The sequence below is a fragment of the Mesoplodon bidens genome (genome assembly GCF_964165515.1).
Source record: "Mesoplodon bidens genome assembly, chromosome: 3".
NCBI lineage: Eukaryota > Metazoa > Chordata > Mammalia > Artiodactyla > Ziphiidae > Mesoplodon > Mesoplodon bidens.
The window spans coordinates 170,996,715-171,140,893 of NC_138178.1; the positions used below are offsets into that span (position 1 = coordinate 170,996,715).

At 41.7% G+C, this 144,179-nt stretch overlaps 2 protein-coding genes across 6 annotated transcripts; one reads left to right on the plus strand and one right to left on the minus strand.

Moving 5' to 3' along the window:
• The first annotated feature begins 3,949 nt into the window (after window positions 1–3,949).
• On the plus strand, window positions 3,950–84,840 carry VRK1 (VRK serine/threonine kinase 1). Of its 5 annotated transcripts, none has more exons than XM_081230048.1 (13): window positions 3,950–4,036; window positions 36,960–37,124; window positions 42,114–42,169; window positions 50,108–50,177; window positions 51,108–51,195; window positions 55,126–55,234; window positions 55,354–55,446; window positions 57,459–57,591; window positions 58,382–58,502; window positions 59,050–59,108; window positions 62,887–63,065; window positions 75,998–76,088; window positions 80,977–81,131. In XM_081230048.1, exons 2-13 carry the CDS (start codon window positions 36,965–36,967, stop codon window positions 81,006–81,008), a joined length of 1,191 nt encoding a protein of 396 aa, XP_081086174.1. In that variant the 5' UTR covers window positions 3,950–4,036; window positions 36,960–36,964; the 3' UTR covers window positions 81,009–81,131. The 5 variants fall into 5 exon arrangements, with proteins under 5 accessions (XP_081086174.1, XP_081086175.1, XP_081086172.1 ...); XM_081230049.1 differs by having other exon boundaries at window positions 76,001–76,088; XM_081230047.1 differs by lacking the exon at window positions 75,998–76,088 and adding an exon at window positions 29,838–29,954 and having other exon boundaries at window positions 3,963–4,036; window positions 80,977–84,840.
• Window positions 84,841–91,107: 6,267 nt separating this feature from the next.
• On the minus strand, window positions 91,108–92,871 carry LOC308614639 (poly(rC)-binding protein 1-like). The gene has a single exon (XM_081229164.1). The coding sequence runs from the start codon at window positions 92,701–92,703 to the stop codon at window positions 91,633–91,635; it is 1,071 nt and encodes a 356-aa protein (XP_081085290.1). The 5' UTR covers window positions 92,704–92,871; the 3' UTR covers window positions 91,108–91,632.
• Window positions 92,872–144,179: the final 51,308 nt, after the last annotated feature.

The following is a 144,179-nucleotide window of genomic DNA, read 5'->3' on the forward strand; positions in this document are numbered from 1 at the left end:
ATTCATCCACTTCTGACCTCAGAACAATCTATAATCATTAATTATTGTACCATTAAATCCAAAAGAACCTATCTCTGCTATTGTGGAAGACACTAGGTAAGTTCAGCCGAGTAACTAGGTCAGTGTTACCTTGTCTATGAGGCCTGGCAGAACAATTTGTTCTGCTTCCTGCATGCTCACTGCATGGAGTCTAAGTGCCACCATATTATCTCATTACATTTTCCAAGTGTCAGCAGCTGTGATTGATATCAGGATGGATTTGGAGTCAGCCAGCTCTATCGGCCACCACTAGCAGTACGACCTTGAGCAAATCATTTCATTTCTCTGGGATTTTGTATCCTCATCTGGACACTGGGGATTATATTACCCACCTCTCAGGGTTACATGAAATGGTTTTCCCAATACATAATAAACAAATGCTCATAAAAATCATAGTTACTAGAATCTGTGAACACGTCTGGCTCTCCCACTGGATTATGAATATGTAAGGACACTGTGACTGGCCCACAATAAGTGCTCAAGAGTCCTTGCTAAAATGGAAATAGGGGCTCTGGGCCCCTGGAATGAGATGAGACATCAAAAGGGAATGGACGAGTAGGAACCAGGGCCAGGGTACTCAGAAGACTTCTGAACATAGTCTGTTCCTCATTCCTCTCTCTTTCCCCTCCTCCCAAGAGGTAATAATTGCTTGGGTGGTGGTTAGGATGCCTACACTGAGCAACGACACGCTAGCAGCTTTGTTCCAGGAGGATCAAAGCCCTTCTCAGACACAACCTCATCTACCTCCCATCAGCCTTGGGAGGCACAGAACTTGTTGGTCCAGGATGACTGTGCCCATTCTACAGATGAAAACAACAAGGACAAGGACTTATGAACTGACTCACTGGTAGATCCAGTGTCTGCTGAAGACTGCCTGGGCAGTGTTGCTTCCTAGTGACTATCATGCTTGTTTGAATTTCACAGACTGAGTTCCTGCCATGGTCTAGCTACTACCAACCTCCTCTCCCTTTTCCAAAGTGCCCTGCATTACTGTTCCCATTCTGTGCCTTTATACTTGGGTTGGAGAGTTCTTGGAAATAAAAGAGGACACTCCAGGGCCTATGTGGCAGATCAATACAGATCCTATGCATAGATCCTCAGCTGGTCTGCCCTTGATGGGCAGCAGGAACAATATTTATTAATTGGGCTGAACCCAGTCATGGGCCACACTGCTTTATCCACGATAATCCTTTGTCAGAGAATCCCTTTACCTGACTATGCCAGCATCTTGTACAAATCTCTATCACAGGATTGACATTATTACGCTATAAGTATCCTCATGTACTGAGGCTGGGCATAAAGAACCAGTAAAAACAACATTTGGAAGTAGATTTGAGGGCCTGGAATCATTTAAACTTTTTGAATTTTTTTCCTGTTTCAGAACTGAGATAGCGTATGTGAAAAAGGACAGTGTGTAATATATAGTAAGGCCTCCTTAAACATTCGTTAAACCAGAACCCCCAGATTTCCCAGAGGTTAGCCCAATCCCTGGCTCACAGTAAGTGCTCAGTAAACATTTGTTTGGACTGTATAGATAGTTTTGAATATATGGCAGGACTATACTCGTGAATATTTCCTCCCAGGTTCAATTCTTAAATTCTAAAGCCCAGCCCCAGCAAGTCCTCACGGGTCAATCTTCTGCAGAATCCTGATGTTGATAGCAAGCTACCAACTCATAAACATTCATCGAGGGCCTCCTGTGTCCCAGGGCTGTATCCCCACCTACAGCACCTCAGATACACAGTCTCTGTGACAGCAGCTTGGACTAATGTCCTGCCGTGCTCTGCACTGGTGGGACATCTCGGCACGTGTTCATGGTGCCAGAGAAGTTGGCAATTGCCTTGGGACATGGTTGCATTTAAGCATCGTTTAACAGTGAGTCATCTGAGTTAGGGTGAGGGAGCCATGAGTTCCAGAATAAATACATTCCATTCTCACCTTGGAAAACTCCAGACACTGTTGCTGATTTAAGTGTCTTTCAAGGCCAGCCAATTGTCAACCCAGTGTGGACTCAGGGACATTTCTTCTGCACGTGTGTGGTGAAGTTAGGGGAGCATGGTCATGATGTGAGAGATAAGTCTCGTTCCAAGTCTTCTTAGCGTGTGTGTGTGCGTGTGTGTGTGTGCGTGTGTGCGTGTGTGTGTGCGCGCGTGTGTGTGTGCGTGCGTGTGTGTGTGTGTGCGTGTGTGTGCGTGTGTGTGTGTGTGTGTGTGTGTGTGTGTGTGTGTGTGTGTGTGAAGAATATCTTTCTCTCAATGGATTCTGGCCACAGATTCTTGCTGGGGAATTCCACACCTGTGAGATGTGTGAATCTTGAGACCTCTTTGCTGACAATTAATCATCGAGTGCTCACCTTGTGCATGTGTTTCCATCTTGGTCTCAACAAGAAGCAGACGACATGTTTGAAACAGGGTTTATTTGAAGAGAGTTTATTTGTAATGAGAGTATTGCCAAAGTGTGAGGGTGGGAACCCCGGGGATGGGGCAGTAACCTTGTCTCAGCAGCAGTTGTGGTGTGATCAGTTGCAGGTCTGAGGCACAAAGGGAGGGAGCTGTCACTGCAAGCTGGAGGGGAGGGCCAGGCAGCAGTGGTCTTCAGCTGAGGGCCCCAGCCAACTGGAGGTGACCTTGCCAACAAGGATCCAGGGAAGTCCTTACCTTCAGCAACAACTCTCTTCCCTTCCACTTCTCTGTAGGGTTCTCTGCTGGCCAAATCCACCAGAAGCCAGGGGCACAGGAACCTGGAAGTGGTTTGTACAGCTCAGCCTCCTGGGCTTGAGGGCAGGCTGGAGGAGCATCTGCAGCACGTGGGGGTACCTGGAGGGGCAAAGGTGGGTCATCAGGCACAATACTGCACTGTCCAATGGACAGAGTTCAGGCAATTTTGGGGTCCACTCAAAGAAAATCATACAAAAATATCTTACCTTGGCAAATTAAAAAAAAAAACCCAAAGCTATTAACAGAAGGCTTTGGAAGAGACCTGTGCTTAAGCTTCATTACTGTAGTTTCACTGTAAATCTCCCTCTGCCTATGGCTTTGGTGATTTTGACCTAGAACAGAATCCCAGCACTCAATAAGCTTACAGTCTCATGGGTAATGGAGGCGTAGACAACTGATTGGAATTACAAAGCAAACTGTGACATAAGAGAATTACAGATGGAATACTACAGAAGGTTAGGTAGGCATTGACATAGGCTTTGACAGACAGGTAGGATTTAGACTCATGGCTGTGAATGGACAGAATAATATTAATACTCTACGATTTATTGGGCATCTACTACATACAAAGCACTGTCTCTACGTACAAAGCACTCATTTAATCACGACAGAAACAGGAAAACGAGACTCACAGAGGTTAAGTCATTTAGGTCACAAAGCTACAGAGTGGAAGAGCTAGGATCTGATCGCGAGCTGTTTGCTTCCAGAGCCAGGCCACAGCATACTGAACCAAGCTGCTGTGGAATGAGCATCAGGGTGTGGACCAGAAGGTGGGAAAACGCAAGCGCCTGTAGGCAGAGGAGACACTCGGCCAAAAGGGAACGTAGGACTTCTTTTACATCCAACTCTTTGTCAACACACTTATTTAATAAATAAAGCTACTGCGAACACTGGCAACATTTATTTCAGTTCCTACAGCATTGCCGGGTACAGCATCTGACCAGAAGGACGGACTCCGAGGCTGTAGACCACATTTCCCAGAAGTCCATGGGGCAGAGGGACCGGGAATCTCGCTTTGCCAGTAAAAGACTCCATTTCCCAGCATGCAGTGGGAGCGCCGGCCCGCGGCTCCAGGCGTTTCTGGGGAGGTGGCGTGGGCTAGCGCGGGCTCCGCCCCGCCCCGCGCGTTCCCGCTCGCCCCGCCTCTCACGTTCGCCTGAGCCAATGGGAAGGCCGCATACTGCGGGGTGTGAAGGGGCCGGAGCCGCTGAAGAGTTGCGAGTCGGCGAAAGCGGCGGGAAGTTCGTATTGAGCGGAAGGCGACGGGTCTGCAGCTAGGGGTAGGGTGGCCACACGCCGAGCGGGCGCCGCGGAGGGGGAGGCCGGGGACTGGGACGGCGCGGGGCGGCCGGGCGGCCGTGACCTTGGGCGGCGCAGTGGTCTGCGGACGGCGCGCAGCTGGCGTCCTCTCCCGCCGGGGCTCCCTCAGGCCCCGCTGCGGCCCTGGGCTGCCTGCACCGGCCAGGCCGGTCCCCCAGGCTCAGTTGCCGGTTCTGGACGGCATGTAGGTTGGTCATACTTGCACCGCATCCTGGTTGCTCGGGCTGGGTCTGGGAGATGACCTTTGTAGGCCAGCCTAGACCGCCGGGCTCCCTCCGCTGTCTTGGAGCTCACCCTCTTCAGAGGAAACTGAATGGAAGCAAATATGACATTTTGCAGATGCTGAAAAGCTCCCTTAAAATGAGGACAGGCGACTGTGGGCCAGAGTGGTGGGGGTGAGGGAGGGCATCTCAGGAGAGGTGACGTTGGTCTTGAGATCCGAGTTGGGGGAAGGGGCCTGCTCCCCGGAGGATAGCGTTCCAGGCCTTTCTAACCTGTCAGTGTCCGGCTGAGACCGGGTGAGCGCTTGCACTTAGCCGCAGGGTTCAAGGCGGTGGAGCTCCGTGGGGAGTTATACGAGGGATTTTCCCATCCTCTGACAGTTGTCCTTTGTTGTCTCTCCGTAGCTGCAGGGTGGCACCCTTTGCTGATGCAGCTGTATTCAAGGGCAGCAAATAGTTTTTCCTTCTGTCGAAATAATTTTTGGCTCCGGTCTTAAAACTCATAGGTGATTTATTTAAATTCGACGAACAGCACCAGCGTCTCTGGGTTGAGAGAGAGAGGAAGGGGAAGCAGACACTAGGTTCCTACTGAGGCCACTCATTTTTCTAACTTGTTTTCTATCAAGTCACCCATTTTTCCCCCCATTGCTTTGTATTGACTCTTCCTTTCCCTCCCCCGTCTCGCCTTCTTAGAACAACTTGGAAATACCAGTTTTGCTATTGGGAGGGTGGCGGTTTCAGGGAACTGTCAAAGAGTCTCATTAATTATTATTTTTTCTTTTCTTTTTTTTAAACTGCAGTTGCCCATCTGTGGAGTCTGAAATTTGCAAGAGTTTAAAAAAAATGTAGGGCAGCATTTGTTTTTAAGAGTTCAGAATAAAGGCCCCTTATTTTCCATGACATGTGATACTTTTGGGGAGAATTTAATCTACAATTTTAAAGTAGTTTCAGAGGGGGGGGCAGGGGTTCTTTATATAATCATCTTATTCACATTATGTTTGTGCTGTTCAAAATGGCCTGTAGCAATTGGAATTATGTTTCTGGGTAGGTAAGGTGATGTTGATCAGCTACCTGTGGAAGGGAATGCAACTTAAGTTGTCACTTAACACTAGCTTATGCCGAAGCCGCCACAGGTGCTATATTCTGTGTGCATCTCAACATTGCTTATCAGATTCTGAGTTAATATGGTAACACAACTTGAATCCAATGACAGTAAACTTGTGTTAAGCATTACTGTCCGTTTAGTACTAGTATCTAGTGCAAATATCAGGTTTAGAGTGTAATGGCTTCTTAATGTTCAGCGCTGCAAAAAACGTGAGAGGATATTTGTTAAACAAATGAGAAAATGGAGGAATGTGTCAAGCACAGAACCTGGCATATAGTAAGTTAGTTAGTGCCCAGGAAATGGTTATATGGAAAGCTTATGCTAAGTTTTATTCCAGGATGCAAGTGTATATTTTAAAAATAACAGTAGTGCATTCAAAATGTTGACAGACCCTAAAATTAAATTTCTTAAATAAGCCAGCTTTTTTTTTTTTAATTTGAGAACTAATGTGAAATAATAATAAATACATAAGTGAAGGTCCCAGATGTCTAGGAAAGAAAAACAAGATTTTTATTTTGACAGCTATATGGTTTTTTTCCCCTTAAAACCATCCCTAAGAAGATATAATGTGCTATGAATAGAATTTTGATTTAAAAAATGAAACTTTGAAAGTATTTTTGATTTGATAAATAAAACTTACTGGAAATGAGGCAGAGCTTAAAAATTTACCTTATATCAAATGAAGAAGGATGACTCCTGAATTTATGCAAGCGTGCAAATGTTGATATCTCCATGTATCAGGCACTGAACCTAATGGAAAGTAAATGCTGCCTCTGTGTGTGAGTGAGGCTTTCATGGAAATTGGTCTTGATGGGTTTTAAGAATGATGGGTAACTGAATAGGCCTGGAGAATATTTTTCAGACTGGTAGGACATTTTACATGTTTGCCAGGGTTATTTTTCAGAGTGAGCAGAGGTGGACTCATTTCTTCACCAGATGTCATGTGGCTACTGTATGTCAGGAACTGTGCCGGGTGCAGAGTCTGTTCTTGCTATTGTAGTGTTTGGTCGAAGCAAGTGTTCTTTTAAATTAATAGAGGTCATTCTTTTTGACTTCGGTTGTCTAGCCACCACCACACAAGGAGTCAAATGTGTATGGCACATTTGGAAAACTAGACTCTTAGTGATAAAATGTAGAAAATATGGAATTTTTAATAAGGGTGTAGTGTTAATTCAGAAAGGTGATAGAATCCTGACAAAGCATTTAGCTCGGTGGTGTAACCAAGATGTGTTCATGCTCTAGGGCATGTTTGGGCCTTTTGACCCGAATTCCTGTGAATATGTTCGTACTTGCCATGATAAAGATGTCAAGAGGGCTGTGCCCTTTAATATCTTGTCCCCTTAGCTTCTGAATGATATTTAAGTACCTAACATTCTGAGGTGGTTGTTTGGAAATAATTTCATGCACTTGCCCAATTATTCCTGCTCCGTCTCTCCCAATGTCCTCTTAAATCTTTACACTCAGACTCAAGCACACTCTGCTCTTCTTTTCTGGATGACATATGGACCACACTTGATGAAAGAAAAGCTCTCTAGAGAGTCTGGAGAGGTATGAAGTCTGCCCTTCCCCCCCATAATTAGAATTTGATTTTTAATATTCACCAGTAAATACTAATGACAAGAAACTACTTCTAGTAACATTGGTGAGTAAATTTATTAAGAATTTTAGGGACTTCCCTGGTGGTCCAGTGGTTAAGACTCCATGCTTCCAATGCAGGGGGCACAGGTTCGATCCCTGGTCAGGGAAGTTCTGCATGCTGTGCGGTGAGGCCAAAAAAAAAAAGGGAATTTTATTAGCCACAACATTTTTGTCAGCTTGGTTTGAATTGTATTATTTATTTAGTCTTAGTGTAGGTACATGGATTTTGATGATTCTTTGCAATAACTCCTCTCTCTCCAAGGGATAGAAACCAGTACTCTCAGATTTGAAAATTATATAGGTGCTGTCCACACTGGCCAATATTTAGGATGAGTATTAAATATATACACATACTAAAGTGTTTATCAATAAGCCACATATATTAAGTGGGAAGATACACTAGATGGAAGTCATGTAATTAAGTTGCAAGGTTATTAATTTGAGATTTGACAATGTTCTATCATATTGTAAGGACACATTTGTCTTAATGGAGCTCAATATCCAGAATTACATAGTTGGTCCTGAAAGGGACTGAATGAGAACTGGAAAGTTAGTGGGCACAATGGCAGCACCATCCCACTCTTTTCACGGCTTTATAGTTTCTTTTTGTGCATTTATTTTGTTTTCTCTGCAGACTGGCAGACTTATTGCTGTTTACATTTGGGATAGATATGTCTGCTTCAGATCTAGCTCCTTGTTTCAGGAATCCCAGAGAGACTCCATTATCTATCTAATTGTCAATTATATCCAAAATTAAAAAAAAAAAGTCATGAAGTTAGGAATCTTATAGCTAAGATAACTACAGCTTTATTTCAGATTAATTGCTTTCCTCAAATTGTCTTACCAAGTAACAGCTGAACAAACTGCCATTGTTGATACTGTATATAAATGGATTGTGATCACATTGTGTGTTAGAAAGTGCTGTTAAGCCTTTAGTCTTCATAGACTGGGTCAGGAACATAGAGAAACAAACTTTGCTGTTTCTATTGGCAATGTTGCTTTTGTTCCACTTCTTACTGCAGCTTATTATATGATACAGCAACAGAGCTATCAACATACAGATTATATCTAATTATACATTCTTCATTAGCGGTAATAAAGAAGAAGTCTTTTTTTGGGAATCAGGAAAAAAGTTTTAAAAATTCATTTAAAAAATACTAAGGTCAGATTATAACATTTAAGAGGCTTAATCTTACTTGTTTTACAGGCTTTTAGAAGGCATTGTAGAAATTGTGACTTTCACATTTTCATCACCTCATGTGTTGCTGCACATGTAAAATGGTACAGCCACTCTGGGAATTCGTTTGGCAGTTTCTTAAAAAGTTAAATATACTCCAAACACATGACCCAGCAATTGCACCCTGGGCATTTATCCTCGGAAAATAGAAACTTATGTTCATACAAAGACCTGTATATGAATGTTCCTAGCGGCTTTGTTTATAATAGCCAAAACTCAGAGACAACCCAGCGCATCCTTCGGTGGGTAAATGGTCAAATAAAATGTGGTATAGCCATATAATGGAATACCACTCATAACAAAAAGGAACAAACTATTGACACAAGCAACAATTTGGATAGAGCTTAAGGGCATAGTACTGAGTGAAAAAAGCCAACCTGAAAAGGTTGTGTGATTAGAATTCCATTATATAGTATTCTCAAAATGATAAAATTATAGAAATGGAGAAGAGATCAGTTTTGCTAAGGTGAGGGCTGGGGGTATGGTGTGACTATAGAGGGGGAGCATGAGGGAGTTTCTTTGGGGTGACTGAACAGTTGTATGTCCTGTTTATTGTGACGGTTATAAGAATCTTTATAGGTGATGAAATGTCACAGGACCATACACGTGTGTGTATGTGCACTCACACACACACACACACACACACAATGTAAAAACTGAAATTTGAGTAAGTACTTTTATTACTAACAGTCTATCAATGTCAGTTTCCTAGTTTTGATCATTGTATTATGCTCATCCTTTGTATGGCTTTGCCACATAATATTCATCCATTGAAGGTCGTGGTTTGTCTAGTTTTTGGCTATTACAAATAAAGCTGCTATGAGCACTCATGTACCGGTTTTAGTATGAATATAAGTTTTCATTTTTCTAGGATAAATACTCCAGTGCAACTGTTGGGTTGTAGAGGTAAGTGTGTGTTTAAACTGTTAAGAAACTGCAAACTTTCCCAGAGGTGTACCATTTTACAGTCTTGTCATCACTACATGAGAGATCAGTTTCTCCACATCTTTACCAGCATTTGGTGTTAGCAGTATTTTTTTTTTTTTTTTGCGGTACGCGGGCCTCTCACTGTTGTGGCCTCTCCCGTTGCGGAGCACAGGCTCTGGACGTGCAGGCTCAGCGGCCACGGCTCATGGGCCCAGCCGCTCCGCGGCATGTGGGATCTTCCTGGACCGGGGCACGAACCCGTGTCCCCTGCATCGGCAGGCGGACTCTCAACCACTGCACCACCAGGGAAGCCCAGCAGCATTTTTTATGTCAGCCATTTTAATAGGTGTGTATTGGTATTTCATAATGGCTTTAATTTGCATTTTCCTAATGGCTAATGATGTTGAACATCTTTACATGTGCTTATTTGCCATTTGAAGGGTTTCAGAAAAAGCCTCCCCCAAATGTGCTGTTATGGCATGCAGATTATCTTAAGCCAAAGACAGTGGAGACCCAAAAGACTCAAGAGCTTTTTACCTCCACCTCAACTGCCAAATGAATTTAGATAGGGAGCCTGGCTCAGAGAGAGCTATTACCAGAGATAACTTTTATCTGAAAGCCCTATCTGTTTGGCATCTAATAACAAAACATCTGATCTTGTTGTCTGAATTACCTTCCTCCCCTTTGAAGTCCCAGGCCCCTGTCCCCTTCCTTAGCTCAGGATGGTATATTAGCCTCAACTGCCCAACTTACCCTTGGTCCCATATTTTTATGGAGGTGTAATTAAATTTGTTTTTCTCCTGCTAATCTGTCATATATCAATTTAATTAATATACCAGCCAAAAGAACCTAGAAGAGTAGTGGGAAATTTTTTTTCACTCCCACACATTCATATCTCATTTGGTGATTTGTCTGTTCAAATCTTTTGCCCATTTTCTAATTTGTTTTCTTATTGTTGAGTTTAGAGTATCCTTTATATATTCTGAATACAAGTCCTTTGCCAGATATGTGATTTGTATATATATTCTCTCAGTCTGTGGCTTGTTTTTTCATTCTCTTACAGTGTCTTCTGCAGCACAAAAGTTTTTAATTTTGATGAAGTTCAACTTACCAATGTATGGATCGTTTTTGGTGTCATGCGTGTCTCAGAACTCTTCACCAAACCCTAGGTCAAGTAGATGTTCCAAGTTTTCTTCTGTTTTACAATTTTATGTCTTACATTTTGATCAATGAATCCATTTTGGGTTAATTTTTGTAGAGGGTTTGACGTTTAGGTCTTGGTTCTTTTTTTTTTTTTTTCTTTTGTCTGTGGATGTCCAACTGTTCCAAACCATTTGTTGCAAAGACTACCCTTTCTCCACTGAATCATTTTTTTTAACCTTTATCAAAAATCAGCTGGCTGTATACTGTAAACTGCATACAAAATGAAGATAGGAGGAAATGAGTAAGCAAGTAAGGATGAAAATTAATACAGATTTATGAAGGTGTATGAAGGTATGAAGACTCATGCCTTAAGTCTTGAAAAAAATTTATGTATAGATTTGAGAGGAAGTGGGAAAACATTTTAGAGAATAGCATGAGCAAAGTTACGTCCTAGAGAAAATAAGTAAGAACTGGCTGTTCTGGGGAGTCATGGGAGTGAAGGGGAGGATAGTTGGTTCGTGAGTCTAGAAAACCGCTGGCCAGTTTCATTGGCCACTAGAATGTACTGTGGGTTCTTGAGCAGGAAAAATCATATGGGAGAGAGATGGTCTTCAAGAGAAGTTGTTTTAGGGGCACGTATAGCAGTGCAGTAATAGGTTGGTAGGAAGAACAGGTTCTATCCAGGACCCTGAACTTGACTTTGTACTTTGTGTTACAGACGTCTACCACTAAGCCAAAACAGTGGTGTCACTTTATAACAATAAGTCCTTTGTATTTCCTAGAAGAATAATGGTAGATTTCAGACTTTTGCTGCTGTTCTCAGTGATGGATACTGGGAACTCTGCTGGACTTTCAAACTCCTTCATTTTAATGCTTCTTTTAGTAAATTGTACATGTTGGCTCATTGTTGGTGTGGGTGACATTTCTTATCAGGCCTAAAAAGGGTCCAAGGGGTGAGCAACTGAAATGATAAAAACGTAAAGAGTTGATAAATTGGTCCAGTGAGGAAAAGTTAATGGAATCACTTTTATTTATCATGGCTAAGAGGAGACTTAGGGGTTATTTAATCAGTATGTCCTGATACTTGTATATGAAGAACCACATGGAGAATGATGATGACCAGCTGTTCTTCAAAATCACCGAGGACTGAGCAAGGACACACAGCTCAAATGGTAGCATTAGAGTTTTAGTCTGAGGGAAGAATTTCCAAGCAGTAAGAATGTTAGATACTTCATGCCGGTGATCCAAAGGATCTTTAGAGATAGAATAGGAACCTAGGTGTAGTTTAGGGACATTTTGCTTATAGTCAGGGGGATGTGTTACGTGACAGCTCCCGAGTCCTAATTTATTAATTTGTGACCCAAAATACTCAGTTTCTGTTTTCTTAACATCCACTTCCCATTCTTGATTTCTTTCCCCGAAGAAATTATATTTCTTTTTCTGTTCACCTTTGGGAATCTCATTTGGTTTCTGCCTTCTTTTGTGCATTTAAATGATTATCTTGGATGTGGATTAGACTTCTGTCATTTAAAAAACAGCCACTTAACAAATAGAACTTATTTAATGTCAAACTACTAAATATCCATGCATTTCTACTTTTTAATTTAGAACATGGAAAGCCATATCATTCCATTTTTATAAAACATCAATGATGACTTGTTGAGCAAAGGATTTTACTGCATAAGAGATTACCATGACGTGTATTAATGAAAGATAGGCAATGTGAAAAGCTTTAGTGTAATCACTTGTTTGCCCTCAAAGCACTTTTTCTGTTTGATTTAATTTCCTTAGTCTGACTCTTTTCCATAAGTCTAGATCTTTTTTCCACTGAAATGTTCAGATTGACCAAGACTGTTTTACTCGTGATTGCAACCCTTCAGTATTAAAGCGTAGTTTTTTGTTTTTGGGTTTTTTTCCCCTGCAGAAGAGCAAGCTCTTACAGTGCTATGCAAGCTGCCCATTTAAAACTATCATTGCTTGGCACCTATGCCCTAGTGACAGTTTGACCAACATGTGAGCAGGCACACTGCCATCCTGACAGATGGGCTTGCGTAGAGGCAGCCAAGAAACCATGTATCTGCATCTAGTGTATTTGTTAAGGGCAGGATTCCCAGTCGGGGATGTTCAAACGTCTGTCCATCCTGAGCTTTCACGCCTATGGATAAAGGGATGTCATCATTAATCTCAGCTTCTGACTGAGATTCCATGGGTATATAAGAGCTTCTTGGCTCTTATAAAAGTAGGCAGTTGGGGACAATCAGTATAATTGATCTCTCCTTCATCAGTGGACTACTTCAAATTATCCTTTCCTCTTTCTCCCAGCCAACTAGGTTTGCAGTGAGTACAAACCTGTTCAGACATTGTCCTGATACTTCTAGAATATGTGCTGTTTCATTTGTTTTCTAGAGTACGAAAGCTTTGAAGTCATTAGTATTTATGGTTGGGACAGTGATGCACATAATTGGAGTCAGGTAGATCTGAGTTCAAAGATTGACAGCTGTATGATATCAGGGCAACCTAATTTTATCATGAAATAGTAGCTATGTCATAGGTGGTTTTGAGAATGACCTGTGAAATATGTACAATGAATCACTTGGTATCATGTCTGGTCCACTGTACGTGTTCAGTAAGTGTTTATCATCATCACCATTATCATCATCACTGTAACATGCCTGAGGGTATTTTTCTCTGGAGAGTTATCGAAACAGAAAATCTTTATTCCACTCATTTCCCACCATTCTTGAAAGTCATGTATTAGATATCATCACATTGTCTGGTCTATAATGGAATGCCTCCGATGACAGGGAGCTCACTACTTCTAGAACAGGGTTTTTCAACCATGTGACTGGTGACATTTTGGATGGGTTGTTCTTTGTTGTAGGGGATTGTTCTCTGAATTGTTGGGTGTTTAGCATCCCTGGCCAGGGAGGCAAAATTGTCCCTGTTTTTCATAAAGTTTTTTTTTTTTTTTTTTTTTTTTTTTTTTTTTTTCTTTTTGCGGTATGTGGGCCTCTCACTGTTGTGGCCTCTCCCGTTGCGGAGCACAGGCTCCGGATGCGCAGGCCCAGCGGCCATGGCTCACGGGCCCAGCCGCTCCGCGGCATATGGGATCCTCCCAGACCGGGGCACGAACCCGTATCCCCTGCATCGGCAGGCGGACTCTCAACCACTGCGCCACCAGGGAGGCCCTTTCATAAAGTTTTGACTGTTAGTAAGTTCTTTCTTAGATTGAGTGGAAGTCTACTTTCTTATTTCTCCCACCCAGTTCTGTCTTTTGGAGACATGTAGGACAAGCTGAATTCCTGTTCCACGTGATGGTTTTTCAAATACTCGAAGACCGTCATCTAGTCTCCTCAGTCTTTTTGAGTTGAAACACCTCCATCTAGTTCATTAACTGTTCCTTACAAGGTATGATTTCATGTCACTTTACCACATTGGTGACTTTCCTTTGATTAATCCCCTGTTTAAACTGTACTGCTTAAAATTGAATGCAGTACTCCAGGCAGGGCTTGATTAGTAAAAACTTGAGTTGCATCTCTTGTTTTAGATACAACACTTTTCTTCTATTAGCCTAGGAAAAAATACTGCCTTTCTTCTACATACTACATTTTTATTATCAGCTATATCCTTTTGATAACCACATCATAGTTGAACCTAGAGTTGAATTAAACCCCTAGATCTGTTTAAGCCGTGTCTGCTTCATTCTGTTTTTATGCCTTCGTTTTGGTGCTCAAGCATGAGACCTTACGTTTATCCTGTTAAATTTTTCTTTTTTAATTTAGCTAACTGCAGTCCCGATTCTCGGTCAACTCTGAAGTTTCTAGTTCAAAAGAACAAGTAGGTGATGATGATGCCGTCAACTGAAATTGAAAATGCAGGAGAAAGGTGTGTGTGTTTGTGCGTGTGCACGTCTGTGAAAGGGGAATTGGGGATGGAAGCCTGAGGAATCCCAATATTAAGAGGCAGCTGGACACAAAGGAGGCAACAAAGGAGACCAAGAAGGGGTGGGCAGAAAGGTAGGATAGAAATGAGAAGAGTATCTTGGAAGCCAGAGTGACTGTGTATTGAGTACTGGGGTAGGTACTTGAATACAAAATGAATAGGACATTGTCTTTGCTTTCTGCTTCTGTTTTTATTTGCCCCATGGTTTAACTGTTCAGTGAATGGCATTACCTAGTCAATTATGCCTGAAAACTTAGAGTCATTCTTTATTTTGCCTTCATACCCTTAACTGTTAGGTTACCAAGTTCTACTGATTCAAAAAAAATACATAGTGGGAAGAGTGCATAAATCTTAGCTAGCTCAATAATTTTTTTTCTTTTTTTTTTAACGTAGTGAACACACTATAATTACCACCAAGATCAAGACATTTGCTATTCTAGCACTCCAGAAGTCTCTGTTGTATCCCTTTCTAGTAATTATTCCCACCCTGGTAACCACTCTTCTGACTTCTGTAACTATAGCTTAGTTTTGCCTGGTTTTGAATTTATATGTACATGGAATTATATTATGTACTCCTTTTAACCAGGCTTCTTTTATTCAACATTGTATCTGAGATTCATCCATGTTGTTGCATATAGTATGTTGTGTGTTTATTTTTTAATAGCTCGGTAGTTCTGGTTATCTATTATTGCATAATACATTAGTTTTGGTTATTGATTACTACATAACACACCACTCCAAACTTAGTTGGGGTTAAACAACAACCATATTAATTTTTTATTTTTTATAAATTTATTTATTTATTTTTGGTTGCGTTGGCTCTTCGTTGCTGCACGAGCTTCTCATTGTGGCGGCTTCTCTTGTTGTGGAGCATGGACTCTAGGCGCGCAAGCTTCAGTAGTTGCGGCACATGGGCTCAGTAGTTGCGGCACGTGGGCTCAGTAGTTGTGGCTCACGGGCTCTAGAGCACAGGCTCAGTAGTTGTGGCGCATGGGCTTAGTTGCTCCACGGCATGTGGGATCTTCTCGGACCAGGGCTCAAACCCGTGTCCCCTGCATTGGCAGGCGGACTCTTAACCACTGGGCCACCAGAGAAATCCTCATCTGGGATTGTTGATCAGAGCACCTAATTTGTTTTGTTTTGTTTTTTTTTTTTTTTGAAAGTGGCTATTTTATTTTTCCAGTGGTATATCTAAAACAGTTTGAATAGAGTCAGAAACTTCTACTTGAAACTTGCTTTGCTTCTTTGCAACTTTTGAGTCCATGGTGGACTGTTTGGATAGTGTTCAGATTTTGCTGCTGAAAAGGCTGTAGTGGGGTTGATGATCATATATAATGGTCAGTGTTTGTTTCCAGAAGCAGAGATTCCTTTGAGAGGGAGAGGAGGTTTGGGAAATATCCAGTGAGCACAGTCTCTCTGGTATTGGATAAAATCACAACAATTTGGAGATGAGCTCCTGCATCCACATTCTGGGCCCTTGTAATAAGAAACCAAGCTTAAATTGGACATTGCATGTGTAGGGGCTTAGGTTGGTGTTATATTTATTTTCTTCAGTGCATATTCTTCCTCTTCTGTTTTGGGACTAAGTTTTATCACCTTGTCACTAGTATAGTGGTTGCTATAAAGGTGGCTGTGCCCTGGTTGCAGATTCTCCACGAGGCTTTGGCTTTTCAAACACGTTGGCTGGGTTCCCAGAGAAAGCTTCCTGAGAATGACTTATCCTCGGAAGTCACATAACATCACTTCCACTATACTGTTTTGGTTGAAATAGACACAAGCCTGCCTGGATTCAAGGGGAGAGAACTTAGACCTCACATCTTTATGGAAGGTGTGTCAAAAAATTTGTGACCATTTTTAAAAACTACCACAAATTATAGACCACAATTGATCCATTCTGTTGTAGATGGATATTTGAATAGTTTCTCCTTTGGAGCAGTTGATGAATAATGCTGCTGTAAACATTCTTGTTCATATCTCTTGCTTCATATATATATTCATTTTAGTTGAGTGTAGATCTAAGAGTAGAGTTGCTAGTCATAGTGCATATGTATCTTTAGCTTTAATAGGTAGTTACTCCCAAACAGTTGTCCAAAATGATTGTACCAATTCATATTCCTACCAGCAAACTGAGAGTTCCCATTGCTCTGCAACTTCACTTCCGCTTGGTACTGTCATTTAAACATTAAAAAAAATTATTTTAACCATTCTGTGGTTGTGTTGATTTCATTGTGGTTTAATTGGCATTTCCCTGATAACTAGTGACTTGAGCACCTTTTCATATGCTATTAGCCTTTTAGGTATCCTGTGTTGTAAAGTGCCTGTTTCAAGGCTTTTACCCATTTTTAACAAATTGGGTTGTCTTTTTTCTTATCGAAATGTTGGAGTTTTGTATATTCTGGGTATGAATGCTTTGTTGAAAATATGAATTGTAAAAATCTCTTTCCATCTATGCCTTGCTATTTCACTATTGTGTCTTGTTGATGAACTGAAATTCTAAATTTTAATCAATTTCAGTTTACCCATCTTTTCCTTTATGGCTAGTGTTTTCTGAGTCTTGTTTAAAAAGTTTTTGCTACTCTGTGGTCATGAAGATATTTTCTTATGTTATCTTCAAGACGTTTTATCATCTTACCTTTCACATTTAGGTCTCAGTTTTCAGGAGTTGATTTTTGTGTGCCGTGAGGTAAGGGTCAAGGTTCCCTTTTTCCCCATATGCTTATCTATACGAGTAGTAGCAGGTAGCATTGGGTCAGGTGAACACCAGCCTGTGAGTTAGGGTTCCTGTATTCTCAGCCTTAATCTACCTTTGATGCACCTTCTGAACTTGGGCATGTTATTAAACCCTTGTGGCCTCAGCTCCACCTGCAAAATGAAGGATTTGAATGAAATGTTTTCTGATTTTCATCCTGGCTCTAGTTCGTTAGATTATTCTCCCTAGTTTACAGTTTCGTTTAGGCCTATCAGAATATTCTTGGAACTCGTTTCTGTTATCTGATGTGTTCTTGATATCTCCCAGTTTTATGTTATCACCAGTTACGATGAGTATGCCATCTAGATTGTCATCTAAGCTACTGATGAAAGAGTTTTCTTGATCACCGTGGTAAGTCCTCTCCCCCGCACATGTTCTTCTGATCTTGTTGTTATTCTCTGTCCCTTGCCAGGAGCTCATCATTCTGTTTTAGTAAGCCGTGGCTCAGGACACCAATTCCATGTTTGAATGTCATATACATATACTATTCATTTCTCTTGTCCTTTCCTTCAGTTTCCTACTTGAACTTCTGAGAATCACAGATAACAATGCAGAGTTTCAGGAATCAGCAGAAGTCATTCACGATCACATGAGTTCTAGTCTCAGTGAATTCTCTCTCTCATGTTGCATGTGTGCTCTGGAAGGTGGCGTATCCTCCAGATAGCTGCATACTGTACCTGTGCTCTTCAGTGGAGTAGTCAGTGAGCCACACTGGTAACATAACTAAGTGTACCCTTTGCTGGTGCCTCTGTGTTCTGAGTAGCCTGCGTTGGGGTGATTTCTACCCTTCTTTCAGAAGGTATAGTTTCTTTACACAGAATGTCATAACTTCAGGATAGCTATCGTTCCTTCCTTTGTCATTGATAGCACATTTCCCCTCTCATTAATCTTTTTTTAAAAAATAAGCTTCATTGAGATACAGTTCAGTTATCATACAATTCACTCATTTAAAGGGTATTGTTCAGTGTTTGTATATTCACAGGACTGTAACCATAATCTAATTTTAGAGTATTTTCATCAACCCTAAGAGAATTCCCTACAAAGTAGCAGTCACTCTCCATTTTCTGCCATCACCCACTGCCCCCTGGCCCCCAGAGCCCTAAGAAACTACTTATCTGCTTTTGTCTCTATAAATTTACCTATTCTCGAAATTTTACATAATTGGAGTCATACAATATGTGGTCTTTTGTGACTAGCTTCTTTCACTTAGTATGTTTTTAAGGTTCATCCATGTTGTAGCATGAATCAGTGCTTCGTTTCTTTTTATTGCTGAATAAAATCCCAGAGTATGGGTATGTCACATTTTATTTATCCATTCATCCATCGAAGGACATTTGAGTTGTTTCCACTTTTGGACTATTATGAGTAATGCTGCTATCTGTGAACATGTACGCACAAGTTTTTGTGTGGACATATGTTTTCATTTCTCTTGAGTATATACGTACCAATGGAATTGCTGGGTCATGTGGTAACTCTGTGTTTAACTTTTTTTTAGGAACTGCCGAACTGTTTTCCAAAGTGACTGCACCATTTTACATTTTCAGTAGCAGTGAAGATCTCTCCAAATCTTCACCAGTACTTGTGATTTTCTGTCTTTTTTTTATACCCATGGTAGCGTGTATGAAGTGGTACCTCTTTGCGGTTTTGATCTTTATTTCTCTTAATGACCAGTGAGGTCGAGCGTATTTTTGTGTGCTTATCGGCCAGTTGTTTATCTGTTTTGAGAAGTATCTGTTCAGATCCTTTGTCCGTTTTTAAATTGGGTTGCCTTTTTATTATTGAGTTCATTAACCTTTTAATGTTCACTTTGATTTATTTTCAACTAGAAACATGTTTTTCCTTCCTTTTTTTTTTTTTTTTCTGTTTTGTTCAGGGACCATTCATTCTTTCTATAATGAGCAGGAGGGTTGAGAGTGCTCTCAAGCCCTTTTGCATTTTCTTGGCAACAGCCTTCATTGGCAAAATACGTAACTGTGGAATACCTTAGACGGGAAAATGTACATCTGCTCGTTATTGGAATAGATCCTTTTGTAGTCTCATAATGGTACTATTTTTATACATTATTTTCTTCACTATTTTTTCATATATTCTACAGTAGTTTATCACATCAAGGTTTTTCAACTGAATTTTTGTCAACATTTTGTATTAGTAAAACAACAACTAAAAACTTTTCTGAAGAGCTTTACATCAGTTATTTATTTCATTATTTTGTCCTTTTGATCATTGGAAGTCATCCTTCTTTTTATTTAATAGTTAGGCTGTGTATTTATAGTAACGTTGAATATGTTTCTGTTTTGTCTTTTATACTCTTTATGACATTTACATTATTAGTCATTAAGGCATATATTTTACCACTTTAAGACGTTTCACTTTGCAAATGATTTTGCAGTATGCACACTCTCAATACTTTGAAGTTAATTAGCAAAAAAGGCATTTTTGCAAAAATTACACTTGCCCTACATATTTTTTGAATCTTGGCCCTGTTAAGTTGCCTGTCCATGGTTGTGAGGCAAGGAAAATATCCAGCACTATTGGGGTCGAGTAAGAGGGACACGGTGGTCAACTTGAAGGGCTTCATTGTCTAGTGCAAAAGAAAAAGAAGAGCAGCCCTGGCACTCAGAAGCTGGCCTGGTGTCCCCGCTAGGCCACGCTGTTCTCTATTTAAACATAAACAATCTCACAGAATGCCTCAGAGTTTCTCTGAGAGCACGGAAAAATGAGACAGAGAACAAACAAAAGCAAGGCTGCTGCACCCACACAATACTTGGCCAGAATGAGTGACCGCAGCTTCTTCACCAGTTACTGCTTTATCTTGGGTCTAGTCTCCCCTCAGATAAGATTTATTGAGATACCCAACATAGAATTACCCCAGTCTCTAACCGCATTCAAAAGAAACTAGAGAAATCCCTGCTTCCCTAGCCCTCCCCCAAATCACCCAACCAAAGCCCAAATCCTATCAGATTCTTTACAACATTCTCTTATGAGATGCCCCACTGTTCCTGTGGTGTGTGTTCTCCCAATTTATTTAACTACAGGTTTGTTCCTGGTGGTCTATTGCTGAAAGGCAGACACCAGAGATAGGACACTTTGAGCAACTGCAATAACAAAAAATATAGGAGAAAAGTTTATGTGACAATTTTAATTAATCAGCAAAATTCAAAGTGTGGGAAGTTTTACAGGACAAATGACAAGGGGAAGGGAAAAACATTAAAGAGAGAGGTGGCACTTGTCCGTTAAAGAGATTCAGAGACACATCAGCCAGTTACAGTGACTAAAAAATTAACTCTAAGACTTTAAAAAAAAAAAAAAGTTGGGGAGATTTGAACACTTATTAGGTGATATTAAGGAATTGTTAATTTTATTAGGTGTGACAATGATATACGGTGAGTGTATTTTTAAAAAGTCCCTGTTAGAAAAATTTACATATGAAATTATATGATGTTTGAGGTGAGCTTTAAACAGATCTTGGTAGGGTCTAGTGGATTGTTTATACAGAGGAAACAAACTGGCGATGTGTACATGGTAGTTCATTATATCACATCTCTGCTTTGTATGCATTTGAAAATTCCTCTAATAAGGGTTTTTTTTTTAGGTCATTTGTATTTCTTTTTCCATGAATTTGCCTCTCTGTGTCACTTTCCCATTTTTCTGTTGGGCTTCTGTCTTTTTTCTTATAATTTAAAGGATTCTTTAATATGTACTGAGAAAATTAGCCTTTTGTCATAGGTCTTGTAGGTATTTTTTATTTGTCTTTTGAATTTGTTTATGGTATTTTTTAACCTGTGGAGAATTTTTGTCAAAATTTATCAGTTTTCTTTAGGCCTTATGTATTTTATTTTGTGTGTTGCTTAGAAAACCCTTCTTGTTTCTGAGATTCTGCAAAGTTCTTTTGTTTTCATGCAGAATTTTTTAATGTCTGTAGTACTCTTCTGATTTACTTTGATTATTTGGTCATCCTAATTTCCTTTAGAGTATTTAGAAATAGTCTTCCTTTGAGCCCTGCTGCAAGAATATATAAGGAAAGATGTTGTTCAGTAGCTATCTCTCAGAGTTTTAATACTGAACACCCGGAGAATTAACCACGAGCAACGTTTGGTAGTTAATTTTGCAACTCCCCCCCCCCCCCAGAATAGGAGAACTAATGGGAAATGTGTCATTTACAAGATTGTCAAAGTGTGCTAAATGTTATAAAAAATATTAGCAATATAGTTCAAAATTTCTAATTTTAGAAGAGCTCCTGTGATTGCTTTACATAAAGAAGTGTTCTGGGACTTCCCTGGTGGTGCAGTCGTTAAGAATCCACCTGCCAGTGCAGGGAACACAGGTTCGAGCCCTGGTCCGGGAAGATCCCACATGCTGGGGAGCAACTTAAGCCTGTGCGCCACAACTACTGAGCCTGCAGGCCACAACTATTGAGCCCGCGCACCTAGAGCCCATGCTCCGCAACAAGAGAAGCCACCACAATGAGAAGCCTGTGCACCGCGATGAAGAGTAGCCTCCACTCACCGCAACTAGAGAAAGCCCGCACAGCAGCAACAAAGACCCAGCGCAGCCAAAAATAAATAATAAATAAATTTAATTAAAAAAAGAGACGTTCCTTTCAGCTCTTTTTGTAGGGCTTATGGGTCAAGGAGCCAGGCACCCACCTCCCTTTGAGGTCGGCATCTTCAAGCTTGTTCTTGTCTTAGATTTGATGCCTTTGCCTGGACAGAGCAGGAAGTTTTCTAAATATTACTGTAGTGTCTTCTTCATGGTTGGTTCGTGGAGACCTGTTAGGACTCCATGGATGGATCTTGTAATCACTGCATCAAAAGTCAGAAGAAGTGCACAGCAAAAACTTCATGAAATTGTTCCTTTTTGGCGGGAAGTGGTGGCAGTGAGGTATCTTGGGATCGTGTTTGAAATTGTACCATACTACGTGTTCTCAGTTAAAAATTAATTCTGCAGTTAGTCTTCCTCTTTTAGAACTTTTGGAAATCATTTAAAGGAAATAAAAGTTGAAGAAGTACATTTGATACTGTATTTTAAACATTTTATTCACTGTACCAAAACTTTTTGTAATCCAACGTTAATCATTTTTTTAATACAAGTTTAAAAAATCTGACTAGGAAGAAATTTTTCTCCTGTGAAGATATCTACTTTATTTTTCCAAGTTAGAAGTTCGAGTCTTCACCTAGTTCTTTCCAGCTTAAGTGGGAAAACATGACTAGTGTGACAATTGCTTCTAAAGATTGTATCACAGTTTGAGTTTAGCTTAACGTTTTTCAGAAATAAATCTATGAGTTGATGGGATCGTTATCTCTGGAGGTTCACTTCTAAATTCTCATTGTGTTACATTTGACTCTTACTTTGTTACTGTTACTAAGGGTACCATACAGCTGTGAATGTTTTTCATACTTTTATTGATATGCCTCGTTCTCTGAGTGAAACCAGGAGACTGATTGGGTGTCCCTAACAACTCAGAGTTAACCTTCCTGTGTCTCAGTTGTTTGTGTTAAATGGTATTGGTAGTAACTCTACTTTTATTCCTGTGGTCATCCTTATGGTTCTGTCTCAACTGTAGGATTTGTGGACAAAAGTAAATATATGAAGAAGACCCTGTGTATTGTTGCAAAGTGGCTATATAAACTCAAGATTCTGTGTTTTATTTTTCATATGATTTCTTAGCACTAATCCAATGCATTAATCAACTTCTGATTAACTGGCTCATTTGTAAGAGGACTGTCCTTACATGTATTGCTTTCAAATTGTTCACAATGTAATTTAGAAAAAGAGGTGATGAAGTTCTTTATTGACTGATTATCTCCTATTTGATTTTATTCTTTGACTTACTGTAGATTGGCAGGAAGCCATTTACACCAAAATATGTAATTCTTTTTTAAAAATTTATTTATTTAATTTGTTTTTGGCTGCGTTGGGTCTTTGTTGCTGCGCGCAGGCTTTTCTCTAGTTGCGGCGAGCGGGAGCTGCTGTTCATTGCGGTGCGTGGGCTTCTCATTGCAGTGGCTTCTCTTGTTGCAGAGCACGGGCTCTAGGCACGCGGGCTTCAGTAGTTGTAGTACGTGGGCTCAGTAGTTGTGGCTCGCGGGCTCTAGAGCGCAGGCTCAGTAGTTGCGGCGCACGGACTTAGTTGCTCCGCGGCAAGTGGGATCTTCCCGGACCAGGGCTCGAACCCATGTCCCCTGCATTGGCAGGTGGATTCTTAACCACTGTGCCACCAGGGAAGCCCTGTAATTACTTCTTAATTCCAAATAAGTTTGAAATACGGATAAATGTTTTTGGCCTGGGATATGATGGGGTGGGAAAAGGGTGTTTTTTGGGGGGGCTCCTTCTGAACCGTTCATTCACTATTTTATATTTTTTACCCAACTTCTAAAATCCTCTAATACAATAGAGTTGTATGTAATAGAGCCCTCACATTGAAAATGAATGACTTAATGAAGAAAGGAAGATGTACCAGAATACAGTTGGCCTCTATATCTGTGGGTTCTGCATCCACAGGTTCAGTCAACTGTGAATTTAGCTAACTGCAGATCAGAAATACTTGAGGGCTTCCCTGGTGGTGCAGTGGTTGAGAGTCCGCCTGCTGATGCAGGGGACACGGGTTCATACCCCGGTCCGGGAAGATCCCACATGCCACGGAATGGCTGGGCCCATGAGCCACGGCCGCTGAGCCTGCGTGTCCAGAGCCTGTGCTCCGCAACGGGAGAGGCCACAACAGTGAGAGGCCCGCGTACCGCAAAAAAAAAAAAAAAAAAAAAAAAAAAAACTTGAGAAAAAATTTCCAGAAAATACCAAAAAGCAAAACTTGTATTTGCCACCTGGACAATTAGTTACATAGCATTTACATTGTGTTAGGTATTGTAAGTAATCTAGATAGGATTTAAAGTATATGGAAGGATGTGTGTAGAATATATGCAAATACTGTGCCATTTTATATAAGGGACTTGAGTGGATTTTGATATTCAAGGGGGTCTAGGAACCAGTCCCCTGAGGATACTGAGGGTTGACTATATCTAGACCAGTGGTCCAGTCTGTGCATCACAACCCGCCCTGTGCAGGATTAAAATAGAAGATGCTGGGGCTCTTGTGGAGTAGGGCCTTTACTGTTTCAGAGTTCCACTGGTAACCATGATGTATAGCCAGGATTGAGAATTACTGCCTCTGACAATGGGTAGTTATGTAATCGAGTTTATACTTTTGCTCTGAACTTCCAGGCACTCACTGAAAAAGGGGAAACAGGAGTTTCATAGCTCTTAATATCTTAAAAACTTGCATCACTGGAAGAGGCACTTTTTTCCCACCCTGAAACCAATAGAGTTGATGTGTACAACTGCTCACTGTCTTTAATAAATAGTTTTATCAAAGGATTCAGAAACATTCTTTACCTGGAGGGCTTTTTATTGATCCTTGTTTGAAGCTGATGGTATAATATTAAATCATTAACTGTGTGATGGTGTTTTTGCATGAAGCTAAGTGCAGCTTCTTGAAGCCAAAGGTTGCATTTTATTTGTGTTTATATTTCCAGTCCCTAGCACAGTTTCCAGCACATATTCTGGAGGTGTTTTATAAATGCCTTTGTAATAAGTGAGTTCAAATGTTTAATTTCCTGGTGAACTAAATTGCCATAAAGATAGAACTTAGAAAATCTAGAATATGAGATGATTAGCATGTTTCCTAGACCATCTGCCACTAATATTGTTTGTTTCTACTTGGCACTATAGACTTGTTTTTCTGGGGGTGGGTAGCTTGTGTAAAGTTAAAAAACGTTTAAAAAACCTCTTATGTTCTTCTGTACCCCTCTCTTTAGCAGCTTAAAATTAGTTCAGTTTGTAAAAAATTGACATCCTTACTATTCAGTAAGGATGAATGCAGTCAGCAGTTATTCCAGTAGCAACACCATTGTAGTAACTGGTAGGTGTTTCTGCCTTGCCCCTTCCAGTCTGTTTGACGCATCAACCAGAGTGACCCTTTGAAAACCTAAGTCAGAGCATGCCACTTCTCTGCTCCAAACCTTCCCATGACTTCCCATCTGACTTAGATTCAAAGTCAGTGTCCTTACAGGGGCCTGCATGTTGGACGTGATGGTCACACCTTGCCCTTTTATGTCTCTGACACCAGCTAGTGTTCTCCCTGGGCTCATTCTCTGCCAGATGCACCAGCCACCTTGCTGCTGCTAGAACAGGCTGGGCATGTCCTGGCCTTAGGCCTTTGCACTCGCTGCTCCCTCAGTGTGGGGAGCTCTTCCTCTAGATCACTGCATGGCTGACTTCACTCACTTTATTTACAGGTCTTTGCTTAAATGTCACTTTCTTGTGAGGCTTTACCAGATCATCTTTTCGGTTTCATCTCTGCCCCCCGACCCATGTCCCTGCTTTGTTATTTTTTTTCCTTTAGCACCTATTACCATTGGACGTAGCTCATGTTTTAATTTTGAAAAAAAATATCTCTCCTAAACAAAATATTAGCTCAACGAGGGCAGAGATTTTTGTCTGATTTGTTCACTACTTTATTTCCATCTTCTAGACAATTCCTGGCACAGAGTATGTGCTCAATAAATACTTGTTGAGTAAATGAATTAATGAAGCAGACACTGTGAATTGTAATAATATAGAATTCTGTGGGTTTGAGTATTATTTTTATTTTAAATTTAAAAGGAGGCATAGAATAGTAAAAGTTTTATATTTCTTGTCAAAGAGTTGCAACCATCTACTCTAGTAGCACTACCAAATAACTTAGTTTAAGTTAAAGGAAGACTAGGGCCTAGCCCTATCCTGTACTTTTGAGAAATGGAAGTTGATCCATTATAAAAACCATTGCTACCTTGAGGTGACTTTAGTGACAATGGCACTTAAGATTTTGGTAATCATGATATCAGGTTTAGCCTACAGATGAAATGGATTTTGAGGATGGAATAATACACGTTAGCCAGAAATATTAAAAAAAGTAAAAATTTTGGTGAGATATTGGTCAGTGGGAGAATTCTTCTTGAGTGTTCAGAGTATGATTTTCATTTTGATTCATTTTGACTTCATTTTGATTCATTTGAAGGACTGAATTAAAATGCAAGTATTAACCCGTTCCAAATATTATGTTTACCCTTTTGCTAAAGTCAGAGTCCTTATGGTGGCTCCCGGGGCTCCACTTGATCTGTTGCTCCCGTGTTCCCTCTCTGACTTCTCCTCCATCTTTCCCCTTGCTCAGTCCACACCAGTCACACTGGCATCCTTACTCTTCTCTGGTTGCGGGGCACGCTCCTAACTTAGGGTCTTTGCACCGCTCATCCCTCTGCCTAGGATATCTGCCCCAGATACTCACGTGGCCTCCGTCCCATCTTTGCTCAGATCTCACCTCCTCAGTGGGGCTGACCATGACCTCTCCGTTAATACTGCACGCTGCCCCCGGTCCCCTTGCACTCCCCGTCCTCTCTCCCCTCCCCCCAACCTGCTCTACTTTCTTCTTTTTTGAAACATAGCATCTATATTCTCCAAAATATTACCCCTTCTCTAAAACTTACCCATTATGTTAGCTTTTATTATCTGTCTCTTTCTTCTCGAATATAAGTGTCAAAAGGTAGGACCCTTGTTTTGTTCCTTGAAATATAGCAAGTGCCTAGAACAAGTGCTTGGCCTGTGGCAGATTATCAATCAGTGTTTGTTGAGTGAATAAATGAACAAATCATTACTCTTCTTCATAAGTTCACATAATTCACCGTTAACCTTTATTTATTGCTGTGAAAACAAGTAGGTTTATGTAATTAGCATGTGTAAGAACAATCTTTGAAATGATACCACTTGTATTTGTACCTCCATGTTATAACATGAGTCGGAATTCCCTTCCTTTTTAAGGCTGCATAATACTGTGTTGTACATCTATACCACATTTTGTTTATCCATTTACCTGTGGGCGGACACCTAGGTTGCTTCCACATTTTGGTGGCTGTGACTCGGGCTGCTCTAAACATGGGTGTGCAGATATCTCTTCAACACTATCAACTCTTCTCAGATCTGTTAGCTTAAAGGAATTTCCATATCAATCAATTATATTTTTTGTATATGCCTCCATCTTAATTTTAAAGCTATTAATTTTATTTCCAGAGGTCTTAATTTTATTTAATGGCATGTTTTTCTTTTATGTAATTTATTCTTATAGAATTTGTATTTTGATGTATTTGATGTAAGACCACGTACGATGGTCTGCTTTTTTAGCATGATACAATCCTGGAAAACTATACATCAAAAAGTGGAACAAAATCCTTGAAAGAATGAGCTGTTACTCACCGTCGTGTCTCCCAAAATACCTAGACTGTGAGTGGCTGGAAACAGTAGAGTGAAAACCAGTAGAGTGTTGTATTGTGAAAGCAAAAGGAAAGAACGTTTCAAGAAAGAAAGAATTAACAGCAGTGTCGAGCACTGCTGGGTAATGAGCGGGGGTTCAGTGCCCTGGGCAAGAGCAGTTTGAGTGGACTTGTGAAGGGAGAGTCCAGATGGAGTGAGTTGTGGGGAGGGTGAGGAGAAAGGACGCGTTCTTAAGTCCAGGTTTGGTGCTGAAAGGGAGAAGACAGGTTGATAGTGCAGGGGGGGTTAAAAAACATTTATTTTTTCCCCAATGGGCAAGCCACGAGCATATTTAAAAGCTGATGGGAAGGATCTAGTTGAGGGAGATGTTGAACATTTGACAGAGGGGTTAATTAACGGTTTATGTCAGGACGTTGGAGGGGACGGGATGCAGGTGAAGAAGGAGCTGCTGTTTGATGGAGGAGGAGGGCTTCCCTAAGTTGTGATCACAGAAGGAGGATGAGATGGATGTAAAGTTAGGCCTCAAGTGGGTGCAGGTGGTTTGTAGGTTTGAGTCTTGGAAAGATAAAAGGAATTCCCACTTGAAGTTCGTGGCTTTTTTCTCTAAACCAGCAGATGAGGTCATCTGTTGAGAGTTATGAGTTAGGAGGGGGAATTACACTTTTGAGGAGAATAAATAGGGTTCAACATGGATTTCAATTGCTGGGCTTTTAAAAGGAATGGGATTATATATTAAGGATAAAGTTAGATGTCAGGTACTTGAGGAAAAGAAACTTAACCTTTCTGCTGTATAATTTTACACATTTATTGAAATCCTACCAAGTGCAGTGTATTGTAAGACAGCTCTCTTACCTAGTGAGTTCATAAACTTAAGGGAACATTTATCAAATGCAATAAGAGTTAAGAACAGTGCTGAAGCTTCAGAGGTCGTATCTGACTGCAGAAGAGCTAGATCTTACGTTTGGTAGTGTATGTATGTCTGTGCCACTCTCTCACTTTGTCCCAGCTTACCCTTCCCCCTCCCCGTATCCTCAAGTTCATTCCCCAGTAGGTCTGCATCTTTATTCCCGTCTTGCCCCTAGGTTCTTCATGACCATTTTTTTTTGGGGGGGAAGCAGCCGCATAGCACAGGGAGATCAGCTCGGTGCTTTGTGACCACCTAGAGGGGTGGGATAGGGAGGGTGGGAGGGAGGGAGAGCCAAGAGGGAAGAGATATGGGGATATATGTATATGTATAACTGATTCACTTTGTTATAAAGCAGAAACTAACACACCATTGTAAAGCAATTATACTCCAATAAAGATGTAAAAAAAAAAAAGAACTAGATCTTTGCATATGGAAAAGATTTCACAAGTGTAGATAGGGGAGGGTGAGAAAGTGCTTTCTACTACAAAGAGTGGAGCTGAGAATACGCTGGTACCATGTTAATGGCATGGTGAAAATTATCCTTGAATCACTGTGTCTCTATACAGTTTTAAAACGTCAGAGAAGCTTATGACTTAAAAGAAAATTTCATAAAAATATATGACCCCCTCAAAGGAACTTACGTGCATACCTGTTTTAGGGAAAATTTATGACTAGTCATCCAGTATGTGACAGAATTTATACAGCATTGTAATTTCCCAATTTGGGTATGATAAATTCATAGAGCTCATTAAGTGTAAGTGGCATTATTTGATTCATTCAAGCTTTTTTCTCTCCTCAGCAGAAGATTAAAAAAAAATATTCCAAACTTGAATCCAGGACTTGGAAAATGCCAGTTGTCTAAATACAGTACCATATTGTGATAAATATAGCTATTGGAATTTTAAGACTCTTTTCACAAAACTTTTAATATTCACAGCAGAACTTTTTTTGGAATGTTATCTGAAAAACAGAGGACCATTTTATTACCAGAGCTGACTATTAATTAGGGTATTGTTTCAGATATAAAAGTTGATCTGCCACTGAAATTCTATTTGAATATGTATAGTTCCAAGCTTGCTTTGTGTATTTAATAACTTCAGTACCATAATTACTCTGTTTACAATTAAATTTTGGTGAATATGCTAATATGGGATATACCAGCAAGTGATTTCAGTAAAGGGCAGTGTTGATTTGCATTTTCATGCGCTTTTCACTTGCATCTGAATTTCATTTAATATCAGTGGGAAAAGAAGTGGTCAGTTTATGTAATGGTCAGTGACGGTAAACTTTCTTTTCTTTGAAATCTCTCTGTTGGATTGGCCATCATAACCTGCTTTGCTCCAGGTGGGCAGAAATTATGCAGAAGGATTTAATTTGGTAGAGGTTTGTGCCCTCCATTTTATTCTTTAATAGAAACCTTAATGTAGGTATTGGTTTCATTATTAGGAGAAACCTATAATGTACTAAAGCAATTGTTTAATTCCAATGAGTATTTTAAGTTCTTTACTGAGGTAAATGTTTATGTTCATGTTATTTATTACAGTTTTTGAGCAAGGACTTCTGGTTTTAAGTAATTCTCCTTTCTTCTTTTCAGAAATCCTCTGAAAAGGAACAAGGAGATTTGAGACACATCGATTTCATATTCTCTGAAACTCGGAGACTTGTTTTACTCTGAACCAGAAAATAGGAGGGGCTGCCAAGTGCAGTGAAGGTCAGATGGGGTTGTGGGAGGATGCTGAAAGGTGGCCCTCTCAGGTCTGGGACCCATCTCAGGCAAAACTGGCAGAGTAGGGTTCTCCAAAGGAAGTGGCCCACCCCGAGGGGCACAACCAGTGGCCTTTGTTGGGAAGAACAGGAATGGGTGTTGGCAGAAAAGGGCCCTAGGACACTTGATGGCATGATGAAATGTTCTGTATCTTGATCAGCGTGGTTGGTGCTCAAGTGTGTATGCATGTGCAAACATTTGTCAACCTGTGTATACATTTGTGCAGGTTATCAATTTATTGCTTCTCAACTCCAAATACACTTTTTTTTGCTCTGTTGGTGATACTTGAACTAGACCCTGTAAACATGTTTTCTTCCCCAGCACAAGGTTAGGTTAGTCAGTAGAGGGGGAGGGACAGGCACTGCCAGGCAGAGTGGGGAAGGGGCTTCTCTTGCTGTTGTAGTGTGCTGTTTTTTTTTCTCTCTCTCTCTCTCTTAAGGTATGGATGCCAGCATGCTTACTCTCTGTGACTTTTCTTTAGTACCCTGGTGGGCAGTATCTTGCTTCCACCAGGACCCCGGTGGGTGGATTCCTGTGGACCAGCTGGCACCGTAGAGAACTCTGTCACCCGGTGGGCTGTAGCCACAGCCTTTCCAGTGAAGAGTTCATTTCTGTGTTCTCTCCCTTAACCTTGTAGATAGTATCTGCTCCCTGCCTTTTCTATTCCTTAGAGTTCTCTTTTACCCCTTTTAATAGTCAACCACCTTTTAGAAATTAATAGTTTTTTATATTAAGTGTTCTTGTTTAAGTTACTTGTGCATTTTTTTTCTCCTGACTGGACCCTGTTACAACACTTAAGGTTTGTGTAATTTACTGTGTTAATTTTACATAACTGAAAAAATAGAACGAAATAAATCATAAGTGTATAACTTGATTAATTTTAATGACGTGAACATACAGTTCAGATATCACCCAGACTGGGGTATAGAACATGACCAGATCCCCAGAAACCTTCCTCTTCCAACTCATAGTCATTTCCTCCCCCCAGTGGTTTCTGCTATTTGAATTCTGCCGTCACAGATTAGTGCAGTGGAATCATGAGTGTCTCGTCTTGTGTCTGGCTTCTTTTTTTCAACTTAGCATTGGGAGGTTCATCTATTTTATTATGTCCATTTTCCTGTTGATGGACGTGTGGGTTTCCAGTGTTTCGCTATTTTGAGTAAAGGTGCTGTTATCCTTTTGGTGGACATGTTTTCATTTCCCTCAGATGTATACATAGAAGAGGAATTGTTGGGTCAGGTAGCAGCTACCGCAGAACAGATTTCAGAATGGCTGAAGCACTGGCCCATGCGTGAGAACTCCACTTGCTCCACATCCTTACCAGCGCTCAGTGCTGTCAGCCTCTCGGGGTTGAGATCTTCACAACTTTTAAGGGATGGGTAATTCCAATGCTGTGTAAACTCTTTATATTGTGGTAAGAGAGGAAAAACTTCAAAAGTGTTTTTATGAAGTGAGCATAATACTGATATCAAAACAAATAAATATGTTAGAAAAAAGAAAACTACAGACCAGTCTTACTTATGAATATCAATTTTGTTCCTAAATAAAATATTAGTAAATAGAATCCAGCAGCACGCTCTAAGAATCATAACCTTAATCAGGTAGTATGTTTTTTTAAAGGGTGGTTATCATGTTAAATTGCCCTGCATAACTATGTGGTGTTCCAGCTGCGTTTGTTTAAGTCTACATTTTTTTTTTTTTTTAAGAAGATGTTGGGGTAGGAGTTTATTTATTTATTTATTTTTGCTGCGTTGGGTCTTCGTTTCTGTGCGAGGGCTTTCTCTAGTTGTGGCAAGCGGGGGCCACTCTTCATCGCGGTGCGCGGGCCTCTCACTGTTGTGGCCTCTCCTGTTGTGGAGCACAGGCTCCAGACGCGCAGGCTCAGTAGCCGTGGCTCACGGGCCCAGCCACTCCGCGGCATGTGGGATCCTCCCAGACCAGGGCTTGAACCCATGTCCCGTGCATTAGCAGGCAGACTCTCAACCACTGCGCCACCAGGGAAGCCCCAAGTCTACATTTTAAAAGACGAGTTATTGACCAAATGCTTATTTATTAATCCACTGCCATTGCCACCCCCTTGCTTCCAGCCGAAGCCAGCCTCTGAGCACTGACATGGCCGTCGGTTGTCTGCGGCCAGCCTAAGATTGTAGGGCTGGCAGAAGGGAGGCCTCCGCATCTTTTTTTTCCACAAGAAGCCACTTGTGCAAAGGGAGGAAGGGAGTTTCATTTAGGGGCATTTTAAAGAAAATTTTGTGTTGTAGCGGCCCCTTTCTACCAGAGCAGCAGAGTATATTTAAATGACTTCTTCACATTCATGTGGAGTAGATAGAAGTGTGAGGGAAGTTTTAACCCAAGCATAAAGTTAGTTTCAAATAGTAATTAGTAAACCAACATTCCATTCCATTCCAAAGAAATGTAATCTAGGACTTACATTATACAAGTTTATATGAACTTTTTATGTACTTAGTTTACTTGGGTTGGTTTGATATATTTAAGTTCCTCAAACACTGTGGATCTCCCTAATGTGTATGGAAGGCTGACTAAAAGGAAAAAAAAAAAGCTGGATTCCGACCTCATATCTTATACCAATATAAGTGTAGACAGATAAAAAATTTACCAAGAAATTTTAGGAAACCGTAAAATAACTAAAGGAAAACATGGAGATGTTTGAAAAAAGAAATCTGACTGGGAGAGGTCTTTCTAAGGATGACATAAAACCCAAAACCTAAAAATAAACAGTATTAAAAGATAAATAAATTGGAAGTATTTGCAATGTAAAGAGCTAATTTCTTTAATATATATAGAATATATAAGAAGTGCCTATAAATAAAAAAGCAAAAGGCTACTAATAGTTCACAGGAAATGAAGTGCAGATTTTACTTTGGAGACTTTTCTTTCTTTCTTTTTTTTTTGGATGTGTGTGATTGGAGAAGCTCGTGGAGTATGAAAATATTTCCAATTTTGATCCTTTGGGGATTGTTAATCATAGGAGCAGTAATTTTTTAATGTTTAAAAACCATAAAATATTTCACAATACAGAAAATCTTATTAAGCAAATATAGACCGAATGAATTAGAGGGTACTTTTATAACCACCACCTATGTCAAGAGATATTACTGAACCCACCATGTGCCCCATCCTAATCACAACTTTCTTATGCTCCCCCAAAGTAAGTTCTAGCTTTTATGGTAATCGTTTTCTTTTCTTTATAGTTTTAGCACTCAGATGTGCATCCCTAAATACTGTGGTTTAGATTTGCCAGATTTTGTTAGATATGTTGTTTTAAGTCTTTTTAAATCTAGTTTTCTTCTCCCTCATCTCTTCTTTTTCCCCCTTTATTTGTTGAAGAAATGGTGTTATATGCACTGTAGGGCTTCCCGCAGTTAGGATTTTGCTGATTGCATTCCTGTGTTACAATTTATCGTATTCTTCTGTTCCCTTCATATCCTGTGAATTGATAGGCTAAATCAGATTCAGGGTCCGTTCATTTTTTATTTCTTATTTCGCAGGATTACTTTATGGGTAGTGGCGTGTTTTTTTTATCAGGAGGCATATGTCTGGTTATCTCATTTTGATGTTAGTAGCTATCATTGCTCAATGTCTGGGTCCATTAATGCATTAGGAGGTGGAATTAGTGTTAAGCTAAAACCATTCTTATTCACTTATTAACTGAAATTTTTCTATAAGAAATTTCTCTTCATCTTCTATTTGCTTACCTAGTGGTACAATTCACGTAAGAAAGAAAGGATAGATGCTGGATTCTTTCCCTTTATTTACCAGTTTTCAAAACTGAGTGGTTTCCTGTTATCCTCTAGAGATGACCACTTAAGTTTTCTTACTATTATGAACTCTTGGATTGGCCCATTTTGTGTGTTTCAGTCCATTATGGTTATATTTATTGACTCAGATTGGCTCATCTTTGGTAGTGGGAACATCTTTCAAGTTGACTCCTTAGACATATTTGACATAACTCTAGTAGTTTTTGATAACTTCCTTGACATCTAGAAATGACTAGGTGTTCCAGGTTTATCTTGTACATTTCCAGCTCCAGACCTGGAATCAGTCATTTCTTCAAGGAACCTGGTTTTTTTTAACAGGAAATGGTATTTCAGGAATACTGTTTGTGTACTAGGGATGCTCATTGCTACTGGGTTGTTTATTGTTTCTAAGCTATTTTTGTGAATGGGGCTAGGAAATACAAAGGGGTGTGTGTGTATGTATATATATTCTTTCTGTAAAAGATAAAGTACCTTCTGAATTAAAAAAATACTTCCAAATATAATCCTACCTCTTCTTTCAGCTGCATCCTTTTTCTTCCATATTTGAATCCTGATTTTTAAGGACACAGTGATGATAGAATTAAAACATCACATAATTATTCATTTGCATTATTCCACATCTGTGACCACAATAGCTGTAGTTAACAAAACTAAGTATCACCACAATATGATTACTGGAAAGTTGATTTTTTTTTTGCATGTTTTCCCATTTTTTGCGATTGTACTATGTCCACATTGTCAGAACATATACCCATTATCTATTCTAGCCTCTCCTTTATAACCCTTGTTGAAACTCAGTTCTACAAATAAGTATCTATTTACTGCTCACTGTCAGCTCTTATAGTGACTTTTCTTTAGTCATTTTAGATATCTGAGGCTTGTTCTCTAGTAGATTCTTATTCCCTTTTCCCATTTCCGTGTTGATAACACTTTGAAGTCTTTAGATTTGAAATTTAACTGAGTATAGACTCTTTGGTTCAGGTTTTCTTTCCTTGAGTCTTAAATATGTTACTTCCTTTTTTTTTTCCTGGCATAAAATGTTGCTGTCAAAGTGATGACAATATGATTTTACTTTCCTTACAAACTATCTTTTTTTGGCCTGCATGCACAAAGAATATTTTCTTTTACTATTAAGTTCAGTAATTTTACTAGACTAGGCTGTGTCTTAGTGTTGGTCATTCTGGGTTGATTAGTATGTGGTATGAGCTTTCACTTTGGGGTTTCACTTTTTTTTTTTTTTAAGTTCAGGAAAGCCTTCTTGAATTAAAGCATTTAAACTGTCTTAATAAGGAAGACAGTTCCTTCTTACAATAAGGAAATCATCAAATGGGAGATTACTCTGATGACTTGATAAAGCTGGATAAAATTTAGAAGGCATTCATTTTAGTATTTGGAAGTACTGTGTGGCTTAGTTATTTCTTTTACTCAATCTACTATAGTTTTAAAAGTCACCTTTTTTGGTGTTTTGAGTCTGGGCTGTCATGGTTACAACTGAAATTCCATTCAGGAAAGTTTTATAATGATTATAAACATATTGAGAGAATTAGTTGATATGAAGAAATAACGGACACATGCATTTTGAAGATTCTTTTGTTAGAGAAGATTTAGACAGTGAAGATGCATCAGTATTCTGTAGGAAAAAGTTAAATTTAAAAATCCCTAATAAATTAATAAAGAGCATTTGCATAAATGGAGTTTGTGTATGTGGAGTGATATGGATGGGTATTTGCTAACAAGTTTCCAATCTAATGTAGTATGTATGTATTTAGAATATCTAGGCTCAAAACCAAACTACTTATGTAAATTGTCGGATCTTAACAGACATCTTTCAGCTGAATAGCCATTTCAAATGTTGCAGACTACCTTACAACTCTTATCACCCTCTTTACTGTATCTCTAATACAGTTTTAGGGAACTATAGGATCCTAAAAACTATTTGTTTTAAATCTTTTTCAATTAATAGATTAAAATAGATTAATCTCAGAGTTTGAAATCACACACACCACACATACACACAGTCTGGTTCATGCTTTCTTTTCTTCAGTCTTAAGTGTGTTACTTCCTTTTTTTCTGGGCCACTGAGTTCCTACCCTTGCCCAAGAACTTGGTCCTTACTCTACAGCTTGCTAGCCTTGCTGGTCACCATTCCTGACCCACCCTTCCTTCACTCAGTGAAGTAAGTTATGTCTAAGGGCACTTAAAGCCCAGAGAGAAGTGACTTGATCAGGATCACCCAAAACTGGCCTCATACCTACACTCGAATCTAGGTCTTTTCATTATAGTCCTGTGCTCTTTTCGTGGTAAAACACTGCTCTCCATGAATGCTATGCTAAGCTTGTCTGTTAGTAAGTAAAGTAAATAGGAATTCATCTCCAAAAGGATAGTTGGTAAGAAGGGAAACTTACAAATGCTGGATATCACCAGCTTTGCCTTTTCTGTGAACCCAAATGACTAAACAGCCGTAATTTCTCCTGGTCACTCCTTCATTATGGTGACTTTTGTAATTGTGGGTCATGTTGGTGAGGCTTTGGAGCCAGGGAATCCTCAGTGCAGATTTCTATTGTTCGGCCACTTAGTAGGTATATGACCTTGGACAGGTTGCTTAACTTTGCTGAGCCTTAATTTCGTCATCTGTAAAATGGGGATGATAATGTAATCTTCATGGAGTTGAGAGGATGGATGGAAGCCTATGTGTAAAGCATCTACTATCTTGCCATACTCTTTCCCTTTCCTCTCATGTTAACTGTCTTGTGTTTTCAATGTCTATTGTGTTCTTATCCCATCAACATTGACCTTTGTAAACTCCTCATTTGTATAGAGTGTGCGTTCTAATTGGATGTGCCTGTCCCCCTCAGCTTCATAGAGCAATTCTTCTGTTGTTGTTGCTAAATACCATTTTTAGTCATAGATGATATTATACCACTGGAACTTTAAATATTTTCTTGAAAGTAATTGCATGGATCATTTTATTTATTGCTTCCTCTCCTAAGTTAAGAGATAATCAAAAGGATTGAGCACTTATAAATTAGAATTAACAGATGTCCTTTATTTAAGTTTTGGAGTAAGTAGGAATTTGAATAGCATCTTTGTTGCACAGAAGCTTTCCGTAGTGAAAAGGTTTTCAGCACTTCTAGGATTATAATCTTGAATGTTTCTTTGTTTTGTATTATAGTGAAAATGCCTCGTGTAAAAGCAGCTCAAGCTGGAAGACAGGGCCCTGCAAAGAGACGTCTTGCAGAACATTTTGCAGCTGGGGAGATAATCACTGACATGAACAGAAAGGAATGGAAACTGGGATCACCCATTGGCCAAGGCGGCTTTGGTTGTATATATCTTGGTAAGTGTATGACGACTTCTAATTGTCAGTCCGAAGATGTGTATGCTTTGTTATCAAAATATTGACAGTTTCTTAATTGCAAACTTTTACAGGATGTTTCTAATAATCTACAGTCAACATAATATTGTATAATTAGGCAAAAATGCATCTGTGACCTGGGAGTGAAGAAGACAGTTGATTTAATCCCAGTAGAAACAGGATAAAATATCTGTAATATTGTCATTAGTGAGCATATGGCTTTAGATTTTTAAGATATTCTATATAATATTAAACTCCTTTGAGACCCAAAGAAAGCCATACCTTTCTTTCCCCACCTCCACCCAATTAGGATGTATTCCCTTTGTTTTGGTTTAATTTGGAGATTTTCAGATCTTTAATAGGTATGGATTTACCTTTTCTTTTTATACAGCCCTAATAGTCATCATAGTGGCATTTAGGAGAATGACCTAGAAGTTGCATATTAGGCCTGAAATGTGCTATTTAATTAGCATACTTACCCTGAAATCTGGGGGGACCCATTGTGGAACCCTGGGATTCTGTAAGTTAACTAATTGGTTGATTTTAAAAATATTTTACGTGATTACTTCTAAAGCTGTCTGCTTCACCAGGAATATTAGTAGTGATACAGTGCATTTCGTGATTGCTTTTGCTATTTCTTTCTAACTTTTCCGTTATATATTCTTACTCCACCTCTAATCTTGATTTAATTATTTGATTTCTGCCATGCGGTTTATAAAATTTTATTTTTAGCAGTGAACGCTTTTTTATTCTCAAGCAACATCTTAACTCAGAATACTAATATTAATACTAGATTCGCGTCATGGGAAAACTTATTAGAACTGTACATTTTCGGGTCCCACCCCAGACCTACAAATCCCCATCTGTAGGAAATGTGATTGAACAAGCCCTCCAGGGGATTCAGATGCCTGGGAGAGTTTGAGAACCACTGACATAGATGAAAGAGCAGCAGCTCTTACTCAAGAGGTGTCTGACTCAACTGGGACCCATGGGCTGTAGTTGGTCAGCCGCAGTCTCTAGAGGTATGTTCATGAAACATAGTTTAAAAAAACCAGCGCTTTACTGTATTTTATAATCTCTCTAGGTTAGTGCACCTGTCTTTGGGGAAATAGTTGTTGATTCTTTAGTTTTGTTTGGAACCAAACCCATTCCAGTGAACTAGGCTATCTGACGTAAGCCGAAAGCCCTCCTAAATCATGAAAGGTTAGGGCTATATTAGCCAGGTCTATATTTTTGACCTTGTGATTTAGAGATGGCAGATGATATGAGCTCTCCCTACCACAGAATGTGTGGACTTAGGACATCCTGTATTAGGGATGGGAACTTGTCTTAAAGCAAGTAAACTCTTCATTTTGTATTCGTTGGCTTTTGTCACCTTTGGCAAATTTGCAGCTTGCTTTGCATGTGGGCTAGCTGTTTTATTTGTGTTTGTATTTATCATCAGAAAGTGCCACCTGATATTTTTTAAATCTAGTGGTTTGACAGATTTCTGTGACAAAACTTTGCTTTTTAAAACCTGGATCGATCAACCTGGAGAAGGGATTTGCTTTAATACTGTTGCCTCCACTTTCTCTCTGTGCCCACTGACGCCAAAACGGCCATATTCGAGATCATCAGCAATGTCTAATGATAATTTTCTGCTAAAAGGTTGCTTCTGAATTTTGTTTAGATACTTTCTGCAGCATTTGATACTGTTTATCTTTCTTTCACATAAAAATTGCTTCCATCGTCTTTCATGATAACATACTTTCACCTCTGTTTTTCTCCTACCTCTCTGGATAGGCTAAGTCATCGTTGTAAGTACTTCTGTGTTCTCCAGCTTTCCTTCCTTGGCTCACTTTTCCTTCTGTTTAGTCTCTCCGAGTGATCTCATCGAGTCTCTTGGCTTCTGTTACTGTCTCTTTACTGCTGATTTCCAGATCTTTTTTTTTTTTTTTTTTTGCCGTATGCGGGCCTCTCACTGTTGTGGCCTCTCCCGTTGCGGAGTACAGGCTCCGGATGCGCAGGCTCAGCGGCCATGGCTCACGGGCCCAGCCGCTCCGCGGCATATGGGATCCTCCCGGACCGGGGCACGAACCCGTATCCCCTGCATCGGCAGGCGGACTCTCAACCACTGCGCCACCAGGGAGGCCCGATTTCCAGATCTTTTATCTGTAGCTACGGACGTGATCCCCTGTGTCCAAGCCCATAGCCAGTGAGTGGCCTATAAGGAATCTCTATTTGGATGACCCACAGGCATGTCTAAAATTTATATCATCCTCTTTCATCTCGTGATTCTCTTATGATCAGGAGAGGAGTATCTGAATGAATGACACCCCTCAAGCCAGACTGGGAAGGCATTCTCAAGTATTGCTTCACTCATGTTCCTAGTACTTCATCTGGTCCTGTTGCTTTAACTGTCTGACTTCTCAGATCCATTGATATCTCTCTATCTTTGCTGATACTGCCTTAGTGCAGGTCATTTTCATGTCTTGTCTGGATTCTCACTATGGCTGTGAATTTTCTCTGCTCAGCCTTGCCCCCTTGCATCCTATTATTCACGCTGTGACTTGAGTGATCTAGTCTATTTAAACTTCTTTAATGGCTCCCCAGTGCCCTTAGGATAAAGTATCAAACTTTGAGAATGGCATACCAGACCCTTCACGTAGTTTGGTCCCTATGTAACTTTTCTCTTCATCCCTTTTATTTCCTCAAAAATCTGTTCTTTGACTATCATGCTGCCCTTTGCCTCTTGATCTTTGTGTGTGATTCTTCTTTTGCTTCATTTTTCCAAAGCTGAGCTTAGGGCAGGTGCTATCTGTGTATAATGCCCCTCTGTTAACCCTTTCATAGTACTTTCCATGCTGCCCTGAAATTACTTTTCTTTCTTCCAGAATAAACATGTCCTCCTTGGCACTGAGACAGTTCTTCTTCTTATTGTTTTCCTAGTGCCTGGCATATTTTGCAGTATGTGTTGTTTGAATGAATTATTGAACTTCCCTTTTCCCCCTTTTCTCATTCGAATTGTGCAGTATTATTGGGATGCTATACTTATTTTAATATTTTGTGCACTAAATGCTGATTTTAAAAAATTTAACCTTGCTTTATTATTAATTCAGTATCTAAGTGATGTGTTCCTTGGGGCTGTTCGTTAAGGAGCTCAGACTTACTCATTTGCCCATTTAGCCATTTTTATGACTTGGTGTTCCTTCTGTAGTCTGAAGTATTTTAGCTTCAGCCTTTTCACAATACTGCTGCTTCCCAGCTGATTGGTGGTTTCTTGGTTTCCTTTGCCTGTCCCTCTTCATCTCTTCAGCTTCTAATGTGAGAATGCCTTAGGGCTCAGTCCTAGGATTTCTTCTTTTCTCTGTCTGCACTCATTCCCTAGGGGCTCTTCCATTTTCATGGCTTTAAATGAATAGCATTTCTATCTTGATGACTCTCAAATTTCTTTCTCCAACTTGGACCACTTTTCTGAACTCAAGACCTGTATGTCAGCTGCCTATTTTAACACCTGAATTTGGATGTTTAATAAGCATCTCAAACTTAAGACACCCCAAAGCACCAGCTCCTCCTGCAGTTTTCTCTGTCTTAGTAAGTAGCAACGTTTTCTTTCCAGTTGCTCAGGCCAAAAACTTGGAGTCATCCTTATCTCTTTTTTCCCCTCTAATCCTCTATAACTAATTCATGAGCAAATCTTGTTGGCTCTTCTTTAAAAATACATCCACAATGTGACCACTTACCACCGCCTTGTCTGCTACCACTCTGGTTCAGGCCACCACCATTTCTCACCCAGAGTATTGTAGTAGCCTAACTGCTCTCCCTGCCTCTGCCCTTGCCCTTCCACCCTCCATTCTCCACAAAGCCGCCTGGAGAATTCTTTAGAAAATCAAAGTCTGAGCTTACCATTCCTCTCTTAAAACCTTCCCGTGACTCGCCGTCTCATTCATAGCAACAGCTTTAGATCACCTATCCAGTTCACTGTATTTGTTCTCTGCTGCTTTTCTGATCTGACCCCTGTTACTTTCCACCTCACTTACTCTTCTCCAGCTACATCAGGGCCTTTTTACTGGTCTGCCTGGAATGTTCTCCCAGATATTTACGTGGCTTATTCCCTCACAGTCTTCAGACCACTGCTTCAATGACACCCTGTCAGTGAGGTTTCTCTTTCTAACTTGCAACACTCTCTATCTTCCTTTCCTGCTTAATTTTTCCTCTCTAGCACTTACTCCCATCAAACATACTTTACATTTTAATTGTTGTCTGTGTCCTACCACTGAAATGTTAGTTTCATAAGAGTAGAGATTGTTTTTTCCTGTTTACTGCTAAATCCATTTCCTAGAAACTGGCATGTAGTAGGTATCTGGTAAAAAATATGTGTTTAATGAATATGGGCAACCTTATATTCCTAACTCAGCATTTCAGGGCACCTGTGCTTCTTTATTTGCATGAAGTAAAATGATACCACATTAAAATTATTCTGGATGGCAGTTCAAAGTTCTCGTGTCAGTATCCTGAACTGTTGATCTTGATGAATTTTTTTCTTCCGAACGAAAGTTTTTTAGAGCTTTAGCTCCCTCTTTTCTTACCTTTCTAATGCTCCTTCTTAAAAGGATTTCCTAGTTTGTTAAATTTAAGAAATTGTATCAGTTATCATCCTTTTGGGAATTCACAGCATACATTAGCATATCAAAGGCCATGAGTACTTTTGAATTAAAGAAGTCTTTAACTCAGTTTTTCATACTTAATTGATGATCATGTTGAAGATAGCAATTGTAAGATGCCTTCCAATTTCAGACATGTTAAATCGTGAAAAAAGTTTTAAAATTGATGAAATATACAGTAGTGATATCCTGAAGCACATATTTGGGAACTGAAATTTATTAAGAGGTTATAGATACACAGATCTAAATACTAATAAAGGGTTAGTAACAGACTTGATAATAATGCTACTTCTTGTTCTGATATTACATATGTCACTTTTTCAAACAGCTGATGTGAATTCTTCAAAATCGGTGGGCAGCGATGCACCCTGTGTTGTAAAAGTGGTAAGGAAATATTTCAGCTGATTGTTTTCTTTGCTGTTGATTTAGTTGTAGTATTTATTTTGTAAAACATTCTTTTTGATAACTAGAATTAATTAAACCATAAGGTACTACATTTTTAGTAATGTTTCATAAATATTAAATGAGACACAACAGTAGCTTTATAGTTTTAAATAATTTGAGTTCAAAAATTCTCTCCCCTCTCTTTTGAGTTAGAGTGGCACTAGTATCTGTGGAAAAAATGAATGAAAGCCTGGAGTTTTGCAGATGTGGAATAAAAATATTCAGCTCGTTCTTTTTATTTCAGCTATATTTACAACAGATGGGATGCTTTTTATGTTTATATCCTGCAAGACTGTACTACTTTAATGAAATTTTACTGTATTTTATCTTGCATTTGCTTCTGAACTTACATTTGGTCAATTTTTTCTTTTTATTTCCAATTATCTTTCCTCCCCTTTCATTTTAGTAAATGAAATTATTTATTTGTGGTCACTTTGAAACTTCTTTTTGCTTTACTGACGTTGAAATTAGTTTGTAACGAGTGAAGGTAGACAGTATCCTGTCTAACGTAGGCATACTCTGAATAGCCAGGTCAATTTATATATTGGTGCGCTAAATGACATTTTAACTACTATTTTTTTTGTTAGTATGCAAGGTAGTATGCATCTTTTTGCTTGCCAGCATTTGTAAGTCCCCTCTTTCAAAGTTCTTTAATACATGTGAAGAACATGTTTTTGTTAAATAGAAGAGGTAACAGGGTCTGTTATTTGGGCAAATTACCACATAAGTCCCCTCACCCTTCCTTATTTTCCTAAAGGCTACAGATTTTCGAATTAGAATCACCCCAAGGTCTTTTGGTTTGATTTGTTTTATTTTACTCTCTTTTTAAAAAAGAATATATTTGATCTCTTGTGGGTTAATAACTCTTTTGGGCCTGAATTGTTTTAGTGATTGTTTTCACCAACTTTTTATTCAGGCATAGTTTTTCCAAGGAAATAGACAAACACAATTTGAATACTTTTGACAAATGCATATACATGTATACCCCAACCCCTATTAAAATATAGAGCATTTCCATCATCCCCAAAATACTACTTTTGTCTTTTTCTGGTCAAACCCCTAATTTCCCACACCCTTGGAGGAAACCGTTTGGCTGAGGTTTTTTATGTTTTTTTTTGTTTTTGTTTTTGTTTTGCTGTGGATTAGTTACTCCTGTTCTAGAATGTCATATAAATGGTATTTATACAGTACATTACTGTTTTGTCTCTGATTACTTACATTCAACATAGTGTTTTGAAGGCTCATTTATATTGTTGGCATTTCAATTGCTTGGTCAGTTCTACTGCTCAGTAATATTATACCATAGCCATACTAGAGTTTGTTTTCCATCTCCTGTTGACAGACATGTGGATTGTTTCCAGTTTTTGGCTGTTATGAATAGAGCTTCTATAAACATTCTTATACAAGTATTTTTGGTTTTCTTGGATCAATACCTTATAAATTTATAAGAAGTACCAGACAGATTTCCAAAGTGGTTTTTACCATTTTACATAGCCACCAGTAACGTATGAGAGTTCTGGGTGCTCCATGTTCCCCTTCAACAACAGTTGGAGCTGTCGGGTGTGTTTGTTTTAGCCATGATATCAGGAGTACAGTAGTGTCTCATAGTTTTAGTTTATATTTACTTAATGACTGATTTTGAGCACTTTTTCATCATGCTTATTGGCCATTCATGTATTTTCCTTTGTGAAGTGCCTCTTCAGTCTTTTGTGGTCAAACTCCCCCCCCCCTTTTTTTTAATAACTAGGTTGTTTTGCTTTTTATAATTTGGTAGTAAGAGAGTTGTTCTGGATACAAGTTCTTTCTTAGATATATATGTTGTAAATCTTTTCTCCCAGTTTGTAGTTTGCCTGTTTACTTTCTGAATACTTTTTCTGCATCTACTGAGGTGGATCATAGGATGTTCTTCCTTTATTCTGTTAATGTGGCAGTTATATTGATTGATATCTGAGCGGTGAACTAACTTTGTATTCTTAACATACACTCCACTTAGTTATGATGTATTATGCTTTTAACATAATGCTGGAATTGATTTGCTAATATTTTGTTAAGGATTTTGATTTTTTGTTCATGAGGGATATTGGTCTTTAATTTTTTTCTAATATTCTGAAGATTAAAACATTTCTCATCTCATCGTTTGGTGTTGGTGTCAGGGTTTTTGGTGCACTGGGTTTGGTCTCCCCTTCTGGCCACACAGCATCCTAAGTGTCCTGTCATGGGGCTCACTTTGCTTGTTTCCTGTCTTTAGAAGTCACAATCCTATACTGCCTATTTTGTCTAATGTATGAGAATAGTAATTTCCTATATTTTGTCCAATTTTTGTATGTGTTTACAGTAGGAGGGCTAATTGGATGCCGGCTATTCCACATGCCTGTAGGTAGAAGTAACGCTGGTAACTTTAGTGGGGGGGGTTATTGGTTTGTTTCCCCTGCTATTTCACTTTTCTTCATGCCTTTTCATGACGTAGTGAATAGCATTCCTTTTGAAGTATTTAGTTTGCTGCTATATCAGAGGAACAAAAGTTCTTACTATTAAATTGGGTCATTTGCATGGAATTTGCATGGAATATTATCTGCATTTGTCTTTGATAGGACAGATTAAAATATTAAAATCTATGGGTAAGATTAGTTTCTTTTTAGGATCTTTAAATAGTGTCCATTGTGAGGAGAAAGCAAGTCCCCTTATGACTTCTCACCCTCATGAGGTTCAGAAAACACAGTTCCCTATGACCACACGGCAGCTGCTTCCCCTGCACAGTCGTTTCTGTGTCGCGGAAGGAAAGCGTGCCTGAGCCGTGTCTCGTAGGTGGGGCTGCTGTGTCACCATGTCTTTTTTCTTCTGTATAACCTGAGCTTCTTTAAATTGTGTTCTATTTTAGAATGACAATATTCTTCTTCATTATGAGTAATCCTAAGTGTTTTATTTGTTATTCAATGTATGTAGCTTTAGTTCTACAATCTTTTTCACTTACAGAGTTATGAAAGAGAATGGGTAGAAACAGTATTTACTAACTGCTTAATGTAGCAAATTACTTTACATTTCTAAGTTTAAAACCATTTGTTACCAAGCCTAGTTCAGTACTCTGTCTCCTGTCTCCTAATTTAGTTCTGTTTCCATTAGCCTATATTACTCCTTCTCTTTGCAGTTAGGACAATGATAAATATTCAGTTGATTTCTCTTTTGCATTTAATATTTCAGTAACATTTTCAAAGTTGTGGTTTGTGTGTGATCCTGGAAGAATGCCATAAACAAAACAATGCTGACTTTTTCTTTCCTCTCTAAGGGACCGCTTAGTGACTGCTGTTTGCTTGTTTCTTCCCTAATACCTGTCTTTTCTGAACTCCTTTAAACCTCTGTAGCACTCATTCTGTTTCCATTTATTTTACAGTTTCACTTGCTAATATCCTTTCAGGCCACTACTTGTTTTAGTTTAAGTGTTTATTTTACCTCCCTAACTGGATTTTAAGTTTTTGATGATAAGGACCTTGTTTTAAATTTTGTTTTTTTTATGCCACCCTTACTTGCCTGTGTTATCCTTTTGAAAACTTTTTAGGCATAATTGCTTACCACCTTGCAGCTTCCTGATGCCGCCTACTTCTGCCTCTTGTCTGTGCCTTTTAGTGCAGGCCTGTATGCACGATTTACCTTCACTTCTGATAGGCGTGGCTATAGCTCTGTCCATTACTATTCTGCAGTTCTTATATTCTCAGAGCTTTGTAGTATTAAAAGTCAAAATGCTTCACCAAATATATAAAATGATTATCACTTCTTTCCAGTATTAAAATCAGAACTGTTCACAAACACTTGCCATTTTAACCTCAGAAGCTATTAAATATCATGTTTTCAAAGAACATGTACTACTCTTTGGGGAAATTTCATAATTAATTACCAAAGAAAAGCAAGATACAACGTTATTTATGGTATAGAGGTAATTTTATAAAATAGCTATATATGGAGAAAATATATCAAAATATTTTCAGATTTTCTAAAGTGAGCACTTTATCTTTAGAGAAAGAAAAAAACTCAGCAAATGTTATTTAAGAAATAATCAAAGCCAAATAGATTTTTTTTTTTTTTTTTTTTTTTTGCGGTACGCGGGCCTCTCACTGTTGTGGCCTCTCCCATTGCGAAGCACAGGCTCCGGACGCGCAGGCTCAGCAGCCATGGCTCACGGGCCCAGCTGCTCTGCAGCATGTGGGATACTCCCGGACCGGGGCACGAACCCATGTCCCCTGCATCGGCAGGTGGACTCTCAACCACTGCGCCACCAGGGAAGCCCCGGCAAATTGATTTTTAATGTGAAATTAGACTTAATAGTGTAATAGCATATCAAATCAAACAGTGGTTCTCAGCTCTGGTTCTACAGGATAATTAGAATCTCTGGGTACAGGGCCTGGTTATTGGTATTTTTAGTAAAGTCTCCTCAAGGGATTCTTTTGTGCCTCAAGGTTGAGAACCACTGGTAGAGTCTGTTGCACAGAGCACCTTAATTATTTTCAGTGGACTCCTGTGCGCATGCTCATGTTTACCTTTGTGTGGGGATCCTTTTATTCAGTAGCGGCACCAAGTACCCTGTGCTTCTGGTAGGGCTTCCATGTTAATGTGGAAGACTTGTTAGAACATTTGGTTGCTTCTAATACGGATATCTGCTCTGTGAAAGAGCTCCAAATATTAACCCACACATTTCTTACATTTGGTCTTGAAATGAAGTTAAGACTAACATATTTAAGATAGGTGTTTCGGTACATGCTAAGTACATTTTCTCTCCTCCCGAATGACTGTGTCTGGTTTTGTTTAGGGCCTTAATCCTTACTGATTTACGGGAGCAGCCTTGGAGTCGTGGTGCTGGGTCACAAGAGATAGCAAACTTGTATTCTCTGCCTCTGGATAACTGGGAGACACTATCTGTATTTTAGTTCAGGAAAGTAAATGTGCAGAGAGAAATGGTAAATTGATCATTAAAATATTGGATAATGCAAGGAGAAAAATTTCCTCTTGTGATTTCTGGTTAATGGATTGTATAATAAATTAGTTCTTTCAGTCACCCTTTGCAGTCATGCCAGTGAGCTAATAGCAGAACTGGAGGTGGAGGCCAGCCTTTTGGATCTTATATTCTAACAGTTCTTTATATCATTGTCCTTTTCCAACATGTACTGATAGAAATCTGTGTTCCGCAGTTCTCTGGAAAAAAGTTTGCAGACTGATGTTTAATTTCCCTCATTGATGTTATGAGAAGTGACCTGAATTTTCAATTCATATCTCATAATTTGGTGGGAAGGAGAAACTTTATACAGCTTCATTTTTAAATGGCAGCCAGTTGCTTTTAGATGGTGCCATTGAAATATATCACATTTTAATCTTTTTTCTGTTGTCATCTTCATTTTGACACTTAGAAGTCTTAAAGAAACATTTAGTGATATTCTAGTTAAAATGTCAGTCCCAATTTCTTTTCTAAATCTTGGCTATTACAGAGTTGGCAAAGTATTTTAGATTTGAAATATGTTAATAAAATTTTAGTTATGAGTTAAGGTATTTTCTTTAACAGAAATAGCTAGCTTTGGCTCGAGTGCAATGCCAAGGAAGTAGCTCCTTTATTTTGTTATAATGGAATCTTATTGGATTAGAAAAAGTATGAAATGAGCTCAAAGAGCCTTCATTGTAATGGGTCTTTCAGTGTAATAGCCTGATTTATATAGGTTGATTCTCATTACTATAAGTTTAATAAATTATTGCCTGAAGGAAAGCTTGAGAATTAAAGTTGATATGACATAGATTGAAACTGAATCAATCAGACTTTTATACTGATGATAATAAGCCAGGATTAGTCTTAGGAAAACCCCTTTCAGACCTGAATTGTGTTAATGAGCTACTCTAAAAGTTAGCCTTTGGAGAGTAACTTTACCAAACTTCCTTTCCTGAATTTCCATTTCTTTTTTCATTCTTGCACTGAGTTTGTTACTCCTGCTGAAGGCCTGTTCTCAGCCATGAGCTCTAAACATTCACAAGTGTCTGTCTAGCTCCCACTGCTGCAAGGAAAGGAACCACAGGTTATGGTGAAACTCAAGGTAATGAGTCCACAAATTAGAGATTTGGCATACCTTAGTGCATTGTTAGGTTATACTTCTTAAGGGGTAATGACATGCCAAACCCTTGTATACCATTCTCTTCCAAGGCTGGGCTGTAAAGTATACTTACTTGTAACAAACAAGGCTAGCTTATTTTCAGGTTCTGATCCCAGTGCTATATACGTTGCTCTTTTGCTGTCCAATATTCTTAACTGGCTGCGGCCTGACTCTTTGCATATTGCCTAATCAATCTTCCTATAAGTACTTTAACTAGGGATTCCTATGTTTCTGAACTGTAAGAAATCTGAGATATTAGAACTGTGCGTTTAGAGTAGTTCTGTTTAAACCTTAAGGAGCAAAATTAACTTCTCTGAGAGAGAGAGTATCTTGAATAAAAAAAAGTGAACATATTTTATGTATTTGCAGAAGGCATCTCCAGTAACAGAAACCTACATATTTTCACAAATTTTCTCTCAGTTAAGGTAGTAGACCTCATTTATCACTTCTAATGCTCCACTGACCCTGGAACTCCAGGTACACAGATATTCTGTCCAAAATAACTTTCTTCCCGTACTTCCTAAAAGGAAAGCAGCCCCAAAATTAGTTTAGAAATGTTAGCTTCCTTATTTGAAGTTTTTGCTACTTTTCAAAATTTTTCCCAGATTCTCAATAAACAAGATAATATCAACATAAAATATCAAACAAGTATTAATCAATTTTAGACAAAGTTTACTGTATAAAAAGTCCACAAAATTATAAGATCTTTCTCACCACTCCAGATTTATTTAACAAGGCAGAACTCCCAACAGGCTGATATTTCTCATTTGTCAAATAGCTTTTTGTGAATATAAGAGTCTTTGCAAATAATTTTAACTGTTAATATCCCTTAAGAATATGAAACAAGTGTAGTTTAGTAAAGTTGATGGAAAACAATTCTTATTGAGCCTTATTTTCCTCTTGACTTTAAATTATCATGTGGGAAGTAAATTGTAGGGCTCCTTAGTTTGAAAATCATGAGAATCGGTGTCAGGAAAGGATACAGTTACATGGACAGTGCTTGTTTGCTCTGGGAGTTCCAGAACACTCTTCTTTGTGATAAGGTTGGTTTTCTGCCAGTTTTGATAATAGATAAAATTGTAATGAGAAACAGGAAAGGAATGGGATTTTGCCACTAATTGATTAAATCAGGTATTGAAATTTTATTATTCAGTAAATCTCAGAAATATCTTGTAGCCCTTTGGTGAAACAGTTAACATGGTTGCTGATCTTTACTTAAGAGAAAGCTTAATAGTGATGGAAATAAGGTTAACAATTTTTCTTAAACTTCTGCAAAGACTGAGCTGTATGTCTGATGTTGTATAGTTTATCACATGTAGAAATGGAACTTGAGAGAAATAAAGACTTACGGACTCTTCTGAGACTCTCTGAAACATTTTTGAAGAGTTTTACTTAATCTTAAACATTTTTTTTTTTTTTTGTGGTACACGGGCCTCTCACTGTTGTGGCCTCTCCCGTTGCGGAGCACAGGCTCCGGATGCGCAGGCTCAGCGGCCATGGCTCACGGGCCCAGCTGCTCCGCGGCATGTGGGATCCTCCCAGACCGGGGCACGAACCCGTGTCCCCTGCATCGGCAGGCGGACTCTCAACCACTGCGCCACCAGGGAAGCCCCTCTTAAACATATTTTATAAACTGAAGTATTAAAATCGTATTGTTTGGAAAGAAAATTGATTTATTAATCTTTTTTGAAGGTTCATTGAAAATTACTCAGTAATTTTAACTACTGCTTGTGCTAATGAACTCTTTTGTTTTAAGGAACCCAGTGACAATGGACCTCTTTTTACTGAATTAAAGTTCTACCAGCGAGCTGCCAAACCAGAACAAAGTAAGAAATACAGTACACATATGTTTGTGCTTTTAAATGAACACTGGTTTTGTTTTGTTTTGTTTAAGCCAAGACTAGAACATTGGATCTTATATTGTGATGTTTTGTTATTTTTTACTTCACAGATAAATTCTATTTAAATGAGATTTGTATGAAAGAATTTTGATGTCTTAACAGGTTTCTTATGATAAGATTTCACTTATATTGATAATATAGAGTTTATAAATAATATATGATTTAGGAAATATTGTTAAAAGTTGAGAATTAACCCTAATCCATGAGTATGCCTCAAGGATCTCCCAATCTTTTTTTGAGTGTTTTTCTAAATTCTGGAGACCATAACTTGCAGGGATTCCATCACTTATGAACTAGAAGACTATCAAGGGAGAGAGCAGGACCTCTTCTAGCTACCCTTGTCCTCCTGTCCTCCAATCCCCTTCTCACCTTCCGTCCCCTCTGAAAATCCACGGAATCTCCTGGTAGGATGGTATCAGGCTTGGGAATCTCTCAAGGGGCTTGTCTCTCCTCGAGCTTGATTTCCTGGTTGAGGACTTTTAGAATGAGGTAAAAAAACTTTTAGATAGGTGTAAAAAGTAAGTCTTTCTGTGGAAACAAGTAAACATTTACATAATTGGAGATATTAATTGTAATTGAATGTGGTTTGATTTTTTAAAAAATGTTTTTGCAGATTTTTCATTTTAAAGACAATGTTTAGGACAGCATAACACAATTTTGTGGGTTAATAAAAATGATTTCATTGTAAAGTACTGTTCATTCGTTAGGTACAATGTATTGTTCACTTTCTTTTTTTATGAATAAAGGTGAAATCTTATTGCATGTATATCTTAGGCATTCTGTTCTTGATTTTTCTGAGAACAATTGCTGATGTATAACAAAATTGAAATCACAAGCATGTGTTTTAATTTGTAGTTCAGAAATGGATTCGTACCCATAACCTGAAGTACTTGGGTGTCCCTAAGTATTGGGGGTCTGGTCTACATGACAAAAATGGAAAAAGGTAAAAATATGCATGTTTTGTTTTTCTCCTTCCTTTTTGATCATGCGCAGTTCAGTTGTTTAGTCAACAATTATGTACTGAGCACCTACGTACAGTACTGCGTGGCCTTCACCTGGGCTGTGTGGAATGTATTCAACAGAGATGAACAAGGTGTTCTCTCTCGTCTGGGGGACTTGTACCGAGGGGAAGCAGCTGCCTGGAACCCAGCTGACAAGTAGGAACAAAGCCAACTGGCCTGCATTGTTTTTTTCCCTTAAAAATGAATAAGCAAACAAACAGAAAATTCCATGTTATTTATGTAAAAGGGAGCCTGCAGGCTTCAATTTGGCATCTCCCATTAGATACATAATCTGCCCACCTTTGTGAGGTTTCAGTCTAGCTGAAGAGAAAAAACAAAGCTGTATGAAACAACCAGACGCCAGTTAAGTGCCACATTGTGTGATGCTGACTCTTAACATGTCTTAGGAGTTCAGAATGGAGAGAATATTGCCGGCAGAGTTGAGTTGGAGAAAACCTCCAATGCTTTTGATGCATAATTGACACTTTAAAAATATTTAATGAATGAATGGAGCATCGTTCACCAATGCTGGTAGCTGAGATTTGAAGAGTAGATTTAGTTGGAACTGGGGTATATTGGTTAGGATGCTTTCAGCTGCAGGTAAAGATAAAACTGACTCAGCTCTCTTAAGTAATTGTCAAGTGCCCAGCTTCCTTTATCTTGCCCTTTTGCCCTCTTGGCTTTGTTCTCTATTAATTCTCCATTGTATGGTCTCAAGGTGGCTGCCCATTTCTGGGCTTCGCCTGCAGACACAGTACCCAACAGCAGAAAATGGGATTGCTTCTTGTGAGTTTCACTTTCCTGGCAGGGACACCTTTCCCAGGGACCTCGTGGCAGACTTCCCCCCATGTCTTCTTGGTCAGAGTTGTATCGCTGCTTGTTCTTAAACCAGCCACTGGCAAGGTCAGAGTGATCACAGTGATGAGTGGGGGGAAAGGCTGAACCAGAGTGGCGCTCTGTCAGAGAAGAGGGAGCACAGAGGAGCTGCTGGGGTGGGGGGGGGGCAGCCGGCGTCGTCCACCAGGAAGTTCTTGTCCTGGAACCCAGGCACCTCTGAGGGAGCGTGGGAGCTCCCTGGAATGACGAGAGAACATTTTGTTACATGTGGTTTTGCTGGGACAAGTTTCTACCGTTTTTAGAAATTTTCTGGAGAACTAGTATAGAGCAAGGGTTAAGTTAAGAGTCAGGATTCTAGAGGCAGACACTTGGCTTCAAATCTGTGCTTTGCCCCTTAAAATGTGCGTGACTGGGTAAGTTACTTCTTTTTGCCTCAATTTCCTCATCTGTGAAATAGAGTAACACTTATCCGCATAATAAGGGGTATTAAATGTAAAGCTCTTAGAATATGTGTGTGAGCTTTTACTCTCAAAGGGGTCTTTAATCCCTTAAATATTAAGAACTGCTGGGTTAAAAAATCACTGTAGAGAAGGAATAGCATCTCAAGTGGGGAGTAACATGAACACACAGTCAGAATAGGCTTCTGGCCTGCTGGCTGGCCTCTTGGCCCTCTTTCTTTTTTTTTTAATGAATTTTTTTTTCAGACATGACATTATTTTATGCATAATTGGCCATCTTTCTTTAACAAAGAACGGGGGGACTTGCACACACATGAGAAAGAGAAGGAAATAACTTGGAGAAAGAGGCTGAGGCAGGTAATGAAGATGGGGAGGAAAGGGCTGTTTGGGGCCTGTGTGCAGTAGGTAGTTGGAAGCTACTGCACGTGGCACGTGTTTGAACAAAGGGACAGACACCCTCGAGGTACAGCTGACTCACCATTGACTTGTGACCTTACAACTCGGCCTGTGTCTTCTGTAACACAGAGTGCCTAGAAGTATTTCCTAAATGGGAACATTGATCACCTATAAGATATTGATTTACTTCTTAGGTTGAAGCTCTTAAAAATAATCATTTTCGTTCTCTTAGTTCTTTTTTTTTGGCTGTGCTGCACGTCTTGCGGGATCTTAGTTCCCCGACCAGGGATTGAACCTGGGGCCCCATGAGTGAAAGTGCCAAGACCTGACCACTGGACCGCCAGGGAATTCCCTCATTTAAGTTCTTACAAAAGTAAAAAAATAGAAAGTAAGGTTGTCCTTCCAGCCCTCCTCCCCTGCCAGAAATCCTTACTTTCCCCTGTAACTCATCTGAAGTGATATGAATATAAGTGCTTAGAACAGTGTTAAGCTCATAAAAATGTTAGCTGCTATCATTATTAAATCATTTATACTGATTTATATATTCCCATTATTTGCATTGTTTTTTCCAAGTCCCCAGGAGAGTATACGTCAATGGTTTTACTTTAGAAGAGTTACTAAAAAGTAGCTTTCCTTTTAGTACTCAATGGTAGACATATCCTTGCAGAAGAATGTGGTGAAAATTTATATGCAGTATTCAGAATCATGCTTCACTTGATGTGTATAATTTAGACCTGGTGAGGTGATTAAGGGATTGTTGAGAGCAGTGGTGGAGTGATCTGTGAATAAAAACAAAGGTCTACTTCATGTAATATATTAATAGATCTCTGGTTGAATTAACCAAGTGTGCTTTAGCTCCCTTTCAGAGTAACAGCAGAGATTGTATTCTTGTTACCTACATATTATTTCATAATAATTACACAATCACACCACTTATTTGTAAAAACAAATGTATACATTTGTCCTTGGTCTCATCCCTCAACCTCTCAAAACCTGTTGTACAGAGGAAATCAGGAAGTCAAAATCACTGTTCCCTCTAATATTTTAGAGGTCAGGGTACTGAAAATCTTACAAGAATGAAGACATTTTGCCACTGACTAATTCTGTGACTTTGGACAAATCAATTTACTGCTATAGACATTAATTATTTCATTAAGAGATAGAAAGATCTCTAATTCTCTTCCACTTCAAAAATAGGTAGAATCTTGAATTTTTTATTTTGTGTGTTGTCTTTTAAATGTTAGCTCTTCCTTCTTTTTTGTTTTTTTTTTTTTTTCGGTACGCAGGCCTCTCACTGTTGTGGCCTCTCCCATTGCAGAGCACAGGCTCCGGATGCGCAGGCTCAGTGGCCATGGCTCACGGGCCCAGCCACTCCGTGGCATGTGGGATCTTCCTGGACCAGGGCACGAACCCGTGTCCCCTATATCGGCAGGTGGACTCTCAACCACTGCTCCACCAGGGAAGCCCTGTTCTCTATTTTTAAGGCACATTTTAGCAGTATTAACATTCTGTTAAAATCAGGACTGTCAAGAGATGCTGTAACAATAGCTAAATGCAATAAAACTGCTTAAATGATGTAAAAGAATTGCATACTAAGTACTCAACAAATAAGATTTGGGGAACAGTAAATGTCCTGGAAAAACATGAAGATTTTTGGTTTTGCCACAAACCAACTCTGTCACCTTGGCCAAGTCACGTTTCTTCTTTGGGCTCCAATTTCCATAGGTGTGAGCCCTGCGTACCGCAAAAAAAAATAAATAAAAATAAAAATAACAGTCACAGGCAGGAAGCTAATATACAGAAACATAAATTAACATTAACTATGACAAAAATTAGTGACATCAATCTTGCTCAGTTTATTTAATCTTTACTGTGAAGTGTCTGTTGTCTTCTCTCTGTGGTGTTTTCTTACACTGAATATTGTCTCGTAACTTGCTGAGACCACGAGGCCCATAAAGTAAAAGTCAAGACAGGAAAGCTCTCCCAGCTCTTGAGATTTCTAGTTGGAAGAACTTGTTTCAAATCTTTGTCTTTCCTTCCTTCTTTCTTTCCTTGTCTTGTCTTTCTACTTTCTTAGTAAACATTGCCTTGAAAAAAATTACTTTGAAAGGAGAGTACTCAGTGCAAAATAGGTTTTCCTGAGTTACATTTTGTTCATTGACTTTTCTTGTTTGTCTTTAGTTACAGGTTTATGATAATGGATCGCTTTGGGAGTGACCTTCAGAAAATATATGAAGCAAATGCCAAAAGGTTTTCTCGGAAAACTGTCTTGCAGCTAAGCTTAAGAATTGTATGTGAGCTACATTCTTCTCGTTTTTAATCCAGTGAAGGCTAGTTGTGTTGAAGTTCGGTCCTCTGCTGGTTGGTGTTAGGTACTGCATTAATTTATTCTATATGATGCTTTTATAGCTGGATATTCTGGAATATATTCATGAGCATGAGTACGTACACGGAGATATCAAGGCCTCAAATCTTCTTCTCAGCTACAAGAATCCTGACCAGGTAGTTTTGTAACTTTAATTTTTACCGTTTAAAACCTGTTGTTTGAAAACAAATATGGTTGCTATGAACTTTTGAACCCATGCAGAAGTTTTACTTTTTCAGGTAGATATGGTAATAATAATATTTCTTCTTGACACTTTTATCTAGTTAACATTCTACATTTTTGATGCGATTTGTTGGCACTTTATCAAGTTGGCTATTTTGCCCTAAATATTAATATTCAGAAGAAGTACTTGTGATACAAAATGAATTTCAAATAGCTATTTGAGGGTGGAAGCTTAAAATTATATAGTGCACCAATGAATTATGTTTGCCTTTCTGCTTTGTCATTTTTTAAATTTCCTTTGTTCAAGAAATCCATCAAATGTAAGTGTTCTGTTACTTGGAGAATTTGGTCTTTAATGTGTTGATTATTGAAATCAGTTGATTTACAGAAATATCATAGCTGTCTAAATTTTGTAGGGTTTGGAATTCAAATGTGCATTTTTTAAGCCTATTACGTTCACTTTGTAATTTTCACTTTTTAAGGAAAGGAGAAAAGCTAATGTTATTATACCTTTATTTGGGTCAGTTTAGTTGGAGTAGAGGGATTTGTAATTTCCTTGAAGCTGATTCCATGATTTTGGTAAAAGTAAGTTTTCGTTGACATAGTTGGGCCACTGTATTTAATCCATTTCATGTGTGTTTTCTCACTTCTTACTTGATCTTGTATAAGAAAGGAATATTTAAGCATTTTAACTTAAATAAAGTATATGTCGATATGCCATACTTTACTCTTCTTTGTCTCAGACCTAACTTTGACTTCCTCTTGCTTAGTTTTCCCTTTTTCCTTTGGCTCCCGTTTGTTTTCCGGTCATCTCATATATTTGCCTCCCCTTCCCCATCTCTGTTACAGTAGCTGTAAGGGATATGTATATGCAGAACAGAAGAAAGTTTCTGGTCTAGAGCAGGCTAATGGAGAAATCCTAAAGGCAATCACAAAATTTCCAGGCAACTTGTTTTAGATGTGTCTAGGTTAAAAATAAGCAAGCAAACAAATGAACAAAACATAGCTTAGAAACCTGAATGGTAAGGATTCTATTAGTTGAAGTAAACTGGACTTGTATAATAAATACAAATATAATTTATTTCCATTTGCAGTTGACTAAAACATGCTGCCTTTTGTTTAGATGGAAGTATTTTTGCAGCTTGGTTATCCTTTGGGCATATGTTTTGGATGGGATAATTTTTCTAGTATTAGATGTATGTGTTAGATCCAGCCCCCAAATTTTTACTTCAGTTCCCTCCTGTGACCAGATACATACATCTGTGAGACAGTTACCCAGAATTAGAGCTGTAACATGTGGCTCTGGAATAGAGGAAAGCAAATTTGTTAGCTTTGTATGCTAATCAGATATACACATACATGCCTATAGATATGTGTATATATAATACTAAAATTTCTAATTATGAAGACTTGACTTTAATATATAATATTTAAATGTAGCTAAGAGCCTCATCTAAAAGTTCTTCAGATCATTGTTATAATCTGTGAAATATTTTTATGAAGTGAATTGATTATTTTATAAGTGAAGACAGAGGGGAATAACTACCATAGCACGTGTCAACTAAGTTAGGAGTCTTACCGTCAGCGTGCAGCAGTTGTATTGCAACAAGTATTGTACTCTGTGCTCAGTTTTGTTTTAGATGCTGTAAGGAAAAGTGTAAGATTTATAATCCTTGCTCAAATTGAGGAGACAAGATTATTTACAGGTGTAACACATACTTGTCTAAAGAAGTCAGGTGATATCTTCACGATAGCTACATGGTCATTTAACGTTTTTCTTTAAAAAGTCTTTCAGAATTAAGTGCTTGCTGTTGTTTGCGTGTTGGATCTAACTTGTTTGGGGTGCTGTAGTATGGCCTTGTGGATGAATCTACCCTCAAGTGACAGTATTCTGTTTCTGGGCTTTAAAGGAGTATATGTGTAGTCATTTTGCCTTTCATTTGTCTTGGTGTTTGGACATTTATAGGTGTACTTGGTAGATTACGGCCTTGCTTATCGGTACTGCCCAGAAGGAATTCATAAAGAATACAAAGAAGACCCCAAAAAATGTCACGATGGCACGATTGAATTCACCAGCATCGATGCGCACAACGGTGTGGGTACGTCAGTGGCACCTGAACAAGAGATACATTGCCAGTGCTTTCAACTGAATTCCTACACAGTTCTTCTGTAGTAAACACTTAGACAAGTAAATCAGAATTGAAGAGGCAGGATAGGATGGGGGAAGAAGGGAGAGCCTAGGCTCCTACATTTGTGCAATGTGAGGGCACCTGTGTTCCCTCCCTGTCTACCTCCCACCCTTCAAAGATCACCAGGGTTTCAGTAGCAGAGGTAGTTCGGTCAGCTGCAATAAGGCTTTCTTTTGCTTTTATTTAGCTTAATTGGAATGTTGGGGTTTTTTCCCCCTAAAAGTCTGTAAGTTTCTTATACAGCTACAACTTTGTAACAGGTAGACTTTTATTTTGTCACCTATTAAGTTGGCCTGTTTCTTCAGCAGTCGTTTCTTTTTCTTCTGTACCCAACACTGGAGGAGCTAAAATCCCCAGTTCTCTGGGCTTCTTAATAGCTTATAGCATTTTTAATATCTTCACATTTTCCAAGGGCATTATTTAATGTGTCATTGTTTTATAATTTATTTCCTAGGCTAATAGTCTCAGTGTGAAACTGTAAAGTTTGCCAATTTGGGTTTTAAAGTAAATTATTAGTTGGAGGTAAATTATTTCTTTTATACTGCCCAGTATTCGGTGCTTTTTTCAAAATGGAGTCAAGATTTGATGATGAAAAACAAGACTGTAGAGTTGACCCTTTTACCTTATTCCTTTAGATATACCTGAAATTCTACCTTAAACATTGTTTCAGTGTGCTGAATCTGCTTCTTTTGTTTCACAGCCCCATCAAGACGTGGTGACTTGGAAATCCTTGGTTATTGCATGATCCAGTGGCTTAGTGGCCATCTTCCTTGGGAGGATAACTTGAAAGATCCCAACTATGTTAGAGATTCCAAAATTAGGTAAAGGAAAACTGATAATAAATTATTTTGGGCAAAATCATGATAAGGCAGATGCTTAGTCAGAACTTCTTGATGGAGACTATAGTTTTTTTTTTTTTTTTTCTTTTTGCAGTATGCGGGCCTCTCACTGTTGTGGCCTCTCCCGTTGCGGAGCACAGGCTCCGGACGCGCAGGCCCAGCGGCCATGGCTCACGGGCCCAGCCGCTCCGCTGCATATGGGATCCTCCCAGACCGGGGCACGAACCCGTATCCCCTGCATCCGCAGGCGGACTCTCAACCACTGCGCCACCAGGGAGGCCCGAGACTATAGTTTTAACTGATACTAGTGTAGAAATAAGAAAGTACTTGTTAAACAGTAAGATTCCTTGGTCTTTTGTTGAATTTATTTTAGAAGAATGTCCATAAGCATATTTAGGATGTAGCACAGTGCTGCTTAACGTGCTTTTTACTGTTATTAAATATTAATAACTTTCCACGGCTATTAAATATTAATAACTTTCCACGGCATCAAGCTTCAAACAGTGACTCAGCCTTTAATTTTTAACAGATACAGAGAAAATATCACAGGTTTAATGGACAAATGTTTTCCTGAGAAGAACAAGCCAGGTAAGAAAAGACTTCTTGAATGTTCGTAGGGATCTTGTTTTCTGCAGGAAAAAAAGCCTTGAGGTCTGTGGAATATCCCTTAATGTAGGAGCTTAGGCATTGTTAAGTGTAATCATTGCACTGCAGCCTGCACTCCTGAAACAGGCACTTCCCTTTCCACAGGTGGGCCTTATTCAGTTATTATTCAGTGCTTTCAGTAATGGAACCGAATTTCATTCAGTAATTCAACTATTTTTTTTATTGAGGCTTTTTTGTGTGTGAAGGACCATTCTAGGCACTAGGGATACACCAGTGAACAAAATAAATAAAACTTCCTATCCTCATGAAGCTCTAGTTGGGAAAGGTAGACAGTAAACAAATGAGTGAATTTCACAGTATATTGCATGGTTAGTACTGTGGCAGAAAGAAGAAAGCAGCGAGTAGAGTTAGGGGGTATGGGGATGGGTTGGGGAGTGAAGCAAGGAGGTGGATTGGAACTGTAAATAGGGTGGCCAGGGGTGGCCTCACTGAGGAGATGACAATTGAATAGTTGTAGGAAGGAGATAGGGAGCGAGCTCTGGGGAAGTCTGGGGAAGAGCGTTTCCAGGCAGAAGGAACGTGAGTGCCAGGTGTACTTGAGGGATACCTGCTTTTAAGCCATCATAGGGCTTTGGCTTTTACTTTGAGCAGGAGCACGTGAGGTTTGGAGGAGAAGAGGGACGTGAATTGTCTGTCTTTAAGGGAACTCTCTCCAACTTCTGTTTTGAAGATCGACTGCTAGGGAAGCAAGGCCGGGTACAAACAGGAGCTGGTAGGAGGCTACTGCCATAATCCAGGCAAGGGAAGTAGCAGTGCAGGTAGTGAGGAGTGGTCGGTGTGGATATATTTAGAAGCCTTTTCAAGCCTTTGCTCAGTTATCTCCTTGTCAGGGAGGTCTACCCTGACCTTATGCCTTTTAAACTTGCAACCTACCAACCACATCTAGAAATAAAATGTTATAGGCTTTTTCAGAAACACCCCCCGGGGCCTCCTGCCAATCACGAGCCTCTCCCACTGGCCTAATGAATCACTAGCCTAACTTCCAACACTAAGGATTTGTTTTTGAACTATATAGAAATGGAATCATAGAGTGAATAAAATAGTTTCATGAGGGCAGGGATTTTTAACGTTCTGGTTTCTATTGGAGTTCTTTGTCTTTCACTCAGTATTGCATTTGTGAAATTAATTCCCACTGTTGCATTTTTTGGATGTTTTTATTTACTTTTTAACTTTATTGAGGAATAACTGAAAAATATAATTGTATAACATGATGATTTGATATACAGGCATACCTCGTTTTATCGCTGTTCACTTTATTGCACTTTGTCGATACTGTGTTTTTTACACATTGAAGGTTTGTGGCAACCCTGAGTCGAGCAAGTCTGTTGGTGCCATTTTTCCAACAGCATTTGTTCACTTCCTGTCTGTGTCACATTTTGGTAATTCTCACAATATTTCAAATGGCTTCATTATTATTCTATTTATTATGGTGATTTGTGATCAGTGATCTTTGATGTTACTCTTGCAAAAAAATTCTGACTCACTGAAGGTCAGACGATGGTCGGCATTTTTTTTTAGCAATAAAGTGTTTTTTAATTAAGGTACCTACATTTTTTTAGACATCATGTTATTTCATACCTAATAGGCTACAGTATAGTGTAAACATAACTTTTATATCCACTGGGGAGCAAAAAAAATTAAAGTGACTTGCTTTATTGTGATACTTTATTGCGGTGGTCTGGAACTGAACCTGCAATGTCTCTGAGGTGTGCCTGCCTGTACATACACACTGGAGAATGATTACCAAGATCGACATAATTTAATACATCTATCACCTTGCATAGTTAACAGAGTTAACAGCAGCCTTTCTTGAAAAGACCAGCCTTTCCCTGTGATGCCGCCTTTGTGTTAAATCAGGTGTGGATTTGTGAGTCTGTTTCTGGGCTCTTTCATTGTTCTTTTTTTCTCTTCTTGGACCCCACTGTCTTAATTACTGTAGCTTTATCTTAAGTCTTGATACATGGTAGTTTAAGTCCTCTAACACTGTTTCTTCTTTATACTTGACTTCACTGTTTTGCTTGATCATTTGTATATCTGTGTACATTTTAGAATCACCTTGTCAGTTCTGCACACATCCTGTCCCTCTGCAATTTGCTGGAATTCTGAGTGGGATTGCATGGACTCTGTGGGCTAACTGGGGAGCATTGGCATCTTTATACTATTGATACTTTATGTCTTCTGTTTAATTTGGTCTCAGTTTCTGTGTTACCTATGTTTTATAGTTTTAATCTGGAAAAAATCTTGCCCATCTTTCATTATAATTGTTACTAGGTATTTGATGCTATTGTTAAGTGATATATTTTTATTAAAATTTATTTTTCTAATTGCTTGTTGGTAGTATATAGAAGTAAAATAGATTTCTAAATATTTACCTTATATCCTGTGACCTTGTTAAATTTATATATTGGTTCTAGAAGTTTTTTTATAGATTCCTTAGGATTTTCTGCATACACTGTCATGTTCATGAATAAACTGTTTTACATCTTCCATTCCACTCGTGATGCCTTCTGTTTCTTTTCTTTCCTTGCTGTACCGGCTAAAAACTACAGGACTTTCAGGCAGAATGGGAGTGGTGCAAGTGGACTTCCTTGCCATTTCCTTCTCTCATCAGGGAAGTGTTCAGTATTTTACCATAGTTGGTGATATTTGCTTTAGGTTTTCTATAGATCCCCTTTTTCAGATTAAGAAAGTTGAAGGGAGGGAGTTTTGTTTTTTTTTTCTCATCTACCCAGGTATTTAGAATCATGCCTGGCATGTGGTGGGTGCTTAATGAGTACCTGAACGAATGAATGTGTATATACGTGTGTGTGTGTGTAGCACTGACATGATCTCTTGATTTATTGGATGTGGGGTGTGGGAATAGGATTCTTGGCTTGAGGTGCTGGAAGGATGGAATGTTCAGTAACCAAGACAGGGAAAACCACAGGGAGAACAGGTTTTAGGGGTTGGTAAGGAGTTTGGATTTGCATTTGTTGGGATTTGATATGAGTCAGTGGAAATCAGTGGACATACAAGTCTGGAGAGCAGTGGAAAGGCTGGGCTGGGGATATAACATGTATGAGTCATTAGCCTAAAGATGGATTTTTAGATGGATGTTGAAAAGTGTTGATCTTGACTAGTAAGATTTCTTTTTATGGGTTTGGTTCTGCCTCAGTGTACAGTAAACCTTTCATCATTCAGAAGTCGATTTTTCTCTTATGGGAAAACCGGGCCTTGCTTCTTTTTCTTTTTTTCAAGCTGTTTTTCATATGTTTTATTTCTTATTTACGCAAAGAATGCAGCTGTCTTCTGTAGAACTAATGGCTTCTGTGGCAGAAAAAAAAATACTGGCTATGATATTTATTGTATACTTAAGCACATTTTACTTTATAATCTTTATTCTAGGTCCTTTTAAAAAATAGCTTTAAAACTACAGCAATTATTTTTTTGTATATATTTAAATGTTAAGCATGTCTTCTGTCTTACTATCACAATTAAAAAATGTTTTTTACATTGTTTCTCAAAGTACGTTTTTTATTTGACTTATCTGACAATTCTTGAATTCAGAAGCATACTTTCCATTGAAGAAGTGATTGAAAAAAACATGTTTAACAAGCTATACATTTGCATTCTAATTTTAGTATAACCATGTATCATTTTCTTAGAAAGGTACGTTGTACTTATGACAAAAAATTACAAAATGATTGTGTTATTCTTTTAGATGAAATTGCTAAGTACATGGAAACAGTGAAGTTACTGGATTATGCCGAAAAACCTCTTTATCAAAAGTTACGAGATATTCTTTTGCAAGGACTGAAAGCTATAGGAAGTAAGGAGGACAGCAAGCTGGACCTCAGTGTCGTGGAGAACGGAAGTTTGAAAGCAAAGACAATAACAAAGGTGAGCTTTGTTACTGAATTTTCCTTTGGGCGTCCTGTGACTATAATTGCAGCAAGTATTAATTTTAGGTAAGAGAACCAGTAGCTCAGTAAAGAAAATAATAACAGATTGCTACGCAATTAAATATTTATCATCATTACATAAAAGCAAACTCTTTATGATATGGAAAAATATGTAGAGGGTGGTAGAAAAATGAATATTTATGTGTTTCTTATGTCCAGTAGCAAGTTAGGAAATTCCTAAAGAGATTCTAACTCAGGATACTAATGTCTGGCAGAGGGATTTCGGCAGGGCACTCAATTCATAGTCTGTGTGTTCTTTTCTCCCGCGTCACCCCTTAGGGTTGATCTTGTCTTTCACTTTTTCCTTGTTCATTGGTGTGATCCAAGTATTTACTATTTGAAAATTGGTTTTGAAAAATTACCATTTGAAAGTTACATTTGAAAGTTTCCTTGTTTGTTGTCGTGTTGTGTTTCCCATTGGAACATTATTTTGCTCTTTACAGAAATCTCATTATGTAAAGCTGTGTATCTGTATATAAGGGAATTAGTTTTTTGGAAAGAAATGTTAAATAATAAACTTCATGGTAGAAATATTGCACAGGCATGTAAATAACTCCTGGTATCACTTTAAAATTTAGATTTTGCGGGTATACATCAACTTATTGGTTATTTTTAATAATTATTGATCAACTTAATTTTGTTTTTTTTTGTTTTGTTTTTTTGTTTTGCGATACGCGGGCCTCTCACTGTTGTGGCCTCTCCCGTTGCGGAGCACAGGCTCCGGATGCGCAGGCTCAGTGGCCATGGCTCACGGGCCCAGCTGCTCCACGGCATGTGGTATCTTCCCGGACCGGGGCACCAACCCGTGTCCCCTGCATCGGCAGGTGGACTCTCAACCACTGCACCACCAGGGAAGCCCTTAATTTCCTTTTTAATCTGGAATTGTTTACTAAAATGTGCCAGTTGCTTTTATATGGGAAAGGAAAACTGCTTTTAGAAGAAAAATATTTTTTTACATTATTGACTGTTCTAATTGTCGTTAACTCTGTAAATTCCAGTAGATTCCTTTGGGAATCTTATATTCCAAACTATGAGATAAAGAGTTAAAAACAGATTTTCTCCCTTTAAAGTAAGAAGCAGCATATTAAAAGAACTTACAAAGGAGATAGGAATTTTGACATTGGATCATTAATTTGACTTTTTTGCCTAATAGTAGATCTCTTTGTAATTTCATCACAGAATCTGAAATTATACATATGCATCTATATATACATCTTTGTGCTTTCATAAGTTTTGTCTTAATTGCACCTGATCCATTTTTGTGGTCAACAACCGTGTGGAAAGCCATATCCAGCTTTAAGTGAAGAGGATAAATGGAAGGCTGAGTGGAATTTTTCAGTAAGGTGGTAAACTTACAGTTTGCATGCACATATAAACATACAGCATGCATCTTCTTGCTCAGGACAGATTTTTGTACGTTAATATTTATAGCTGGCTTCTGTAGTATTTTTCTCTAAAATTTTGCTGATTGAAAAGTAAAGATCTCTGTTGAGGTAAGAACTTGTCCAGTACCATTCCCCTTTCCTTTGCAAGTCACTGTTGTTTGTACCTACATGCTACAGAAAATTTGGTTTCTGCGGGTTGGCTGACTTTACAGCTGAATAGGTCAGTCTGCTGCAGAGCTAACATCTGTGACCTTATAATTCTCTTGTGTCCTTGGGTAGTTCAGAAAGCTGGAAATTTCTTGTTAGATCATCCCCTACATGTATAAAGCTTCATTTAGGGGGAGAAAATGAATAAAAAACTGAACTGTTAGATTTCCTTCATTAGTTTGCTGCTTTTTTTCTCCTCAGAGCTGATATAGGACTGTTTTTGTATTAAAAAGAAATTAATAAAAGTTAAGATTAGGTAAGATCATGAAGCTCCTTGATAACCATGTGTAACTGTAGGTGAGTTGTTAATTTTGTTGGCCTTTTTTTTCGTTTGTAAAGTGAAAGAGTTGGACCAGAGCAGGTTTTTTTTTAAGCTTTCTTTCTTTTTCTTTTTAAAGCATCAGAACATTTTCTTCAAATAAATTGTAAATACGCCACATCTAAAACAGATAAGAGCAGAGCTCCATCCAACTTTTCAGTCTGGGGGCTCCCAATAAGAGAAAGCTCTCTTCTTTGAGAAATTAGTATTCCTTCTCTTTTTTAGGAAGGAGTATATAGTTGAGATTCTTTTTTTGCTCTGGTTACTAGGAAGTGCAGAGCCGAATATAATGCTTCATCATAGAAACTGGATTAATCCTTATAATTGCATACTTGCTCCTTCTTTTCCTCTGTCATAATTTTTTAAAACTTAAAAAAAAAGTGTATGTTCTTTGTATTTAGGACACTCATATCTCTGAAAGGGATAAGTTTAATCAATTCAATATATATTTCTCTTTATATTCCTAAGAGATAAGGTAAAAAACCTATAAGAATTGATCGACACGTAATGAAGCAAGCCTTCTATCCATTTTCTTACAGCCATGCTTGATTATGGTATAGTAAATTTGGAAACTATCATGAGATATGAATGTATCCACTTTGAACTGTTCTTATTCTCAATAACCTAAGAGTATTATTTAAAGCACAGAATTTGGGGATGACATAATCTGAAGTAGAAAGACACTAAGTATCACCATGCCCTTAAAAATCATTGTTAAGTAAATAATAAATAAATTCCTGCTGGCACTCAGCCTGGAACATGGTACAAAGAGTTGAAGAGGAGCAGAGAAAGGTCTTCCAACGCACATCAGTGGCCTGCAGCTCCTCTGGTGGACAACTTCCTATCCTTTGAGATGATCACACCTAATGTAGTATTAAATTTATATCATGTAGCCTATAGTTAAGGTCAGATTGCCCCAAATATACCATCTAAATTTGGTGAAGATCTGTCTAGCTGTTTTTGTGTGATAGAATGATAGGAACTATTTTAATTATGTAAATTTAGATTGTTGCAGTTGATACATTTCTTTCTGGTTTTTTGTTTTTTGTTTTTTTTTTGCGCTATGCGGGCCTCTCACTGTTGTGGCCTGTCCCGCTGCGGAGCACAGCCTCCGTATGCGCAGGCTCAGCGGCCATGGCCCACAGGCCCAGCCGCTCCACGGCACGTGGGATCCTCCCGGACCGGGGCACGAACCCGTGTCCCCTTCATCGGCAGGCGGGCTCCCAACCACTGCGCCACCAGGGAAGCCCTCTTTCTGTTTTTTAATGGTAGTTTAGCCTTAGTTCTGTATCCTAGTGGATTCAGTGTTTACTAAGAATTCCTTTCCTTAGATACCCCATTATTGACTTCTTTATTTTGAATCTTGTCTTATTTGGTTGGATTTTGTCAAGTAATTTCTTCCCTAAATTTTCGAGTGAGATTATGACATATGTACAGAAAAGTGCACAAATAATTGTGGAATTTGAACTTCACAAAGTGAACGTATGCATTTAGACGTCACCCACATCAAAATATGGATCACTGCAGGAACCCCAGAAACCTTTCTCATGCCCTACTCCCAGCTATTACCCCTTCAGTAAGAGTCACCAATTTTATGACTTCTAACACCATAAATTAGTTTTGCTATTAAAGAAAAACAGTAGTAGCACCATACGTTTTGTACGCCTTTGTGTCTGTCTTTCGTTCATTTGTATTTATTTTTCTTTTTGAATTTTATTTATTTTTTTATACAGGAGGTTCTTATTAGCTATCTATTTTATAAATATTGATGTATACGTGTCAATCCCAATCTCCCAATTCATCACTCCACCACCCCCTCCCACGCCGCTTTCCCCCCTTGGTGTCCATACGTTTGTTCTCTGCATCTCTGTCTCTATTTCTGCCTTGCATTTCTGAATTTCCTTGCTGTCACAAGTAACAAAAGTCTTTTGTTTCTTTATTCCTCTGTAGTACTCCATTATATGACTATATCATGATTCATTTATCCCTTCTGCTCTTGGTAGATGTTTGCATTGTTTCCAGTTTTTGGTGATTGCAATAATACTGTTAAGCACACGCTTATAAATTCTTTTAGGAAACATATATAATTATTTCAAGTTTGGTGTATACCTAGTAGAATTCCTGGGGCGTAGGGTTTACGTATGCTTAGTAGCTTTAGTAGATACCGCCAAGCAGTTTGCCCAGTTTACTCTCCCACAGCAGCTTATGAGAGTTCCAGTTGCTCACTGACACTAGCTATTGCATTATGTTTAATTTTATCTATTTTGGTAGATGTTTACTAGTATTTCTTTATGGTTTTAATTTGATCTCCTTGAGAATATTGATTTTGAGCACCTTTTCATAGCCTGTCAGGCTTGATTATCCTTTTTTTGTGAGGTGCATTTCAAGTCTTTTGTCCATTAAAAAAAATTTGGGTTGTCTGCTTTCCTTTGATTTGCAGAGTTAAGCACTTTGTATATATATACAATTATATGTATTGCACATATTTTTTTTACAGTCTGTGGTTTATCTTTTCACTCTCTTAATATGGTATCTTTTGATGAAGAGAAGTTCTTCACTTCAGTTAATCAGAATTTGTCAGGTTTTTGTTTGTTTATGGCTAGTGCTTTGTGTATTCTATTTTAGGAAAATTTTGTCCACCTCAAGATCATAAAGACAATCTTTTGTCAAGAAATTTTATCTTTTTCATTTAGGTTTACAGTTTAACGGAAATTGATTTTGCGCATGGTATGAGTCGGTGTTTATTTACCCCCTGTGGATATCTAGTTGATCTGAACTATTTATTGAAAAGATTATAATGTCCCCACAGCATGTAGCTGGTTTTCAGGTAACCATATGTGTTTGGGTCTGTTTCTGGACACTCTGTTCTGTGCCATTGGCCTGCTCATCTGTATTTGGGTCAATGCCACACTGTTTGAACTACTGGCTTCATAATGATATTTGATAGTATAAATTCTCCAACTTTATTCTTCGTTAAGATTGTCTTTGCTGTTTTTGGCCCTTTGACTTGACATATAAATTTTAGAATCAGCTTATTAATTTCCACAAAAATTCTTCTGGGATTTTGATTGAGATTGCACTGACTGTCATTTTGGGAAAAACTGACATCTTCACAGTATTCTTTTCTGTTCCATGAATATGGTATACCCCTATATTTATTTAGGTTCCTTCATTTATCTCAGTGATGTTTGTAGTTGTCTCTCACTATATAGAGATCATATACATCTTCCATGTCTAACTGCTTAATTCTTAGTCTATTTCTTTTTATCCTCTGTAATCATCCCACACCTTTCCTTCATTTCATTTAGTTGTCAGCTCAGTCTGCTGTTTTTCAATGTTTCTAATATACTTATAAGTTCTATAATGATTATTTTTCTATTTATTAGCTATGCATTTCCTTGTTTATCTCTGGGTTTTTAAAAATTATCATTTCTCATTTCCTCAATTTTTAAAATCTTTTTTTTAAGCCCTAATGCATTTTATAAAATTTTCTTTTTGAGGGGAGGACTTTGTTTTCTTTCAGAGTGGAGTCTTCAGCTATTTTTTGCATGTTATGATCTGGGAGGGCACCATACCACAAGTGCCTCAGGTGATTCTAACGTAGATGAAAGACAGGGATGGCATCCTTGGCTGCATATCAAAATCAACTGGGAGCTTTTATAAATCCCATTGTCTGGATTGCACCCCAGACCAATTAAATCAAAAGTTTTGGGGGTGGACCTGAGCCTCAGGATTTTTAGGTGATTACATTGTGCAGACATAGTTGAGAACCACGGCAAACCAAAATTTGAGTTACCTTGGAATTCTAGCTTCTATGTAGAAAACAACCCTTTTGCAAATAGGCAAAGCAGATATTGGGCATTTAAGTCTAAAAGACTTTAAATAATAGTACGTATCAGCCACATGACCAGTGTATGTATGTAGGCAATTATTCACACATGCCATGTTGCGATCTTTATTGTAAGAGATATAGAAGGAAATTTGGCACCATATAAATGCCTTGAATGGTACCCAGGGGGATTTATTTTTTGACATAACAAAAAGATATGCTTATAAGATATGTTCAAAACTTAGATCACAAAGGACAGTATTAGAGCAGGATTCCCTTTTTCTTTGATATCATGACTAGTTTTTAGGAATTATGTTAAACATTTGTGTGAGTTTCTGTTTAATAAGTGATACATTTCTTTAAAGCTGTCTTTCTGTGGAAATAATGTTATCTATCTTGCTCATAAGATTGTTGTGTGGGTTAAATGAGATTTAGAAAGTGCTTAGAACAGTGCTGAACACATAATAAGTAATCAGTAAATGTTAACTGCAATATTATTGTTAATGCTGTTGTTTCACTGACTTTACATTTTCTCAAGTCTTTCTGGTTTCTTGATGTCAAGAAAATAGCAGAACATTTTCATTTGAATCTTTTGAACTAAGATCATACATCCTTAAAAATTCAGTTTATGAAATAGAGTATATTGGGCAGATGTGAATGAAGACTGGCTTACATTCACTTGGTGAGTATGTGTGTTCAAATTGATTGTTTTGAATAGTAAATGATGGGGAATTGGTAAAAGTTGATTTTGCAACAAAGACAAGATGGTAATTACTGTGAAATAAAGGTTCCAAAATGCAGCTCCATAACGTACTCATATTAAAAATGGATAAATCACATTAATGAGTTTGAAGTTAATATTTTTTCTTGAAGCTGTTGATTGGTACTAAAGGACCATACGTAGCTGACATAAAGCAGAGGACTTCTGAGTGCCAGAGAATTCTGTGTTCACTGTTTTCTACCTATGTGTTTAGGAAGTATGTATTTTGTGGCCATAGCCTTATTGGGGGGAGGTCAGGCAGTCTGTTTTTAATAGGAACTCTAATGTAGCCTGGTTTAAGAAACTTGCTCAAGTGTGGCTTGAGAGCATTTAATTCCCCACTAGTACATACATAGGGTTTGGTTTTCATTGAAATATGTATTTTTATAAATATTGGCCTCTTTATTTTGCAGTGTTATAGCTTCAGAGTCTTGTGCTTTTAATCCTTAAGTTTGAAAATTCTCCAGGGGACTTGATGGTGCTCGGTGCTGGTAATAGGATGTCAACCCTTTAAACTTTAGGTTATCATTGAACATTTATGTATTGATAGTGTTCTGTAGTCTGTCAATATTAAATTATTTTACATATACTTTACAGCACTGATACGAGATACATCTGCTTACAAATGATGAAAGTGAAATTCAGAAGAGGTTAGATGACTTGTCCAGGGCCATGCAACCATTAATTATTATTATGCATTTACATAGCTTTTTTCCTCAGAGGAGCTCAAGGCACTTAAAAATCTCCTAGTGATTTTAAGTATAAAATATTAAAGACAATTAAACCATAACCAGCTACTCATTTGCCTCTCCCCATAAGTTGCCCTTGAAATAACCTTAACTTTGCTAAAAAGTTTGACATTAATGGTGCAGGTCATGGAACCTTCAGAGGAAAATAAGCGTGAAGAAGTGTCATATTAATTCCAGTATCAAGAGAATACAGTGACAAATTAGTCTTTAGACCTTTGTTTATTGAATCTCTGGAAACATCTCTCAGTTGTTAAGGTTTGATTGTATTGGAAGTTTCGTGGTCCTTGTGATATGAATGATATTAGAGTCACGAAAGGCCACTGTTGCCAACTTTGGAAGATGGATTCACTGTTTTCAGAAGTGCTGTTGGGAGACCTTTCCAGTCTGTGATTGCCATTATTATATGAAAATTCGATGAGAGTAAGTTCTCAGTCATGTAGTACTCCTGAAGATCATGTGATCAGGTTCAACTTTTTTTTCAGCCCATTGTCTCCTCAGTGGCTGTGTTTTTTTTTCTAGGAGGATGGGTGACGGTAGGGCTGTAAAGCAGCTTGTTTCTAGATCCTCAGTAGGCCTGACTTCAGAAGGGACACACATTCGTTCCAGATAAGCAAGTAGACAAATATGCCTATTTTGTGAAAGCAGTGCTTTTGCTAAAAAGTGTGCTGCCCATGGAGCAAGCAGTCAATTCTGCTTGCCACCTAGATGCAGTTTTTTTCATTTGTTTATTTATTCTGACAGAGTATACAAATGCATCGGTATCATTTGCTAACTCATGAGTTAGCAATAATCTTTGGTGCACCATTTTCAGATAATGACAGCAAATTCTTCATTCTTCATGGCATAAGAGTGGGATAGCTTGAACTAGTGAAGGACATAGATATTCCACATTTTGTTAGTCATGCTTTTTTTTTATTTTGCTAAACCCGCAGACCTGCTAATAAATGATAAAATTACTCGAGTAATATGTTAATTATTAACTACCTTCAGAATAGATAATTAGAAATGTGGACAGGAGAGATATCTAAATTTAAACAAAAAACAAAATCAGGGTTTGGCCATGCCCTCATGCCTGTGTTACATTTACAGATGGATTGGTATTTCACAGAGTGAAATCCCATGTGTGTGGGATTACATTGGTCACTTACTCAAAAAGACTCATTTATGGAACTCTGAAGTGACTTCTTATAGGGCTTACATAAATGCAAACAGTTTTAGAATTTTAACTTGTGTGTGCTTAATGTTTTTATAAAAGCTAAAATTACTCTTTTGCTTTAACGATTTGTTAGTGTCTGTTTTTCTCCATGAGAATGAAGCCTGAAACAGTGCCCAGCACACAGTAGGTGCTTAGAGAATACATGATGGGATTCCTACCTCTGTTCCGATAGAATCAGGGCTACTGTGGAAGGAAATTGTAGTGTACGTTATTCTTATCGCAGCCTTTACCATGGAAACTTGTTTAAAATAATAAATCACTTCAGTGTATCGTAACAGTTTTTTAGACCATTCTTCAAATTCATCTCTCATTTAAGTCACTTACTCATTTCCTGACCCACTTCCCATCTTTTCATCTGTTCTCTTTTTAGTTGTGTCTGACCTTTTCCTGCTTTTTCTCAAAACATTTCTGTAATTACTTAATGTCCATTTAAACATTACACAGTTTTTGAGGGGCTTTTGGTAAAACACGTAGTCAGCTCTTTATTACTACAATAGTAGTGGACTAGTTGCTCAGCAGGTGCAGATCCCTAGATATTTGTGTATGTGTAAGGTACATAGTAGCACGTGGGGAAAACCCCAGTCCTTGCCCTCCAGGAGTGTCCAGGGTGGGAGAGGAGGAAAGTAGAGTGTGGCCCTGGGCTTGCCAAGTACACATGTATGTATGTGTGCGCTAGCTCTCTAGGAAGGGATCCATTACAACGAAAGCACCACCGCTGGAAACTGCCACTTCACACCGAAAAGTCCCGTGGTTCTGTGGAAGGAAGTTCTAATAAGAACCAAGAGCCCTTAGCTCTTGTCTTCTCACCACCACCAGCTAGAAACACTGAGCAGCTTCTCCCAGCTTTCTTTTGTCCCCAGCCTCAGTTTTTTCTGTCTAGATAGGGAAGTTTAACTAAAATCCACTGGTTTTGTAAATATTGTGGTGTAGCACATACGTTTCTTTACCTTCATAGAAGATATGTCCTTTTTCTTTTTAGTTACCACTGAGTAACAAATATTCTATTTTTGGTTACTATTAAGGAATGTAATAGTAATTTTTAAAGGGTATACATTTGCATGATGATTTCAGTGCCCTTAATCAAATAAGTCCAATAAGATTAACTGCGTATTGCAGTCTCATGTTTGTGTTTAGAGTTCTTTGTTCTTTGACACACACACGTGCAGTACCATTTAAACATTTTAGGCTGTACCTTCTACGTTTCTATAATGAACATTCATGACTTTTGTAATAAGGGGGAAAAAACCAACAACAGTTCTTCAGTACTCATCTCCTTTGATGCAAGCATGAATCTGATTGGCTTCTCTTAGATGCTGTTGAAAGCATTTAGAGGGTATCTTTGGATGTTTGAGTTGGGATGTGAAGAATTGTCTTTGGTTTTTGTCTCTGGAGACTTTTATTCTCTTTTCCATTAAAACAGCTTTAAGTCTATAACTAGTCTCCAGTCAGTGTTTAGATTGTTAGTAAATTATCAGTCCGATGCATCTAGCTGATTTGTCTTCCTGTTTCTAAATTGGAAGTGAGAAGCTGCTAATTAACTAAGTTTTAGCCTAGCATATCTGAGCACTGTAAAAATACAATATGTAATATATACACTAATGCCCTTTAAAATAAACCTAGTTTTCAAAGATATTTTAGCCATGCTGAATTAAAAGAAAGCTCTATCCTAACTTTATGAATTATTCTTGTGTGTCATGCAGTATTTTGATTTCATTTATAAATGTAAATAAAGGCACCTGTGAGACCTGGTATGGCATATGACAAAATCAGAGATTAATGCACTTTGTGAAGCCATTTTCTGTTTAAAGAGAACCAAACTATGCACTATTTGAAGCCCCAAAAGTTGTCAAATAACAAAATGAAGCATTTGGTGATATCAGTAGAAAGAGGCTGGCAGCAAATTGTTTGGAATTTTACTCATCACCTTATGCAATGAATAACAGACTTAGATATTCTTTAACTTGAAGGTTTTTGTTAATTGGTCTTAGTCTGTAGACTGTTGGTCCTTTCTATCCAAACTATTGATATATACATTGTCAGAAAAGTTGGGCAAGAGATACCCAACTGAAGTGTGGATTAATGAAATTCAGTGCTTTCCCCAGTACATACTGTTGAAATACAGGTGTTTCTTTTGTTGGTTGAATACTGTCTGATTTTCATTCCTATGTAATTTACCTGCACGGAGATTAAGAAAGCTCCTTTTTATTAAATAAGCTTGAAAACAAGATGAATGCACTAGGTTCTTAGGTAGAACATATTGGATAGCTCCCTTTATAATGAGCATTTAAAAATCTGCCCTCCTAAAGCTGGAAAATGCATTCTCTCCTGTATGGAAAGCAATATAGTACTGAAATATTCCTCCTTAATTTTGGTCCGAGGGAACAAAAGTGTCTGTGTTTATTCCTGCCTAATGCATCACAAATCTGCTGACATGCTAACCTTGGAGTCTTGGCTGGCGTTAATCAGGCCTGTGCACCGGCAGGAAAGATGTACCTAATGCACTCCATCAGTGCAGTTTGCATATGGAAGTTCTCACAGGGGAGCTGCCCTGTGCCAGCTGAGGGTTACCTGCCCACTGCAGTTATTGTATGTAATTATCGAACCAATCTGTTCAGCCCAGCAGGGTTTAGATAGTAATCATGAAGCAACACTTTGGAAAAGAAAGATGTAAGGCACTCTCCCCTTCTCTCATCAGTTATATGAAGTTACAGCCACTCTTCCAGCTATTTTTGAGAAGTAATACCTCCATGTACAAATCTGCTAAATGAATGCCTTTGAAAGTTTTTTAAGGTTTAGTCAAGATGTTATGTTTATATATGTGAAGCATTTTCTTCAGGACCATGATGAGAATCTCTGAGGTTTAATCTTTCCACAGCCACCGTAAGAATATTTTGAAACAGTGGGATTAACTGTAATACATAGATAATAACAATTCTGACCATTCGGGGGTTTTAACATAACACGGCTTGAGTAGAGTCGTGCTTTCCCACGTAGTTCTCTTTGGAACAGAACCCATGGTTGCCATTAGGCAAAAGAGCAATGTCCTGTCAGCAGACATTATACCCTTTTATAGCTGTGCACAAAATGGCCCGAAGTGAGGAAAATTCTTAGGCAAAGTGTAACTTAATATTGTTAGGAAAATATAAATGAGGACATTCTGATGTGCCGTGAATCTGTGAAATTTGGGAAGTATCAGATGATTTCCTAAATGCTACAGACTTATTTTAGGCAACCTAGAGAAGTAATGAATTCTGATGTAGACTTTAACACATTTAAATTTGAGATTACATGGGATAAAGTTGTATGAAAAGTGCAGTTTTCAGTTCCTTACTAATGTCCTATAGTTATACCTACGTATAGAGATGTTAAGTATTTTAAAACTTTACACAGGACTGAGCTAGTTAGGAAATGTTGTAGTGATAGAAAGTAAGAAAAAGAAATTGTATGAACATTTGGGAAGAATGGATGGTGACAGAACGTAGGCATTAACTCCTAAGCAACAGTCAACTAGAACAATATGTAGAAAACAGGAAAGGCCTGAGAGAGTGCTGGAAAATCCAGCCTGTTTCTGAGATGTCAGGAGAGCTTTGTACTTTTAAGACTCTTCTTTTACAGTAAGGTTTATGGCCCTCTTAAACTTTAAATTATAAAACATTTATTGGAAGTTTGCCATTATTGATCCACAGAATTTCCCCATCAGTTTAGGGGGCATAACCACTGATGCAGTACCTGGGCCAGGCACATATTTTCCTATTTATCAAGTACATTTACCCCACCCCACACATGCAGCGTAAAATGGGGAAAAATAAGTATCATTGTCCTGAGCAGGTATCGGCTTTCAAAGAGAGTTTCTGTATGATCAGTCCTGATGGTTAAAACATGGCTTTCAATAATGAATTATATGAGGCATAAAAAGTTAGAGGTGGCTATAAGAAATATACCCACTTCCAGACTAACTGTATAGTTGAAGTTTCCCTTAATCCCCTTTTCTTTCACCCTCCGCCCCTTTCCTTAGGTGACCCCCACCATGAAGTTGTGTGTATTCTTCCTGTATGTTTTGACACACCCACACCTGTATAGATTCATATATATATGCTAATATCTGATAAGTTTGTATATTTTCTTTTTTTTTTTTTTTGCGGTAGGCAGGCCTCTCACTGTTGTGGCCTCTCCCGTTGTGGAGCACAAGCTCCGGACGCGCAGGCTCAGTGGCCATGGCTCACGGGCCCAGCCGCTCCACGGCTTGTGGGATCTTCCCGGACCAGGGCACTAACCCGTGTCCCCTGCATCGGCAGGCGGACTCTCAACCACTGCGCCACCAGGGAAGCCCTGTATATTTTCTTAATTGACCATCATGCCACATCTTTCTTTCTTTCTTTTTTTTTTTTTAATTTTTATATGTAAGAAGAGAAAGAAAGAAATAGAGCAGACCACACAACCTGGTGTTGAAGATATGGAGTGCTCAGATACACAGACAGAAGAGGCCATACAAACCCGTAAGTTGAACAGTTTTACCTATTAGCTGTTTTCTTATATATAATAAACACAAATTTCATTTCCTCCCACTGAATAAGGGGTTAACTATTTGGGTCACAACATTCTCATTTTATAATTTAAAAAATGTAGGAGAAGGTCTTATATTTATACAGTATGTATCACAATGTCCTTTGTTCACATTGTGTTATTTACTATAATCATGTTGACAATAATCATTGAGACCGGGAGTTACTCTCATTTTGCAGATATGGAGCCCAAGACACAGAGCATTTAAATGACAGAACTGTTGTGAAAGGGTTAGACGTAGAGACCAGAACTCTTACCTCTCAGGCTACTATGTCTCTGGTTCCCCACACTTACCACCGAACTCTGGGCATGAGAGGGAATGTCAGGAGTCAGGTGGTCAGTACGTGGCTTACTGCAGAGTCCGCCAACTCTTCATTTCCCTCAGCAAGTTGGGATGCAAGGAATTAAAGCCTTGAATCATCACTTCCCAAAGGTCTTGAAGCAAAAAGCAAGGTATAAAGTCATTTCTTCAATGGCTCATGTACTGATGCTGAAGGCACTTCTAGTGTGGAGTAGTTCCAGAAGTGATATTAGCAAAGGCAGCACCTGCAAAGGGCAAGACTAGGTTAGACTTTGGTCTGGTTAATAAATGGCCAGTCTGTGGTGTGTAGGCACACCTGTGGGGCTCAGAAGATGGGAAAATGTGTTCCAGGTTTCATGAGAGATGGTTTACTTGCCTCAGTGAGGAGAGATTCAGAGCTGGCTACAGTACCACTTCCACCCTCTGCCAGATATCTCTTCCATCTGTCTGCCTTTTATTTATTTATTAGTTTATTGGTCCTGAAATATTTCTGATTTCTAATAGAAAAGGCTTATTTTTGGTAAAACTTTCATCAAAGTGTAAGTGCCCAGTAGAGTTAGGCCAGGGATGTATTTTTACCTTCCCTTTGACAGTGGTAGCCATGCATGTTTGCAGAAGGCAAAAATTGACTTTCAAAGAGAATCATCTTCACCCTGATTTTATTAACATTTTCTTCATCATATATTATGGATAGTACCTCCTTAGGTTTATCTGAATTTACCCAAGAGAATCCTTGGGATAGCTGAAGAGCGAGTGTATAACGTCACTCTGGAAGCTAAAGGTTTTGAAGTAGTCCCTCTTACTTTTCTGCTGCCATCTTCCATTCCCTCCTGTTTTTGTTTTTTTTCCCCTTCCTCCCCTGTCTTGTTCATTCTGTTACTAGGAGGTGAGGAGTCCCGAGCAGCAGCACATCAAAGCATGTGTCAGCCAGAGGCAGCAGCAGCGGCTGTGCCAGTGAGTGGGAGCAAAGTTAAGGAGCGTTTATGGAGATAGAGTAATATTCTTACTGAAAAAAGAGCCCTTACATTTTAAAACGGGAGATTTTAGCTTAGGAAAGGGCCTACATTGTTATAGTGAGGTTGATACCCATTTACACCAAAGCCAGTTCCCAGCTGTGCACAGGGAAGACTCACGCGTCTCTTCATGCCTTGAGGTCATTTGTTATTCGAACTTTGCTTAAGGAGCATCAGAGGTATTTGTTTTGATACATACATGATTTTAAATTTGACTGTAATTACGAAAAATGTTTCTTATACCTAAAATTGTAATTTAAGGTCCTTATACTGATGGTTTTTACTGTGAGAAAATATATTAGTATTTTTGTTTTATTAATGACCAAAGAAGAGAGTAGACCCCATCACTAATTTAAGGAGAATAATCCAGATTTCTTTTTGATATTAAAAAATGAAGATAAAAAGTAATCAAATTCTCTTTTATTCATATAAACTCTAAATTGCTTTAATTAAATACTGTTATTTTCCAATTGTAATTCTTTTTTCCCCCCTAAAGTATAAGGCTAGTTAAGGTATTTTACTACCTAAATATTCATAAATGAGAGAAATATTACCTGAGATAGTAAAATGTTATTGCTTCTAGCAAAGAAAATTAAAGCAATCCAAGGGTTCATGAAAATGTAAGTATTTGTATTCATCAGTTTAAAGGAACCTGAATGAGAAGGCACATTATTACATTTGAAATTTTTTAAAGAAATATGTAATTCAGTGAATTCTGTGTTTTAGAGCTTTAGATTTTGTGTCAGAAACATGTTTCAAGAATGGTCACCTCTAACAGCTGCTTTAGAAATGGCAGTTTCTTCATTAACAATTTTATTTTCAAACACGATTTATGGTTTACATATGGTAAGAGATTTTTCTCACTGTGTGATCTCTCAGAATGCTGTGCCTAGCAAAATGGGAGCAACTTTCCTTTAATATCTATTTAGACCATTTAAAAAATGTGTATAATTTTCTCGATACACCTAAACTCATTTTGACTAGCTGGGGGTCTATTGTGTAAGAACACATTCTGAAAGCTTTCAAAATGTGTCTTGTGTAGGTTTTCTCAAAGAAAGAGAAGGGTGATGGGGTTGTTTTCAAGAAGAAAAGAGGCCTCTAATCCTTGTAGTTTTTATGCAAGGCATGATTTTTACCAATTGAGGAAATTTGGTAATTTGCTGCAAGTAATTTTTTCCCCACAAAATGATAAACCTTTAAAAACCACACATATTCTGGCATTTCAAAACCATGCCAATATTTCAGAACTGTACTAAAAAGTAGTTAATACAGCCATGATATTTATGGCCAGTATACAGTATACTTTGTCCCTACCGTTCACACAACAGACAGAACTCAACAGCCTACTCTTGGTGTTGTTTTTGAAGTACCTTGGATTTTGGACCATTCTTGAGGAGTCTTTGAGGAAAGCATGACTTACGTTTACCCCTTGAATAGTTACGGTCTAGTCAAGAAAGAGATATTTTTAAGGCACCCTACAGAGAAATTTCCCACTTGTTTTTTTCCTTCTGCATTATAAAATCATAGAAGAGTATCCCAACCTTGTATATTTTATTTTTCAAATATTAAGTTTTATATATTAGTCTTATGGTTGGAGCTTTTACCACTAGTAAAGTATTATGAAAATGAGTATATATTTACTAGTAAAGTATTATGAAAATGAGTATATATGGGATGGAAGGAGAAATAGATTTTTTTCTGCAACAGTCAGAATTGATTATTAGGAAAAATACTGAACTGATAAAGTCTCTAAGTTGCATAATATGATGATATAATAAGTTGCAGGTGGTGATGGCATTCTTAGTTGCAGTGAAAAACTTTAAATCTAGATTGAATGGGGATAAGCAGCAACAGAATTTAATCTAAGAGTAAAATGTCAAATTAGGACATTAATGAGAATATAGCGATAATCGCTGACTTTAGTGTCCTTTTTAATGTGACTATAGATTCAAATTTTATTGAAAGGGAGATGTACTATAGTATTGATTATGGACCTTGATTTTGCGATAGCCTGTTATTCCAACTTCAGACAATCACAGCATTCTCAGTTTTCTATGGAAAATTAATTTCAAAATTGTTGAAGTAAAAACCTAAAAATCTACAATGGGTTATTTTTAAAAGAAGTCTGTACCACAAAAATTGAAGAAAAAACTCAAAAGTTTAAACCCACCATAATGTAGGCCATGCACTATGAGTGGCAGAGAAAAAAAGATATTCATATAACTTTGAAGTTTGCATGAATTGAAATGTATGGCAATTGAATAAAAACTAGAACTTGGAAAAATAACAAACAAACTGATCTTCCAATTAAGTACCTAAATAAACCTGTAGTCAGAAGGCCTTTAGAAACTGTTTATGATTAGACATGTGTGGGAGATATTTTGTCCTAGATTCAAAGAATGTTTTGTATGTTTCAGAAGAGAAGTACTGATCTCTTTGCTGTTCAGTGTGTTTATTGATTGATCGTGGGCCCCACGCTGCCCTCACCCTGGTACTGTCGCTCTCTCCTGGCAGAGGGAAGCCCGAGGCCGTGGAAGGTGCACTCCTCTTGCCAGCACAGGCAGTTGTGGTCGGGCCTAAGCTTGTCCTTCTGACTCTGCTGTGCTCGCGGTGGAGGTGGCCTGGGGTGGGGTGGGAGACAGAGTCTCTTTGGGGAGGCGGATCCACATGCCCCCGGTAGAGAAACACTGCTGCATTCTTCCAGCACAGGAATAGTTGGAGAGGAACTGTCATAAGGCACTTAGGCCAGTATCAGATGTGATACTTTCCTAGAAGGCGACTCAGTTGGGATCTGTTTAATTCCTAGTGGACAAGACTTTGCATTTTGGATTAGCCCAGTGCTCTTCTGCCTAAAGAGTAGAAGGATCAGGCTTTAAAAAGCAACACATTTAGAAAAAATGCCTTGCTTTTCATAATATGCATATCCTCCGTGCTTCCCCCCAAGGAATACCTATCTTTTTTTGTTTTAACTTTTTATATTATATTGGAGTGTAATTGATTATCAACGTTGTGTTAGTTTCAGGTGTACAGAAAAGTGATCTGTATATATACATATATCTATTCTTTTTCAAATATTTTTCCCATAATATTGAGCAGACTTCCCTGTGCTATACAGTAGGTCCTTGCTGCTTATGGAATACCTATCTTGTTGCTATAGTTTACATTAGGAGTTAATGTTTTTAATTGTACAATAAAAATTTGGGGGAGAAATAGTTCAGGACCAGTGTAAATGGGGTATGTTTTTACCAGTGGATGCATTCTGTATAACTTCAAACTAGAAGGTTGGCTTTGTTTTAGCATATTTTTTGACACACTAAAAAATTAACACAATTTCCTAAGATTTTTAGGGTATTAACAGTTATAACTTTGTGTATCAATTTTGTCTCCACAAATCATCATAGTCAATTAGACTTTTAAATATTAATAACCATACATGGAAATATTTCTGTTCTTTTGCTTTTGTAAGTTAATGACTAGTGATTTAAATCTCTTTGTTTTCTCTTCAAGGTTCGAGAACCAGGAAGAGAGTCCAGAAGTAAATCAAATACTGTGAACCAGTTTTTCTTTTCTTCCTTTCATTTGACTCTTTCCTCCTTTCATTTCACTTTTTCCTCTTTTTCTGTATTAAGTGTTTTATTTTCATGTGAGTCTTGAGGAGTGGGAGAAACAATGAAGTACCTATGTCTTTGAAAAGCAGACTCTTTTTTATTAAATACTTTGTAGAATTTACTAAAGCCTAATTTATAAAATTTCACAGTATTAAGGTTATACCCTTTAAGCTGTCCCATGCTGTGTGTTTGAGGTTCTGGGGTACATATAAGAAATATTACTATGACATGCACTTTTCTAATCGTTGTGTATTTCCTAGAGTGTATAAAATGTTTGGCAGAATCCTTACTTTTAAGGAAATACACAACTTAAAATAAAGGTCTCTTTTTGCTTGATACAAATACACAATTTGTTGTGGGCATAAGATTTGTTTTGTATTGATTTTGCTCAGTTCCACGAGCATTTATTAAGCACCGGCTCTAGGAAATGAGAGGTACAAAGAGGAGAAAAGATTATGAAAGAAAAAATGGAGTAGTAAGTATATCTGTGAGAGATGAAATACATGTATTTGAAAGATTACATGAGAATTATGTAAGTATGCAAGCTTTATGATAAGAAAACAGGCAATTATCAAGTGGTGGCCAGATCACAGATTTTTTTAGACTGGCTTCCTTTAAGGAAATACTGTCAAATATATATATATATTTGGCTTATGGTTCATTCACAGGAGGTTATTTTTCTTCCAAGTTTTTTTTTGTTTTGTATGGTATAATATTTGTACAGTAAACCAAGCACTTTAGAGTTTTAGTGATTAGAAATTTTAAAATATAGACTATATAGTTGCCTTGGGAACAAAAGCTTGGAATTTCAACATGAACAATTTCAAGATTTACTTTGTTAGAGAAATTGGGATTGGATTGGATTTTCTAGGGGTGGTACACCTTACCACTTGTAGCCTGTACAATGTTTTTAGATGGTGTATAGGTACACTTATTTAAATATGTAAGCATTTATTTAATATGTATTTAGAATATAAATAGCACATTAAACTGGTGATTTCTCTATTGCTTAGGACAAGCCTAAAGTAGGTATTTCAGTTTTTAGAAAAGCAAGTCGATTTGAAGAAAATATTAAGTAAATAATAGTACAGGTGGATGTAGACATGTCAGAAACTGTCAGGGTTGTACCAATTTTGAGCAACTCTGAACCAACACAAAGATTTTACCTTTTGGCTCTCTGTTGTGGTATTTAGTTGTCACACGAAGCATTTATCACTGCAGTGGTCGGATACTGAAAAACGCAAAGCAGATCTGCCGACTTTCCTTTGAAGGTTAACCTTTTAAATGCCTCCTGAAGTTCTAGGGCTCTGTGACTTTACAGAATAGAGAACTGGATTTTGGGCAGAGCCTCCTCCTGTTTTCTGTAGAATGTTGGATTTTAGTCCTCATCAGTGTTATGGTCCCAAGTTTATTTGTAACATCTAAATCCACTCGCAAGTTCTGTTTCAAACACATTTACGCTTAAAATAGGATAAAATGTGTGTGGTGTGTTTTTGTGTATGTGCCTTAGCCTTTTTTATTTTTCAGAACACAAAAACATAGCAAAACCTGTTGGTTAAATATTAAGAAAACAAACATTTCCTCACATATTGTTTTTAATAAGTGCTGGCATTTTCTCAAGTGTTGCTCTATTGGCAGGGCTGCAGAAATGAAAAACTAGTAGCCATAGTAGCCAGTTTGATTCATCGGCTGCATCCCCTTGTTCTGCTGTTCTGTTCCCTACCTTACGCTGGTTTTTCTTACCCCCCCTTATTTAAAAGAAGTGGTTTAATAACGTCCTTGTCAGTCAGAGTTATGCTTTTCCCCTTGCCTTTTTCAGTTCCATACGTACTGTTTTTTATCTTGTGTTGTTTCTGTTGTCTTTCCAATCCCTGCATCCAGTGGGTTTGCCTTCCTTTATCCTCCCTTCACAATCCAGCGTCCGTATGGACGTGCTCCTGGCCCCGTGTGTCCTGCCTTCTCTGCCATTTTCTTAGGTCCTTAGTGAGCTGAGGGTTTCTAGTCTGTTGAGGACCCACACCTGTGCAGGCTCTTGTCCTTCAGACAACGGGAGCTACGTGTGCGCTATATTTTCTAGACAGCAGCTGGTAAATCTTTGATCACCATCTAAGCCCTGATGTAAAATATCTTCTGGGTGTTCTTCAATAGTGATCTTTTAAGACAAATCAAACACTAACAGGCCAGGGCAACAAAACCCCAATTATTTCTTTGAATTACTAACTTAAATGTGCATATCAAGAGCTAAGTTGCACAGCAATGAATTAGTGGTGGAAATATAAATACATTATATGTATTTGTGTGCGTGTGTGTGTATGCTTGTTTATCCTTTAAAACTATATTCATCTGGTCATCAAAGTGTATTAATAGTACTTGATCATTGTAGAAAATTTAGAATACACAGAAATGTGTCAAAAGACAAACTAGCCATATTACTCCCACCCACAGACAACCACTGTTAACATTTTGACACATTTTTTTCCAGCCTTCTCTATGCATTTTTATCTTTAAATATCATACTTTATAAAAGGTTTATATTCTGCTCTTTAAAGTGAACATTAAATACTTTTCATGTTATTACAACTACTTCATATAGTTTTTATGTTTCTATAATATTTTTTCTTATGGATTCGTGATACTTTCATGACCATTTCCCTAATGTTGGAGGTTTAAGTTGTTTTCAGTATTGGGATATTATAAACAATATTCTTGAATAAAATTGGGCATAAGTCTTTGCCTACATGTACAAATATTTCCTTAGATTTTCAAAAGGGAACCATTGGGTGAAAGACTATGAAAATGGAAGGTTATTGGTGCACGTTATCAACTTGCTTTGCAAAACTCAGTCAGTTAACACTTGACCCAGAAATCAGTGCTCAACTTACATTTTCGTCAACCTTGAGTGCTACTGATTTTTATAATTTGATAAGGTAAATTTTTTTAATTGCTAGTGAACCTGAGCAATTTTTTATTTTTAAACTAATCATTCTCTTTGCTTTTTGATGTGTGTGTTTGTACTGTTTGTATAGTAATGATCTTAACCTCTGTCATGTTTGTTGCTGACTTTTTCCAGTTTATTTTTTGTTGACGATTTAATTTTTATCGCTTTAATCTGTTGATCTTTTTCACTGTAGTTTCTGCTACTGTTTTAAAATATTTCCCATTCTGCTATTAGAAATATTTACCAGGGCTTTTTCTAGGATTTGTGTTTTAATGCTTCTGAATTTTTAATCCATATGAAATTTAATGTGGTGTATGTATGCCATGCAGTAAGGATCACAATGGATTTTTTTCCAAATAGCTAACCAGTAGCTCCACTACCATTTGTTAAATAAATTCTCTTCCTCACCCCCTTTCCATCCTGGTTTGTGTTGCCTGTTTTATTACAGATTAAGTTCTTATACCAGGGTCTGTTTCTGAGTGTCAGTTCAATTTCATTGATCTGTCGGTCTGTTCTTATGCCAGCACCACACTGATTTAATTAGTGCCATTTTACTTATTAATTCTTATTTACTGCCCAAACCACATTAACAGAAATCAAAATGAAAGAAAAGATTCATTTATGATCTCACCACCACCACAGAAATCAAACGCTTGTCCTTTGGCTGTGTTATTTTTCAGTCCTGTTTCATGCTTACATAATTTTTCCTAGTTGTAGTAGTTGCATTGGTGAAGTTTTGCGTGTGTGTGTCTTTTAAAGTTCCACAGTTTATTCTATATATACCCCTGATTCATTAAGCTCTCCTGGTAGGAAGAATACAAGACACACTGAAGAAGTGATTCTATGCAGTATACTGCTGACCAGATGGTTTAGGGTGTTACTTTACAAATAAAATGCTTACTATTTTCACTGTACTAAGGCTGTGTTATTCATATATTGGTGAGTTTTATTATAGCAGTAGTATTTTGCAACTTATGAGTAGTATTCCCGAATTTTTGTAATTTTGGCTCGTCATGAAGTTACCTGTAAAATTTCTCCATTAAGGAAGTACAGTTTTATTTATGAACCACTGCAAAGGATCTTCAGAAAACTCTTTCCTCTTTTGGCTTGGTTAAGTCAACCGTTTTTTAGGGGTCTGAGTTATCAGTGGAGTTGGTCTATAAGATAATCTTTGTGCCTGGAGTACGGAGGCAGGAAGGAATATTAAAGGCACGGATCCCGCCTTGGGTGGGGGGCTGGGGAGGAAGTGGGACAGTAGTCTGAAATCTCTTTCCATTTTTCTGTAGGTTGTCTTTCTGCTTCTGGTATCTTTTAGAAGCCAGTGAAAAGTGATCACACGTTATGTAAATGAAGACCTTATAACACCTGGACTACAGGTTGTTTAATAACTAAAAAATGGCTGTATTTAGTATTTTTTCTGACCTTGACATAAAAAGCACAGTACAGAAGTTCATGGTGCGCCTTCTCGGTCTAATTCTCAGATGTGAGAGATACCTCGAACTTTCCTTATAAGGGTCGGATATGAATTTAAAAGAGTAAAGCGACTGAAGGGTCTGCTAAGCCTGAACACTGGAAAGTTCTAGGGCAGTATGTATCCAGGGAAGGTTACAATTGGAAGTACATGTTGACTCTGTTAGATTGCCTGGCCAAGAGAGTCATGGTTTCCGTCTTGAACTTTTCTAGATAGAGGAATGTGCCTTGAAGATCCTTAAGAAGACTTTCATGTTCTAAACATTTTAGTTCTCCCCTCCAACCCCCCAAAAAAGAGCTTTTGTTTTTTTGTCTTCCTTTATTTTTCATTTACTCTTGTAGAACATTTTGGGGCTGACGCATGAGTCGGTCCAGCCGGAGAAGTGCCCATCCTAACCTGCTTAACACTGGTTGCAAAGGTGTGTGATGTGGTCCCCGTGTAACACCCCATCGCCTCCTACCAGCCCCCTGAAGTTTTTTTTTTCTCCAGTTTTATTGAGAAATAATTGACAAACATCACTGTATAAGTTTAATAAGGTGAATAGCACCCCTCAAATTTCTCCTGTAAAAATCCTTGGCAGATGTTTAAGAGCTTAAGACAAATATGTAACTTACCCTATAATTTATAATTTAAAGAAGGATCATTTAGACATTTCTTAAGATATACATGCAGTCACAGTGGGCTTCCCCCCGAGGCACCTTTTGTTAAACTTCCTAACTATGCTTTTGAAAAAAAGTCATCTGTATTCCAGGTGCTGCAGGCCCAAAATAAGTCTTCGATTTGTCATGCAAAGTGTTCAGAAAGCAAAGGTGGCTGAAATTATATCAAAATGGTTCCTAAGGCTCTGACTGTTCCTGTTGAGGTCAGAGGAGCCACAGCCCGCAGAATCACAATCGGAGGTCAAGAATCCGGAACCCCTGCTGTTCCCAAGGAACTGTGTGATGCACACAGAAGATGTTCAGAAGGGAGGGGTCGAGCTAAATGAACAGTCATGATAATACCTGGTCGGTCTTTCAGCCCCAAAATTGGGGGTGGGGGGAGGAATATGAAACTTTTTAAAACCGCGGGTGTTTATTTGTTTTTTTTGGTAGTATTGTTGATATCCCTATTTGAATGTAAAGTCCCTAACAAAAGAAGCAAGCTGCCTTTGGACTGCATTTACTGCTCTTGATGACTCCAGTTGTGTGTAAATATTAGAAAACAGCAGGGTCCTGCATTCCAAGAATCACTTGAGCAGTGCCACGAAGACAAGTGTCCTGACTGGTATTGTAGTCATACTCCCCAGCTCTCCTGCTGTTTCTAATCTGTGCGCACAGCCGTGAAAAAACTGGACTGACATTTACAGGCACAGCAGGGAGACACTTGACTAGGGAATGTTAAAGACTCCGGCACCTCCGATTCAAAGTGGCCACCACACATGATAAATCTTCATGGGAGAGCTAGTCTGCACTTCCACTGATGCCCTAACGAGGGTATCTGTAATGAAGCAAAGAAGTGAAACATTTTCCCCCCACAAGCTCAACTTTTTAGCAGTCAGATATTTATTGTTGTCTTTTTCAGACCTAAGTATCTAACGGGAGAATCTCATCCTGTGTCGGTGAAGGATCTTTTCCTTTTGAACTGCTTTTTGGAGTCTGTTTCCTGTCGTCCTCACTCCTCCCTAGGGTTTTTACAGGGAGTTTCCTCAGGAAGGAACACTTCACCATCAACTGTGAATAAAAATAAAATTTCCCGGAACCTGCTGTAACTGGTATGGAAAAGAGGGTCCGTTGCTTTCTGCCTCGAGTCTGACAGACTTCCCTCCCTGTTTTGTCCCAGCGAGCTGCCGGATTTGTATCCCATAATACCAGTAATGCAATTAGGTTGGCTGCACAGTGTCTGGTTGACTTCAGTTAAGAGTTTCTTTCCCTATGGGAATAAGACCAGACAGACTGTCATTTGCTATTACTAATTCTGCTTAGCATTATCACTGGAGCTTTTTTGTAATTAGCTATCTTAGTTGGCTCTTAAATTTTAATAGCCAGTTGAAGCTACGTTTTAGCCAAGTTCCATATCTAAATTGCACTCAATCCATTAACAAAGTTGGTTAAAAGGCTATTAAAACAAAAGCCAATATACGGTGGTTCGCACTTGCATCTTTGCGGCAGGAGCAATGCCAGCCTCCCCCCTAGTTCTCTAAAGGAACTTTCTCTCCCCAAAGTTACACATAAGCTGAACTCAACTTCCTGAGGGGCAAGAAATTAACACCAACAAGATTTTTAGTACATGAACATATCCAGACCTGTCACTGCCAACCCCCTTTTCCTCTCCGTGAGGGTTCTTTGGGGTTTGGTTTTATTTGGTTGATGGCGGTACAGGGAGGAAGAGGGGCATTTAATATTCCAACTTAAAGTTGATGGGTTTGAAAAGTGAATAATTGAAATGATATTTTTCTCCATTTCAGCTGATCAAAATTATTAGCAAAACCATCTGAGGCACCTTCTGGTAGAATTGTAGTCTTGCTGGGTTTAAGTCTGTAAAACATTCTGCCAGACGTTAAAAAAAAAAAAATTGTAGACGAGCCAGCACATAGGCTCAGAGCCCTCGTGCCTAACTGATAGTCCCCATTGTTCGTGGTTTTTAATCCAGATCATTTCTAACACTGACACGCACACCCACCCCAACCCTTTGCAAATTGGTTTGCCAAGACTTTACTTTCTTTATTGAGTGCCCGCTCCCTCCATATTGGGACAGTGGGTCTGTTTTCCATTTTCAAAGATCCTTAATTTCAAAATTTTTTAGAATTTGTGAAGCAGGCTGTCAAAAGAAACTAGACTGGTGCAGGCACATTCAGTTGACGTTTTTTTCTCTGAACCATCAGGACCCTGGGAATGAAGATGTGGAGAGAAACTATTAGGCAAATAGGTCCTGTCACCCTGACTCAGCTGAGTGCCCCTGAAGAACATCTCCACCCCCAGTCTGTCGAATTTGCCGATGTCCTCTTTTAAAATGCATAGTTTATCCACCTCAAAAATATACAGGCTTTTTTTTTTTTTTCTTAAACTCCAAATGGTGGCTTTTTCTATTTCCCCATTCAGAAGATATTAGGAATTGTAGTTTAATCTTCATTTTTAAAGCAGTAAGCGGCAGGTTGGAATACTTTGCACTCCCCAGTGTCTGGCCATTCTTCTGGTTAGCTTTTCTCTTACTCAGAACTGCTGTCAAGCTGTAGCTTTGGTGGTGCTGTCCTCCCTACCGAAGGCCACCTGGCAGACAAATTCTAGTGAAACCCAAGCGTTCGTTATAATTATATTTCCATTTTAAGTATGTTGAGTAGCTCACATTCACATATGATCTTTTGTCTGGATTTGCTTCTCTAGCCTTTGGCTAAATGGCTGGGTTGCCATCAATGAGAGTGTGGCCTCCTTGACAGAGGTGAAGAGCTTCACCTGTCTTAACAGGCTGGAGGGCCTCTCTGGTGGTTTTTGTCCTTTGTCAGAAGCTGATGGAAGAGGTCAAGAACATTTTATCCAGTGTTAGATGATATGCAGTGAAATTAATATACTATTAAAAATGTATAGGTAACGAATTGACCTTTGATAAAGATAGAACTGGTTTTGAAAATCGGGTCACAAACTCTAAGAGGTCAGGGTTGGTGGTTTCCCCCATGAAGACTGAAGGCAGGAACAGCCCTACTGTGGATTTTCAGGGGACCCTCTAGCGTTGATGGATGGCCTTTGTGGGCTCTAAGTGAATGTCTGCAATATATGTTAGACCTCACCTACCCATACTTTATTTTAAACTAATTTTTAGGAGATACTCATAGGTAATACATGTATGGTACATGATATAAAAATCAGTAGGAACAAAGGTAAATAGTGATTATATTGTACACCTGTAACTTATATAGTATTTTACATCAACTGCAAAAAAAAAAAAACTATAGAAAGGATGATGGGAAAAAAATAGTAATTGGCAGAAATTTTAAAATAGCATACCGTATCACATATGGGAACATATTATATAAAATATATATGCTAAAAATTAACTTTCAGCATCAAGAATATATAAAAATACTTTCATTAAAAAAAGGTAAATGGTGAAGTCTTAAATTTAAGATTATGGACCACCAAGGAATCTGGATAGAAGATAATCCTGTTTTTGTTTCATGAAAAACTGAAAGAATCCATGACAAAAACATTAAGAACCTTTCCTTTTCCGTAGCCCTAGGTTCCCTCCCCAGAAATAAAAACTGTTACAGGTTTGGATAGCCTTCCAAAGCCACAAACTGCATATCCATTTATGGGGGGGGGCAGGAGGGGGAAGGGGAAAGAAAGAATGCAAACTTATTTTTTCTATATTGCAATTTTTTGGGATAAAGACTCTAGCCAAGCTATGAGGTCAAACACCTATTTTAATGTAACTGCTCACAATGTTTGGGTGTGTATCATCTCATCATTCGGTCGGTTTTATATTATCATCTTGGAAGATCTCATAGTGATTCCATCAGTAGAAGAGACTGTAGCTTTGCCTGTCTATGCTGAAGGCAAGTGGCTGGCTCTAGAACCCAGTGCAGGCCTGTGGCCCAGGTTTTCAAAGCCTCACCCACCTGCGCAGCAGTCTTCCTGGGTCGCTTCTTCCCCCCGACCCTGGGGTTTCCTCTGCATCCCTTCCGTGTTGGATCACCTGTTACCTGGCCCAGTGTATTTCTCCTTGGTTTACCCCTCTTATCGGGAGGAGCACATCCTCCATTAGTTCCCTGAGAAAAAGGTGTGTGGGAGGTAAGTTTTTTGAATTCTTGCATGTCTGAGGATGTCTTTGTTCTACCTTTCCTCTTGGCTGATAGTTTGACTTGTACAGAATTATGGATTGGAAATAATTTTTCTTCAACGTTTCGAAGGCATTACTCTGATAACCTTCTAGTTCCAGAGTTGCTGTTGAACATACTTGAAGCTACTCTGTTCTCTCTTTCTGGAGCTTCTGTTCAGATATTGGGAATCATAGGCTGATCTTCTAAGCTTTCTTCCTTCCCCCACCTACTTTCTGTCTCTTTTGTCTTTTTCCCTCTACTTCCTGGGAGGTTTCCTCAATATTTTCTTCTAACTCTTAGGATTTTTTAAAATTTCTGCTGTCATATTTTAAATTTCCAAGAGCTTTTTCTCCAAATGTCCTTTCTTGTGCGTGCAGGATCTCCTTATATCTCTGAGGATTTTCATTATAGTATTTGGAAGCTTTTTTGTCCCTTCATAGTCTCTGTTTCTACAAATTGCATTCCCACTCCCCCATCTTGTTTGGATCTTTGTCCTTTATTTTATTTTATCTATTTAATTAATTTATGGCTACATTGGGTCTTTCTTGTTGGGGCTTTGTTGCTGTGCAAGGACTTTCTCTAGTTGCAGAGAGCGCAACTTACTCTTGTGGTGTGTGGGTTTCTTATTGCGGTGGCTTCTCATGTTGCAGAGCTCAGGCTCTAGGCATGCGGGCTTCAGTAGTTGTGGCACTCAGGCTCAGTAGTTGTGGCTCGTGGGCTCTAGAGCGCAGGCTCAGTAGTTGTGGCACATGGGCTTAGTTGCTCGGCAGCATGTAGGATCTTCCTGGACCAGGGCTCGAACCCGTGTCCCCTGCATTTGCAGGCAGATTCTCAACCGCTGCGCCACCAGGGAAGTCCCTGTACTTTATTTTAGATGGTTTCTTCAAATGTCTGGCACTTCCTTGGTTGTCTATTTATATATAAGTGCAAGCCATTAAAAGGTGAATGGGAGTTCTGAGTCTGTGTGTGAGGGGGAGGGGTTTAGAGCTGGCATTTTGGGGCTTCCATGGAGAGCAACTTGAATCGGCCATTTTTATTTTTATTTATTTTTTATTTTTTACAGAACTAAACTGAAATTTATTAACATTCCACTCTTACATTTCTTATCGACAAACAAATAAAATTCATGACCCCAAAACCCAAAACTAAAAACAGGGAAAAGCTTATAAAACTAAATATGGATCCCAGCATTAACAGCTGAACAGAGAATGTGATTTTTAAATTCTTAACGGATGATAAAGTTGTGTAGAAACTGAACACTTACAAATTATTTAAAACCTGGAATCACTGACCAGAAATTACACAGTTGGATCATGGGAAAACAGCAGAAAGGGGTTATGAGGGAACCTACACTGTTCTAGCTGAACCCCATGCCCTTCTCAGAGGAAATCCTGGCATTGATTAGATATTGGGCCAGACTAATACTGGCAGCAGAACCAGTGATAGTAACCTGCCTACCAGAAGAGCCTTCCACTGGGTTAGCAATTTTGATCTGGGCCCCAGACCTCTGGCGGATCTCATTAATGTTGGTGCCTTGGCGCCCGATTATGCAGCCAATTAAGTTATTTGGAATGGTGAGTTCATGGGTAGTTTGAGTAGATGCATCCAAACTTGCCCAATAGCCTTTCACCTGTGGAGAGCTGGAGCCAATTCCGGCGAATCCGGTCCCGCCGTGCATCATGGCAAAGTGAGACTGTTGTCTTGCCACCTGGTTCAGCTTGGCCAGATCGAGCGGAGACATGGTGTGTTGTCCTTGAATCGAGCAGGCATCTAGAGGTGGTCCCTCCAGGTCATGGGTGGCGTGAGGGTAGCCAGCAGCGTCGCTGCACCGATCTTGGCCGCCCGCGCAGATCACTGGAGAGCTGGCCGGCGTGGGCTGGTAGGGAATGGCCTTGACTCTCCCTTGCGGAGACTGGGAGAGCGTCTCCAGCATGACCAGGCAGATCTGCTTTACACACTCGGTGACAGACTGCGGCACGCCAGCAACGGTGATAGCCCGCTCGGTGGAGTTGGGCAGCATATCCCCCGCCACCTGGACCTGGGCCCCAGTACTCTCGCGGATCTCTTTGATCTTACACCCGCCTTTCCCAGTCAGGGAGCCGCACTGGGTGGCCGGCACCACCAGCCTCAGGGTGACCGGGGGCCTGCTGGCCGCCGTGCTGTTGGTCATGGAATTGTTGATACCTTCTTCCAGCTTGTCGATGATCATAGCGAAGGCCTTAAAGATGGCATTGGTGGGGCCGGTCAGAGTGATGATTGTCTCCGGGCAATTCCCCTCCAAGATGTTGATCCGTGCGCCACTCTCCTCGCGGATCCTCTTAACCGACTCTGCTTTCTTCCCAATGATGCTTCCTACTTCCTTTCCGTGCATAAGCAGCCGAATGGTGAGAGTCACATTTAGCCCACTTTCGGTCACCCCGGCATCCATGGCGAGCGACGTGCGGCGTGCGGGGGAGTTGGGCTCGTTACGCGGTCAAGTCTTTGGTGGCTGGCTGGGGGCGGGGAGGTGTAGGCCCAAAACTCCCGGCGCGAGGCGAGCGAGGGCCGCGGGAGCGAGCGGGCGCGGGCGGGAGGCCGCGGCGTCGTCGCAGGGGCGGGCGGCGGCGGCGGCGGAGGGGGCGAGCGGGGCCGGGAGCGGCGGGCGGGCGGGCGGGCGGGTGGGCGAGGGCGCGGCGGTGGCGACTCCGGCGGCAGCCCCGGCCGAATCGGCCATTTTTAGAAGAACCCCATCCTTACCCTGAGACCTTCAGAAAACTGCACCTGAGATGAAGGCTTATGTGCAGGTCATTTATTTGTGAATGTGGTCCCAGGGAACAGAGGTGAGGGACAAGGGAATGGAAAGAGGGAAGGAGGGAGCATAGTTACAGGGATGCAACATCAAGTTGGCTACGCCTGAGAGTGACTGACCTCACATCCTGCAGAACCTTCCAAAGAGCCCATTGAAATGCATCTCACAATCTCCAACCCATCTCTCTTCCTTTGGGTGTGAAGTTTCCCACACTTCTGAGTTGCACATGTGGAAGGTCCACTATTCCTGGCAGGCATCTCATACAAATCCCAAAGAAGGAAATATAAGAGGGGCCATCAGGGGCCATCCACTCACGAGCTGGTGGAAGCCTGTGTGGAGTCTGTCACTGCAGCTTGGGCTGGAATGAGAGAGGATTTGAAGCGATGCACTACCATGTGATTATCCTAAGGTTTTTTCTGCTTGGACTAGTCCATTTCCATAGAGAAGTTTCTTTTGCCCAGAGAGTTGAATTATGAATGCTAAACTTAAGAGATCTCCATTGTCTTAGCTTGGGCTGCTTATAACAAAGATACCAGAGACTGGGTGGCTTATTTCTCAGAGTTCTGGAGAAATAGATTAGAAGTCTGAGATCAGAGTGCCAGCATGGTCTGGTTCTGATGAAGGCCCTCTTCTGGGTTGCAGACTACCAGCTGCTTCTATCCTCACATTGAGGAGAGCAGAGAGGGGAAGTGAGTTTTCTTGGACTCTTATAAGGGCACTAATCCCATTTATGAGGGCTCCATCCTCATGACTTCATCTAATCCTAACTACCTTCCCAAGGTCCCACCTCCTAATGCCATCATATTGAGGGTATGAATTGAACATAATGAATTTGGGGGAACACAAACATTCTATAACACCCATCCACTGTGGATTTTGCCTTGTATGGATTGTGCTTTTGGTATCAAGTCTAAGAACTCAGCCTAGCCCTAGATTTTCTATTTTTCCCCGAAGTTTTATTTTTGTGTTTCACATTTGTCTGTCATCCATTTTGAGTTAATTTTTGTGTAAAGTCTGAGTTTTAAGTCAAGATTCCGTTTTTTTGCCTATAGATATCCAGTTGTTCCAGAACCATTTCTTGAAAAGACTACCCCTCCTCTGTTGAATTGCTTTTGCACCTTTGTCAAAAATTAGTTGGACATATTTGTAAGTGAGTGTATCTGTGGATTTTCTTTTCTGTTCCATTGATCTCTATGGTCATCCTTCTGTCAATACAGTGTGCTGTTTTGATTATTGTAAGATATAGTAAGCCTTAATGTTAGGTAGAATGATTCCTCCCACTTTGTGCATTTTTAAGATTGTTTTAATTATTCTAGAACCTTTGCCTTTCTATAATAAATTTTAGAATAAACTCATGTCTACGAAAAAAATTTGCTGGAATTTTAATAGAAGTGACATTAAAACTTTGATTAATTTTGGGAGGATCAACATCTTTACTATGTTGAGTCGTCCTACCTGTGAACACAGTGTGTCTCTCCATTTATTTAGGTCTTTGATTTCTTTCATCAGTATTTAAGTTTCAGTATGCAGATCCTTTACATATTTTGCTAAGTGTATACCTAATTATTTCATTTCCTCTGGAGCAATTGTAAATGGTGTTGTGTTTTTTTTTTTTTTTTTTTTTCTTTTTGCGGTATGCGGGCCTCTCACTGTTGTGGCCTCTCCCGTTGCGGAGCACAGGCTCCGGACGCGCAGGCCCAGAGGCCATGGCTCACGGGCCCAGCCGCTCCGCGGCATATGGGATCCTCCCAGACCGGGGCACGAACCCGTATCCCCTGCATCGGCAGGCGGACTCTCAACCACTGCGCCACCAGGGAGGCCCTGGTGTTGTGTTTTTAATTTTGGTTTCCACAGGTTCATTGTTAGTATAAAGAAATGTAATTAAGTTTTTTGTGTTGATCTTGAATCTTGTGACATCAATGAACTTACTAGTTATCAATTTTAAAACTCAAGTATTATGTTCTTGTTATGGTTTAAAAAAATGAGAGATCTTTGCTTTCTTCTACTCTTTCCTATCATCTCAATAAAATTATATATTTTTAGATAAATTGGTAGTCAGTGTTTATATTATTTCAATTAGGTAGATATTGTTTATTTCAATCATATCAAAAAATCTATTAAATTCTTTCTTTTTCTAATTAGAGGCCTGCCTCCTGGAGCCTTCCTTCTTGCTCTGTTGAATACCAGTTAGTCCCCGAGTTCCTGCAGAGCTCTTCACCTAGGGCTCCCCCTCATTGTAATACTGAACTTCTTTACCACTTTGTTGTATTGAATCTCTTGTTCCTGGTTTCTATAGCTTCTTTCTTGATTTTCTCTCTTACTTCGCACTAGTACATCCTCCAGAAGCTTCTTTAAAAACATGTGTTGGAGGTTATTATTAATTTTTTTAATCCTTGCATGTCTGAAAAACTATATCTTTAATGTCTCTTCACGTCTGATAGTTTGGCTGGGTATAGAAGCCTAGGTTGAAAAGTCTTTTCCTTCAATATTTTAAAATGTTGCCCTACTGTCTCCTGGCATTTAGTGTTGCTTAGGGGAATTCCAATGAATTCTGATTCCCTTTTCTCTCTCCAACTCTTAGGATCTTCTCTTTACTCTTGCTGTTATAATATTTCATACCTTGGCGAGGCTTCTTGTCATTTGCTGTACTGGGAACTCAATTATTTGTCAAATATTGAACATTCACTTTGTTCCAGGCACTGTTCAAAACTCTGAAGGTTCTGCATGAATAAGACAGATGAGGTTTTCCAGAGTTTATAATCTTGTAGGGAAAAAAAGATAAGAAATATACAAATAACTACAATAATTTCAGATTATGACAGTACAGTGAAGAATATAAAAGAGAAAAATGAATTTGGAGAAAGTCTGTTGGACAGCGGGTGCTATGTTAGTCAGGGTGACCAGGGAAAATCCCTCTGACAAGATGATGTCAGAGCTGGAGGGCAAGAAGGAGGGGGCCACCTGGAGAAGATGGTTCTAGCTAGAGGCAAATAGAAGAGTGAAGTTCCTGAGCTCAGTGCGTTTGAGGTGCAGGGGGTAGAGTGTGGCTGGAGTGGTGGACAAAAGACTGGCAAAAATGAAGTTGGACAGTTCAGCAGAAGCCATATCGCATCACATAGGGCTATGGAAAGGAGTCTGGATTTTATTCTACTCGAAATGAGAAGCACTTGGAAAGTTACACACAGAGGAGTGATAGGCTCCACTTTCCCCTTTTAAAAGACCACCTGAGCTGTTCTGGGAGAACAGGCTGCAGAGGAACAAGAGTAGAAACCAGCGGTGACCACTGAGCAAGCTGTTTCAGATTTTCACATGATGTGGCTTGGATTCTGTGCCCCTTTCCTACCAGAAGACTTTCTTTCTCAGTTCTGAGAAGTATTCTTTGATTATTTCCTTCCCTCCAATTTCTCTGTTTTATGTTTTTGGACCTCTTAGCAGTTACTTGTTGGACCTCTCCTGTTTTTTCTCTATGTATTTCATCCCAGTTTTGGGGATGTTTCCTTCATTTTATCCTTAAACATTTTTAGAGATGATTTTAAATGTTTTAGGCCATGCTGAGTGGGGAAGGAAGGCTAGGGTCCAAGTGGGCTACCTTGTTTTCAGCCCCTGCAGCTCTCTCTCCAGTTCCCCGAGGAACCTGGAGTCCTGTGCTGCTCAGGGAAGCCCTTCAGGGGCTTCCTCTGCTCTGCTAGGTCAGTGGGTACCCACTGTCTGCCAGGCACTGAGTAAATGTTGGCAGATGAAAGGACAAGCAGAACTATTAAAGGAAAAATACTTCTCTAAGGGATGCTCAAAGCTCAAGAGAAGTGTGGAGTTGGGAGGAATAGTTGTACACGGCATATGAATCCAGGTGTCCAAGCACTGACCTCCTGCACCCTAGGGGACAGCCAGAATGTGCTGGCATGTGGTAGTGGAAACATGGTGATTTTTGAGTAATCATGGAAAATGTAAAAAATGCCAGTGACTGGGAATGGGCAAATCTTCAAATGTCATTGTCACACCATATTCTGGATTTAGTTATTTAAACAAATGATGCTAACCTAAATCTTTTTTTTTTAATTTTTGACTTTTCCTTCCTTCCTCCTTCCTCCTCCCTCCCTCCCTCCCTCCCTTCCTTCCTTCCTTCCCCTTCCTTTCTTCTTTCCCCCTTCCTCCCTTCCTCCCTTGTATATTTACTTTGCCAATAGTTAGGAGGAATAAAGAGTGAAACTTTATTTTAGCAAGGCAAAGGGTCCTGGAGAATGTGCAGAAATGTGGGCATTCAAGAAGCACATGAAAAGCTGCTCAACATCACTAATTATTAGAGAACGGCAAATCAAAACTACAATAAGGTATCACCTCACACCAGTTAGAATGCACATCGTCAGATAATCTACAAACAACAAATGCTGGAGAGGGTGTGGAGAAAAGGGAACCCTCTTGCACTGTTGGTGGGAATGTAAATTGATACAGCCACTCTGGAGAACAGTATGGAGGTTCCTTAAAAAACTAAAAATAGAGTTACCATATGATCCAGCAATCCCACTACTGGGCATGTACCCAGAGAAAACCATAATTCAAAAAGACACATGCACCCCAATGTTCATTGTAGCACCATTTACAATAGCCAGGTCATGGAAGCAATCTAAATGTCCATTGACAGATGAATGGATAAAGAAGATGTGGGATGTGGCACATATATACAATGGAATATTACTCAGCCATAAAAAGGAAGAAAATTGGGTCATTTGTTGAGACGTGGTTGGATCTAGAGACTGTCATACAGAGTGACGTAAGTCAGAAAGAGAAAAACAAATATCGTATATTAACACATATATGTGGAACCTAGAAAAATGGTACAGATGAACCGGTTTGCAGGGCAGAAGTTGAGACACAGATGTAGAAAACAAACGTATGGACACCAAGGTGGGTAAGCCGTGGGGGGTTGGGGATGGTGGTGTGATGAACTGGGCAATTGGGATTGACATGTATACACTGATGTGTATAAAATGGATGACTAAGAAGAACCTGTATAAAAAATAAATAAAATTTAAAAATATATATACAATTTAGGTCTCAGATTATGAATATGTTTAGTTATTCATAAAAATATATACATGTCATATATAAGAAAAAGAAATGTGTTACCTATTCACACTCCCAAAAGAAAAGGGTACGTTTGAAGTAAATATTTGTATATATGGGTATTCTAAAAAGCTCTGTAGTATATATATGATTAAATGTTTATGTTCCTGTTAACAAAAAAAAAAAAAAGAAAGAAAGAAAGCTGGGCATTGTATAAGCAGGTGGAGTCATAGCTGGCTGGCAGAGGTCCCCCAGGGGAGTCCGTTCTGTCCTGCTGTCATGCTCAGTCCTTTTGTCCACATTTCCATTGTCTTTTATATAAAGACATAGAAACCTGCTTATCATGTCTACAGATGAAATAGTTTACTAGCCATAGCAGCTTATACTTTGGATGATATCAAGAGTCAGAAGAGTCTGGACGTCTTTCTGATTGTCCGTCAGCCTCCCTTAGCAGCCTGTGATCCTCTCGTCTTGGTCTTTGAGCCTCAGTAATAAGCGCAGCATCTGGCACATGGTTGATGTGGGATAAATATTTGCTGAATGAATGAATGACTGGCTGGAAGATGAGGAAAACTGGGAAATGAAATTAATCCACCAAGTGTTAATATTCAGGAAAAAAAAATCAGTTACCCAAAAATAGGATGAAGAAGGCATGGCCCAGCAGCAGGTCGTGGGGAAAGGAAGGAGGCTTGAGCTGATGACCATCTTCTGGGCCAGGTCAACGGAAGGTGATGTCCACACCGAGGCTGCTTGGCTGATCCACTCTGCACACAACAGACCACATCTTGGTGCCCCATTTGCATGGACCTGGACAAAGTGAGGTGCTTCCAAAGAGGGTGGGAAGGATGGAGGATGCTTAAGAAACCATGTCACACCAGGAAACACCAAAAAAACCGGGATGATTTATTTTGGAGAAGAGTGTGGGGAGTGTGGTGGAGAAGGTTGGTGTCTAAAATATTTGAAAATCTGTCGTGTGAAAGAAGAATGAGAGTCACTGCAGTCCCTGGAGAAGGCAGAACCAGGCCTGATGAGGTGGAAGTTAAAGGGAGACGGCACCACACAGAAAAGTGACTGATAGCTCTCAGATCCAAAGGGAACGAGCAGCCCTAATGAGGCAGCAAACGCCTCACCTCTGGAAGCTTCAAGCAGAGATTGCTAAATATGGGACTTCCCTGGCGGTCCAGTGGTTAGGGCTTGGCGCCTTCACTTCAGGGGGCCTGGGTTACATCCCTCGTCAGGAAACTAAGATCCCACAAGCCTTGTGTTGCAGCCAAAAAGAGAGAGAGAGAGAGATTGTTAAATAATATCGTTGTGGGGTTCTTATCCTAGAGCCTCCATCTTGTAATAATAAATATAAAATTTTACTATTAATTTATTGAGTGTTTACTATGTTCTAGGCATGGTGCTCTTTTATATGTATTATCTCATTTCATCTTCATAGTGACCTTGTGACAAGTGACCATAGTGAAAATCAGGCTGCTCTGATTTTCCAGGAATCTGATGCATAGAGGAGGTCAAAAGACTTGCCTAAAGTCACACAGTTAATGAGTTATACAACGTGATATGAGCCCAAACTTGTCTGCCTCCCGAGCCACCCTTTTTGCCACTGTCCCCTGTGGCCACAATCTCTGAGGGTAACTTGGTGCTGTGCTCAGCCATTGCATCCTGGTGCTCACACCTCCAAAATATTTTCAACCCTGATTGTATCAGTTAGTGTGGGCCAGGTAACAAACAACTCTAAACAATTCTAAAATCTCAGTGGCTTAAAAACCACAGTTTTGTTGTTGTTGTTCTCTTCCAGGTTCCATGACCCAGGTTGCAATGGGAAGAACTGGGAATACTTGGTGAGGAACATGAATGGCTTTCATACCTAAGCAGGAGGAAGTTGAAAATAACAATAAATTATTGGTGTCAGATCATGACCTAAATGGTAACAATGTTAAGGAATGAGACTTGAATTTCCTTGTAGCTTATGGAAAGTGATCTTGTTATTTTATAATTACCAATGGGCTGCAAGAACGGCCTCAGCCATTAACTCCCTTGGGTGCAAGGCTTGGTGGCAGAAGTGAGCCATGATAGCACTGCTTCTATGGTCAACAGAAGTGTGGAAGCTTTTGGATGACCCCCCGCCATCTCTTCTGGTAGTTGGTCCAGGAATACAGGTGGGAATCCATCAAGCATCTTCTGTCTGTAGCTGAGGGCAAGTCCTGTGCTACACACAGTTTCAGATCTCTCTCTGCGCTCCCCCCTCTGTCTCTCTTTCCCTCTCTCTCCGTCTCTCTAGCTCTGGCTCTCACCCTCCTCTACCCTTTCCCCCCTGCCCCCTACCCCACTGCTGACTTCTCAGGTATAACGTGGTACACTGTCCTTGTTTGGAAATCAAGCACCAAATCCAGAAATAAACCAACTTAGAAAAGGGCAGAGGTTCTTAACTCAGAGCTCCCCTCTGTTTCCAGCAGAACATGGCAATGATGGACAAAGTGGTGGGAATTGCTCACAGGACAGTAATTAACATCACTTAGAAGACATTCCAGATGGCCAAAGCCATGTGCAACGTGTGTGGGGTCTGGAGGACTCTTTCCTCTGCTTTCTCCCTACTACTCCAGAAATACCTCTGAAGTTCATGATGTTTCTAAGCTAGGAGGTTCTCATTTCAGGTCATGAGAATGTTGCCATGCTCCACCTTCTCTCGTCGATGGCCCTCCTTTAGCTGCTGCCTACAAGGAGTTAGTGTTGGCCAGGGGAGACAATGGACATGAAGCACATCTTCCATAACCTGGAATCAGAAAACTGGCTGCAGCTGTGTTACGTTGAACCTCACAGATTTCTCTTACTCTTTCTGATTTCTGAAAGTTCCCTAACATGAGGGTTTCCAGATAAAGTACAAGATGCCCAGTTATATTTGAATTTCAGATAACACATAACTTCTTAGTGTACATATCTCCCCAATACTGCCCGGGACGTGCTTCTCCTAAAAACATGATTCATTATTTATCGGAAGTTCCAATGAAACTGGGTGTCTTGTGTTTCTGCTACACGCCACCTGAAATGCAACTGCTGCTAATTTTCAAATTCTGTGAGACAGGGCTTGGGAAGGCGCACTGCCAAATAGCCACGTGGAAGCAACGTCTCAGACCATCTTCCCAAACACATCATTTGGGAATCAGGTGCACAACGGAATGCCAAAGACAAATGGCTTTCATCTGCTTCCAAGAAAGGCCTGATACTGCGTCTTGGGTTACTAGAAATCCTCTGGGTTACCCTCCACAAGGAGAGAACCACAGCAGCAAACACGCTGCAAGGTAACAATGAACCCTCAACTGTAGCTGGATGCGTATAAATGGGGGTAAAACTAATCCCCTCTCTGAAGCAAGCGTGTGATGCCAAAACCCAAGGCAGGCCTTTCCACTGCACTAGCCAGTAGCCTGACAGTGAGAAGCAAAACAGAGTGGTTCTAAAGAGATGGTTTTACTGACTCTTTGGCCATTAAAAGCCTCTCCTAGAATTCTGTCTTCTGTTTACAGCGGCAACAGAGAAGAAAAAGTTGGGAGTGAAAATCTTGCGTTTGGATTGGTTGGTTACTGTTTCTCTCTATGCTGTGGGCTGCATTGCAGAGAAGGGGCCTCGGCTATTTCATCTACTCACTTGGCATGTTTTTGAGCCACTGGGTTCTGGGAGAATAATGAATTCCATCCTCTTGGGAGCACTGTCCGGGAGCCTTTCATTCCTGTGCAGAGAGACGCTCCTGGGCTGGGCGCTGGTCTTCTCCATTTGTTGTAACAACCCGAGGGACCCGTCCCCATTTACTAGATGGGGACGCTGGGGCTTAGGGGCAGGCCTCGCTGGGATTAGGTGTCCTTTCCACCGCCTTGCAGACACCCTGGGCATCCCGTGCTCCGTGTAACACAGCCTAAAACGCACCCATCTAGGCCGAGCCTCTCATTGGAGAAGCAGAAAGAAGGCTCAGTGCAATTAGGTGAAATGCCTGAAGTCCCTGTGTTGAGTCAGGTTTGGGGTGCACAGCTGCCCCACCTAAGGTCACCTGGTGACTTAAGCCGGGTCTCTGGGGAAGGGATCCTGAGCTGAACTTGGGTCTTGCTGCAGGAAGTTCACTGAGTGGGGACTGACAGTTGGGCACGTGTGCAGGTACAAGTTTTTTTTTTTTTTTTTTTTTTTTTGCGGTACGCGGGCCTCTCACTGTTGTGGCCTCTCCCGTTGCGGAGCACAGGCTCCGGACACGCAGGCTTAGCGGCCATGGCTCACGGGCCCAGCCGCTCCGCGGCATGTGGGATCTTCCCGGACCGGGGCACGAACCCGTGTCCCCTGCATCGGCAGGCGGACTCTCAACCACTGCGCCACCAGGGAAGCCCCAGGTACAAGTTTAACCACAACTTCCTGGTGGGGAGGAATCCTGATCTGCAGTTTGCTAATTCCCATGGTGTAAATTTCCCCCCATGGCCGATTTCCAGCTGTCGCCCTGTCGTGACTGGATGCAGACTTGGGAAGAGGTGCCCAGGATCAGCCCCAGCACATCAGCGCCCGTGGGGAGTGAAGGAACCAGGCGAGGCAGAGGGTAAGGTTAGACCATGCTGCGGTCACACAAAGGCTCCAGCAACCCCGGGGAAGCTGGCCTACCCTGCAGGGTAGTCCCAAACAGGGGGTGAGGCCCGAATCTTTGTGCTCCCCTGTACGACCTTCCCCGTGTCACCCTGTCATTAGACGTGGGTTGCCTGGGGTGAGGGCGGGCTGGTGCCCTCCTTCCTCTAAGTTTCCACAGCATGGGGGGTGCAGCCCTCCTAAGCCCCCATCCTACGGGGTGGTCAAGTCTTCTCACTTGTTGCTCCTCATCAGCAAGAAGCAGTTCACCCTGCTTCACCCTTGCATCCCCCATGGTTCTTGACACCTGGAAGATGCTTGGCAAACGTCAGAAAATGGAGAGTTGAATGAACCAGTGATCAAGTGAACTTTCAGTGAAGGTCTGATGACCATGGCTCCAGTTCAGCACACGTCTCAGGCTCTTGTCTGCATTGTGTTGTGTGTTGCTGTTTCCTATGGGAAAGCCCATTTCCCCACCCGGGATGATGAGTTCATTTGCACCAGCCCCAGGCCCTCTGTTTCTCCTGTGATCCGCACAGCAGGCAGCATCGCCAGCACTCACCACTGAGAGAGATGGTTTGAGTCGGGTGTGGGCATAATTGATAACATTTGATAAGGAATTTCCCTTGGCTAGATTGACCTTTCAGAAGAGTTCTGGTTGTGATACTTGCCTTTGCTTTGGGTAAATGGGAATATTAGAAATTAAGAAAACAGTTCAGGGCTTCCCTGGTGGTGCAGTGGTTAAGAATCCATCTGCCAATGCAGGGGACATGGGTTCGAGCCCTGGTCAGGGAAGATCCCACATGCCGCAGAGCAACTAAGCCTCTGCGCCACAACTACTGAGCCTGCGCTCTAGAGCCCGTGCTCCGCTACAAGAGAAGCCACCGCAATGAGAAGCTTGTACACTGCAACGAAGAGTAGCCCCCACTCGCCACACCTAGAGAAAGCCCATGCACAGCAACGAAGACCCAACACAGTCAAAAATAAATAAAAATAAAATAAATAAATTTATTTTTTAAAAAAAGAAAACAGCTCAAAGTCACCACCAAGTTAAGAAGTTCCAATGAATGGAAAGCCTTGGATTATATTTGCACGACATGGTCTGTGGGTGGGCATCACACAGAGTCAACATTTCCAGAAGTCCTCAAGAGGTCAAGTCATCCCCTTCACCCATAGCCACGATACTTTCATTCCTGAGTGGACAGATAGGATCCTGGGGATACCCTTGATACTGTGACTAGGATCCTGGTGAGTCCCGGCATGTATACAACTCAGTCTCTGCTCTGCAAGTGTTCCTTTCTGACAGAGTAGCCCTCATTTCTGGGGTTCCTTCCCCAAGCATGCAATCACTTTTGCTGGTCTAATCAACCCTCTACCTGAACAAATGACCCAAGAGCCATCCCAGGTGGCCCCTAGATGTGTGTGTGTGTGTGTGTGTGTGTGTGTTCACACACGTTGGGGAGATGGGATTGCAGAACCCAGCCCCTTTTCATGGTTGACTTTGCATCTGCCATTTTTCCTGTGATGGTCAGGGGGTCGCTTCCTGTGGCCTCTGGATTCTCGTTTCACCAGCCCTTCTTCCAAGAGCTTCCCTGTTCCCTCTGTCCTCTAACTCCCATCCATCTCCCTAGAAATCTCTGTTACCCTGGCTTATGTATTCTCTCTAATCGTGGCTATTTCCTAAAAAATGGTATAGACTTTTGACACTGATTCATCATCACACCCTGAGGGGAAGAAGAAAAAAGACTCCAGAAGGAGCTCTATTTATTGCACAGGAAAAACTAACCTGAAAGAAAGGGCTTGTCACTCATAGTTCACGGTGATGTCATGCATCTTAAACGGCTGGCAGTTCTTCAAATGAGCTGCTCCATCTAACCTCCATGTCTTTTTTTTTTTAATTTTTTAATTTTATTTTTTTAGACAACAGGTTCTTATTAGTCATCAGTTTTATACACATCAGTGTATACATGTCAATCCCAATCGCCCAATTCATCATACCACCGTCCCCACGCCCCCACGGCTTTCCCCCCTTGGTGTCCATATGTTTGTTCTCTACATCTGTGTTCAACTTGTGCCCTGCAAACCGGTTCATCTGTACCATTTTTCTAGGTTCCACATACATGCGTTAATATACGATATTTGTTTTTCTCTTTCTGACTTACGTCACTCTGTATGACAGTCTCTAGATCCATCCACGTCTCAACAAATGACCCAATTTCGTTCCTTTTTATGGCTGAGTAATATTCCGTTGTATATATGTACCACAACTTCTTTATCCATTCATCTGTCAATGGGCATTTAGGTTGCTTCCATGACCTGGCTATTGTAAATAGTGCTGCAATGAACATTGGGGTGCATGTGTCTTTTTGAATTATGGTTTTCTCTGGGTATATGCCCAGTAGTGGGATTGCTGGATCATATAGTAATTCTATTTTTAGTTTTTTAAGGAACTTCCATTCTGTTCTCCATAGTGGCTGTATCAATTTACATTCCCACCAACAGTGCAAGAGGGTTCCCTTTTCTCCACACCCTCTCCAGCATTTGTTGTTTGTAGATTATCTGACGATGTGCATTCTAACTGGTGTGAGGTGATACCTCATTGTAGTTTTGATTTGCATTTCTCTAATAATTAGTGATGTTGAGCAGTTTTTCATGTGCTTCTTGGCCATCTGTATGTCTTCTTTGGGGAAATGTCTATTTAGGTCTTCTGCCCATTTTTTGATTGGGTTGTTTTATTAATATTGAGCTGCATGAGCTGTTTATATATTTTGGAGATTAATCCTTTGTCCGATGACTCATTTGCAAATATTTTCTCCCATTATGAGGGTTCTCTTTTCGTCTTGTTTATGGTCTCCTTTGCTGTGTAAAAGCTTTTAAGTTTCATTAGGTCCCATTTGTTTATTTTTGTTTTTATTTCCATTACTCTAAGAGGTGGATCAAAAGAGATCTTGCTGTGATTTATGTCAAAGAGTGTTCTTCCTATGTTTTCCTCTAAGAATTTTACAGTGTCCGGCTTAAATTTAGGTCTTGAAGCCATTTTGAGTTTATTTTTGTGTATGGTGTTAGGGAGTGTTCTAATTTCATTCTTTTACATGTAGCTGTCCAGTTTTCCCAGCACCACTTATTGAAGAGACTGTCTTTTCTCCATTGTATATCCTTGCCTCCTTTGTCATAGATTAGTTGACCATAGGTGCATGGGTTTATCTCTGGGCTTTCTATCTTGTTCCATTGATCTATGTTTCTGTTTTTGTGTCAGTACCATAGTGTCTTGATTACTGTAGCTTTGTAGTATAGTCTGAAGTCAGGGAGTCTGATTCCTCCCACTTCATTTTTTTCCCTCAAGACTGCTTTGGCTATTCGGGGTCTTTTGTGTCTCCATACAAATTTTAAGATTTTTTGTTCTAGTTCTGTAAAAAATGCCATTGTTAATTTGATAGGGATTGCATTGAATCTGTAGATTGCTTTGGGTAGTATAGTCATTTTCACAGTACTGATTCTTCCAATCCAAGAACATGGTATATCTCTCCATCTGTTGGTATCATCTTTAATTTCTTTCATCAGTGTCTTATAGTTTTCTGCATACAGGTCTTTTGTCTCCCTAGGTAGGTTTATTCCTAGGTATTTTAGTCTTTTTGTTGCAGTGGTAAATGGGAGTGTTTCCTTAATTTCTCTTTCAGATTTTTCATCCTTAGTGTATAAGAATGCAAGAGATTTCTGTGCATTAATTTTGTATCCTGATACTTTACCATTCATTGATTAGCTCTAGTAGTTTTCTGGTGGCATCTTTAGGATTCTCTATGTATGGTATCATGTCATCTGCAAACAGTTACAGTTTTACTTCTTCTTTTCCAATTTCTATTCCTTTTATTTCTTTTTCTTCTCTGCTTGCCATGGCTAGGACTTCCAAAACTATGTTGAATAATAGTGGGGAGAGTGGACATCCTTGTCTTCTTCCTGATCTTAGAGGAAATGCTTCCAGTTTTTCACCATTGAGAATGATGTTTGCTGTGGGTTTGTAGTATATGGTCTTTATTATGTTGAGGTAGGTTCCCTCTATGCCCACTTTCTGGAGGGTTTTTATCATAAATTGGTGTTGAATTTTGTCAAAAGCTTTTTCTGCATCTATTGAGATGATCATATGGCTTTTATTCTTCAACTTGTTAATATGGTGTATCACATTGATTGATTTGTGTATATTGAAGAATCCTTACACCCCTGGGATAAATCCCACTTGATCATGGCGTATGATCCTTTTAATGTGTTGTTGGATTCTCTTTGCTAGTATTTTGTTGAGGATTTTTGCATCTATATTCATCAGTGATATTGGTCTGTAATTTTCTTTTTTTGGAGTATCTTTGTCTGGTTTTGGTATCAGGGTGATAGTGGCCTCATAGAATGAGTTTGGGAGTGTTCCTTCCTCTGCAATTTTTTGGAAGAATTTGAGAAGGATGGGTGTTAGCTCTTCTCTAAATGTTTGATAGAATTCACCTGTGAAGCTCTCTGGTCCTGGACTTTAGTTTGTTGGAATATTTTTAATCACAGTTTCAATTTCATTACTTGTGATTGGTCTGTTCATATCTTCTATTTCTTCCTGGTTCAGTCTTGGAAGGTTATGCCTTTCTAAGAATTTGTCCATTTCTTCCAGGTTGTCCATTTTATTGGCATAGAGTTGCTTGTAGTAGTCTCTTAGGATGCTTTGTATTTCTGCAGTGTCTGTTGTAACTTCTCCTTTTTCATTTCTAATTTTATTGATTTGAGTCCTCTCCCTCTTTTTCTTGATGAGTCTGGCTAAAGGTTTATCAATTTTGTTTATCTTCTCAAAGAACCAGCTTTTAGTTTTACTGATCTTTGCTATTTTCTTTGTTTCTATTTCATTTATTTCTGCTCTGCTCTTTATGATTTCTTTCCTCCTGCTAACTTTGGGTTTTGTTTGTTCTTCTTTCTCTAGTTCCTTTAGGTGTAAGGTTAGATTGTTTATTTGAGATTTTTCTTGTTTCTTGAGGTAGGCTTGTATAGCTACAAACTTCCTTCTTAGAACTGCTTTTGCTACATCCCATAGGTTTTGGATCATCGTGTTTTCATTGTCATGTGTCTCTAGGTAGTTTTTGATTTCCTCTTTGATTTCTTCAGTGATCTCTTGGTTATTTAGTAACATATTGTTTAGCCTTCATGTGTTTGTGTTTTTTACGTTTTTTTCCCTGTAATTCATTTCTAATCTCATAGCGTTGTGGTCAGAAAAGATGCTTGATATGATTTTAATCTTCTTAAATTTACTGAGGCTTGATTTGTGACCCAAGATGTGATCTATCCTGGAGAATGTTCCATGTGCACTTGAGAAGAAAGTGTAATCTGCTGTTTTTGGATGGAATGTCCTATAATTATCAGTTAAATCTATCTGGTCTATTGTGTCATTTAAAACTTGTGTTTCCTTATTTATTTTCATTTTGGATGATCTGTCCATTGGTTTAATTGAGGTGTTAAAGTCCCCCACTATTACTGTGTTACTATCGATTTCCTCTTTTATAGCTGTTAGTAGTTGCCTTATGTATTGAGGTGCTCCTGTGTTGGATGCATATATATTTATAATTGTTATATCTTCTTCTTGGATTGATCCCTTGATCATTATGTAGTGTCCTTCTTTGTCTCTTATAACATTCTTTATTTTAAAGTCTATTTTATCTGATACGAGTATTACTACTCCAGCTTTCTTTTGATTTCCATTTGCATGGTATATCTTTTTCCATCCCCTCACTTTCAGTCTGTATGTGTCCCTATGTCTGAAGTGTGTGTCTTGTAGATGGCATATATATGGGTCTTGTTTTTGTATCCATTCAGCAAGCCTGTGTCTTTTGGCTGGAGCATTTAATCCATTCACGTTTAAGGTAATTATGGATATGTATGTTCCTATGACCATTTTCTTAATTGTTTTGGGTTTTTTTTTTTTTGTAGGTCCTTTTATTCTCTTGTGTTTCCCACTTAGAGAAGATCCTTTAGCATTTTTTGTGGAGCTGGTTTGGTGGTGCTGAATTCTCTTAGCTTTTGCTTGTCTGTAAACCTTTTGATTTCTCCATCGAATCTGAATGAGATCCTTGCCCGGTAGAGTAATCTTGGTTGTAGGTTCTTCCCTTTCATCACTTTAAGTATATCATGCCACTCCCTTCTGGCTTGTAGAGTTTCTGCTGAGAAATCAGCTGTTAACCTTATAGGAGTTCCCTTGTATATTACTTGTCATTTTTCCCTTGCTGCTTTCAATAATTTTTCTTTGTCTTTAATTTTTGCCAGTTTGATTCCTATGTGTCTCGGCGTGTTTCTCCTTGGGTTTATCCTGTATGGGACTCACTGTACTTCCTGGACTTGGGTGGCTCTTTTCTTTCCCATGTTTGGGAAGTTTTCGACTATAATCTCTTCAAATATTTTCTCGGGTCCTTTCTCTCTCTCTTCTCCTCCTGGGACCCCTATAATGACTATAATGACTGTTGTTGTGTTTAATGTTGTCCCAGAGGTCTCTTAAGCTGTCTTCATTTCTTTTCATTCTTTTTTCTTTACTCTGTTCCGCAGCAGTGAATTCCACCATTCTGTCTTCCAGGTCACTTATGCGTTCTTCTGCCTCAGTTATTCTGCTATTGATTCCTTCTAGTGTGGTTTTCATTTCAGTTACTGTATTGTTCATCTCTGTTTGTTCTTTAATTCTTCTAGGTGTTTGTTAAACATTACTTGCATCTTCTTGATCTTTGCCTCCATTCTTTTTCCGAGGTCCTGGATCATCTTTACTATCATTATTCTGAATTCTTTTTCTGGAAGGTTGCCTATCTCCACTTCATTTAGTTGTTTTTCTGGGGTTTTATCTTGTTCCTTCAACTGATACATAGCCCTCTGCCTTTTCATCTTGTCTGTCTTTCTGTGATTGTGGTTTTTGTTCCACAGGCTGCAGGATTGTAGTTCTTCTTGCTTCTGCTGTTTGCCCTCTGGTGGATGAGGCTATCTAAGAGGCTTGTGCAAGTTTCCTGATGGGAGGGACTGGTGGTCGGTAGAGCTGGCTGTTGCCCTGGTGGGTAGAGCTCAGTAAAACTTTAATCCACTTGACTGCTGATGCGTGGGTCTGGGTTCCCTCCCTGTTGGTTGTTTGGCCTGAGGTGACCCAACACTGGAGCCTACCTGGGCTCTTTGGTGGGGCTAATGATAGACTCTGGGAGGGCTCATGCCAAGGAGCACTTCCCAGAACTTCTGCTGCCAGTGTCCTTGTCCCCACGGTGAGCCACAGCCACCCCTTGCCTCTGCAGGAGACCCTCCAACACTAGCAGGTAGGTCTGGTTTAGTCTCCCCTGGGGTCACTTCTCCTTCCCCTGGGTCCCAATGCACACACTACTTTGTGTGTGCCCTGCAAGAGTGGAGTCTCTGTTTCCCCCAGTCCTGTCAAAGCTCTGCAATCAAATCCCAGTAGGCATCAAAGTCTGATCCTCTAGGAATTCCTCCTCCCATTGCCAGACCCCTAGGTTGGGAAGACTGACGTGGGGCTGAGAACCTTCACTCCAGTGGGTGGACTTCTGTGGTATAAGTGTTCTCCAGTCTATGAGTCACCCACCCAGAAGTTATGGGATTTGATTTTACTGTGATTGCACCCCTCCTACCATCTCATTGTGGCTTCTCCTTTGTCTTTGGATCTGGGGTATCTTTTTTGGTGAGTTTCAGTGTCTTCCTGTCGATGATTGTCCAGCAGCTAGTTGTGATTCTGGTGTTCTCGCAAGAGGGAGTGAGAGCACATCTTTCTACTCCACCATTAACCTCCGTGTCTTTGCATGGGACACTCCTGCTGCCCCCAAAGTCCTTTCTCGTCTTTTGCAATTAGCTGATTCCTATTAATTCTTTAAGAGTCTGGCTTCACTTCCTCCAGGAAGCCTTCCCTGATCCCATCAACCTGGCTTAGGTGTCCCTCCTATTTGCTCCCTGCTTTACATTTATAAACAACTATTTTTATAATTACATATTTATATGTTGTCTTTTTCTAAAAGCTCACAGAAATACTGGAACGATGCCCAATGTCTAGAACATAAGAGACACTTAATAAATGATTTATTGGTGGGATAAATGAATTATAAAGTTATTTTTAAAAGAAGAATTGTATTGCTTCAGAAGGGATTTGATCTTTGAATGGTAAAGAACCCATATTTGCTGAGTTGGGTCACAGAGAGATTGGGTAACCAGCAAAATAAAAGGAGATGGGCAACACTGTGTTCACCCATTTTATTTCAAAATCTGATTGAAATAGGCAGAAGTCAACAAAATGTAATTCATTCAAGTATCATGCTATACATGCTTCCAAACCTAATATATGAAATTTATACCTTTTGAATCTTCATAATGAAAATCCAAGAGCAAAGAGTAAGAAGCAATGATTAGTCACATTACTTAAGTATGAAATGAATACAAAAGATTCAAATATACATGACTTTTCCCTGCTATTTGTACAGAGGTTGCTTTATATGTAATAATGTGGGAGTGGGGTGGGGGCATAAAGAATTTTGGCATCTTCTCTGCAGCTGGAGGAAGTCTAAAGTTCTCAACATCCCGAGATGCTCTCCCCTCCTGCACAGCCCCGAGGGTTTGCTGCTCAGAGTAGTATGTGCTCTTCCATATCTTCCCAGTAATTAGGCAATTTTTATGTACGAGATGGTTTATAACATGCACACCTACATCACTCTGACCTTTCTTCCGTTTACCTGCAGTGTGTGGTATTTTGGGAAGTGAACTTTTCCTGGTGAATGACGGTGTCATCCTGCTCGTCAGCACCCGTGGAAAGCAGGGCAGCCAGCCGCCCTGGTTGCCCTCGGGAGCAGGGACCACAGACCCCCACCCAGGCGTCTCGATCTGGAATTCCCAGCCTGGAAATGCCAGTCCTTCTTTCCGATGCTCTGTGTGGTCCCAGGGTTTTATTTTCAATAATTCACAGCATGTAATTCTGAGAGCCAAGGTGTGAGTCCTAGAACTGCAGTGTGCTCCTGGGGTGGTGGTTCTGGGCTGGGGTCTCACACACCAGCCTGGTGTGGGGAGGCGCCCCCATGCATAATAACATGAGGGGAATCTTGCGACTCTTACGTTGGTCTAGAAACGGCTCTGGGTTCATGCATCTGGGTTCAGGATTGTGCGCCCTTGAAAAAGATTTTGCTGACGTTTTTAATGGAAAATGCTTTGCTACCCTCCCCAGCATTGTCTGCATACAAGGTGTAGATTTTAATTACTCATCAGACTTTTGGAAACAAACATTCTGTATTATTTGTATCTTAATAGGTATGTTCTCTCCTAAAGTAAGCATAACCTCTTATAGCTCTTTAACCCCCAATCCAAATCTTGGGATCTTTGGCTCCTCTGGCTGATCTTGAGCTACAGGAATGGGAAGTGAAAGTGTGTGTGTTTAGATAAGGGTGAATAAATTGGGAGTGGGGACAGGGCCAGCTTAATAATCGCACAGAATGATGTAGACACCTATGGACACTCAGAATCATCAGCCTTTGGCACCAGGTCCCCTGCCCATTTCTCTGAGCATGCACAGTTCAGAGGCCATGCTCAACTTCTGAGGCTGGATTTCATGTTTGGAGATAGTTCTGAATTCTTTGGAGCCAAATCTAGCAAAAAATGGATAGTTGAGCTGAGGAATATAGCACTTGGGATCAAAAACATCATATTGCTATATAAACAAAATCATTATATGGCTTACAAATGGACTCCAGTGGCAATTCTAAAATAAGACTCCAAATGAGGTTGGAGTGATGACAGCCCCAGTGAAATGAGTAGGTGGCTTCCCAAGAGGGTGTCATGAAAGGTTCCATGTAAACACGGAAGTGGGCGACATATTTGCAAAACAGTTGGATAGCACACGCCCACAAAAACTGTGGATGTTGTCAAGGCCAGGGACTTGAGATCAGTCCACTCTGCCATGCTCGTGGCACATGCATCCTGGGGAATTTCTTTCCTTCCCTGAAATAGGCAACACATTTGTTTGCTGCTCTAACTGGGGTGCCTTAACCCCCTCTCCACCAGCTTGATTCCTAGATATCCTTAAAGACTTAACTTGACTTTTACCCCCCCCCCACCGCCAGTGCCCATGGAGAGTTACTCTCCTCTCTGCCCCATCTTGCATTTCTATAAATCTCTGTCATGTAGACTTTCCCGATGCATTACTACAATTTGTTTGCTTGTTCTCTCTCCCCACCCCACCCCCATGCTGTGAACACCTTTCCTTATTCGTGTCTGTATTTCCTGCTTGACATACAGTAGGTGTGCAAGAAAGTGCATTGGGAAGGACTGATCCAACTTTGAAACTGAGCCTCAGTTTCCTTCGTTATCTCTTGTCCTTCTAAGCTCACCAGATCTTGTAAAGTGAGAGAAAAGACGTCGGGATTCTGTGATCATGTGCATGGTTGCTATACGCACATGTGGATCATGCCATGATTTCTGTCCACTGATAATTGTGTGAACGTATCTGGTGGCTCGTGTTTTTTGAGCACTGGCATGTGGCGGGCACTGTTGGGGGTGGCCAGATCTGCAGAGCTGACTCTCCTAATGAAATTCACTTCTAGATCCATCATGCAGCTCAGCCCTGCCAGTAACACTCCCATTTAAGTGCAATACATAACCAGTAGTATATGAAAGTCAATTACCAAAAGGATCCAACTGCAGAATGAAAAAGAACTAACTGTAGAAAATTAGAAAGCGACACAGAACAGTCTTTAGTCTCAATTACCAACATTTCCCCATCTCCCAGCAGCTGAGCTCAGGGTGTCATTTGAGCGGGAGCTTGGGCCTGGCAGCTTGCAGCCCTCTGTTGCCTCTGATGTCCCCAATTATGCAATAATGGTAATCACGGACCGAGGGCTCAGTGGAGAAATGTCTGTTTCCCCACGTCTAGAGCTCAGTAATCATGGGGGAGGATTACGTTAGAGCGGAATTCATTGATTTCAAATTATTGTTTGAGAAGGCACTGAGATTGGGCTTTTACAGCCTGGATCGTGCAGACTGAGGATGAGAGCACCGCCCTCAGAAGGATGGCTCAGGCAGAGGCGGACCAACCTCTGAAAGAGGGTCTGCTCTGAGCCTGCACTCCACCCCCATCCCCATCCCCATCTCCGTCCCCATCCCTATCCCCATCTCCGTCCCCATCCCCATCGCCATCCCCATCTACATCCCCATCCCCATCCCCATCCCCATCCCCATCCCCATCTCCATCCCCATCCCCATCCCCATCTCCGTCCCCATCCCCATCGCCATCCCCCAAAGTTTAAGGACCATTTGAGACAGAGCAGAGATCAATTTCTGGCATTAGCTCACTTACCACTAAAAATAACTGGTTTTTATGTCGGAGGGCTGGGAGGTAAGGTTAAGGAGTAGGACAGGCTGCTTTCCCACTTCTCACACCCCAGAGGGCTCCCAGTCTTCTATCAAATCTGGCCGTTGGCAAAGGTTTTCTGAGCTCCCTTTAGATGCCTTTGGTCTTTCTGAACAAGTAAGGGCAGCGGTGGATTTCAACAACAGCCACAAATCCCTGCCCTCCCATCAAGAGGTACAGTCTCTTCCTCTAATCCTTGAAGCTGGGGTGGCTCTATTTGGGCCAATAGGATATTAGCAAAATGATGCAAACAGGAGCTTGGAAACACCACGGCTGCCACCACATGAAAAAGCGTGAGACACCACGTGAAAAAGCCTGCCAGAAGGTGAGACACACACCAAGGTCACCCTTTAAACAACATGGGAGTGAGGTCACTGATTGCCAGCACACACACCAGTGAGCCCAGTCAGGCCAGCAGAAGGACCTTGCAGTTGAGGAACATCCAAATTGCCAAAGGACAGAATCGTGCGTTAAATAAATGATTGCTGTTTTAAGTCACTACTTTGGGTAGTTTGTTACACAAACACTAACTGATACATAGCTAACACTCGTATAACATTTACTAAGTGCCAGGCACTGTTGTGAACATCACGTGTATTAACTCATTTCTTGCTCACAAAACACCCTGAAGGACGTATTATTTTCATCCCCATTTTGCACATGAGGAAGCTAAGATTCAGTGACCTGCACAAAATTACAAGGCTGGCCTGTTGCAGGGGTAAGAGTCACACCCTGGCAGCCTGGCTGCTAACCATTGCCCACTCCTGCAGATCTGAGCATGTCCCAGCCCTGCTCAGACCCTCCACTGGCCACTCTGGGGCCTCAGGAAAGGAGCTACTATGTAATACCTTAGCATGTGTGTAAGACGGGCATGATTCCATTCATTCAATAAAGCTTTTACCGAGGCTGCCTATATGCAAATGTTGTTCTAGATCCAGGAGATGTGGCAAAGAAGAGAGCAGACCCAAATCCCTTCTCCTGCGAGAGAAACAGTACAAGTAAATAAGTAAAATAGCTAGTACGTTGGAAGGAAGGAAAGGCCAAGGGCCAGTGAAGCTGCCTGACTGGCATGAGATTGCATGGTGTGAGCTGGGATTTGTCTACCTCCCTGGCTGGAAATGGAATGAGGATGCTAGGATGGGGGTGGGGGCTGCCTTTTATGTGCGGGGGTCTGGGAGGACTTGTCAGAGCTTTGAACAAAGCCTCCTGCCCCCCCAACCCGTCTCATGACCACTGTCTCCATTGGAGCCTTCAGCTCCACTTACAGGCAGCTGTTTGAGGTCCCCCCAGCTTGCTTCCTTTTGATGGGCACCTGTGCCCCAGTGGTTATTTTACCTTGAATATCTGCAGGGCGTTGGGATACAGCAGGAAGGGCGCAGGGTTTAGAGGTACACAGAGTGAGTCCTTGTGTGTCTCTGAGACTCAAATCTCTCATCCGTGCAATGCAGGCAACGCCTTCCCTGTAGCACAGGGCGGCTGTGCAAGGACAGTGCTGGCACAACCCTTTGGGTTTGGTGTTCGCTCTCCGTCAACATCCCTTGACGAGCCGCTGTCACTCTTCTTTCCCACCATCTCAAAGATCGCTTCTTCCAAGAAGCCCCCCTGACTTTCAACTTGCACATAATTTAATACTAACCCCGTTGTATCGGAACCATCCCTTGCGCGCCAGTCTCCCCACCTGCCTCCAAGGCTGGGCGCAAACGTGTGTGTAAGGTGGCTGGAAGCAAGGATGCACGGGGCTCAGATACTCTGAGACTTGCCTGGAGCTCCGGGCAGAGTGTGGATGTGGCAGAGACGCCCACGGTGGTCTGTCCACCAAGCCTGCTCTGTGGCTACAGCCACACGTATTTGTCTGCATGTTAACGCCCTGTGAGTGAAGCCATCTGACCTCGTGGTTTCACAGTGTGACGTGGGGTTGGTCTCCTCCGCTGCCTGGAGCTCCCCATCCCCATTCTCTTCCAGTGTGCAGAGCTCTTCTACGCTCTGCAGATGTGGCCTTGGGCTCCAAGTCCTCGGAAGTTTCTCTGCCTCCCTCTCCTGCCCTGAGCCTTTAATGGGCATGCAGTGAAATAGGCAACTTGTGGAGAGACATAAGTTTTGGAGTCTCATCTCCAGGCTCAAATCTCAGCCTGGTCCCTATGAACTGTATGTCCCCAAGCAAGAAATCTTCCCTCTCTGAACCTCGGTTTCTGCATCTATAGAGTGTGGACGTTCATGGGCAGATGGTTAGGAGACTAAATGAGCACCTGGCATACAATAGGTGCCCAATACATGAGAGTTTTCCTCTTCCTGGACCTGTTTCTCCATCCCACTGTCTGAGAACCTCAGTTTCACCAACTGGAGGTGGTCAGAGTTGTGAGGATTAAATGAACAGAACATGTGATATTTGATATTTTCTTTGATATTTTCAAGACCCCTCTCTTGTTTTTGTCACTGTTGTTCCTGTTGTTGCTTACTTAGTTACTTCCTCCACTTTTTCCCCAGCCCCCTCTTTCTTTATCTTTCCCTCCAGTAGACAACCATCCCAATAGGTCTAGTGAGAATTATTGTTTGGATTTACACAAACAGTCATGTGTGTGCATCCTGCCCAGTGCTTCTAGCCACTGCCTAGTCTCCACCTCATCTCTCCCATCATTCCCAGATGACTGCCACGTCCACAGATACCAAGTTTCAGGGATTTTCAGATGCACGTGTTTAGTTAAAGTCTCTGAAATCGCGTGGTCTCTTGCGCTCGCTATAGGCAGGTGTGATGTAGTTGCCACTGCTCGCCCCTCACAAACATCCTCAGGACCAGAGCTGGGGCTTGTGCAAAAGGGCGACTGAAGCCTGAAGAGAGTCAGGAGAAACCAGCAGAGCAGTCCTTTCAGAAACGCTTGGTGATCAGTTCTCTGAAAGCAACGCAGTTTGGAAAAAGACGGGTACCGAGAACTCTGAGCCATAGGTGAGCTCTGGACACGAAGGAGGCTAGGAAAACTTCATTCAATTAGTTTCACGCATATTTTCCTGTCTACGTGTGCCTAAGAGTGACAAATAATTTTTAAGAAGAGTTATGTCTAAACAAGTCTAAAAAGAGCCCTTTGCATGAGTATAAAAATTCTAAGTGGGGCTTCCCTGGTGGCTCAGTGGTTGAGAGTCCGCCTGCCGATGCGGGGGACACGGGTTCGTGCCCCGGTCCGGGAAGATCCCACATGCCGCGGAGCGGCTGGGCCCGTGAGCCATGGCCGCTGGGCCTGCGCGTCCGGAGCCTGTGCTCCGCAACGGGAGAGGCCACAGCAGTGAGAGGCCGGCGGACCGCAAAAAAAAAAAAAAAAAAAATTCTAAGTGATAAGAAAGCACTTTGTCCTTCTTTAACTGGCAGATTTTTTTCCCTTTCTTGGATACATAAAACACTGGTGCTTCTCAAAGTGCAGTGAGCCTTTGTTACAGTGAAACATTGTAATAACATTGTAATGCTGCAGTGAATGCCCTCAAGGTCCCTTCTGGGTCAGGGTAAGAATTCCTTGGGGCTGTGAACCCAGAAGTGGGATTGTTTGAGTCTCAGAAATCTAAATTGAATAATTGTTGCCATTGCCCACATCATCGCCGACACTTGGCATAACTCGGCTTTCTGGCTGTTTCCAGTCTACTGTGTGTGCAGTGCGAGATTTGTTTTAAGCAGCATCTCCCTGAAACTCACGTGCCTGAGCACCTCTTCACCTACTTCTTGGTTCTTTCGTTTTCTTCCTCTGTATGTTGCAGGTTCTTTTCTTTTGTCCATTTTTCTATTAGGTCTGCTCTCCTTTTCTTACTGATTGGCAGGAGTTTCGTGCCCATTCTAGATACTAACCCAATGCTAGCATAAGCATTTCAAATGTATTTTTCCTGCCTGTCCCCCAGAGCTCTTTGTAAATGGCAAGGTGCCTTCCAGGAGCTGGTTAATTACAGGCTCTCCACGTGCTGCGGAAATGATGGGATTCAGCTTTCCAAATGACCACTTGGCCATGACCTGGCCCTTGATGTGCCTTGTCTTCCTCTAAATCACTAAATCAGTTCTTCAAGGAGCTGTGTATTGAGGGAGCCCTCACCAGACCCACTTGCTGCTGCCAAGGCCAATGCTGTTGAACTTTACGTTTACCTGTGTCTGCATCCCTGGCTGTCTCAATCAAGTCAGCTAGTATTTTCTGAGCACTGAGTAGAAATTAGGCTCTGGGCTTTCACTGATGAATGAGAAAACCTTGGGTGTGGCAGAGACGCACAGACCCCCAGTGCATAATGTGAGAGGAGCAACAGGGATGGGGTGGAGGGATCAGGAAGGCTTCCTGGAGGAGGTGGCATTGGCCAGGCCTTGAGGTTAGGAGGCATTTCTCACCTTTCTTCCTTCCCAAGCTACCAGGTCCTGAGAGCAGCGTCCCCTGTTGGCAGGTTCTGCTTCTTCTGAAGACCAGCCAAGACTCCCAGGTAGAGAGCCCTGCCCTTCAGAGGTGGCCATGCACGGTGACCAGGGGAGACTGCGACCTTCCCACTGCCCTGGGGGATGAGCCCACGTTGAGGAGACCAGCACTGAGGCTCATGGGGGCTCCCTGGGCTCCGTGGCTTTCCTGCTCTGTTCCCAGCCTGACTCTCCCACATGCCAAGGCAGCTTCTACTTGTCATCACTTGTAACTGCTCCCTTGGCCAGAGCAGGCTATCCCTCCCATGGGGGTGTGTCCGGGGTCACCAAACTCCTCTCTGTCTTAGACTTGTACTTGCATGGCCCACTGAGCCCCAAAGCTCGGGACGGTCAGGAAGACCGACCCTGCCCTGTGGCCCCTCGGAGCCCTGCACTCATTAGGCCGGTCAGGGGGTGGAGGAAGCAGGGTCTCGACAAGTCCTGAGGACGGGCCCGGGGAAAAGAGCCTCAATTCAATTCCGTTTTGCTTTTTCTTTCCCAAGAAGTCAAAGACACTCTGGAGTTCAGCACGTGTGTTCTCCTCACGTAAGAGTGCAGTAGAGAAGAATTCAATCGTGTTAAAAGAAAAAGAGTCACAAAAGATATACATTAATAGAAAATATATTGCTGGAAGTAAGAAGAAGTAATGAATAACATCCACATAATAGTGACTAAAAGTGAGATCGTCCTCAGCTGTGGTTACAAGCTGAATTTGAATTGAAGGTGCCTTTGTAATGCTGACAGAATAGCTGTCCTTTCCAGGAAGAAATATATTGTACTGTATATTATAGTGGCCCCAAGAGGGAGAAATTAAATAGGAGGAAAACAGCTTCAGGAGGACATAGGGATACCGTGAGGTGTGTGAACAGTGGCGTTTCTGCCTTGGAGCCATTACAGTGTGCAGGGTTTGATCAAAAGCAGCAAAGTGTTTTATCTCCATTCTTGTGCTTCTTCTTATGGGAGGGGTGTACCTCTGAGCCTGCTCATGGGCTGTTCCCAGCACCTTCCTGCCCACTTCCCATGGAGTGGGGCTTACTGGAGTTAGGGAGAGGATGCTGGGCTGGATGGTGGAGACTCGGGCACAGAACCCCTCTCTGCCCCAGTTAATTAACTAGGAATGTTGTGTGGCTTGTGCTGGTTCTGACCTTGCCTGACACCTCTCCCAGGATAGCCTGGATACCTCCCCCATGAAGCTTCTACAGGGCCCCACTTTAAGCTGATCTTGCGTAAGGCTGTGTGGCAAACCCTACTGGCTGTCTACCCCTCACCCTTGCCCACATTCCATGCTGGAGGCTCAAAAATCCTGATATTCCCTTTGCCCAGCTCCCTTGCAGCTAGGGAAGGTCATATCTTCCTATTCTGGATTATGAGGTGCACAGGAAAGCTTCTGGGAAAGATTTTCGTCTCTGACAAGAAGAGAGAGGTGTATATGGGGAGCTCCTTTTGCTAGAGTCCTCCTTTTTATTTCTTTCTTTGGATGCTATAGTGTGAAGTTGTAATGCTTGGGGCTATGGCAGCCATCTTGCAACCATGATGGATCAGCTTGAAAACAAGTGCCAATTCACTGAGGGTGGTGGATCCTAGTCTTGGGGTAGCATGCCTCCTAAACTGGCCTGGCCAGATTCAAGCGCCAGAAAAGGAAAACCTATATTTCATGGCTGGAGGAACATTATTTTTTAAATCCCTTCTCCTTGTCCTGCTGGGTGTGAGTCAGGAGACCTGCAGTCCTAATTGCCCTAGTAGCCCTTTTATTCATTTGTCCAACACAGACTTACTGATGGTCTGCAATGTTCCAAGCAATGCATGGCACTGGAGATACATTAGAGCATAAAACAGACTCAACTTTCTGCCCTCATGGAGCCTGCATTCTTGTTGGGGAGACAGGAAGTAAGCAACTCCCTACCCTTGAGCTCATCATTTATCATTTATGCTTTTTCCCTTTCTGCAAGAGTGATGCAGTCGAGCGTGGTGATAATGGAGGCCACATGTTAAAGATACAGAAGCCAGGGGATGGAAGGACCCTGGGTCCCTGAATCACACCTTGAAGAAGAGACACCTGCCAGTCAGAATCCTGTTTTGGGCTTTACATGAATAAGAAATAAACCTCTATGGTACCTGGAGCCATTAATCACTTGTGAGTGTGCTTTTGCTTGCACTAGGGTTTCCTTAACAAATACAGTATGCCTGAAGTTTGCCCCACTTCTGGTCTTACACTTTTAGGAAGTGAAACATTTCCTTTGAGATCGAGGCAGCTCAAGGGAGAGCTTTGGTTTATTGCAGCCCTCAGCATCCCAGCTGATTGAATGGTTAGGATTTACTGCTGAGACCTCTGAGCAGTGGTCTCAGCACGTAGCCCTAGGAAGCTGGAGGTCTCCCTCCCCCACCAAAACCTAAAGGTTGGCATTTGAGATCAAAATGCAGGTCCTGCTGGACCCAGTGAAGGGCGTGGTGGTAAGAGGGCAGGACAGCAGCTTGGGCTGGCAGCCTGGAACAGCTCCAGGTGGGCAGAGCGCCTCTAGAATCAGAAAGACCCTCCTCTTTAGCCCCAGCCAGCCCTGGAAAGATGAGATCTTCCTTAAGCTCAGACAGACTCCTGGCGTCGCCTGGTAAATGTCCCTTTTCAGGCTTCAAGGGGAGTTGGCTTGTTTCATGCTGGTCCAGAGGCCATTCCTCCCCAGCTTCTCTGCCCACCTGAGCCAGCCTCTATCCTTGCCACCATGTTAATGGTTCAGGAGCTCCCTAGGCTGGGCGGGGGGGGGGGGGGTCCACCCCAGAGAGCTTGGATTGGCTCAGGTGGGTCTGGAGGCCTGTGACTTAAGTCACAGTCATCTAATCGACTCAGAGTCTGGGCAGATTGTACTGTTGAAAGGTGATCACTGCAAGTTCTGTGATCTTCTAGAACTTCACCACTTTCCCTCCAGAGGTGGAGTCTGATTCCCTTCCCTTTGAATCTGGGTGGGCTTGTGTCTTTGGTTTCCTGGGGCTGCCGTAACAAATTACCCAAACTGGGCGACTTAAAACAACAAGAATTTATTCTCCTGTTGTTTATTCAGGAACATCAATGGCTCAAGGTGTTGGCAGGGCCACACTCCCTCCGAAGGCTCTAGGGGAGACTCCTTCTTTGCCTCTTCCTAGTTTCTGATGGCGGCCGGCCATCCTTGGCGTTCCTTGCGGCTGAATCCTTCCAGTCTTTGCCTCTGTCTTCACGTGGTCTTTTCCCCTTGAGTCTCCTCCGTGTTTCTGGATCTGAATCCCCCTCTCCTTATAAAGACACCCATCATACTGGACTGACAGCCCACCCTACTCCAGTAGGACCTCATTTTAACCATCTGCAAAGACCCTATGTCCAATAAATTGACATGCTGAGGTTCTGGGCATACATGGATTTGAGGGGACACTCTCCAACCCGGTACAGCTCATGACGTGTGACCCACAGAAGGGGGCGGAAGTGATGCCCTGCCTGACTGCACACCTGCCAGCTTGTTGGCTGGTCACTTGAGTCAGAGCCCTGTGCTGCCATGTAAACCATCCTGCTGCCTGGAGAAATCCAAACTAGTCCCCCTGGAGAGACCCCCTGGAGAATCCCTGAGACTATGTGAAGAGAAAGAAATGCCCGCTAGTCCCCACATGCTCCAGTCCCCAACATTCTATCTCAGCCACCATCTGACTGCTATAGCATGAGAAACCCTTAGCAGAACTGCCCTCTGGGCCCTCCCAAACTCCTGATCCGCAGAAACAGTGAGAGATACTGCCATGGGCTAAATCGTGTCCACCTCCTCCACATTATACGCTACAGTCCTAACCCCCAGTACCTTAGAATGCGATTGTATTTGGAGATCAGGCCTTAAGAGAGGTGATTAAGGTTAAATGAGGTCATAAGGGTGGGGCCCTAATTCCAATATGACTGGTGTCCTAATAAGAAGAGGAAGAGACACCAGGGCTGTGTGTGCACAGAGGACAGAACACAAGGGGACACAGCGAGAAGGTGGCCATCTGCAAGACAAGGAGAGAGGCCTCAGGAGAAAACAAACTTGTTGACACCTTGATCTTGGACTTCCATCCTCCAGAACTATGAGAAAATAAATCTCTGTCGTTTAAGCCACCCAGTCCGTGGCATTTTGCTTTGGCAGCCCAGCAAATGAATACAGATAAGAACACAGTTGTTGTTGTTTTAAGTCACTAAATTTGGGGGATATTTGTTATGCAGCAACAGTCACTGATACAGAATGTAAAGAGCGGGGGAAGTGAAGATGGAAAACTCAGGGATCTGGGGTTCCACTCCTGGCTCTGCCATTGTCTCACTGGGTGGCCCTGGCCAGCACTTTTCTCTGGTCCTTGGTTTCCCTGTCTGTAAAGTGGGCAGATCAACTGGCTTCTAAGGTCTCTCACAACCCTGTAATGAACTGACTTTCTGGACAAGTTCTGAGAAGAGCTTAGTTCAACAAAGAAAAAGATTTGCAGCTGTATTCCTGGAGACTTCCTTGGCTTAAGACACATTTGCTGAGAGCCTAAGTAATCTACTAACAATAATACCTCCTGTTTAAGAAGCTCCTTCTGTGTCAGATCTGAGATGATTTACATATATTATCCCATTAAATTAAATCTTCAGTAACTCCAGGGAAGGAGTTATTTTTGTAGCTAAGACAGCTGAACAGAGAAGTAAATTATCTTGTCCAGGGTCACACAGCTAGTATGGAGGGAGCCAGGGTCCAACAACAGTCTGACTCTCAAGTCCATGTTCTCTCCATGGGGCTTCTCCAGTTGACGCTTAGGGCAAAGGTGCATGAGTTTCATCTGTCACGCCCTAATTAAAATGGTCTCTGTCTACGAGGGCTTTTGTCGGCTTCATCCTCAGTTGAAAGTGACCGTCCCTTCCTGACTCTCTCAGATGGAGGGGCAGGCGAGGGAGCAGGTGGCTGTCCAGCCATCTGTGAGGGGCTGGGACATAAATGCCGTTATTGTTTCTTAAGTAAGAACAGACAGGATTTGAATGTCAAGGCCAAGTGAGGGGAGATGAAATCTGCCCTTTGAGGGCCTCTGCCGTCCAGACCCAGGACAGATGGCAAACTGTTGTTGCTTGATATAGAATTAGGCCAAGTCGAAGTTCAGGTTGAGAGGCCACAGTTCAAGTTTCCATGCAGCTGTCGGGAAAATGAGCTCCCCTGATGAACGGCCTCCCCTGGCTACTTGGATCCCCTTTTCTTTTTTGAAAACAGCTTTTGTTTCTGACTGCTCCTTTGATCACGGCGGTGCTGTTCATTTGGGGGATTTATGATGTTCTGGGCACCCAGACATCACGCCCCCTTTATTCAGGGTGTTGGTATTAGCTGTAGAAGACAGGTCCGGGGTGCAGCGGACGGAGCCCAGGCCTGAGGGAGACTCTCATCTCCACGGCTTTGTACCTGTGTGATCTTAGTGTTTCCCAGCCCCAGGATCCTCCCCTGTGCACTGGGAGTCAAACCCCAAACCCCAAGAATGTGTGTGAGGAACGAACCCGATCATGCGACTGCCCCACACAGTAAGTGCTCATTTAATGCTAATTCCTTCCCCCTTCCTCTTCCCTCCAGCCAGTGATGTATTCATTGCTTCCTTGCTTATTTAACAGGCATTTATTGAGTGCCTACTATGTACCCGGCCCTCTTTGGGGTGCTGTGGCTATAGGGACACACTGGTGAACAAGACCCCTAATTCTCCCCTTCTAGTGGGGCAGGTGGGCCACGGACAAGGGAGCAAATGAAGATACTCTCAGGAGTGACCATGCTGTGCCTGGGGCCATGAGGACATCTTCCTTGGAGCTCTCGACTTCTCTGCCCATCGTGTTTGATGCTCTCATATGTGGGATTCCTCCATGACAGAGCCCCTCCCCAATCCTTCCTACTATAGCTTTCTGATTTTAACGAGAGATCTTACTGCAGGTCCCTTCACCTCCACCAGGAAGGCTCTTTTTTCCCTTCCTACACCTGCTCCAAATTTCAATTACACAAAATATCTTTCACACGTAGTTCAGCCAGATTCCTTAGGAGGAGGGGGAAAAGGGGCGCTGTAAGTATTCATAATGTGTTTGCATTATGGAATAATTATACATAATTGCTCTGCCTTGTAAACAAGTATAAAACATTTACCAGTCTCTACAGTGGAAGAAACGTGGAGCTGCGTCTCCCTCGGAAGATGCCCCTGGTGGAAACCCACACCGGCAACTGGCGATCTTTCCAGCTCACCAGGCACATTTGTTATTTCCATCAGCAAGGTGAGTGGTCATTTCTAAGCCTGTAAAAATTATGCCAATGTCTCTATTTCTGCTTTGGAAATAAGTTCATCTGTATCATTTTTCTAGATTCCATATATAAGCAATATTATACGATATTTGTTTTTCTCTTTCTGACTTCACTCTGTATGACAGTCTCTAGGTCCATCCATGTCTCTGCAAGAGGGGATATATGTATACGTATAGCTGATTCGATTCACTTTGCTGGACAGCAGAAACTAACACAACATTGTAAAGCAACTATACTCCAATAAAAATTAATTTAAACAATCATACCCACGTATTGGTTTACACTTATATATTCTCTGATTCTTACACTCCCCACACACGAATGGAACCCCCCAGTATGGCAGAAACTGGGGACACAAACAGTAATAACAGTTCTGGTTCATCCAGGGGGCCATGTGCTGGCACTGCACTGAGCGCTTAGAGCATCCTCTAGATTCTCATAGTCACCCTACAGGACGGAGACCACAACTCTAATTCTCACGTGGCAGAAGAAGGAACCGAGGCTCACAAGGTGTAGGAAAGTTGCCTGTGTTCGCTGAGCTTTTTAAGGACAAAGCTTGGAATTCAAACCCAGGCAGTGTGGCCGTGCACTTGACCGCTCATCATGATGATCCGACACATACCACCCTTGATTCCTCTTTACTCCGGTCCCACCTCCCGTCATAAACTGTGGACAGACCTCTGGAAAGATCCGCACCCTCGAGTTGGTTAGATGTGAGGAGGAGCTAGATCAACACATTTTGTCATTGTTGTTGCCGTCCCAGGGTTATAGGTTGACTCGTGTCCCCCCCCACCCCAAAAAAGACATGTTGAAGTCCTAACCCCCAGTATCTCAGAGTGTGACCTTCTTTGGAGATAGTCATTACAGAGGTAACTGAGTTAAAATGAGGTCCTTAGGGTGGTCCCCTCATCCTGATATAAAGGGGGAAATCTGGACACAGAGACACCCATAGAAGGAAAACGATGTGAAGACCCAGGGAGAAAACCATCTACAAGCCAAGGAACACTTGAAGCTTCCAGAAGCTGGGAGAGAAGCAGAAACAGATTTTCGCTCACAACCTCGGAAGGAACCAAGACTCTGGCCTCCAGAGCTGTGAGACAATGCATCTTGGTTTACTTCAATGTGTGGTATTGGGTTGGCCAAAAAGTTCATTTGGCTTTTGGTATAACCTCTTATGGAAAAATCCAAATGAACTTTTTGGCCAACACAATGGCCCTAGCTGACTGATACACGCTGGAACCACCCTGCCTCCCCCAGGGATGAGATGCCATCACCATGGCAACAAGACTCAGGGTGGTCTGTGGCTAACAGACACATACAAGGGTCCTTCTCAGATGGATTTTAAGGGTCTAATTGCTAACTCATTTCTCTGCAAGGCCACCGGCACATGGGCCAATGGGTACCCAGAGAGGGAAACGACAGATCCGTGACCACACAGCCCAGAATGGTGAAGGTAGGATGGGAACCAGCACAGGGCTCCCTCCTGCTGCTCTTTTTCTCCTTATACCTAGGAAGGCTGTGTGTAATAATAATAATAATAATAAGTGAGCCCACATTGGAAGGCCGCTATGCCAAGGCCGGAGCTGCTAATGGTACGTGAGACGTGGCTGGACCCGGTTGGTTGGTTTGCTGGTAGTTATGATGCAACAGCCCCATCCTGAATTCCCCAGTTTTCGCTGGTAGGTGGGTCCTGTGTTGGCTGACCCTCTGCAGTGTCCCAACAGGGTGTGTTAATTTCCCCAGGGCTGCCACAGTAAATTACCACCAGCTGGGTGGCTTAAAACAATGGGAATTTGTTTTCTCCCAGTTCTGGGGAGCCGGAAGTCCTAAATCAAGGTGTCATCAAGGCTGTGTTGCCTCGGAAGGCTCTCGGGGAGGACCTTCCTTGTCTCTCCCAGTGAATGGTGGCGTTCCTTGGCTTGTGGTAGCAACACTCTAATCTCGGTCTGCACGTCATCCGTCTCCCCTGGGCCTCTCTGGGCCTTCGATCTGCTTCTGCCTTTTAGGGCCCACCCTAAACCTGGATGATCTTATATGGAGATTCTCAACTTAATTCTATCTGTGAAGGCCCCTAATTCTAAGTAAGGTCCCATTCATAGGTTCTGGAAGTTAGGACTGGGACCTATCTTTTGGGGGGACTTCGTTCAACTCACTACACAGGACTTGGACCATTGCCTCTGAGCCTGTCAGACCTCCAGTCACACTGTGCCTGCACCCTCCTGAAGAAGGGCTGGGATGCCATTTGCAGGAATCATTACAGGAACTATTATGGCCCCCAAGGAATTTTCCCATCACACCCCCTAGCAGAACCCTCTCCCTGACTCACAGAGTCCTGCCTTCTCTTTACCTGGGGGGGCAGCCTCGTGGCCTTTTTCCAGTAAAGTCCACCTTCTCTAACCCAGAGCCCCCCATACTTTCTCAGCTCAGGGCACCCTTAGTGTCTCAGGAATTTCTCGCACACCTCTCAACCAGAAGAAACACCTCACAGTTCTGTTCATTAAGTATTAGGACCAGACGACCTAATGCATATTTATGTCCTAACGTCTTAGTAGCCATCTGAAAGAAATAATACACACAAATTGAAAAAATATATTCTGATTTTATTCTTAAATAACTGCAATTGATTGCTAATGGGATGTGTGCTTCCTTTAGGCCCTGCACAACTTCTGGAACCCATAGGCATCAAATCTGCATCTCCCAGTTATTTGCAAGGCAGAACATCTTTGTATATGTTTGTGGTCTCTTGGTGTCTCTTCCTTTGTGAAAAGCCTGTTCACAGTCTTTTCTTTGGATTGTTTCTGTTGTTTTGTTTTTTCTTGTTTTTGACTGATTTGTAGACCTTCTTTGTATATCATTCCCTGCCTTGGCTGGTTATGTGCATGCAGATATCTGTGGTCTGTCTTTTCACATTTTTTTTTTTTTTTTTTTTTTTTTTTGCGGTACGCGGGCCTCTCACTGTTGTGGCCTCTCCCGTTGCGGAGCACAGGCTCCGGACGCGCAGGCTCAGCAGCCACGGCTCACGGGCCCAGGCGCTTCACGGCATGTGGGATCTTCCTGGACCAGGGCACGAACCCGTGTCTCCTGCATTGGCAGGCGGACTCTCAACCACTGCGCCACCAGGGAAGCCCTGTCTTTTCACATTTTTCATGACTGGAAATGTTAAGTTTGAATGCTGTTTTGGTTCCCTCTACCCACACTTGCCCCGATGGCCAGGTTGTCCCTGGGCTAACACCCCTGCACAGGCTCCCCACTACCATCAGAGCGCAATCCCACCCTGGCCCCTCCCTACCTCTCCAGCCTCTTGGGCTCCTCTCCTGGCTCACTCTGCCTCAGGGACTCTGGGTTGTTCCAGTTTCTGGAACATTCCAGCTCATTCTCATCTCCGACCTGTGTATACCCTCCCTTCCTTCTGCCCTCAGGTCATCTCCTCCCAGGAGCACCCCTCTGCTCACACCACCTGACCCGGCTCTGGCCCATCCCCTCCACTGCCTCCTCTTGAGCAACTCCAGGGTTCAGTGAATTACGGTTTGTCATTTTTCTCTTCGTCAGTCTTGCTTGTTTGCTTGTTTTCTTTAGTGTGTCTCCTCTTCCAGCCCCATGACAAGGGAAGATTTTGTCCTGTTCACTGCCCTTTTCCCAGTGCCCAGAAGAGTGCCCAGCATGCAGTCCATATTTGCCTCCCCTAGCTGGGACCCCTGCAGTCACGCAGGCCAAGGAGACCCATCCCACACCTGGTCACACCACAGAAATACGGGAACTCACTTGTTGCCCGTGGGGAGGGTGGCAGCCTGGGGCCGCCATGCTTTTCACATCTGAGGCCTGGCAGGGGGGAGCTCCTCCAGGGGATGCTCCTGGCAGGGAGGGGAGATTGAGCGCGGGGTTGGGGGGGCGGGGCTGGCAGGAGGAGAGGGGCTGGCAGGGGATGCATCTGCATCGGAACTAGACTTAAGGGGGAAATGAGTAAGGGGAGCAGTTGCCCAATGGGAGGTCTGGGATTTGTCTTCAGCAAATTTTCTCTGATTTCCCCAAACACTTGAAATTAATTTGGTGGACCAGAGCCTTCGAGAGCCTCTCTCTCGGTGGGAGTCTCACCCCTGCCAAGGCTGGGTTTGGCAAACCTACAGCAAGAGTCCCAAGGTTTCTCCTGCTGCCCTGCCCTGGTCTGTCCCATGCGTCTGCCGCTCTTTGCTGCACTTCCTCTGAGTCGGAGAGAGCCTCCTAGGTAAGTCTTCGTGCATTTGCATACCTGTCAGACACACAGCTGTTAGATGGTTTCAGGGCTTCTGGCCTACTGGGGCCAGGGGGCAGGGCCACCAGAGGGAGTGGCTAAACCCATGGTCAGTTACCCCGTGGAGAGGCCCACCTTGGGGAGGAAGTGAGGGCTGGAGAGGTGGGCTTCCCACTGAGGAGTTCCCTCTCTGGGCTTCCTCGGAGGCCAGGCCTGGACTTGGTGGTGCAATGGTGCGGGGTGCACCTCATGGTGTGGGCTGAGCGGCTCCTGGGTGTGGAGGTGGGAGCGGCATTCGGCAGTGTCTGTGGTCCCCGAGGCCCCCAAATCTAGAAGCAGATGTTCAGTTCTCTCTGTTATGCCCAAGGCTTCCCCGACATCTTGAAATAGCTGAAAACCTGGAATCAGCGGTGTCAGATGGAATCAAGGCAGCAGCTCCACCCCAAGGCCAGAGGGCAGGGCAAGTAAGCAGTGGCCACATGAGTAAGAGGCTCAGAGGAAAGTGACCTCCTTAGGGTGGCCATTGGCAGCTGCGACGTGGTGGCTTCACATTCGACCCACAGAGGCATGAGATGGCAGCCCGGAGCTTCTCATAGTGCCGGGCTGTGCTCATGGGGTGTGTGTGTGCCCAAGTTCTCGCAGGAGTAGGGGATGCTGGAAGTCAATTTCAATGAAGGTCTTTACAAAATGATTTAGGAATTTTGTGAGTAGGTCATGCATTTACATGGCTCAGCATTCAAAAGGTAGGGAAGAGGAGCTGGGAGAATGGTCCTGCCTGCCTGCCTCTCAGCCGTTAATTCTCTTCCTAAAGGCAGCCAGTGTTACCAGCTTCCTGGGTCAGAGACGTTTTATCCACATGCAGGGAGCTGTATATCTCCCCCTTCTACCTAATGGCACAATTCCATACATTCTGTTCTGCATTTTAATTTCTTTACCTCAAAATATATTTGAGATTATTTCCTATTGGGACACAGTGCTTCTCTTTTTTTCTAATTAAAATATATTCTATTGATGGGTGTAAGATCCATTTAATCAGTTTCCTACTGAAGGACACTTTGGCTGTCTCGCATCTTTTGCCATGACACGGTGGGCATTTAATGGAAGAGTGACCTTATTCTGCCGTCACAGGTAGGCTATGGCAGAGATGGTAAAGCCTCGGATATTCCATTTCTCTTTCCACGTGTCCCAGCCCCCGTGTGGGTAGGCACGGTCATGTGACTTGTTCCGTCCCAAGGACCATGAACAGAAGTAGTGTGTGTGACTTCCAGCCAGGGGAAAGCCCACGTGGGATCCTCTCCCCTCTTTCCCTTCACCGTGGTGACTGAAGAGGCAGAATGTTCCAGATGGTGAAACTCCTGTCAGCCTGGGTCCCTGAGCAGAATCTCCTGCAGATCCATGATGGACTTGGTGATATTTTGCAGGAGCAAAAAGTCAACTTGGTTGCATTCAGTCATGAGGCACTTAGGTTGTTTCCTTTGGCCTATCTGATTCACAGTGAGAATCAATGTATAGATATTTGGATGCTGAATTTCATAAGTGACTTTTAAATGAATAGTTGATCAAAAAATTTCCTCGTGAGGCTCCATGGAACTTGTGGAACTGCAGATGCAGACAGGAATTCTTAGGAGACCCTCCCTGGTATCTGCATCTTTCCCCTCACTCCAGATGGTGTGTGATCCCCAAGTCACCTCTCGCCATCAGACCCCTTGTCCCCAGGCACCCTCACCAGGCTTTCTGCATCCAGGCTTTCTGCATTTCTCCACGCCTCTCTTGTCTCCTTTTATCACAGTGGAACTCTGGGGAACCCTTGCAAAGAAGATCAGTATATTAGAGTCAAAATTGACAGGAGGCCGTCTATAATCATGAAAACACAGAAATAACCTAAGTGTCCGACATGAGGGGCTATATTCAGTTATTTATGACATAAGTTGAAATAGCCATTACCAATGAGATCAAAGAAAAAGGATAAAGGAAAATGTCTATGATGCTTTTGTTGAGAAAAATAAAGCAGATTACAAAGTAAGATCCCACTTAAAAAATGTAGGTCTGTATGTATAGAGTGTGTACTATAGAAATGTGCAAATGTTGCCCCTTGGGTCCTTTCCAATTTTTCGGAAATACAGTCTTTGATTACAGTTCTCTCTTCTACTCTTGCAGCTTCAATTCCCACCAATGTGCTGAGGGCTCCCACATCCAGTTGTTGTTGGTTTTTTTTTTTGTTTTTTTTTTGCTAAGATGTCAACATTTACCCAATGGTCAGTTTATTCCTTCCTTCTAAAACTTGTTATTTCTCTGTGCTGCTGTCTTGGTCACTGGCTCCATCATGCTACCAGAGACCTTGGAATCATCTAGAATTTCTATCTCCATTTTGTAAATCCAACCAGTTAACATGTTTCTGTTGATCATTTCTGTCTAACACCCCTTATATCTGTCTACTTCTTCCAATCTCTTTCAGCACTTTATCTTGGGGTTCACTATTTCATACCTGGAAGACTGCGGCAGCCTCCTCCCTGGTCACCCTGCCTCTGCTCTCATTTAGCCCCATTGACTGCACACACAGAAGCCAGAGTGATCTCTCCACCACGCAGACCTGGCCATGTCACTCCCAACTTGAAAGCCTCCAATAATTATTCACCACCTTGGACAGTCCACGCTCTTACATGACATTTGATTCCCTCAAGGAGCTGCCCCAGTCACACCTGTGGATTCATCACTTCCTGTCTTACCTCTGTGCCCACCCGTCCAACCATCCACATAACCATCCATTCACTATCCATCTATCCACCCATTCATCAATCTACCCATCCATCCATTCCCCCATCCATCCATCCATCCATCCATCCATCCATCCATCCATCCAACTATCCATCCATCCTTCCATTCATCCAACTAACCATCCATCCATCCATCCATCCTCCAACTATCCATCCATTCCTCCATCCATCCACCCAATAAAGTCCAACAGCACTTCTTTATGCATCCCTGTGACTTGGGTATAAAAACATCACTGTGTCTAAGGACAAACAATTCCAGAGATGCCATATGGGAAGTTAAAGACAACAAAAAGAAACAAAACGATAGGGGATTCTATCTTCCCTTCTTAATGCCTCCTATTTTTGTGGCCTCTTGATCTAATTTTTCATAATGATACCTCTTACCTGCTTGCTTGCTTGCTCTCTCTCTCCCTCTCACAGTTTGCATTTTGCTTGAGGTCAGAAGACAGTCATTTGCACTGGAGACCAATAAGAAATCTCCTCTTTCTGTGCTTTTGTGAAACGTCTGTGTGATGGCCTCTGCTTGGGAAATTGGACTGTCTCTCAACGTGCTCACAGAAATATTTGTACCAACACACAGAGGTAGAAACATTTCATTCCGGAGTGTGGGTTTCCTTGATCTTGGTGAAGTTAAAGGAAGAAATAAAGAAACCAATCATTAATGTGGAAGAAGAGGTCACAGAGAAAGGTCTTATTTTATTTTCAACCCTCAAAAAAAATTACAAACATTTGGATTTCCTTTAAAAAAAAACCCATACAAACAGAAAAGAGCTTTGTCCATGTGTTGTTCATTTAGGATCTTATTTATTATTTATTTATTGTAATGTTGGAAACCCCCATCCAAGGAGGCGCGGAGCCCTAATGAGAACGCGGCATCGGGAGCGCTCCCAGCATTCTGTCCTCAGCCCCATGCGTCCCGAGGCGTCCTGGCATGCATATGCCTCATTACGGACACATGCCCTGTCATGTGTTATTCCTCACTTAGTGACAATTTGTCACTGTCACCCTTGACATGTCACTCCTCGGCAGACGGATTTGACTCCAGTGCCAAGTCTGACACCCGGATGAGAGGCAGTTGTAATCTGAACTGAAATAACGGGTCGAGGGTGGCTAATTTCACTCTGACATAATTCTAATACCACGTAAAAAGAGAGAAGTGCTGTATTTTAAAGGGGAGGTGCTTTTTTTTTTTTTTTTTTTTAAGCTTTCCCCTCCCTGTTCTCTCTGGCTCTGCATCTGAGTATTCAATTATTCTTTAGGATCATGCTTTTATTTTTGAAGGATTAAGCCTTGCATTTTAATAACATGCATTTTCAATTAAGTGCACTAAGATCCATGGATATAACTATTACTTAAACTACAAGTAATGGTTGCATGTAAAAATTAGGAAACATTGTGCTTTAGATAAATGACATCCAAATTAGTTCTTATTATAAATGGGATAGAAAATGGATTTTTCAGCTCTGGCTGGCCAAAGAGCTAACATTTGTATCTACTTCATTTGTTTAAATATATTTCAAGCCAGATTGAAATCCCTACGGCCTGACATTAATTGAACTCTCCCACATCAATGTACTCAAGTTTCCTAAATCACTGAGGAGTGAGTTTTTACTGGCTTGAATTAGAAATATTCTAACCCTCTTACACTAAAATAGTATTGTTTATGTAGTGATTCTTTAAGTCATCATCAAACGGTATAAATCTTAATAAAATGCATTTAAACAGACCATATGTGGGGTATGGCTGGGTTTTTAAGGACCTGTATTTTTTTTTTTTCCCCCGAAGAGATGATTACTTTTTTTTCCTGTGGGAAGAGATTCTTTTGTGCGGTATTTTCCAGTAAACCTTGCTTTCCTTTTACAAAGAGATGAGAACGAGATGCAAGGTTAGTGCAGATTTTCTCTCCTTCCCACCTTGCCTCCCTTTCTGGGGGATGGGAGGAGACAAAGGGAGAACCATTTCAGTATTGGTCCTGGGAGACAGGATGGTAGCAGGCAAACATGTAGGTTTTCTGCAACGGAGTCACTCAGCACTTGTTTCAGTTTTTATGAGGCCAGAATCCAAGTTGCTAGTTTGCAGTGAGGATTATAAATGTGTGGATCGGAATTCTTGAATGATGACCAAGGTTTTCTCTCTCCGTGGGCAGAGCTCGCCAGAGCTGCGGGGTCATCATCAGATGGTCGCTTGGTGCTCATGCAACCAAGTGAGGGATTTACAGAAAATCAGTGTCCAGTAGCATCAGGCCACTGCAGCCCAATGTGTGCACCTGTGCAAAATGCACTAGTTCAACTATCATAACCACATCTTTACCGAGCACCTGTGTCGTGTGGGGCACTGGGGATGCTGCAGGGAAAGGGCTGAGAAGTGAGAGGAGCTGAGGGCCATGGTAAGTGGTGCAGATGAAGGAGACTGATGCCAGGGAAACGCAAGGCATGACGGGAGACTGGTCACAGCAGAAGAAAAGGATGGCCTTTCCGGGAAGCTGCATCAAGGAAGAGGCTGAGGGCACGGGGAAGAGCGCACAGGTGTTTGAAAACACCTCGCAGTGTTTGGGGGAAGCCGGAACAGCAGGAAGCAAGGCTTGGTGCTCAGAGTACACAGGGGTAGCGGAGGAGCTGGGGGAAGTCAGAGGCACCGGGGACATTCCTCCACACCCACTGACTTGACGAGCTGTAGGGTGAGTTTGTCCACGGAGCTGACCATTTGCAGGCCTCTGGCTGGGCCTTGACATCTGCTTAACTATATATCAAGGGACTGGAGCCATACTTCTGAAAACCACAGGCTCTGACATCACCTGTATATGACTGTCCCCACTGTATGTGGTGTGTTGTGTTTGTTATAAAGAGACTGTGTCTTTAGAAGTTAGAGACACCTGTACACAAAGACCATTCAGGAGCGGAGGGGCCTCTCCCTGGCCTGCTGGCCACCATGTTCCTGGCTGGAGTTCACTGCTATCAACCCACCTTTGTTACCCATTGTGTGTTATTCATTCATTCATTCAACATATAGCCAGTGCCACTGCTCTGCCAGGCACTGGGCAAAGTGGTGTTTGCTTGGTCGCTAACTCACCTGGATTTACAGCTTAGTGGGGATGTGTGATAGTGTCTTAATGAGAATACAGGTGCTGTGGGCCCAAACTCCTGGAGGAATCGCCATGAAACTGAGGCCTGAGGATGGAAGGGGTTGATGGGAGTTGGGCAGGTAAAGGCCGGGGTGGGGGTGAGGAAAGAGATGCCAATAATCTTGGAGCCAGAAATGGGGTTCCAATCCCAGCTCCGACAGGTAATTTCAGAGATCTTGGGAGAGTCAGCTGATGCTGGGACCTCAGTTGCCTTATCTGTAGAATGGTGATGATAATGGTGAGAATCGAATGGGATGAAGCCTGACAGGGCTCAGTGATTGTTAGGTGACTCTGAATCGAACACAAAATTTTCTATGTATTTAAAGGATGGCAGACAGTCAAATGGCAGAGCAATAGGTATTGACTGTCAGTATCAACCATTGCTGTAAATCTCAGCAGCGGTGCCTACAAGCTACGCGCCATTATCCCATTTCACAGGTGGGGAAACTGAGGCTCAGGAGAGGAAGCAGCTTGCTTGGGGTCACACTCAGCTGGTGAGGATGGCAGCGTGGGTCTCACCCACACATGTGTACCCTTGCTCGGTGGTGCTCAGCCGAGGGCCGTTCTGCCATTGGGGGACATCTGGCCAAGTACGGGGACATTTTGGTTGTCATCATGCACATGAAGTCCCCTCACAACAAATAACTAAGTGGACCAAAATGTCAATAGTGCTGAGGCTGAGAAACTCTGCTCTCATTGGAGAGAGACACCAAGACAAATGATGTCAGGTCTCTGCAATGAACGAGTTTCCTTGGTCAATAAAAGCTGTTATGGGGACAGAGCAAAGGAAACTTCAACCCCAGCCTGACACTGGGTTTGGGGGAGCTGAGGGCTTGACAGGAGAAGTTTTCCTGAAGGGGCTGAATCTGCAGCGACACCTGGAGGGTGGAAAGGAGTGAGCATAAGGGCATCCAGAGAGGGTGCAGCTGAGCCAAAGCCCAGGGCAGAAAAGGGCAAAGGGCGTGTGAAGAGCACAGCCATGGGCATTTCCTGAGATAGAGACGGGGGATGCCTGTGGCAGGAGCTGCAGACTGAGGCCTTATGTTATACCCTAAGGAGCTTGGATTTTAGGCAAAGGCCATTAGGGAGCCATTGAGGGATTGTGAACAGGGAAGGACTGTGACCAGATATGCATTTTCATTAGACTGAGAGGTTTTGGGAAGCTTAGGGACTGTACTCAAACAGGAGGTTCTGGAGCAGAAATCCTTATCCCAACCCAGCTGGGAGGAGCTCATTTATTTGCATTTCCCCTTGGGCATCCCTAGGGACGGCTCCACATTTATCCTGGACCCATTTTCCAGGTAGCCAAGGAACTGTTTGAAGACTCTGGTTCTGTGAACCTCGCCCTCCAGGGTCACCGTCAGGACCCCAATGATCGGAATGGACAGGTGGCCTCTTGAGGGTGGAAATTGATTCCTGGCCACCGAGGGGCCTGGTGTTCGCTGCTCAGACGGTGGCCGTGCTGGTCTTTTCCAGGGAAGGAGAGCAATTACATCATAGCAATTTAGCCCTCCTTCCAAGAGCTGGCCTGAGAGTCTCTTTGCCACTCTGTTTTTTTTAAACCTGGGGTTAATTGGGGACTGCTGTATATTTAATAAGGAGCTTCTGAGACAAAGCTGTGTGGGTTCTCCGTCATTCAATAGTCCATTAGCCAGGGCCTTTAGAGTCGGAATGGTCATATGAATCTCTGGAGAGAGAACTCATTAATGGGACAGTAAGTTCCAATTAGTGGCAGGGCCCAAAAGGACCACGGTGCAAAAAACACAGTCCTCAGCCCCTCTCCCAAAGGGGTCCCATTATCCAGCTGCCTGCCTCCTGCTGGGCAGACGTGGTCACAAACAACACAAATACTTGCTCCAAAAATCCATCTTTGTCATCTGAGTTGTCAACTGGAAGGCAAAAAAAAAAAAAAAAAAAAAGCCCTTCCAAACACTGAGAGGAAATAAGAAAGGCCACTGGTTTTCATGAGGCAATTTCTTCTCTCGACAAGGAAAGAGAAAGCCCGTGGGCGTGGCTCAGCACTGGGTGTCTTTTTGTCTGGCGTGGGAAGCTTGGGGATCCCAGCTTTGGAATGAGGCGTGTCATCTGCACGTCGGTGGCTGTCTTCCTCCTGCCCAAACACCTCAAGGAAGCCCTGCTAGCACCTGGGGCAGGCCTGTGACTCCTCCCGCAAGCTCTGGCCGGGATGGCCTGGAGAATACTTGCCTGGCTGAGAAGGGGCTATTTCTCCCGAGGGAGGTAGAACCTGGGTTTTGACTTTGCAAAGACACGATTTTAGCTTTCTCTGTAGCTCAGACAAGTCAGTGGACCATTCCGAGTCTCCACTTGCCCATCTTCAGAATGGGGATGCTTATAGTGCCTGGGACATTGCAGGCACTTGGCGCGTGTGCGTGCACACACACACACACACACACACACACACGAGCATGCTGTGGCCAAGGCAATGGGTACGCTGACATTTTTAGTACACTTTCCCATCTATTCCCATCTATTCTGTCCCAAGAACCCGTGATGTGGGCGGGGTGAGTTATTATTCCCATTTCAGAGGTGAAGGAAGTGAGGCTCAGCCAGGGCCACTGGTTTACTGAAGCCTTGACTGTCCATCCTGGACCCTCTCACCACGCGGCCGTGATGCTGGCTTTGGCCAGGTCCTGAAGAACCCGTTGGTTCTGATGATCCGCGCAGTCTCGGGAGAGAATCCTGCCACGTGGCATTTTAGGAAGCCTTTATTCTGGAAAGTCGAGAGTTGGGAGGAAAGCACAGTCCCAAGAGCTGTGAACTTATCAGCAAAACTGGCTGAGCAAGGCAGGGCTAAAGACAGAGGCTTTGGGGCCAAGCAGACTGGGTTTGGACCTTGGACCCACGTGGACTGTAAACAGTTCCCCTCTGAGCACAGTGGGGACAGCAGGACCCACCCCTTTGGGTTGTGTAAGCTCTAAACAAGCTCATGTTTAGTAAAGGGAACTCAGGAAACGGTGGCTGTTCTTTCTCCGTTGGTTTGGAAAGCATGGCTCGGGGGACCGGACACCAGGAGATGCTCCTTTAGGGAGGTCCTCCCCCCTCCTCCACTGCCTCCGCTCTCATCACCTGGTTTATTTCTGTTTGGCTTCTCCATCCTGGGCTGTGGGCTCTGTGAGGGTAGGGCTTTGTGTGTTGGATTCTCTGCTGGGTCCCAGGGCGGACAACGACGTTTGCTAATGGTCACCGCTCAGTGATGACTTGTCCAGCGACTGCATGAATGAATGGACCGCTGCCCTTTCTGCATGTTCCTGACGGACCATGCCTCTCTGTTTTCTCTCCATCAGACAGTGGCTTCCCCCTCAAGGCCTGTGTCTGCTGCTGCTCTAAGGCCCTTCTCCCTTCTCCCACCCCCCAACCCTCAGCAGGGCCCACTGGCTATGGCTGATTCCAGAGCTGGAAGGCTCTGGGTTCCAGTCTTGGCTTGGCTGGGTGGCATCCTCGGCAAGCCTTTTTCTCCCTGTTTTTCGAAAAAGGAAGCTTGTGATCTTTATGGCCTCCTCCGAGGCCTGCCCATCTGTTCTGTCAGAGAACACTGGGTTTAGGTTAAAACTGGGCAATGTGTTAAAATCCATTTTCGCACGCTCAGGGCGCAGAGGTCTTTTGTCTGCAAATGTGACAAATTCTAAGACCCTGGGGGCTGTGTGTCCACTGGAACAAATGCCTGGTTCCGTGGGGGTGCATGCCCCCCGTGCATCAGATGCTATGAGAGAGCCGTTTCTTTCCATATTTTAACTTCACTGTCTCTCCGTCGCACGGCCATGATAATGGACGGTGAATATTACCATGACATTCTGAAATTATGTTTAGTGATGCAGCAGAAAAAGAAAATTAATTTCATTCATTGACAAGCTTGTCAATTTACTCATATTGACTTTTTGATGCCTGCACCACAGATGGCAAAGTTCATATACTATTAAATACATCATTAGTAATATTGTCTTGAGCCATTGTAAGTCTTTGGGAGCTGAGAGATAGGGGGCTGTTTCTTCAAATCAGATAAGTATTCAAGAATATAAGATAGTGCATATTTGTATTTATATTTTATATTAAAAGCACCAAAGGCATCTTGAATAAGTCATCTTTGCCTCCCTCCTCCACCCATCCAATCAGTTGTCAGGCCCTGTCAATTCCACTCTGTATTTCTTAATTCCATTCCCTTCTCTCCATCACAGCTGCCTTTGTCCTGGTTTAAGCTGTCATTACTTGATAACTGGACTACTACAGCACCCCAGGAAGACTTATGCCTCCAGTTTCTCCCTTTCCCAAATCCATCTTTTCCCTGTGCTCACAGCACTCATGGCACCACCCCTCCCTCTAAAGCCTTCTGTGGCTCCCTCATGACTTCGGACTATAGACCAGTGACCAAGGGCCACTGTGGCCTGTCTTTAGCCTGTCACCCCCTCTCCCATCCCCTTATGGACTTGTGAGTCTCTCCAAAGGTCTGGTTCTGCATCTGAATCTTGAGCAGTGATTTGGTCAGAGATTCCTGAGCCCATTCCTCATAGATCCTGACTCTGAAGGGGCCTGGGAAACTGCATGTTAAGAAGAACCAGGGTGGGCTTCCCTGGTGGTGCAGTGGTTGAGAGTCTGCCTGCCGATGCAGGGGACGCGGGTTCGTGTCCCGGTCTGGGAAGATCCGACGTGCCGCAGAGCGGCTGGGCCCCGTGCCGCTGAGCCTGCGCGTCCCGCAACGGGAGAGGCCACAACAGTGAACCAGGGTGATGTGATGTGGTGGAGCCATAGTCCTGCCGATCTGCTCAAACCCAGCCAGCGCTTGTCCCCCATCTGTTCCCACGCCCCTCCCTGTGCCATGACCCCTGAGCTCATCTCCCCACCTCCAAGCTGAAATGCCTCCCTCCCGTGAGGGGCTCCCTGCCCCACCCCCCAGCTGAAAAGAACCTCTTCCTTTTCCCACACCCCACAGCCCTTTAAAGTCTCATCAGATTAGACTGTTCAGCGTCGTCCTTTCACTCTGTTACCTGAACCATAAGCAGGTCCTTCATTGTTCCCTTCGGTGGTTTCTTCTGGTTTTCTCGCCTCTGGCTGAGTGGCTAGGACGTTTAGAGTTGTTTCTGTTGTTGATCTCAATTTACGTTCTTAGAGTACTTTAGAATATTTCCAAAATAATTTTAATTGTCTTCACTCATTTAACTAAGATGGAGAGCCTACTCTATGTTAGCCATGGTGGTATGCCCTGGAGTTAGAACACTGAACGGCCGCCGTCTATTGGGTGAGACAGATGGGTCACTAGATACTTATGATAAAATATGGACACTTGATGGATGACCGTATGGGTTTCCCATGTCCACCATTATAGCCTCAGCATTCAGCACGGTGCCTGGCACTTGGCAGGTGCTGTAATTGAAACACTATTTCCTGGAAGGTATTCAACGTGTCCGAATTAAAGACAGGTGGGTGTGTAAGGAGTGTCTTGAGGGGATGATGGGCTGCTCTGTCCAGAGAGACAAAAGAGATATTAGGGAAAATCAACTGTAGGGTCAGTAAGTTTTCATAATCTGCCCCACCATCTTGTGATTCAGGCAGGTGTCATAAGCATAAGTCCTCAAGGTAGCTTCTGGAGTGACAGTGGTTACCAGAAAAGTGGCCCCAACAGCATGGGCACCAGGGCCTCTGACTTCTTGGCCAGCAGCTGCTCCATAAGGCCATAGCCTCTGTGTCTGGGAGGACTCAGCTGAGTGACTCTGGGCCCCCTTTCCCTAGCTCAGTCCTGGCAGCACTAGACTTCCAGGGGTTCCCGCAGCAGGAGATTTTCTGGCTTTTCTGGCTGTCTCTTCTGGCCTGATGACTCTTGAAGGAAGCCCTGATCTCAAGCAGGAGCTCAAGGTTCCCAAAGAAATCTTGGCTTCAGTGTAGAGCTCCACTATTTCCTGTCGGCTTATCCTAAGAGGAACTTGTGACCCAGGTGTCTGACTCAGGTGAGACAGATTTGGTGTGTCAGGGTGTCACCTCCTGCCCTCACTTCCTCAGACTGACCTTGAGTTTTCAGCAGTGAACTTGAATTCTTCCATGGAATTGACCTCAAGCACGGTCCTTGTTCAGGACTGTCTTGGCAGCCGCCTCAGCTCTCCAGTGGAAGGGGCAACTCTCCAGGGAGAGAGGGGAGTCAGAGCCCATGGAGCAAGGCCCCCTGGGCTTCTGTCCTATGACGGGGGGATTCTGTGGAGCACCAGCCTGGGACTCGTGGCCCAGGGAGCCCTGAGATCCTTGCCTTCAATTAAACCTCTCCTCTCTTCCTCCCGTGGCCCCAGGATCAGAGTCCTGGTGGGCTCCATCTTCCACTCCCACACTCACAGGGGATGTCACAGGACCCTTTCATCTGTGGAACTTCTTCCAGTTTGGATCAAAGTGGCACCTGGAAAAAGTCTCCAAGTGCAGTCTTGCAAATCTGAACGGATTCCAGCAAACTTTGGCAACTGGTTTGCTAATAGTGTTGCAAAATGTCATAAGAGGAGAGAGTGGCTCTGAACATCCTTTATCCATGGATAAGGAAGACAGTTTACAGAAGCCCAAGTGGGCAGCCAGGACAAAGCTGCGTTTGGGGGTTACCCCTCTGGGCACGGAAGGGAAGCCATGTCTCTGCCCATGGTCCTGACCAGCCTCGGGTTCCATTACTTCTCTCTTGGTGCTGGTGACTCCTGAACTCACTTTTCCAGGAAATTCTAGCCTGGCGGAGAGGCAGTGAAGGAGGGGTGAGGACAGGGAGACAGCTGGGCAGAGGCTGGTGGAGTGGCTCAGCCATAAAGAATCGTGAGGCGGAGAAAATTGCCTTTCGTATAACTGCAGTTGCCAAGACAATTTTGTTGTTGTTGTTTTTTTTTTCTCTCTCTCTCTCTGTCTGGGAATGAAGGGGAAATGTGCTTCCTGGGAGCACCCACCACCCTCATCCTCTACAGAGTAGACTGGAGTCCTCATGCTCCAGCCACACTGATTCCTCCTTCAAGGCCCAGCCTGAATCTTCCCGGGAAGCTCTCCCTGCATCCAGGCAGAGCCGATCATTCTGTCCTATGCTCCTTGCAAGTTTCACTTAAATTGCCTATCATCAATTTATATTGTGACAATGCGCCTGGCAGGGGCTGGATGTTATTTATCTCTGTGCCCCAAGCATGAGCACGGGGCCCTGAACAGACCAAAGGCTCAGAAGAAGTGTCTTGGGTGGGTAAACCTCTCCCCAATACTTTCCACCTACCCGGGGCCCCGGGGTCGTTCTCTCTCCATCTACCCTGCCACCTGCCTTGTAGATAGCAGCCCAGGGGACCCCACCAGCAGCCACCACCTTGTCTGACCACCCTGCTCCATTCATCTTGTTTCTAGATCCCTGTGCCTAGTCTGATCTTGCAGACCTTGGTTGCCATGTGGTGTCAGGTAGGGTGAAGCTACTCTTTGCCCAGGAAATCGCACAGCAGGCTCATGGGAGGGTCGGGAGGTTTCCCAAGGCCCCGTCGCTTCGCTGTGGTGGAAGGGTGAGTTGTATTGTGTCAGCTTCAATTAAACCGGTGGTTTCTTTTCTTTTCTTTTTTCTTTTGGTGAGAAGTTCTAAGCAGCTGCTGTTGTCTGGACCTTTGAAGATGCTCATTCTACTTTGCTGGTTGGAAAGGACTCACTGCCCATGTCTGGTCTCTGTCATGTTCAACTTCTAGATACTTCCACACCAAGCTTCCCCTCTCCCAAGGCCCCCACCAAAATCTTTCTTGTACATTTACTGTGTGCCAGGAACTCACAGCCCTGTGCAGTCAGCATGATTATCCCCATTTCACAGATGGAGATCTGAGGGCAGCTGGGTTAAGTGACTTGCTCCAGGTCAGAGCCAATAAAAGCTGCAGAATGGATTTAAACCTGGAACAAGCTGTCTCCTGTGATGCTGCGTTCCCTTTGGTCTGAAATCCCTCATTACTGATGTCTGGGGAACATCTGGTCGGGTATCCAGATCAACAAACCTGTGGGCAGGAGCCCACCCTGTGATTTAGTTTTCTCTGAAGTTCCCAGGATATTTTTTTCCCTTTCTTTCAAAATGCAGTCCTGCCGTATTTCCCCCCGAGGTCATTAGCCTCAGCACAGGTTAAAAACAAAGTATTTGTGTCCATCCGTCTAATTGCACAGAAACCATCAAACCCTCATTACCATCAGCCTAATTATTTTGAAATCCAGCATTTTATCCTGTTGAACAATTAGGCGGATGACAAGCCCTTGCCCCACCTGCCCAGGGACAGGAGGTAAAGCGGGCAGGAGGGAGGTGGAGAGGAGAGGCCCACGGGCTGCTTTGGGAGAAAGGGAACCGTCTCCACTCGCAGGTCTGAGACAAGGGAGCAAGCAGGCACCCACCCACCTGCTTCTGATTATTTTCTGTCCCCCGACTTGCGAAGCCACTAACGAGAGAGTCACCTTAATGAGCAGTGGGGATGGGACTCCACCGGTCGGAGGCGACATCGTTATAGAGCTGGTTCCTAATTGTCACCACTCAGCTTTCTAGGCATAAATAAAGTGCTTACCTGGGGGTGGTAAACAGACCTGGCTGGAAGGTTTTCTAAGAAGAATTTTTAATCTGAGTACACAGTTGTCCTCCCTGTGGTCTCCCTGCCTCTCCACGCTGGTGGGTTCCGTTCCCAATGCTGAGAGTGACTCAGGGGACAATCCTGTGCACGGGGGAAGGACTTTGTCCACTCGGCAGTCTGAAATGCACCCCAGAATTGAAAAATTTAGAGTGGACGGGAGCTTGGTGGACAGTTCATCTAATCCCCTTGTTTTATAAATAAGAGGGATCGTCCAGAGAGGTAAAATCCTTTGCCTGAGGGTAATGTACCAGGCGTTCAGAGCTCGGGAGTCACAGGAGAGATGGGTTAATGGCGGCAGGGACAGCTGCCGTTGCCTGAGCAGTCGCCACGCCTCTGACCTTGTTCCTAGTGGCTTCTGTGGGCTTCAGCCGCATGATGCTCCTGTGACTCACTTATTCTTATTCTCTCCATTTTACAGATAAGGAAACTGACGCACAGAGACTTTAAGCTACATACCCAAGTTCTGAACCCTATTAAGTAGCAGAAGCAAGATTCGAGCCCAGGCAGCCTGACCCCGTGGCCAACAGCCCCAATTATTCTGCAACCTTCCTGTGCACTGCCACTGCTACTCAAGCACCAGGCGACTAGTGAAGAGGCTCAGGCCACCAGCAGGCAAAGTCCTCCCCCAGCCCCTGAGACTGTTCCTAGGGTCACTTCCAACACACCTGCAAAAAGAAGCAAC

Excerpts from the sequence above, each read along its gene's own strand:
- LOC308614639 (XM_081229164.1), bottom strand. The coding sequence starts at position 92,703 with ATGGATGCCGGGGTGACCGAAAGTGGGCTAAATGTGACTCTCACCATT.
- VRK1 (XM_081230046.1), top strand. The coding sequence starts at position 36,965 with ATGCCTCGTGTAAAAGCAGCTCAAGCTGGAAGACAGGGCCCTGCAAAG. Across the intron at positions 55,235-55,353 it reads TGCAGCTAAGCTTAAGAATT|CTGGATATTCTGGAATATAT; the intron begins GTATGTGAGCTA and ends ATGCTTTTATAG. Across the intron at positions 59,109-62,886 it reads TCCTGAGAAGAACAAGCCAG|ATGAAATTGCTAAGTACATG; the intron begins GTAAGAAAAGAC and ends TTATTCTTTTAG.